This window comes from Pinus tabuliformis, chromosome 1_2 (assembly GCF_031772625.1).
Source record: "Pinus tabuliformis cultivar Carrire ecotype Pingquan chromosome 1_2, CPIR1, whole genome shotgun sequence".
In the NCBI taxonomy this organism is placed as follows: Eukaryota; Viridiplantae; Streptophyta; class Pinopsida; order Pinales; family Pinaceae; genus Pinus; species Pinus tabuliformis.
This window is the reverse complement of record NC_142298.1, coordinates 240,910,012-241,054,190: the sequence shown is the minus strand read 5'-3', so window position 1 is coordinate 241,054,190 and position 144,179 is coordinate 240,910,012. Positions and strand designations below refer to the sequence as shown.

The following is a 144,179-nucleotide window of genomic DNA, read 5'->3' as shown; positions in this document are numbered from 1 at the left end:
AAGGAGTTTGATGAACACCACAAATGAAAGGTCATGACATGATTTTATGGGTCTTCTCTGGGATTTCCGTTAAATTTCAGAATGTCAGATGGTAACTTATGCAAAATTATCAGCCACCAAGGTGCATATAAGATTTGATCATTAGTGAGTCGATTTAAATTTGGTAATTCTAAAGTTGCTACAAATGGAAATTGTCGATTCAAGTCAGGTTGAGCATACCCAGGATATGATGGAATTTCCTGAGAAATAGGTCTTTGCATACCAACATAGGGCATCTGCATTTGGTAACCTTGGTAAGGTTGTTGTTGAACAAACCCAACATAAGGTGGTTGTTGATAACCAGGTTGAATTTGTGGTTGTCCATAACCTGCAAAGCCTTGTTGACCAGGACCTTGGTAAGCTTGATATTGACCAAACCCAGGTTGAGCCTGTTGGGAAAGTCCAAATTGGGGTTGGAATTGCTGGAATTGGGGTTGTTGAAATTGAGGTTGCCACGGTTGTTGAATCAACTGTTGTTGTTGTTGGTACAACTGTTGTTGATTTAACGGTTGTTGTTGCCCAACAATGAAAGGTTGACCAGGTTGTGAATAAAATATACCAGTGTAAGCTTGAGTCAGTCCAAATAAGGGTATACTAACCTAAGGTTGTTGTTGAATCCCGGAAACAAGTGGTTGTTGTACAACAACCTAAGAAACTTGAACTTCTTGACCTGAAACTTGTGGTTGCGAGGTAGAAGGACCAGTTTGTACCAGTTGAGATACAACAGTTTGAACTTGTGACTGTGGTACAGTAGTAACAACAGGTGTAGTAGGAATAGCTGACACAGTTTGCATTGGTTGTGTTGGATACACAAGCCTTGGTTGAACTAGCATTGTTGGTTGCCATTGACAAACTCTAATTCCAGGTTGACCTGAATACTGCGGGATATTACCATATGATGGTCCTCCGGAATAAGGAGGATATGGTGAATAAGCATATTGCTCTCCATATGGTGGAAATCCAGTATTTAATGGATACATAGGTCTTTGTTGACCAGATTGCCTAGCTTGATATTGATATGCATGATTAAACTGTTGAGTTCCCGTTAGAGAAGAACCAGGTAGAATTCTGGTTGAGGACATGGGTGATGACCATGGTGTAGAAGCAACCCCTGAGTGGGTTCCAAATAAAGATTGGTAACCAATCGGGACGAACGATTCACCATATAGGTGCGACTTATGTGTGGTAGAAAACATCAAAGAGGTTGCAACAGAAGATTTTGTCGCAGCTGCATCAGATGATATAATCTGAGATGTTGACAGTTGTTCAGCCATAGTTAACTGACCCAAAAGTTGTCCTAAAGAATCGATGGGTACTTGAAAATAAGTAGGATCAAATGGAGCAGTAAAATGAGGAGTATGAAGGTAAAGATAAAGCCCAGCTCCAAAGTGGAATGGTGTTCCAGGTGTAGAATTTTCTTCCAATTCTTCCTCTATAGCAATTAAACCTGGTGGAATAACTTCACCGACTGGTTCGTAAAATATTTCTGGTGTTGATAAAGTTGAAGTTTCAGTATTTACTGATGTTTGAGGGGTAACCGATTGATCGTCTTCTGGTAAAGTAACAACTTCTGAATGTTCAAATTCGAAGTTCAGATGTTCGGGTAAATGAACAACAGTTTCAGAAAGAGGTTCTTGAACAACTTCAGGTTCAAATGTAACTTCTGTTTGAACTGGGATAGGTTCTGGATTAACTTCTGGTTGAATTGATTCAGGTTCAGAAGTAATTTCTTGTTGAGCAACTTCAAGTTGAGGATCAGCTTGTTGTTGAACAACTTTAGTTACTGTTTCACTAGGATCAGTGCTAATGTCCTCAGGTAATTGTGAAACTTCTTCTTCAGAAACGGATGTACCAGAAATGGTTGGAGTAACTGGAGTCTTAGTACTTACCGAAATAGATGATTCAGGTAATTCAGATGAAGAACTAGGAGTTCTTGATGTACTAGACTCAGTTAAGCGAGACCACTTTGACCGAATAGGTGTAGCTTCGGGCGGCAAAGGCGGTTTTCTCGTTGTTCTCCATGAATGACGGGGTAAGGGTTGATGTTCCTCCACGATTGCTGATTAATTTTATTATCAAAAAAGAAATAAACAAAAAGGGGTATACTAGGCAAAAGGTTTACCAAGCAACTGTGAACTGCAGAATACCTCTTGGCGAACCAAGAAGTACGGGCAGGCAATCTCCTCGAATGTTGTGTTCGGTGTATCATAGTGTACAAGGCAGCTGACTCAGTTACTTAAGGATGGATAACAACCTAGAGTTTTCCTCCCATATATACCCGAAGGTACGTGGAGGTCCAATCCGTATAAGCGTTGTCTATTGTAAAACCGCACAATGAGAGCATTCCCATATTCTTTACGTATTGTAACACCGCCCTATATACCTGAAGGTATGTGGACAAGCTACGATATACTCACATACGTGGAATGAGGTATCACACTCGGGATGTATTACAGACAAGTTAGCGACAACTGCTTTGTTTTACGATGTTGGAACACGTCTCTAGCCTAGAACCACTAAATGTTCTCGTTAATGACAATGATCCATTAGGTAAATTGATGTTAATTTTAAGTTGATCTTGCTTAGGAATTTGCCTTTCGAGTTCACCACGTGATGTATTATGAAATTCCTAGGAATGCAACTATCATGATAAGCATTCTTTCCATTCAATTTAGCGATGAAAATCCTAGCTACTTAGGGATAGAGCAATAAGATTTCTTTTGATCAAAGAGCAAAGAGCACAATCTAAATGCAATTTCCCTACACTATTCCTATGAACACACACAAACTTTTTTAATAGAACATGCATGTATTTATTTTCGATTTCCTTAATGTGAATATGAACAAAAGGAAGTACGCACATACAATTAATCAATCTTTCATAAGAACGAAGACTTTTACGACAGTTCTAATTCGAAGGAAGAGAAAAATTTACGACACTTTCTTTCGAATGAAGATTAATCAATTATATCCTGACTTTGACTATTGATCGATAATGACAAAGAAAACATTAAGAAACATTAATCAATCCAATCAAATTTGGGCTAGACCAAGAGATAGAAACTTATTTTCTGAGACATAACTTTCATTGATCAATCAACAAACAAACAAACAGAGAAAAGTTGGAAAAAACTCTTTCCAAAGGTTGGAAACTGATCCTAGGAGGGTCAACGTAGCTCAGAGTGGGAGACAATGTGATTCAAAGCACTGCCCCTAAGCCAGGGGTGCTCTGCAGTGCACTATGTCCTTCACAAGCCTGCAATGGTGATAGTGAGCCATTTCAAAATGCAATTTGACACAGTTTTGACCAATTTTTCAATGTAAAGAGTTGAATTAACATATATGAACACAAATAAGGTCTACAAGGATGTCTTAGAAGGTGGATAAGCTACTAGGAAAGAAGATCTTTCCCCAGTGGAGTCGCCAATTTGTTATGGAGAATTTGGTATCTACGGATAAATACTAATTCCCTAGATAAGTAGCTATATCTAGAACACAGTTTAAAGTGTTTTAGACTTTCCTATAAGCAATAGATAAGATGAGAAGATAGAAGACCTACTTGTAGTTCCACTTTCCTCTCGTCTCCCTTGTATCGATCCTGTCACTCCTTCCCGTACTTAATCCACTTGAGAAGTACCCTATAAACACAACATAAAACAAAGAACCGACAAAGCATATGATCTATTGAATATAAGTGAAAGGAATTAGATACAATTCACACATATAAGAATTATGTAACAATACAAACATATGGGAAAAAGGTCCAAACACTTTATTAGATAGAAGAAGGAATTACAACCATTGGTGTCTGATTCAAAGTCATTCCTCCAGCTTGGATCCCATCCATTTCACATCAAAAACATGAAAAACTTGTAGCATTACAATACTTGCTTCAAAGCCAAATCTCATAGCAGCATTATCTCCTTACAATTCAACATAATCCAGCCCCTGATCACTTAGATGAGTGGTCAATTTATAAGAAGATTAAGGAGGTTTTGTCATAAATGGTGGCATTGAATGGACTTCCATACTTAGAATTAGTTCCATGGACGAAGGGATGAGAGGATAAGATGCACCTTAACTAATTCCTCATCCATTTTTGAGCTCATAGGAGTTGATAAGCAAGGGAACCTTCTATATGACTCCAAAAGATAAGAATATTCCCCAAACCCTATGTGAATTTCGCTCATTCTCGCCCAGCGCAAGTGAAAGGAAGCTTAAGTGATCTGCAAAGTACCTTAGAAGTGGACTCAACTACTCTGCAGTGCACCTTCATAAGAGCTTACCTACGCTGGTTCCTCTAGAGGCTATTTCTAGATGTCTTCAAGTCTTGAAACTTTCTGGGAAGGAGGCATTCAAAGGGGTGACTTGTTTAGGGCATGAAGCAACTGAAATTAGGGTTTGATGAGCCCTTAAACACTGATATGGATGTTGGGATTTGATGTGCCCAAATGGATCTGTAATAAATAGAAACAATGTCTACTTCCAAATATAAAACATAGAACTCAACTGATCTGAAATGATCATAAACTAAAACTGATGTAGAAGTGACTAGCCATTTATGATTTGAATGTTAACTGAAAGTGCGGAAATCGAGGAAAACATGCTTGAGAAGAAGAATTTACGACAACTGATTAAACACAAGATAGATGCATAACAGAAGTGAAAACAGTAAAAAAACACAGTGATACTAGATAGCGAGATTGATGACGGAGTTCGTCCCTGATGGACTATGTTTCCGGGTGCACTTTTAAGATGCAACCATTTTTATTAGTAATGAAAAGAAGGAGTTGATTACACAGAGATTTGATCAGTCTGAATGTGCACACAGGCACTTCTGATCATTGTCATTAGATAGCCCTCTAAACTAGCTTTCCAACGCTTGTCACGGTTCCCAATTCCGACTCCAAATGCTCCTATAACACTGAAAATAAAACTGCCTATGACCTCCAGAATCTGCATACAAAAACTAAAACTACTCTTCTCTTGATCAATGAAGCAAAAATGCCTTTTAAAAGCCTGTAGATGCATTGAAACCTCCCTGGATGAATTGGTTTGCAAACTAGATGGTTTAGAAATCGGTCTTGTGGTTCCATGACAACTAGGGCTAGGTCCTTTGGTCATCGCAATAGTTTGTTTTAACAAAACTTATCAAAACCCAAAAATAGCCATATTATAAAATTGAACCCGTTGGCAGTCAGGTTAACCGGGCGGAGGTTGGACAACTCATGTGAGCGGTGACCGAACCCGCAGTTTGGGTGTCGGCGGTTCCGTTGATGGTTTAGAACCAGCAGTCTATGCTAACCTGTTAACTGTTGCAGTCATCACCGAAACCAGGTCACATATATAAACCATTCTGTGCAGTTATAACCAACGGTTAACTGTTTGGTTTCCACGTGGTTTATCCTAGACACCTGCTAACTGTAGCCATGATTGCTCACATGGTCGTGGTTCCAACACGGTGAGAAACCTGCAGTTAGGACTGTGGTTAATCCGATGGTTTACAATACACGTTCACATGTTGGCCTTCTCTAACGCGGTTTGCCTTTGCGGTTAGGGCTAACTGTGTATTACATTATAATGTGAGAGCTAGGTTTAACACATAGCATTGTTTGTTTTTTTTACAATAGGTTTAGGGTTTAAACACATAGTTTAAATGCGATAAGACTTAGGTTTTAGCATAGTTTTGGTGTTTTTTACCATGATTTGTAATGTATATCATTGTAATGGAGTTGGTTTAAGGCTAGGGTTTTAGGCTTTAGGTTTTGTATTTGGGTTTTGATTAGGTTCAGATGTAGATTAGGTTTTAATATATAAAGTTTATCAAAACCCGTTTACAATCAAACGTCACCAAGCGACATTAGTGACTTTTGTCGCATGACGATGAACCTGTCGACAAAAAAACCTGCGAGTGAACGACAACCCAAATCCTGCGAAGGCAAATGACAAAACACATGTCGTCGACCAATCCTGGCAGAACTGTCGATGAACACAAGTCGAAAGTCAGGTACTAACCCATATCAACTGAACGCCATGAAACCATAACATTACCTGAACAACCTAATCCATAACCAATACTGTCGAAGCTGGACTGAATTGATGATGACACTGAACACTGACGACGACACTTGAACCCCTATGCAATGATCTAATGAGATCCTCCTAGATAATTCCTCTCCACTTGAAAGCTTTTGGACCACAAAATTTTGACTAAACAAATGGTTGATGAAGGTAGAGCTCCCTCTCTTTCCACCTTGACCTGACGATGTACCAATACATTCGATCAATCACTTGCAAGTCATGACCCTGATGATGCTGACCATGGCACTTTTTGAGTCGGTGACCTGTTTCATCCATCTGTAGCATACACAACTTGCGACGATGGGCAAACAACCTGTTATCAACATGGAAATTGAATTCTTTCCACGAAGAAACATGAGTTAGTGATTCATAATCTTTGAAAACAGTCTCTACAGGATGTTGTTTAATACCATCAACATGTATAAACAATCTATTTTGTGGAATAACAAAGACAATCAAATATGTTCTTGATATCAAACTAGCTACTTGATTAAACATACTTTCCTGCTTCCTGTTTACTGAGTCAACTTGCTGCAATGAACCTATCCAACTGTAAGGTGAAATTTGCTACAACTTAGTTTGTCTTTGAAAGTATTGACTTAGCTGTTGATTTGTTTGAATCACTTTTTCTTCATTCATTAAATGATGTTTCCATTCATTAGCACTTTCCCCTGATGCATAAGTTTCCCTTAGACACTTAGACACTGCTTTAGAAAAGGCTTGGATATGAAAACAAAGAGGTTTCCTCTCCACTTGAAAAGGGGTTTCCAAACTGTTTGAAGCATGCAATGGCGACATAATACACGAGAAATTGAACATTGACTTTCCCCAATACTGACTTGTATCCCTGTAATTATTAAGTTCCAAACTTAATCTGAATTGATTCATTCTGACATTAGGAAGAGGAGCTTTAGGCACAAACTGTATTTCATGTTGTATTCCCTGCTTATGAATAAGATGTTTGGTTTTACATAGAACTGAACAAGTTTCTATCTCTTTAATCAGACCATCTCTAAGCTGAGTTGCATAACTTAAACAAGAATCATGTTGATCCTTTACACACATGATTACAAACCTCATGTTTGAACTTATTAATCGCTTCATCTGATTAACATTAACTGAATTCAAGTGATTTTTACTTTGATGTGCCTGACAATAAATTCAACCCCATCTTTCTTAAGGTGATATTTATGTTCTCTCTTGTAAAATACTGCATCACGATCATAAAGATAAGGACTCCCTAAGACAACTCCACATATGTCTACTGGAACCACATCTAATTCCACTTCATCAATGTAATTAGCTGTTATGGAAAATCTTAGTCGACACTGTTTGGTGACTTTTATCTGAGTTGATTTATTTAGCCATCCTAATGGGTAAGGTCTTGGATGATTATGTGTTTCCAAACCCAAACTCTTAACTAAATATTCAGATATTAGATTCACTTGTGATCCACTGTCAAACATTGTATCTATGTTTGTATACTTAGAGGTTATCCATATGTTAAACAATTCAACTCTTTTATCCTCATTTGAAGGATTTATGTTTAAATAAGATGCAATAGTTTTCGAACTTGAACCAGTGTCAAAAGTTTTACCTATCATACCATGGCAGTTATCCTCCTTTCATCACCTGAATCTAAACCTAGATCTTGCTGGACTACTGCAATGGCCTATTTTTTATCCTTCTCCTTAAGGAACTTTTTGGGATTAAGTTTTGGATGAAGTTTCCAATATTTAGATTCATCATGACCAATTCTCTGGCAATGAGAACAAGTAGGTCTTTCCTTCTGAGCTATCGCTGATTTCTTTCTCTTCGAAATGTTCTTCCCCTTACTGTCACTGGAATCTTTGGTTTCCAACTCTTTGGATGACTGTGATGAAAACTTGAATGGTCTACCACCTGATTCAATATGTATGGCATGAACACACACTTCATCAAAATCATCAAGGTTAAACATCAATAATGTGTGCTGCAAATATGAATGTAAACTACCGATGTATTTTAACAAAGTTTCATGTGTATCCAATGAAATACCAAGTGCCAATGCTTTCTTTCTGAACTCCTGAACACTCTGCCCTTACATCTATCTGAGTTTTACTTTCCCACCATATTAAAGTTGTTCCTCCCACTCTAAGTGTAGCTAACTGAATTTTATTTTTATCGCTAGAAATGTTCTGAATGAGACAATACACTTCTAACTGCTTAATACAGTTATCTAGCTTTTCAAGATTCATTTCGTCATCATAAACAGGTAACTCAAATTTCACATCAAGTTTCAAAAGAGATGTTTTCTTAGGTTTCTTTTCTGTTTCAGATTCTACACTGGAAGAAGAAGAAGAAGATAATTATGGAGATGATGGAGGTGAAGGTGGTTTTTCAGTCTTCCCTTTACCTTTGTCCTTCTTCGATGCCTTTGAAGAAGAAGCTGCATCTCTCGCCTTCTTGTCTTCATACAATTCTCCCAACATCTACTGCATAGTCAAGAATGCTTGCTGAAACTGTTCTTCATTCATCTTAGTTTCAGTGTTTTCATCCGCATCAGATCCTGACATGGTCAATTTATGAATGACTCATCGCTTTCCAATCTCTGGATCGATCTGCTTAAGGATTCCTTCTCCTCGTTGTGACTTTGACCTGGTTAAAATTCAATGGCAAATTCTACAAATGCAACCTGCTCTGATCATAAACTAAAACTAAAAAAGAAGTGATTAGCCAGTTATGATTTGAAGGTTAACTGAAAGTGCGGAAATCGAGGAAAACATGCTTGAGAAGAAGACTTTACAACAACTGATTAAACACAAGATAGATGCATAACAGAATTGAAAACAGTAAAAAAACAGAGCGATACCAGACAACGAGATTGATGACGGAGTTCATCCCTGATGGACTACATCTCCGGGTCCGCTTTCAAGATGGATGACCGTTTATTTGATCAGTCTAAATGTGCACACAAGCACTTTTGATCATTGTCATCAGATAGCCCTCTGAACCAGCTTTCCAACGCCTATCACGGTTCCCAATTCCGACTTTGGATGCTCCTGTAACACTGAAAACAAAATTTCCTATGACCTCTAGAATCTGCATATAAAAACTAAAACTACCATCCTCCTGATCAATGAAGCAAAAATGCCTTTTAAAGGCCTGTAGATGCATTGAAACCTCCCTGGATGAATTCAGGATGAATTGGTTTGCAAACTGGATGGTTTAGAAATCGGTCCTGTGGTTCCATGACACCTAGGGCTAGGTTCTTTGGTCATCGCAATAGTTTGTTTTAACAAAACTTATCAAAATCCAAAAATAACCATATTATAAAACTAAACCCGCTGGTGGTCAAGTTAACTGGGCAGAGGTTGGATAGCTCATCTGAGCAGTGACTAAACCCGTGGTTTGGGTGTTGGCAGTTCCGCTGATGGTTTAGAACTGGCGGTCTATGCTAACCTGTTAACTGTTGCGGTCATCACTGAAACCCTGTCACATGTATAAACCATTCCACACAGTTATAACCAGCGGTTAACTGTTTGGTTTCCGCGTGGTTTACCCTGGACACCTGCTAACTGTAGCCATGATTGCTCACATGGCCGTGGTTCCGACGCGGTGAGAAACCTACAGTTAGGACTGTGGTTAATCCGACGGTTTACAATACACATTCACATGTTGGCCTTCTCCGACATGGTTTGCCTCCACGGTTAGGGCTGACTATGTATTACATTATAATGTTTTTTGTACGTAATTACATAGGCCGAGAGCTAGGTTTAACACATAGCATTGTTTGTTTTTTTTGCAATAGGTTTAGGGTTTAAACACATAGTTTGAATGCGATAAGACTTAGGTTTTAGCATAATTTTGGTGTTTTTTACCATGATTTGTAATGTATATCATTGTAATGGAGATGGTTTAGGGCTAGGGTTTTAGGCTTTAGGTTTTGTACTTGGATTTTGATTAGGTTTAGATGTAGATTATGTTTTAATATATAAAGTTTATCAAAACCCATTTACAATCAAATGTCACCAAGCGACATTAGCGACTTTTGTCACATGATGAGAAACCTGTCGACACCAAAACCTGCAAGTGAACGACAACTCAAATCCTGTGAAGGCGAACGACAAAACACATGTCGTTGGCCAATCCTAGCGGAACTGTCGATGAACACAAGTCGACAGTGAGGTACTAACCCATATCAACTGAATGCCATGAAACCATAACGTTACCTGAACAACCTGATCCATAACCAATATTGTCGAAGCTGGACTGAATTGACGACAACATTGAACACTGACGACGACACTTGAACACCTGTGCAATGATCTGATGAGATCCTCCTAGATCATTAACATATAGCATAATAAGAAAATCAAACCCTGAATTAAAATACAACGTGAGAGAGATTTACATGTGTAATTGACCTTCATGGGCGATGCAACAAATTGAGCTCGCACCCTCCATTTTTAAAAATTATCGACATAGTTTTCATTGAAAATGGAATTTAAGGAATAAAGGATGAACTTAATTGGCCATCCACCTCTAATTCACCAAACTTCAAGATGCAACCTTAACTCGCACATTCACCCGCTTCTTTATTTTTATCCAGTAAAAGATGGAAATGATTAATTGAGGGGATTCCTTTTGTGACCATTCTAATGTGATTTAATAGGTTTTCCAATATCCCTCGAAGATAATCCTTTTACCACGTGTTGAATAATTAGAAGGGGATCCCTCACAATAGTAAGAGAAGGAACATTATTTTCTCTAGCTATAAGGAGACCTTGTAGAGGACACAAGGCTTTTCTGCATGATTATTTGTCATCTTTCCTAATCCCCATGAGTACTTTAATACTTTAGTTCCACCCAGCCCATAAGGTACCCCTCCTCTTGCCACCCCTAACATTTTTTTTTTTATTTTTTTTTACAAATTCGGTTGCTATATTAATCTCTGAAAAAAAAGAGGGAGTCAGGACTCCTGTAATACAATAGGTGCAAAAGAAATTCAGGATCTAAGGAGTTACATAGCAGAAAGCTCTCCTTAATCCTGCTTGTTCTTGTTTTAAGAGATTCTCGACAGGAATAAATTCTTACAAATTGAAACAACAGAAATTGACAATGACAAATCATTTCTAACTATGCTAATGTGATTGTGATGATGTGTTGTATATTCCTCCAGCTTTTCTTCACATTCCTTATGGCTGACACTTGAGGGGTTCAAGTTTTCGCTGTTGGAGATATTCTTCATAAGTTTCTAGGCCGCTTTGAGCTCCTCATCCTGGCTGCCTCTTATGGATCGATGTTTGAGTTGGTGAGGAAGAGGAAGGATCCCTTGCTGGGCAAGATAGAGGGCTTTGGTTGACTGCGGATTAGTGTTAACAAACAGGTATACCAGTAACATCTCTCAGCCACCAGAGTTCGGCATAATTGCAATCAAATGAGTTCATTGAACTGAATAGGGCGCTGTGAGATAATGATGAGAAGGGCAGGATGGTCTAGAGTCGACCTTGGGGGAAGAGACGGGATCCGGATAGGGGCGAGAGATGACATGAAGAATTTTTCAAAAATTTGTATAGGCTAAGGTGTGACAAGAGTAGGTGGAGATAGAGTGAAATAGGGACAGAGCATTAGGATATTCGGGTCTACACCAATTTTTGTTGGATTTAAGGTAATTGCTGGAAGTCTGGAAGAGATGAGGCCACTTCTTAGTGTCGGGGCAGGATGGATTGATGCAAGATAAAGAGAATCGGTTCATGGCAAAGATTAATTACTTACCACAGCATTGCAGCATAAGCTACCCATAATTCTTTCACATGCCTTGTTTGCATGTCGGTCAGCATGCTTATTGAGATTACGGAGAATGTGGTGGTATTGCAGGTTGCCAGTGTTTGATTCAAGAGCTGGCATCTCTGGATGATCTGCTAAAGGAGGTTGTTGGGAGACTTTTTTTGATAAATCATAAGGCTTATGACCACCGAGGAGTCTCCAAAAATCTTTGTTGTTCTTATTCCAAGCCTGATGAGTTGTGTTAATCCCTGATAAAGAGCCAACGCCTTTGCCCGATTGTTGGATAAGTTCCCAAGACCCCATTCGTAATAGAGAATGCAATCCCCATTAGCGTTAAGGATCAGGCCTCCCGCTCCAGCTATTCTTGGATTTGACTTAGATGCTCTGTCAAAGAACAGGTAGTAGCTGTTGCAATTCTGTAGCCAGTTCGCAAACTCCTCCTCCTTTAGCCTGATTTTCCAAGGGTGGATTTCCTGATTGCGCTGGACTTTCTCTATCTTACCTTTCTAAATGCCATTGTTTTTATCCAGAATGTAACTGATGAAGCTTCTTTCCTCAACGCTGTATTTTGTTACATCGATGTTGCTATGTGTTTTGGCTGAGATAGTTTCGAGAGCAAGATTCTTTGCCTTGTTGCTAACAGTTCTTGGCGAAATGACATATATCGAGTCATTCATGCATAATGACATATGCCCATATATGCATTATCTGCTAAAGCGTAATTACGTATATAATGACTGGAATCACGAACAAGTTTCAGTGATTGATGGGTGCGTTAGAACACTCGGCGAAAAGGCCGCCATCGGTGGTGCCATAATTTGTGTAGGCAACCGATTTATCTATCCATCGTAGTGACAGAATTTGGCGTAATTCACAAATGACTGAGCCAGCCAGAAAGAAAGGGTCTATCGAAAAGCAGGTTCAATGCCTGCTGTATCGGAAAGAATGCATCGGATGGATGCCCGGGCATTGAGAGGGAAGGACGCTTCCAAAGGCGAAAGGCCGTGGGGAGATACCGTCCGTGATCCATGGATCTCCGATCGGGAAACCGTATCCAAGCCCCGTGGCTAGTCCGCGCTCCTTGGACTTGAAAGACTTAGCGAACTGAAACATCTAAGTAGCTATGGGAAGGGGAATCAACCGAGACCCCGTTAGTAGCGGCGAGCGAAAGCGGATTGGGCAAATACTAAGCAGCGGAGGTTTTCGTTTCGATCTTGGTCTCATTTTCCTAGCCTTGCCTTCTCTGCGTGATTCATTTCAGTTCATTGGATGATGGAAGAACCAGGCATGCCGATCTTTGCCCTTTGATTTAGGCTATAAGGTGCCGTAAGGAACTTGAGTTGCTCGACCGACTGGATCCACTCCCCGCGCTTTTCTCTGAACCGACTGGATCCACTCCCATGATGCGCTGGTAAGGATGCACTTCACTGATAAGGATGCACCTTATTGGTTAGGGCTTCGCGCTTAACTGGTAAGGGCTTCACCAGTGGAATCTAGCCCAGAACCAATGACAGTCGAACCAACCAAAGGCCGCCCATGACACAAGCTGAAAGCCCTAGAACAAAAGGAGGGACTCGTTAGACTATGACATGCATTTTAGTGCTAGTAGCGGGAATGGAGGTAGGGTGGGGGAGGCTTTATGATCGATCTTAAAGCACGCGATCCATCCGGCGAGAATAAGGGATTGAGCAATTGAGAAAGCCAGCCAGAATGCAATTTATGGATTGATGAGCCATTGAGTGATCGAGGGAGTTATTGATTGATTGAGGGAAGCATTTATGATTATAAAAGGTCTAAGGTCAGGGAGAAAAACTCATCTAATCTGGTGCGATTTCGGGTCAGTTAATTCAGTAGTTGGGTAAAGGGTCAGTTCAGAGGAAGGAGACAGAGAATACCTCGCGGGCTGTTCAATTCATTAAAGAGCTTTCATGTTTTCTAGTTAATGAAGTGCAGCTTCTTTCTATTGGAGTTGAACAAGCAATTCTATAGAAATCATAGTTAAGGAAGCTAGTTCTGTGAGAATAGATGGATAAATGGGTAGTGCTTTGCCCCCCGGACAAGAGAACGACCGCTCTTGCTTGCCCGTGGGTCCCATCAGCCGTATAACCGTCGGTATAGTTTGGATATAACGCCCCTTTCTCCCCATTACCAATTGCTGGATGGCATGGATGGTCGTCTTACTTCTTGCTTGATTATGGTGACCTTCCATATGGCACCCTGTACACCAAACCTGAGGCTTACCCACCTTTGAGATGGCCAGCTCTTGGATTCTTTCATTGAGGGTAGCGAGATGACTCTGTACATGGATGGGATAGTTCTGTTCCTCCTCTCTATTCCGCAACCCTCATAGTGCTTGGGTACCCTGCCATGGACTAATTCTCTGGTTTCTTGCTAGCCAGATACTTCACAACATGGTGTAGGGAAGGGTATTCCATACTCTCTTCACTAGGTTGCTTCCCTTATTTCCCCTCGGGTAGCTCTTTTTCCAGGCAAGGATCATTTCCCCTATTGATTGCTGGGAAGTCCATGGTAACTTATCAACGAGGTCTAAGTTTTTCCAACAGTCCATGGCATAGGTACAGTCGAAAAATAGATGATGCATGGTTTCCTCAGCGCCACAGCAGTTGGGACAACAAGATGGTCCATTAATGCCCCTCTCCTGCAGGTTCTCTGCTGTTAATATCTTCCCTTTGAGAAGGGTCCATGTAAAGAATTTGTTTTTAGGCAGCGCCTCACATTTCCAAATAATTCTCCATTGATTCCATAATGGCATGTGGAGGGTGCCGTAGTTGATATGCTGGTGGCCTGCTTGAATAGAGTATTCTGATCCTGAGGGGTCCCATTGGAAGCCGTCCTTCTCGTTTTTCTTGATAGGTGCTTTGCCATGGAGCAGAGATAAAAGTGCAGTTAAGCTGTTATTAATATCACTAGGGATAGCAGGAAACGTCCATCCAAGCCAAATGTGAGACAAAGGGTCCCATCTAGAGATTTGATCCAGATAGAAGATCCCTCTGTTATTGAGGAAAGTCAAGATAGGAATAGCATCATTGTGCCTGTTTATTGGCTGTTGTCCCGATATTTTATCAGCCCCAATGTTTATGCTAGATCCTCCCCTAGGGAATTTGGAAATATTCTGAGTCATCATAGGAATAGCCTTTTTGCACAGTCGCCAAATTTTTGAGGAGTCCCTATTGGGGATATTAGAGTCAAGGAGCTGCTGCCTGGGGAAGTTCAGATATTTGCTTTCCAGGACCTGTTTCCACCATGCTGGAGGACTAGTGATGAGCCTCCAAACTATCTTTTCTCCAAAGGCAAGATTAGCGAAAGTGGGTGACCTAACAACAAGACCCCCTCTTTCCTGAGTCTGAATGACTTGTTCCCAACTGACAAGGTTGAATTTCTTCTTGTCGTTTTCCCCCCTTGCCAGAGAAAATGTCATAGAACAACATCCATTTTGTGAAGGAAAGAGGCAGGAGCTTGGAAGAGAGAAAAGCGATAGAGGGGTAGAGAGGAAATACCTGATTTCATAAGGATGAGTCGGCCTGCTGGGTTGAGCCACATTGAACCCCATTGTTGAACTTTCCTCTTCATTTTGTCAATGATGTTGTCCCAGGTTCCTGCTTTCAATGGTCCTAGGCTCACTGGCATGCCCAGGTAAGAGAAATGAGTCCAGTCTAGATTGCAGGAAACTCCAAATATATTTGCAATGTTATGAATGACCTGATTAGAAGCGTTCCATCCATAGATACAACTTTTTTGCTGGTTGATCAGGCCTCCGGAGTACTCCATAAATCTATCAAGAAGAGACTTGAACCTTCGTGCTATGGTGGTGGAGGCTCCTCCAATGAGCAAGGTGTCATCCGCGAACTGTGAATGGTTGATATTCTTAGCTCCATTTCCAAATTTTATGCCTGAAATGAGACCCACTCTTCTGTTGTGATTCAGAGCTTGGCTGAAGGATTCCGCCATAAGAATGAAGAGATAAGGGGAAAGGGGGCAGCCCTGTTTGAGACCCCTAGAAGATTGAAAGGCATCGCCCGGACTTCCATTGACGAGAGGAGAAATCCAAGGTCCAGAGATGCAAGCAGAAATGAGACTAAGGAAGGGCGACTCAAACCCCATCTTTCTTAAAATAGCAAAGAGGAAGGAGTGTCTAACTCTATCAAATGCGTTGGCCAGGTCAAGTTTGAGGATGAATCCTTTCTCCTTCCTCGATAGACTCGAGTGAGTGGCTTCCTGTACAGGCAGAATAGAGTCAGTTATTTGTCTATTGGGTAAGAACCCTCCTTGATTTTCAAAAATCAAAGAGGGGAGGAGAGGTTTGAGTCGAGATGCCAAAATTTTGGACAGGATTTTATAAGAGGCATTGCAGAGTGATATGGGCCTAAACCGAGAGAAGGAAGACGGTCGATTTTCTTTAGGGATGAGGGCAAGGAATGTTGCATTAGTATAACCACCTATCTTGCCCTTCCGTTGAATCCACATGATCATCTTGATTGGATCCTTTTTTATTAAACCCCAGAATGCCCTGTAGAAACATATGGGTAATCCATCAGGCCCGGGCGCCTTATCAGGATTTAGAGTCCAAATCACACTTCTTATTTCCTCCTCTTCGATTTCTTTATTCAAGCTATCATTCATATCCTTGGTAAGACCTTTAGGGAGGTGTTGAAGAAGGTCATCGTAATCCTCATCTCCTTTGGTTTTAGTGAGCAGATCTCTATAGAACTCTGTGGCAGCGTTTCTAATGTCCTCTTGGGTGTTTCGCTGATTGCCCTCCTTGTCCAAGATGGAACAGACGTTGTTCCTGAGTTTTCGAGCTGTGGCCTGCTTATGAAAAAATGCAGTGTTTTTATCTCCTCCTTGAAGCCAGAGCTGCCTAGATTTTAGCCGCCATTTGGATTCTTCTTCCTTGCTTATATGACTCAATTGAGAGTAGAGGTTCCTTTCTTGTTCCATACTCTATTGGGAGAGTCCTTGTTCTTCTATCGTCCTCTAGATTTTCTCTAGTTCACCCTTAACTTTATTTTTGTTCTCCTCAGGTTCCTTATAGCTTACTCTTGCCCATTCTTTGACTGCCTGCTTGACTTTTCTTTGCTTGGTCTCCCAAATGAAACCGGGCGACCCTTCTACATGTTGATTCCACGTTCTCTGGACTATTTCTCTAACAGTAGGAACCTCATTCCACAGAGGGCTATATTTAAATGGAATGGGCCCAAGGGGGCATTGAGATTCCAGCGTAAGGGTAATAGGATAATGATCAGAGGCAGATGAGGAGAGAACAGTGGCATATCCCATGTAGAAAGAGGAAAGATAAGAGATATTGATGAGAATCCTGTCCAATCGTTCCATAATGTTGCCCGAGCCAAATCTACGGTTGCTCCAAGTGTACCTACGATTCTTTGGGGCCACGTCCATTAGATCGTGGTCTTGCATGATAGCCTCCAGCCGGCCTCTGAAGGGATCTGGAGAGAAGGTTCCGCCCCTTTTTTCATTTGCATGTAGTATGAGATTGAAATCACCTGCCACTATGATATTTGTGTTTCGCTCACAATCGATACTAGCCCGAAGATCACCCCAGCATGTTTCCTTTTCTCTGTAATGATTGGGCGCATACACGTTGTAGATGATTACTGTTTGGTTATTCATTCTGCTATCGAATGTTGTTATGATCCAATGCTGCTGAAGATTTACAGAGACACAGTTCCACTTGTTGTTATCCCAGAGGGTGGCGATGCCTCCCGAAGCTCCTCTTGCATCGCTTATGCACCCTTTGTATTGATTCTGCTGGTCTATAATGCTTCTCATTGCTTGCTGATCCTGCTTTGTTTCCTGAATCAATAAGATTTATGGCTTTTCACTGTGGATTAAATCTCTGAGGGCGGAGATTTTGGAGGGGTGCCCTAACCCCCTACTGTTCCAAGACAGTATTTTCAACATTGGGAACTTGGCGTGCGGAGAGGTTCTCGCCTCTCTTTCTCTTTGTGGTCTGTTACTTTTTCTTGGTGTCCTTGAATGAAAGACTCTATTGGGGTTTGAGTTCCCATGGCTATATCTTTCTGAGCGTTCTCGTCCCTGTGTTGCTTTGCTGATTTCCTGCCTGGTCCAAGTTTCTTGTAGGTGTCGCTGGCAGTTCCATGCTCTTTAGTGCTGCTTCTGGTATGTCTAGGAAAGGAGGGTTCAAGAGAAGCTTGCGAAGAAGAGATTAGAAAGGGAGGGGGATCAGAGGCCTCGGAAAGGTTCAGGGGGGGCTGAGGAGGATCCTTAGAGGGTGGATCAAGGGTGGATAAGACAAGGAAGGGGTTAGAGGAAGAGGGGATCGGAGGATCAGAAGAGGGGTGGACAGATGAAGGAGGGGAGGATGAAGATGGCCGAGAGGCAGAGGGAGCTGGAGGAACAGATTCCTGGGAGGGTTTCTGAGGAGGAGCAGATTTCTTCTTTTTGACCGATTCCCATTGGCCCTCTTGGTCACCACTTTCTGCATCAATGAGTTTAGGACATCTATTGGTGAAGTGTCCATATTCATGGCATACCTTGCATTTAAAAGGTATCTACTCATAATCCAGCTGCTGGTTATGGCTCCACTCGTCCACTTTCAGTTTTATTGCTTCTAGTAGACCTTTGCCAAGATCCACTTCTACACAGATCCTTGCGCAAGCCTGCATGTTATCTTTTGGCTCACTGCGATCGATGTATTTGTCCACAGCATTTCCGATGGCATGGACAGACTCATCTCCCAAGCAATGGAGGGGGAGATGAGGGAGACAGACCCCAAACCGGGACAGCGCTGGGGACGTCTAGTTCAGGATCAAAGTCTGGAGTCCATTTGTTGAGGTAGAGGCCCCTTGAGACCATAAAATACGGCCCGTTTCTGAAGATTAAATCCTTATCCTCTTTGGATTCAAAGTGGAAAGTGAAGTACCCTTTCCCACAGAACCTGATGGAGATTTTCCCTTGGATCTTGTCGGCCCAGTTTCTTTCGACCCATCTTTGTACAGTTCTTGGAGAAGGCCAGAGGCCTGTAAATTATCCTATGAGTCCTTTTTCGGTGAGAGACCAGGCCGCCATGCGTGGCAGGACTGGAGGTAGCTGAACTTCCTGAAGCACATCCAGCTTCTTGACAAATCTTGTTAAGGCGGGCCTGGGGCGTTGAGGGGGCAGAGATTTCACCAGTTCGGAAAACGCTTTCTGAGAATCGACCCCCTCCAGAGGTGGATCCGAGGGGGCCATGGCCGGTGGCCTGCGCTCAGGCAGGCACAGTGAACGCGGGATGCAGCAGGGGGCTCGCGCGCGCAGCAGAGGAACCGAGTCCGTGCTGAACTTCACCTAATTAACAATAGCAATTTTAATTTTAAAATTATTTTTATAACTATAAAATCTTTACAATTTCCATATATATATATATATATATATATATATATATATATATATATATATATATATATATATATATTGGAATGAGAATTTTTGGAGAATTAGTAACTTCGAATGTGGCCAAATGGCCTCCCATCTATCTCATACTTTCCCTCACCAAGATGTACCCCACGATTTTCCAAGCCATCGGCGACGAAATTGAGGTGACAAAGAATATGAAATAATTCATATTGTTCGAAAAATTATAATTGATGTTCAATTCTCAACACAAGGGTAGATTTTTGTTCCTTTTGTTTTGCATTCATAGGAGTAAACTTCCTTATGGCAATTAAGGAGTCTCCTACCACTTTGATTTTCTTTATCCTCAGAGATAGAGTTAGATCCAACCCTTTCTACATTGCTAGCACTTTTGCTTTGTTGTTTGTTGCAATCCCTAAACCCCATGAATATTTTATTTCAACTTGGTCGTCAGGGAAAAGTAATACCCCTCCCGCTCCTGCCTCCCCAAGTACTTTCGTTTTATTAGTGAATGATACAAAGTTACATTTTGCGAACGTAGACTGATGTATGCATTTAGATAAAATTGAGCGATCACCCAAAAATAATGTAACTGTACTTCACACCTATATAGAAAGGCTAAACAAAATTCAATCTATTTCATATCTTATGTTGCACATAAACACATAAGTGTGTTATTTATATATGCTCTATGAGATCATTACATTTATATTCCCACAAAACAATATATGTTGTTGCACCCCCTTAATACTAAGGGAGTCATCCATCCGACTTAACAACTTACATAGAACTTTCAAACCGTGGACAAAAAGGCCAACTTTAGCTTTGATTTTGCACTACTTATGGCCCCAACTACAGAATAAACTTATCGAATAATGTTTATTTATTTATTTTAATTTTCATTGTTGCTACCAAAATCACATAATATAGTTGCTAAGATTTTTTTTTCTAGCTCAATATGATACCCGAAAATCATACTAAACAAAGATAACTACGAGTTAAATGAGGTGGATGACATTATCATTATGTATCCTAACCACTCGAACTACCCCTAACATTTTAAAATTACCTTTTTTTTAAACAATAATGCGAATATTTGTATTGATTTCAAAATTTGTGTCTGATTCACAACTTTACATTGGGTATTACAATTCATTTTTTTCATATACTTTAGGTATATCTAACATAACCTGTATCAAAATTATCCTTTGTTGAGAGATGCTAAACTTAGAGACAAAGTACAAGTCTTTGTAGGTGAAAACCTTCCAAAAGTACCACAAAATAAAGCAAAATCTGCAAAACATCCAACTTATTTGAGGATAAAATCCTTCATTACATTATACTTGTCTAGATCCACAAGTTCATTCAGATTTGGGCAATTATTTATTGTCGGACCACTTTAGCTAATAGAATCATTCATGTTTAGAACCAAACCATTGACCAACGATCTCAACTCCTCAACTTATTGACATAAATGACATATTTCACCCTCCTACTGGTCCACTTTAACTCTAATTTCCAACAAAAGGTCCATCACATTTGAGGGAGAGATAGATCATTCATTACGTTTTAGTTGCAATTTCATTATTTCAACTTACATGGCATCCAATTTGCCATTGAGTTGAACAATTATTGAATTATTTCTACCAACCATGGACAATAAAAGACAAGATATTATAGGGCAAACCCAATCATCAACACTCGATAATCTTAAAACCTCAGGGGTTGTCTTCCCAATGCAATCAAAGTATTGTGAACCACTAGAGAGACTAACACATCCAAACAACATATTGAATGAACTTGAGAGAAAACATACCGTAGTGGGGAATAGAGAGTTCTAAACTCCACCCTTGTCGTCATAAAGTTTAACTGTAGACTTTCGTCACTGCTAAGCCTAGTTCTGGATTAAAGAATCAACACTTTAGAGGGTCCCAACAAAAGAGTTAGAATTAATAATTCACCATTGGATCCACACAAATCATTCCAAGGAATAGAAGCAAAATCCAAAATAATAGAAACAATGTCTACTTCCAAATATAAAACATAGAACTTAACATAGATCATAATAAGAAAATCAAACCATGAATTAAAATACAGCGTGAGAGAGATTTACATGTGTAGTTGACCTTCATGGGGGATGCCACAAATTGAGATCCCCCCCTCCATTTTTAAAAATTATCAACATGGTTTTCATTGAAAATGAAATTTAAGGAATAAAGGATGACCTTAATTGGCCATCCACCTTTAATTCACCAAACCTCAAGATGCAACCTTAATTGGCACATTCATCCGCTTCTTTATTTTTATCCAGTAAAAGATGGAAATGATTAATTAAGGGGATTCCTTTTGCGACCTTTCTAATGTGATTTAATAGGCTTTCCAATATCCCTCGAAGATAATCCTTTTACCTCGTGATGAATAATTAGAAGGGGATCCCCCACAATAGTAAGAGAAGGAACATTATTTTCTCTGGCTACAAGGAGACCCTGTAGAAGACCATAGGCTTTTCTGCATGATTATTTGTCATCTTTCCTAATCCCCATGAGTACTTCAATACTTTAGTTCCACCGGGGCCATAAGGTACCCCTCCTCTTACCACTCCTAACATTTTAAAATTATTTCCTATAACTATAAAATCTTTACATATATATATATATATATATATATATATATATATATATATATATATATATATTGGAATGAGAATTCTTGGAGAATTAGTAACTCCGAATGTGGCCAAATGGCCTCCCATCTGTCTCATACTTTCCCTCACCCAGATGTACCCCACGATTTGCCAAGCCATCGACGACATTGTGGTGACAAAGAATATGAAATAATTCATATTGTTCAAAAATTTATAATTGATGTCCAATTCTCAACACAAAGGTAGATTTTTGTTCCTTTTGTTTTGCATTCATAGGAGTAAACTTCTTTATGGCAATTAAGGAGTCTCCTACCACTTTGATTTTCTTTATCCTCAGAGATTGAGCTAGATCTAACCCTTTCTACATTGCTAGCAATTTTGCTTTGTTGTTTGTTGCAACCCCTAAACCCCATGAATATTTTATTTCAACTTGTTCGTCGGGGAAAAGTAATATCCCTCCCACTCGTGCCGCCCCAAGTACTTTCATTTTATTAGTGAATGATACAAAGTTACATTTTGCGAACGCAAACTGATGTATGCATTTAGATAAAATTGAGCGATCACCCAAAAATAATGTGACTGTAATTCACATCTATATAGAAAGGCTAAACAAAATTCAATCTATTTCATATCTTGTGTTACACATAAACACATAAGTGTGCTATTTATATATGCTCTGTGAGAGCATTACATTTATATTCCCACAAAATAATATATGTTGTTGCACCCCCTTAATACTAAGGGAGTCATCCATCCAACTTAACAACTTACATAGAACTTTCAAACCATGGACAAAAAGACCAACTTTAGCTTTGATTTTGCACTACTTATGGCCCCAACTACTGAATAAACTTACCGAATAATGTTTATTTATTTATTTTAATTTTCTTTGTTGCTACCAAAATCACATAATATAATTGCTAAGAAATTTTTTTCTAGCTCAATATGATACCCACAAATCATACTAAACAAAGATAACTATGAGTTAAATGATGTGGATGACATTATCATTATGTATCCTAACCACTCGAACTACCCCTAACATTTTAAAATTACTTTTTTTTTTAAATAATGTGAATATTTGTATTAATTTCGAAATTTGTGTCCGATTCACAACTTTACATTGGGGATTACAATTCAGTTTTTTCATATACTTTAGGTATATCTAAAATAACGTGTATCAAAATTATCCTTTGTTGAGAGATGCTAAACTGAGAGATAATGTACAAGTCTTTGTAGGTGAAAACCTTCCAAAAGGACCCCAAAATAAAGCAAAATCTGCAAAACATCCAACTTATTTGAGGATAAAATCCTTCATTACGTTGTACTTGTCTAGATCCACAAGTTCATTTAGATTTGGGCAATTATTTATTGTCAAACCACTTTAGCTAATAGAATCAATCATGTTTACAACCAAACCATTGACCAACGATCTCAACTCCTCAACTTATTGACATAAATGACATATTTCACCCTCCCACTAGTCCACTTTAACTCTAATTTCCAACAAAATGTCCATCACATTTGAGGGAGAGACATATCGTTCCTTACATTTTAGTTGCAATTTCATTATTTCAACTTACATGGCATTCAATTTTCCATTGAGTTGAACAATGACTAAATTATTTCTACCAACCATGGATAATAAAAGACAAGACATTATAGGGCAAACCTAATCACTAACACTCGATAATCTTAAAACCTCAAGGGTTGGCTTCCCAATGCAATCAAAGTATTGTGAACCACTAGAGGGACTAACACATCCAAACAACGAATTGAATGAACATGAGAGAAAACATACCGTAGTGGGGAGTAGAGAGTTCTAAGCTCCACCCTTGTCGTCATAAAGTTTAGCTATAGAATTTTGTCGTTGCTAAGCCTAGTTCCGGATTAAAGAATAAACACTTTAGAGGGTCCCAACCAAAGAGTTAGAATTAATAATTCACCATTGGATCTGTTAGCCTCTGAGGTGCAGTGTTTCTATTTTTAGCGGAAATGTCCCCTGTTTTAGCTTTGACGGCCACGTCTCCTCTTGCTCCGCTTTGGCCATAAGCCAGACTTCAAAAATATTACTCTCACATCTATAATTACATCGGGTCTTGATCCACATGGATCCAAATATGCTCTCTAAGTCTTCAAAATCTCGTAAAATCATGCTAAATATCAAAACAATCACATGAGAAGAGCCCTTAGAATGGCAGAGAAACACTATCGGGAGGCCAAAAACACGTAAAAACAGTGAAAAACAGAGAATCGGAAGCATAAACAAGTGAAGGCACAGTAGCCGTCAAATATGGCTGATCAACAGTCCAGATCTGATCGGCAACATTACAATCCACAACAGAGTGCTTACAACGGCCCGAGGCTATCGCGATATGCGATTGCGACTAATCACATCGCGATATCGCAATCAAAGAAACATTATGGAGCGGGGCCTATACCCATACATGTATGCAATGTGATTAGACGGACCTGATGGCTATATAAACATTATTACATAGATTTTGAGATCCGCCGAAAGGCGTTTTTTAATGTATTTTCACATATTTCGTTATTTAACGAAATACAAAGAAACAACGCCGATGCGATAAGACCCAGACCCGAAAGGGTTCGTGAAGGTAAATATATAATATTTGAAGTCCAAAGGGAGCTAATTTTCACGATTTTTAACGTATTTTTAAAATACAAAGGAGCAAGGCCGAAGCGACTTGCGATATCGATGAGGACGGACCCGATAAAGGAATAGACCGTATTTAAGGACTTTTGAAGTCCAGAATGAACAAAGTTTTGGCAGAATTTCATAGTATTGCAGTGTTTCTCTGTGTTAAACAAAAAACAATTGTTTTTGGTATTCGAAAGGATTTCAAAGGCCCGAAGACCCATTCCGTTACAAGACAGAAGCCGAGAGATAGAGACCGGGGATAGATGGCCGGAAGGGGAAAAAGCCACAGCACGATGCGGCCGAACCAACAGAAGTGATCATGGAGCATTGCTGGCACAAGTGAGCTACCTAACAACGCGACAAAATTACCAGAATTTGGTTACTGTGTTGTTAGAAAAAGAGACCTCTGGCTCATGTCTGTCTAATCATGGCATCAAGAAGTTCGAAGCCAAAGGGGATAGATTAAGACACCTCGAGCCTCAGAGAGCCCGAGAGAATTGTAAAAAGCCTATAAATGGCTGAAAGTTAGAAGTATCAAGGGTTCAATTTTTGGAGGTTGTGGAGACTCTGCTCCTCTCAGTGTCTCATCTTCATTCCAGTAATACAAGCTTATTTTGTTGTTATATGTTCAATCGCCATCTTTCCATTTGTTCTAAGCTTGCACTTGAAGGGTTATTCATGTTTTCTTCTCTGTCGAACGCCAGAAAATTGTCATCTTATCTTTGCGTTGATAAATTAGATTTGTAAGCTTCATTTACTTTTTGTAGCTATCCATTCATATGTGTTTATGTATGTATCTGTTGGTACAATCAAGATTCTCCATCTATTCATTGAATCTATAAACTATTGAACATTAGTAGTTGAAAGCCTTGTCAAGCTGAGGGTGTTCATGCATGTTTTGAGTGAAAATAGAGTTGAAACAGTCAACTGACTTGATCCAAACCCCAATCCATTCCAATAGTTCAGAGAACGATATTGAAGATTTATATGTTTCCAGGCATCTCCGAGCTACAATCTAGGAGAGCTTCCTGGAGTGCTAACATAATTGGCACCGTTGTCAGGGAGAGGAGACTGAAGCTCAGCTTCCCTGGGGGACGACATAGATCCAAATTTGATGATAGACAAAGTCTAGACACTATTTGGGTTGTAATCATCTATGTAGTGACTCTATTGTAGGACGAACCTCTTAGCGACTCCACTTCATAGTTCTGGCTCAGTTTGTGAGGCATACTCGGAGAAAACCTCAAAGGCCACAAGCTAACCCAATCCTTGACCCTGAAAGAGTCATTAAAGAAAGAAAGGCATTGCAACAAGGAGCATCAGGTTCAGGTAGTTCTAAATAATATTCTATATCTCTTCAAGAAAATCCTATAATAGAACAAATACATGTTGAGAGTATAGCATCTAATACTAGCAGTGAAGAAAAAATCTCAGAGACTCATAGAGCTCCTAATTCTTTAGGTTCTCCTTTTGTTGCAAGCCCAAAAGAAACCTCTCCTCCTATCCATCATACTCCTTTAGTCCTATCAACGACTCCTTAACCCTCTGTCATTCAGACTTCCAGTACCCTTGTAGCCACCACAGCTATGGCAGGTCCACAAGCACCTACCAAAATGGAAAGAATCATAGCTGCTAGGTATGGACCTCTAATACTACCCACTCCTTTGAATTCCATGCCTGCTGGATAATATCATAAGTATAGGCCTAAGTTCACTGGGATTGAAGGTGTTTCAGCCGAGGAACATCTTGAATCATTCTATAGCTATGCTGATAACCTGGACATTAGTGAAGATGATGTATGGATGAGAGTATTTGTCCAAAGTCTAGATGGAGAGGCTAGAAAATGGTTCAGAGAACTGACCCCAAGGTCTACAGCAGATATTGAGGCTTTAGAGGATGCATTCCTAAAGCATTGGGGGGATAAGAAGGATCTACTCTACTACCACGCTGAGTTTGGGAACTTAAAGAGGGAAAATGGTCAGTTGTTGTCTGATTTTAATAAGAGGTTTAACTGCATGTACAACAAGATACCAGCTGAAGTAAAACCCACCACTACTTCTGCTAAACTCACCTATGCCACTGCCTTTGATTCTGACTTCTGTCTAATGTTGAGGGAGAGACGATTTGCTACCTTGGCTGATATGCAGGATGCAGCCTTGGAAGTAGAATCAAACATCATGGCTGCAGAGAAGCTCAAGGGGAATGTTGATAGAAGGAGACAGAAAGGCGAATCTTCATCATCTTCAGATCCTAAGATAGATAAAATGACCAAGATGATAGAGTCATTAGCCTAGGAAATCTCCAAATTAAAGGTTGAGCAGCACCTTGGGAAAGGAAGAGTTCCTAATACCTTTTCTCCTAGAAATCCAAATCCATATAGAAGAGCTAATGAGCAGTTGCAGATTCTGCAAAGTAGCAAAGATGCCAATGAAGACCAAAGGGTGAAGACCCCTTTCCAGAATTTAGTCATGGAAGAAGAGTAGTTTGAAGAAGATGATGAGATCCATTGTCTGGAAGACAAAGGCAGTGCCTCCTTTTTGACCTCAGTTGCCTATGAAAAGTCATTATATAATGACCAGATCAACCAAGAGTGGCATGGTGAAACTGTTCTGCAAACTAAGGATCAACACAAATATAATTTGAGGTCGAAGATTAATAATGCCAAGGAAACTCCTATTCAGAGAGTTGTTGTCCCTGCAATACAACAAGATAAAAAGTAGAAACGATCGACAGTTGATCCCATCATCCTCAAATCTCCAGCTCACGAGGTAAGAGGCCTTGACAAGTCTCCTTCTCCTTTCAGTTTTGAATCAGAAATTTAGAAGCTAAGCATACCTATACCTTTGATTGAAGTAGTGAAGGATGAGTCCTTCAAGAAATCTATCCTCGAGGCCCTTGAGCCTAAAGCCATCCAAGCCTCCACTGACTATGTAAATCTGCAAAACGACAAACCGACTGTTGTTCTCAACCCAATGATTGAAAATTGTGATGACAGCTCCCCATCATTCTATGTCTCTTTGACTATTCATGACAAAATCCTTCACAACTGCCTTATGGACACAGGAGCCAGCCATAATGTAATGCCCAAGGTTGTCATGGATGAGTTGGGTCTTGACATTACGAAGTCTTATCATGACCTGTTTTCTTTTGACTCTAGAAAAGTGAAATGTTTGGGATTAATCAAAGACCTAGCCATCACCTTGTCTCAACTACCCATGAAGAGCATGATGATGGCTATTGTGGTAGCAGATGTATCCCCCAAGTTTGGCATGTTGTTGTCCAAAGGTTGGATCAAGAGATTAGGTGGAACGTTGCAAAATGATCTGTCTTATGCTACTGTTCTAGTTTTTGGAGGTGAGAGTAGGAGATTATACAGAGAAGCTCAGTTGGCTTATATCATCAATGATGAAAGGAATCCCACTAATCATCCCATCTATGTTGTTGACACTGATTTTGGAGCCTGTATTCTTCAGATTGAAGAATCCCAGTTGGCCTCCACGCAGCTTAAGAAACCGGTTTGCCAGATCACAGAGGAAGAAGGCCCACAAATTTGGGACATGTTCTTTGATGGAGCTTGCTCTAAGGAAGCTGCAGGGGCAGGTGTAGTCCTTGTGTCCCCCACACAAGAATGCATTCATTTATCTTTCAAGTTAACTTTTCAGGTCACAAATAACATAACAGAGTATGAAGCCTTGATATTGGGCTTAAATGATGCTAAAGAAATGGGCATCAAAGGTCTGAAGGTGTTTGGAGATGCAGACCTTATCATTCAGCAGGTTAACAAAACTTTCCAAGTAAAGCATCCAAGGCTGAAAGCATACAGGGATGAGGTATGGAAGCTTAAGGGCTCTTTTAATATTTTCAGCATTTCTTACATCCCGAGAATGAAGAACCAGCTTGCTGATTCCCTTGATGTGTCTGCTAGCACGTTTATTCCTCCTTTGCCTCCTAAATTGACTTATGAAGTTCAGGTGAAATATAGACCATCTCTGCCTGACAATTTTAAATACTAGAAAGTTTTTGAAGATGATGATGAAATTAATATGTTTTTACAAGTCGTTGATGAATTTTCTGAAATGCACGTCGACCAAGAAAATGAAACCATTGAAGAATGCAACCAGTCCAAGCTAAAGGACGAGATTAGGCAGGATAGCATTGTTCAGCTGCCTAGTAACCATATACCCAAAGGATTGGTGCCCCTAGAGAAGTTGTTTGATCATAATGATGTACCTTATAAGCATGCCAAAAAAGAAAACGAGTTTGTTTTTCATAAACATAATGTAGGGAGTCCAACCCATCCAAAGTACATAAATCTGTCCACTCATTTATCTTCTGGCCAAATGTTAGGCCCCTATACTACTAGTGTAACCCCTTATTGTTATTAGTACAACCCACTTATTATATTTATGTACCCATGTAGTGCCCCTATTGTTACTAATGTGCCCCATAGAAGCCCACTATTGTTATTATTGTGCCCTTACATTATTATTGTTATGTCGGCTCTGATTATGTTATGACCCCTTAGACTCCTATATATAGAAAGGAGGTCTTTTCATTTGTATCATCGAAGAATTGTTCATTTATGTAATGTAAAGGAGGTTTCCCCCTCGAAGAGGTTGAATTCTAAGGCGTTGATCTATCTTTTCTTGAGCTGGTTTCATAACATTTGGTATCAGAGCTTTGGATTCTAGGGTTTCGCTGCTCCAAACAGGTCATCGTGGAATTTTCGCTATAACTTTTTTCTGCGACATTTCAGAAGTTGCAAAAAAAACCCATTTGAGAAGAAATCGCGCTGAACCTCAGGTCCGAATTTCAGAGCTTTTCATGCTATATTTGCGGAGATATGATCTGAGGAAGTTGGTCTTTTTGCAGACTCCTAAATTACATTCCAAATAGGTGACCTGGGGAAAATAGTCATAACTTTCTCTCTGAGCATTGCATTGAAATTTCGTAAGAAGGTATAGAAAGAGGACGGACTTTACTTTCTTTTATATCGTTTTCAGTGCCAAAGATCGAAAAATTGACATGTGGCACTTCATACAAGTTCGCCCTTCTATAAAGGTCTATAATCAGGTCATATTGGGAGATTGTGCATAACTCTTTTTTGGAGAATCCAATTTGGATCAGACTGGTGGCATTGGAAAGAGGACACAGAGGGCTACTACAGGTAGAAATTTCAGAACTTAAATATCCGCAAGTACAGAGTTACAGTCATTTCAAGATCAAGGTCCTAAAATCAAGAAAAAGCAAGATGAGGAAGTTTGATGGCAAGGATCCGGTAAATTGGATACTTCAGATGGAGCAATATTTTGATCTACATGGTGTACCACTGTTACAAAAGGTATGTATTGCATCTTCATATTTAGAACCAGATCAATTTTTATGGTATAAAGGGCTTTGTTCTCGTAAACAACTTCTTACGTGGTCAATTCTCACGGAGGAAATGATAGCACATTATGAGGATACAAAGAGCAACACCTTCTTTAGAGCAACACCACAACAATTGGAAAGAGTAAAAGGGCTTTGTGACATATTTGAAAGTAAAATTATGGCAACAAGGAAGTCTACCCATCACAACTATAAAGATGTACGTGTTGTTTCTCCTAGCCTTCCACAACCTACAAGGGTTACACCACAACAATTGGAAGAAAAAAGAGAAAAAGGGCTTTGTTACAATTGTGATAGCAAATGCACTAAAGGTCATAAGTGTGCTGAGAAGAAATTATTTTACATAGAGTACGAAGAGGAGGAAGAAAAGGATCAAGAAACATCAAAAGAAGAGGATATATGCCAGGACCCGACCCCAAAGAAAGAAGAAATGAATCAGAACATATCTTGTAAACTATTGGCAAGAATGACCACTCCTCAAACTCTCAAGATAGAAGGAAATATCAAGAAGAAAAAGGTGCAAGAAGTGAAAGATCACATCAAGAAAGAAGAAATGAATCCAACCATATCTTGTAATTCACTGGTCGGAATTACCACTCCTCAAACTATCAAGATAGAAGGACATATCAAGAAGAAAAATGTTCAAGAAGTGAAAGATCACATCGAGCGTCACGAAATGAATCTGACCATATCTTGTAAAGGATTGGAAGAAATTACCACTCCTCAAACTCTAAAGATAGAAGGACATATCAAGAAGAAAAAGGTTCAAGCAGTGAAAGATCACATCGAGCATCAACAACAAGTTCTCCAACTTTTAAAGGATAGCGCCACTTCGGTGCAAAATCAAATGAAACAACACGTAGATCAACATCATAGTGAAAAATGTTTTGATGTAGGCGATTGGGTATTTTTACTACTACATCTAAAGTAAGCTATTTATGAGAAGGAAATGTTGGCAATACTACATGCACTTAAAAAATGGCGACCTTACCGAATGGGAAGACTCTTCAAGGATGAGGATGTGGAAGCATTGTTTTGTGCTATTTCTATTATCCAACCAGATTGGATAAATGAAGCAAGGGATGAATGGAAGAAGGACAAAGAAGTATGGCCACTTATTCAAAAGTTGCAAAAGATCCCAATTCAAACAATATTGCCAGATATTGAAAAGGAAGGAAAATTCATATTGGAACCTAGAGCAGTCACAGAAACGAGAACCTGACAGCTACGAAATCGATCAATTTCAGAGTATCTCATCAAGTGGAAGAACTTACCCGCTGAATATTCCACATGGGAGGACAAGAATTTTATACATAAGCATCAAGAACTACTCAAGCATTGAGGACAACGCTTTTTGAAGGAGAGGGGCATGTTAGGCCCCTATACTATTAGTGTAACCCCTTATTGTTATTAGTACAACCCACTTATTATATTGATGTACCCATGTAGTGCCCCTATTGTTACTAATGTGCCCCATAGAAGCCCACTATTGTTATTATTGTGCCCTTACATTATTATTGTTATGTCGGCTCTCATTATGTTATGACCCCTTAGACTCCTATATATAGAAATGAGGTCTTTTCATTTGTATCATCGAAGAATTGTTCATTTATGTAATGTAAAGGAGGTTGCCCCCTCGAAGTGGCTGAATTCTAAGGCGTTGACCTATCTTTTCTATCTTTTCTTGAGCTGGTTTCATAACACCAAAGTTCTGAGTATTGCACCTTGATGAAACAATTTGCTAATATTTTTGCTTGGGAGTACAGTGAGCTTAAGACCTATGACACCAACATCATTCAACGTAAAATTCGACTGGAGAAGAACACCATCCCTTTTAAGCAGAAATTAAGACCTATCAGCCCTCTCTTATTGCTTTTGATTGAAAAGGAAATCAAGAAGCTGTTGGATGCCAAGATCATAGTTCCCCTAAGGTATTCAAAGTGGATAACTAACCTTGTGGTAGTAAGAAAGAAGAATGGAGAAATAAGGCTTTGTGTTGACTTCAGGAATCTGAACAAATGCTCTAAAAAAGACAACTACCCCCTGCCTAAGATGGAACACTTGCTGCAAAAAGTTTCAGGGGCTAGAGCCATGTCTTTCTTAGATGGATTTTCTGGTTACAATCAGATTGTTGTACTTCCAGAAGAGCAGGAAAAGATCGCCTTCACTACTCCTTGGGGCACTTTCATGTACTCCAAGATGCCTTTTGAACTGATGAATGCTGGGGCTACATTTCAGAGGGCCGTGGACATAAGTTTGTCCTTATTTACCTTGACGACATAACAGTCTTTTCCAGTAGTCACAAGGACCATAAGCAGCATTTGAAGAAGGTTTTTCTAAAGTGTAGACATTTTGGAATTTATGTGAACCCAAAGAAGTCACAGTTTTCTCTAGAAGAAGGCAAAATGCTAGGACATATTGTTTTTGTTGAAGGTGTGAAGATCGATCCAGCAAGAGTTTAGGCAATTCAAACATTGTCCATCCCAATGTCAAAAAGGGACATTCAATCTTTCCTGGGTAAGATTAACTTTGTCAGGAGGTTTATTCCAAACTTCGCAAAGCTAGTGAAGCACATCACTTTCATGCTGAATAAAGGATCAAAAATAAAATGGACAGATAGTGCAAGAAGCTCCTTTGAAGCCATCAAACAAGCTATCATGGAAGCTCCCACTCTAATCAGCCCAGATTATACCAGCGAGTTTTATATCTTCTCTTTTGCCTCTTATGATACACTTGCAGCAGTTCTATTGTAGAAAAATGATGAAGACGTAGAACACCCTGTGGCCTTTTTCAACAAAACTCTGAGGGACATTGAACTAAGGTATGACCTTATTGAAAAACAAGCTTACGCTCTCATAAAATCTTTAAAGGCATTCATAATTTATATTCTGCATTCCAAAGTGGTTGCGTATGTACCTTCAGCCTCTGTAAAAGACGTCCTAACTCAGCGAGATATTGATGGAAAGAGAGCTAAATGGATTGAAAAATTCATAGAGTTCAACATTGAGGTGAAGCCCGCCAAGCTTGTCAAAGGGCAGGGCTTGGCTAAGCTTATGGCTGAGGAAAATTTCAGTTTGTTAGACATTAATTGCATAAGTTCAAATTCAGGTGGTAAGCGGACAGAGGAAGCAGCAGAAGAGCAAGAGAAAATCAGTCTTTGGTTGAAAATCTAGCCACCTGTGAATGGTATTCCAGTGTAGTTCATAATTTGCAGAAGCTAGAAGTCCCTCCAAGGCATAGCTCAAGTCGAGCCTGGGCCATTAAGCTCAGATCAGCCAAATTCTGCATTAATGAAAACATGCTCTATTGGAAAGACCCATCAGGGATCCTCTTGAGATGTCTAGACAAAGGACAATCTATGGAAGTCATGCACCAATTCCATTCTAGCATCTGCGGAGGGCATCATTATTGGAAAAATACGGCCCACAAGATCTTGAGAGGTGGGTATTATTGGCCTACTCTGTTCTCTGATGTGTTTTATTTTGTGAAGTCTTGTGACAAATGTCAAAGGTTTACAGGAAGACAACAACTAAAATCTCTGCCCTTGAAGCCAGTACACACCAATGGTCCCTTCCAGCAGTGGGGCTTGGACTTCATAGGTGAGATCAATCCACATTCTAGTGGCCATCACAAATGGATCTTAGTAGCCACCGATTATTTCACCAAATGGATTAAGGCCATACCCACTAAAAATGCTAATCATCAGGTTATCATAAAGTTCTTGAATGAGAATATTTTCACTAGATTTGGTTGCCCAACTAAACTAGTCACTAATAATGCAGCAGCTTTCAGGGCAGAAGAATTGGTGGACATGTGTGAATCCATGGGCATTCAATTGGTGCATTCTACCTCATATTATCCTCAAGGCAATGGCCTGGCAAAATCATCTAACAAGAGTCTTGTAAGGATAATCGAAAAACTGTTGGAGGACAACAAAAAGAACTGGGATTCCAAGTTGAAGTTTGCACTATGGGCTGACAGAGTTACCAACAAGAAGTCCATAAGAAATTCTCCATTTAAGCTGGTTTATGGCGTTGATGCTATTTTTCCTATCAAGCTGATTCTCCTTGTGGCCAAATTCTTGCAAGAAGAACAGGATGAAGAGAATGACATAGCGAGGATAATGAGTAACTTGGTTGAATTACAGTAGATCAGAAACAACTGGTTGAGAAGTCAATAATTCATCAGAAGAAGATCAAAGAAACCTTTGATAGAAAGGTAAAAATGGACAGTTTTTAGGTCGGTAACTGGGTCCTCAAATGGGATGCATTGAAGGAAAAGAAGGGAAACCATGGTAAATTTGATGCCTTATGGACGGGACCGTTTGTCATTGCTCAAGTTTAGATGAACAATACTTTCATTTTGCAGAATTCGGAGGGTGAAGGTGTTTTTGATGGCCGAGTTAATGGGCGGGTTTTGAAAATTTACTTCATATGAAGCTTTAAGGCCTTAATATTGTAATAGGTTTTTTTAGTTTTTGTTTTCTATGCAAATAAACTCCATGCCCAATGGAACACTAGGAAATAAGTTTGTTTTGGTTGTTACTGGAAAGGCAGTATTTTGTAGTTCTTGAAACCTTACATGGAGGCTTTCATCCCCAGAAGGAGCCAGTGTTAGCCCCTGGGTGCAGTGCTGCTTTTTTTAGCAGAAATGTCCCTTGTTTTAGCTCCGACGGCCACGTCTCCTCTTGCTCCGCTTTGGCCATAAGTCGGACTTCAAAAATAGTACTCTCGCATCTATAATTGCATCGGGTCCTGATCCAAATGGATCCAAAAATGCTCTATAAGTCTTCAAAATCTTGTAAAATCATGCCAAAGATAAAAACAATTGCATGAGAAGAGCCCTTAGAATGGTGGAGAAACACTATCGTGAGGTCAAAAACGCGTAAAAACAATGAAAAACAGAGAATCGAAGGCATAAACAAATGAAGGCACAATAGCCGTCAGATCTGGTTGATCAACGGTCTAGATCTGATCGACAACATCGCAATCGGCAACCACAACAGAGCGCTTACAACGGCCTGGGGCTATCGCAATATGCCATTGCGACTAATCGCATCGCGATATCGCAATCGGAGAAACATTATGGAGCATGGCCTATACCCATACATGTATGCGATGCGATTAGCTGGACCCGATGGCTATATAAACATTATTGCATAGATTTTGAGATCCGCCGAAAGGCGTTTTTAATGTATTTTTCACATATTTCATTATTTAACGAAATACAAATAAACAATGTCGATGCAATAAGACCCGGACCCGAAAGGGTACGTGAAGGGAAATATATAATATTTGAAGTTCGAAGGGAGCCAATTTTCATGTTATTTTCACAATTTTTAACGTATTTTTAAAATACAAAGGAGCAAGGCCGAAGCGACTTGCGATAGCGATGAGGATGGACCCGATAGAGGAATAAACCATATTTAAGGACTTTTGAACTCTGGAATGAATAGAGTTTTGGTGGAATTTCACAGTGTTGCAGCGTTTCTCTGTGTAAAACCAAAAATAGTCGTTTTTGGTATTCCAAAGGATTTCAAAGGCCCGAAGACCCATTCCGTTACAAGACAGAGGGCGGGAGACAGATGGTCGGAAGGGGAAAAAGCCGCAACATGATGCAGTTGAACCAAAAGAAGTGATCATGGAGCATCGCTGGCACGAGCGAGCTACCTGACAACGCGACAAAATTACCAGAATTTGGTTACTATGTTGTTAGAATAAAAAGACCTTTGGCTCATGTCTGTCTAATCATGGCATCAAACAATTAGAAGCTAGAGGGGATAGATTAAGACACCTTGAGCCTCAGAGAGCGCGAGAGCATTATAAAAAGCCTATAAATGGCTGAAAGTTAGAAATATCAAGGGTTCAACTTTTGGAGACTGTGGAGGCTCTGCTCCTCTCAGCGTCTCATCTTCATTCTAGTAATACAAGCTTCTTTTGCTGTAATATGTTCAATCGCCATCTTTCTCTCTGTTCTAAGCTTGCACTTGAATGAGTTATTCATATTTTCTTCTCTGTCGAATGCCAGATAACTGTCATTTTATCTCTGCGTTGATAAATTAGATTTGTAAGCTTCATTTACTTTCTGTAGCTAGCCATTCATATGTGTTTATGTATGTATCTGCTGGTACAATCACGATTCTCCATCTATTCATTGAATCTATAAACTATTGAGCATTAGTGGTTGAAATCCTTGTTAAGCTGAGGGAGTTCATGCATGTTTTGAGTGAAAATAGAGTTGAAACAATCATCTGACTTGATCCAAACCCCAATCCATTCCAATAGTTCAGAGGACGATATTGAAGATTTATATGTTTCCAGGCATCTCTGAGCTACAACCTAGGAGAGCTTCCTGGAGTGCTAACAAGATCCACACAATTCATTCCAAGGAATAGAAGCAAAATCCAAAATAATAGAAACAATGTATGCTTCCACATATAAAACATAGAACTTAACATAAAGCATAATAAGAAAATCAAACCCTGAATTAAAATACACCGTGAGAGATATTTACATGTGTAATTGACCTTCGTGGGGGATGCCACAAATTGAGCTCCCCCCCTCCATTTTTTAAAATTATCGACATGGTTTTCATTGAAAATGGAATTTAAAGAATAAAGGATGACCTTAATTGGCCATCCACCTTTAATTCACCAAACTTCAAGATGCAACCTTAATTGGCACATTCATCCGCTTCTTTATTTTTATCCAGTAAAAGATGGAAATGATTAATTGAGGGGATTCCTTTTGTGATCTTTCTAATGTGATTTAATAGGTTTTCCAATATCCCTCGAAGATAATCCTTTTACCACGTGTTGAATAATTAGAAGGGGATCCCCCACAATAGTAAGAGAAGGAACATTATTTTCTCTAGCTATAAGGAGACCTTGTAGAAGACCATAGGCTTTTTTGCATGATTATTTGTCATCTTTCCTAATCCCCATGAGTACTTCAATACTTCAGTTCCACCGGGGCCATAAGGTACCCCTCCTCTTGCCACCCTAACATTTTAAAATTATTTTTATAACTATAAAATCTTTACAATTTCCATATATATATATATTGATATTGGAATGATAATTTTTGGAGAATTAGTAACTTCGAAAGATTCAGTGCCATTGTTACACGAGATACAATTATTTCATAAATGCAACAAACAAGTTAGTTACAACATGTCTATATAGACTTGAACCAATACAACTGGGGAAACAAATTGTTCACCAAACCACTCGAGTTAAGATCCTTCAACTAATATTAAAAAGAGGGCACGAGGTGGCTTTGATGTGTGCATGGGTCACAAAACCATTTAATATGGTCTCTTTGGGTGCAACCACATATTCGATCACTACCACAAGGTGCCCTTGTGGCTCTAGGGAAGTCCTCATGGGAATTGAACCTTGCTCAATGGTGAAAACTCTTTGCTTTGCACCATTCGATCTTACCCTTTGGACCTCAAAAAAAAGGACATAAAGTTGGGTTTTGATCTACTTATGTGTGCACGAATCACGAAACCATTTAATATGATCTCTTTGAGTGCAACTACACATGCGACCACCACTTTAACTCGAGAAAAACCCTCATAAAAAATGAACCTCACCTGATGGTGAAAAACTCCTCACTTTTCATCATTAACTTCAAACCCTTTAGAGAAATTATTTAATAACATTATACTTTCTACCCTTATACATTAAATTAAATCAACTTTTTTTTTTTTTAAATTCAAAATTTACTATGGCGAGACCTAATAAGATTACAATCATACTAACATAGTATAGGCACATGATATTAAATTATTTTATTAAGCATTGCAAGTTGTCATCTCGCAAAAGTTTAGATAAAGGGCGAGTATTTGAGGACTCAAGCAAGGGAAGCCACCACCCCATCCTGATTCTCAACTTCAACGTGGGAACCACATCTCACTCCCCTCATCATCATCGTTTTATTATAATATAAGGTTATGAATACATATGCCGATTTGTAAAAAGTGGTTATCAAAGGAAATAGAGCACCATAGGATCCTCCAAAGTCACAGCTTCCAACCTTAAGCAACCCAAATCCAAGTAACAGCTCATAACTTTACCAAAACCAAATCCCCACACTGTAAAAGCACACACCCATGTTAGCACATGACTTCACATACATACATGCACACCTGTCATCGCTCTTTTTAAGTTCACTTTATCATTCTCTTCCTCTTCCACTTCCCCTTTCCACTGCCTTTTTTCAAAGGGTACTACTCATTTACCCCTTCAAAATTGGCAGTTGCAATGAACGGAGGATTTCAGATCTCTTCATAGAAGACGCAGCAGCAGCAACCAGCACGCAAACACTCTATTTAGACACCAACACTCCTTTCATTTGCCCCACGAACGAGAGTCTGTGTGCTCTGTGGTCGAGAGAGAAGTTTTATTATTAAATGGCGAGGAGAACGGACGATGAGTATGATTATCTATTCAAGGTGGTCCTGATTGGAGATTCAGGAGTAGGGAAGTCCAATCTGCTCTCCAGATTCACGCGCAATGAATTCTGCCTCGAGTCCAAATCTACAATAGGCGTGGAGTTCGCAACTCGCACAGTGCAGGTAGATCAAATTAGATCCCTGCTCTTCTCTTTCTATCCAATACCTTTAACCTTACTCGCTTCCAAATCTGGTAAAACCCATCATTGTTTTATTTCAGATATGGTATGGTATGGATCACTGTTAGATTGCTCAATGACATGTTATTGATTTTGGAGTTGTGGGTCTGCTTAATGGTCCACCATGGTTGGTGGGTGTTTTTTTTGGGTCTTATGCTATAGAAAGGAAGCGTAGGATTTAGGGTCGATCCCCACATTTTGAAAGGGATTTAAGCTATATATTGGGCAATTCATCCCATATCTTGTTTTGTGAGCAGAATCTCAGTGCTGGTATTTGAAATTCTCTGATATTTATTTATATCAAGTTAGGTTGAACTCATCGAACATCAGCCACACACATCATGTTTTAGTTAACTGGATCTCGGTAGCCTTCACCCGCATCGTGTTTTTCCGAACCCGATACTGGTGGCATACGTCAACATCCTGCTTTTTAGGAACCCAATTTCTGTTGGATCCACCCACACTCGATCTTTTAAACTGAAATTCATCGACATATATTGGTATCTCGTTTTGCAAACTCATTCTCAGTAGTACCCCCGACATCGCATATCTGTCTCTCATAACACAACACAATCTGAGGATAACCAGCCCGCATATTCATGCTATGGATTTTAAATTTTAATCTGGGACAAGTTACCAAACCTTGTCTATTAGAACTAATTTTATTTAGAGTCGGGCGACATTTCGTTATTCCTCTTACAACCTGTTAATTTGAATCGAGTCTTTGTAACGCCTACACCTATCTTATTTAATACTATGTCCAGTAAAACTAGATATATCATGCTACTAATCCATATCTTGTAAGATCGAATTAAATCTTTGTAAAATGAGCACCTGTCTTGCTATCTTTCCCAAAATCTGCATAACAGTTTAACAGATGTTCTGCCCACACACTATTATCTGGTTATGTTAAATGCTTTCAGTAATAAATTACACAGGATGTTCCATTTTTGTCTTTAATTACATCACCGTACTATTAGCAGTATATTGTTATGTGACTGCAATCCTGGTAATCACTCAACAAATGATCCACCTACGTCTTAGGAGCAAATACTGAGCTTCTCTTGCTTTGAACTGAATATCAGAAGCCTCCTCCCACATCCCTGTAGTATTCACCGACACATTATTATATTCAACTTAATCAAAGTCTCCTGCAACATCCGCTGGCATCTTGTTATATCAAATAAAATCTTTGTACCATGAATCTATTTTTGGTCATGTCCAATCATATCTCTGTTTGTCAACTCACATCTTTCTGCAATGTTTTCGGTAGTGGTTTGGCAAAAGATCTAGCACCCCCACCTCTAGTTATGTTTAATAAATTTGGGAAAATATGCAAATGATCAGTTTTTGTCAACTTCAACTAAATACCTGTGGTGTTAATCTCAAAGTTAGTTGATGACATGATGTAATAGTGCCAAACAAATGATCTATCTAGATTCTGAATGTTACATCTGGTAACATGAAACTAAATCTTTTCAGATATAGTGGACCGAATAATACTGTCTTGTTAGCTTGAACTATGGTTCAGTAAAATCCACCGTCTTCTGTACACCACTTCTGCGTTGTGCTAAACTAAATCACAATCACAATGTCGGCCCTGGGGAATGATCCAAGATCAATAAAATGAACTAAATCTTAGCAATATCTGGCCACATGTTGTCATTTCAAACTCAGCTCTGGTAGTGATCCGTGAGTGATCCATACACAAACACAAATCTGCTTATGAGGAGTCAATTCTCAGCAGAGCTGTGTTGAACTACATCCTAATAATATTCATCCACATTCTTTTATTCTGCAGACAGTTTTCGTCATATTTCATCAACTGTTCCTTTTTGTATGCCTGTAGCTGAGTCTGTTTAAATTAAACCTTTCTAACAAAATACAATGGCTGCTTTAGTCTTTTGAAGCAGTGATCTGTAGGAGCCTACCCCAAAAAGATTGGACCATTATAATTTATATGTTACTTTGAATAACTAAAAGAGAATGGCAGGAAGCCTGAAAAAAAGGATCTTTCATGCAGATTATTGATATTCAGAATCTCATTGTTCAAAAAATTGGTGTTGGCAAACAATTGCTGAGGGTCCAGACATTGAGTCATTGGAAAAGTTGGTGCAAACATTGGAAAATCTTGGCAAACTGCAGCACAAATCAAAAAATACAAATAAAGATAATTTTATTTTCCGTATCTATATATATATATATATATATATATATACATGTCATAAACTAAGAGCAACATCAAATAAGCACATTGGCACAGAAAAATGGAACAAAACACCAATATATATCATGTAGTGGATGCCAGATCCTAAATGATACAACAAAGTCAGTACTAAAAAATCCTGTTCGTTGTCCATTCAAGACTAATAAATACAAAAATATCAAATATATAATAAATGAATCTCATAAGCATTATTCATCTATAGTGATTAATCCAAGTGTGAGCTATTGATTCTCTCTACCCCTTTTGCAAGTAAAGGCAATGGCTCATCCTGTCAAAGGAGAAGGTCTGTGGCTGGAGATAGATGGCCATTTGTGAGCGTCAACTTTCTGTAGAAGGTGGTGTTGAGGCATCAGCGTCCAAACTCTTGCCCTCTTCCCCCATCAGCATCGATGGTCATCAACCCCTACCCCTTTCCCATGCTTCTACTAATGTACCTACTTAGATGCCTCCTCCATAACATGCCTCTCGATGTGCACCCTCTCCCATGCAACTATATATAAAAATTTTGCTCATGTATGTAGCATGTAAGAGGGAATATGGAAAAATGGCACCAAGAGCTGTACATATTTGAAACAAAATAGAAATACATGAACATCGAGGCTCTAAATGGCATCCAGATCCTGAAGAAATGATGCTACGACAAATAATTACATGTCAGCAAAATTATCCCCTGTATTGCAATGTTCCACCAAGACTCTAGTATGGGGGGACGCACAAGGGGGGATGTGTGGGAGTACCCTCAAATTTTAGGGAAATTTAGAGGGGACGAGGGGAACATCAGTGCATATATATATATATACAATAATGAAAGTATAAATACATTGATCCCTACATAATTAAATTAAATAATGAAATACATTGATCCATACTCATCATTCATACTGATGCATATATCATTCATCCACAAGATTCAATAATGAAATACATTGGTCCATTTTCATAATTCTAGAATCGACGTTGGTTTAAAAATTAAATTCATCTTTCATCTAGATTCTAAATTGATCGAAAATTTAAAATCATCATTCATAATTCTAGAATCTAATTAGTACTAAACAAAATAGACTATAGTAGATACTGAAATCTGAAGACCAGAATGGTAAATTGATATAACTAAAACTCAAAAATAGTAAAGAGTGATGAGTAAAAGAATCAGTTTAAGGTCATTGATATCTAGAGTCGACTCAAAAGTTAAAGCTGAAAATAAAAAATGGGCAATGAGCTTTGAAGGAGTGCTGTCGGGGAGGAGAGGCAATAGTTAACTGGTAAGTCAGATAGCACTGCGTGGTAAGCCAAGTAGAGGTAAGCTTGTTAAATCGAATTAATGAGTTAGGAATTGCAAATTAGTTTAGGTTTTGATATTTGTTATGTATTTTTCTTTTTAGTTTTAATTATTATTATTAATATTTTTTTGTTAATTTTGTTTTTAATTTTTTTTTTAAATTTCAAGGGCTATTAGACAAAATTGAGGGGGACATGTCCGCCTCTCAAAAGGGGTGATTTTGGGCTTGGTGCTCTTGATTAAATGCTAATTCTAGACCCTCATACTTGATAGAATCTAACAGAAACATTGCAACCCCCCAATCCTAAAATCTTGAAAACTATTAAGTATGTTGAATTTTGAATGGGATATGAAATTATATTTTCTCCATATGAAGTCTGATGTGGTTGGAACCAATGTTTTAAGACTCCGACTCCGACTCCGACTCGACCGAGGATTGACTCCGACTCCGACTCCGAAACGGTAATGACTTGGCCGACTCGATTTCAATGACTCGGTCGTTGTAAAAAATACATTAAATATTTATTTTTTTTATAAAAAAACATAATTTTAAATATTTTAAACATAATTTTAAATATTTTAAACATAATTTTAAAGATTTTCATTCATGTTTCCAAACACACAGCATTATAATATAGATGGAAGACAACATATGATCAAAGTAGGCTCATGAACCAATCCATTATATCAAAATGGTACCCAATGGCAATACATAGTCAGCTGTCATACATGATCAAAGACTCAAAACAAAATACAAATAACCAAGGAGGCTAGAAATGGCCTCTACAACAAAAGTAAACTGTGATGGTGACCAGACTCCAATACTAGTACTACTGGCTAGTAGCTACTGCCAGAGGAGCCAAGATCATATCGACCAATCTCTGGATCATCATCATCAGAGTCAGACAAGGGGCCCCATGGCTCCTCCTCATCATCATTGTCTCCAACTGCAACTGTAGAAGTGGTGCCAGTACCACTAGCAGGCTGTGCAGCAGATGCAAGCTGAGATAAAGTAGATATGCGGCTGCGCTTCTGTCGTGGCTGAGCAGAGGAAGCACCTACAACTGGAGTCCTACTCCTTGCTGGCTGTGAGACTGAGGCTGGTGGATTGGGATCTGCATTCAACTGAACAGGCTGAAGTGGATGTTCAACTTCAAGTTCATCAAGATCCTCATCAGGATCAAACTCTGGTGGACGACTCTCCACTACCCAATCTGATGTTGGATCAATGTCTTCCAACACAATGGGATCTGAATCAGGTCTTTTGTTCAGCAATTGGTTTCGTCTGAGCCGAAGGTTGTATTGGACAAAAACTAGATCATTCAACCGTTTTTGATCCAAACGGTTTCTCTTCTTTGTGTGAATCCTCTCAAAGACAGACCAATTGCGCTCACACCCAGATGCACTGCAAGTTTGACTCAAAATACGAATTGCAAACCTTTGCAATTGAGGGCACTGGCCACCAAAGGCCTCCCACCATTGTGCTGCAAAAAACATAGGAGTGTAATGAATTATGAGTTAGATGAAGGCTGAAGCTCAACAAAATTACAAGTTATATCTAACTTTCAAATTATAAATGATTTAACAAACTTTAATAAAAAAAGTAAAACTGTAAAACCATTAAGAAATTGAAAATTGAAATTTTTGTTTACCTGGCTCATCTGCTTCTCTTGCAATCTTTGCTAGGTTCTTCCCAAAGGTACCTGTTGCATTGCTGAAGGATGTGACCTGTTGATGTATCTCCAGCTGATCAGACTCCGATGGGATCATGCGTTCAATGCAATCAACCAGTCCATCTCTGACCTCCCCCCTCAAAGCTCCTGACTCCTTAGCTTTATAATGATACCGTGGGTTCAAAAAATACCCAGCTGCATGTATAGGGCGATGGAGTTGATTGTTCCATCTTTCATCAATGATTGCCCAAATGGGCCCATACTTTGCCACTCTCTCCTTGTATGCTGTCTTTATTTGCTCCTTTGCTTGATCCATAGCCTCATAAATGAAGCCCATAGCCAACCTTTCCCCATCCACCAACCGCAACACCTTAACTAGTGGCTCAGCAAGCTTCACAATCTCTGCTGCCTTTCTCCAAAAAGTTTCTTCATGGACTTTCCTTTTCAATTCTTTGCCTTCTGGTTTGTTAGACCAATTGCTTTGATTCCATTCATCATTGGAAAACATCTTTTGCAAGTTTCTATGTTGGGAAAGCATAGATTGCAATGTCAAAAAATGTGTAGCAAATCTAGTGATGGCAGGCCTAATAATATCCTTGCCTCCAGTGTGTTTCCTCATGAGACTCAAAACCAGTGTATGATTGTAGATAAATTTTGTTATGCTTTTGGCATTATCTACAGTGTTTCTGACCCAATCTAATTTTCCAATATCCTCAAGCATGAGGTCTATGCAATGTGCAGCGCATGGGGTCCAAAAGATGGTCTTGTGTTTTTCCTCTAACAGTTTACCAGCAAGAACATAGTTAGAGGCATTGTCTGTGATGATTTGAACAACATTAGCCACCCCCACCTCCTCAATAACCTCATCCAATAGCTGAAACAACAAGTGGCCATCTTTTACCTTATCAGATGCATCAACTGATTTTAAAAACATGGTTCCCTGTGGGCAGAAGACAAGAAAGTTTATGATGGTACAGTTTCTTTGATCAGTCCATCCATCTGACATGATGGTACACCCTGTTCTTGCCCATGAGTCCCTGAACTCTTGCAAATACTCATTAATGGATTGAATTTCTTTCTGCAAACGAAACCCCCTTAGCTCTTGCATAGTAGGGCCTTTGAAGCCTTTTCCAGCAGCATGTATGGCATCAAACATAGGCTCATAATATGGTGAACGAGTAGCATTAAAGGGGATATCAGCATCATACCACCATCTAGCTATGTAGTCACAAGCAGTCTCCCTCACTTCTTTCTTCCAATGGTCATCTAAAGTGGGCTGAATTTGACCTTTACTAACTTCAGGACCATGTGCATCTGATGGAGAGGAGGGAGTGAAATAACTTTTGATAGTCACATCACCCTTTGTCAAATTCATTCTACCCTTTCCCTTATCTTGAATAGAACCAAAAGAGGGAGGAACATAACGGAAAGGGTTGGATGCCTCAGTTTGAGGGATAGAGGAAGAACCCTCAAAATCATAGTGGGGGTTGGTAGCCATCATTTTTTGTATCTCCCTCTTCCTCCCAATTTCAGCCTGTATCTCTTTTTGCCTAGCCTTATCTGCTTTAAATTTCTCAAAGCTGGCCAACAAATTCTTTCTAATCTCCCCAATTTCATCAGAGGTACATGCGGTAATTTGGCCTCTAATCCCTGCCAAGTGTTGTTTCAGCCTATTAATGCCCCCAGGACCTTCCTTAATTTTCCTATGGCAAAATTTGCAATGCATCTGACTATCAACCATTTCAACATATGCCCAAGCAGGATCTTTTGCTCTAGGTGCCATTTTTTGACTAGGAAAACAATCTGAAAATGAAAAAAATAAAATAAAAATTGATTCAATGTTCATTTATTTGACAAAAAACACTCTCTAAGCTTTCTTGATATGCACCTAAAATTTACTAAGCAAAAACAGATTTATAGAGGTGGAAAAAAATACCTCCAGGCACAAACTGCCTCCTCAAGCTTGCTCCAAGAATCAGCTCCTCAATGCTGCTCCAAATGGCTGCCCAAGAAGCTCCTCACTCCAGCTACAATGCTCCTCCAAGACTCCTCACTGCTGCTCCAAAACAAGCTCAAGAACTGCTCACTAATTCTCAAAGAAGACTCTCACTCAAATGCATAAGACTGCTGTGAGTGAATGAGAGCATTTGGCTGTCTTAAATAGGGTTTGGGAGGGGGAAATGGACCCCAAAAGCATTTAACAAATTACTATTACCCTTTAGAATCCATAAACTGCATTTAACTTTGTAAAAAATTACAAAAAAAGTGAAATTTTTTTAACTGTTACGCTGCCCAGCCGTCCCTACATTGACTCGGCCGAGTCATAACGGACCCGGCCGGGTTGACCGAGTCACATATGACTCGGCCGAGTCATTGGATGACTCGGCCGAGTCATATGTGACTCGGTCAACCGAACCGGGTAGCTCACCGTTTCATTGCCCAGGCCATCGACTCGGTTCGACTCGGCCGAGTCGGAGTCGATTCGGCCGTTTTGTAAAACAATGGTTGGAACCACTCTCAAACATCTTGAGTCATTTCATGGTAATGTTAAAAATTTAAGTAAAAGGATCCTTTTACTTTAAGAATTTAACATTACCATTAATTACATAGCATTTGTAGGCCCCTAGGGTTGAATATTAAGCTCCCTCACTCATAATTATTGTTTTTAAACAAAATTAAAGGGGATGCCTAGCCCTTTTTGAGGGGGGATGCCTAGAAGCACCCTTTTTTGGGATTTGCGTCCCCCCACACTGGGGAAACGTTCCCCCTTGCGTCTCTCCAAAAGGGGGATGTGGGGAAATGTTTCCCCACATGTCCCCTCGTCCCAGGTGCGTGGGGTGCGTGCACCCAGCTTTGGGGGATGAGTCCCTGTGGAACACTGCTATATTGGGATCCTCATTGCCAATAGCACCCTCAACCTCCTCGCTTGGCCTCTGCCTTATACACTAGGTGCATGTGTACTATTGCATGGTGCTGCTTGTGGATCCAAGTCCAATCATCCTGTAGTTGCTCAAGTCAACACCGTCCAATTTTGATGAAATTAGTGAATCCAAGCATAAAAATGAGGCAGAAAGATTAACATGCCTAATTGGTGGTTTGGGCTTGAGTGAATGATACATTTTTACTGTGGTAATGAAAGATGAATTCAACAGTGAACACCATCAACAGTGGGGTACATCAATGAGGCAGAACGATTAACATGCCTATTTGGTGGTTTGGGCTTTGAGTGAATGGTACATTTTTACTAGGAGTATGATAGATGAGTTCAACAGTGAACACGATCAACTGCAGGGTACATAGAGGCCTTGCTGCTCTTGATTAAATGCCAATTCTGTCTCATCATACATCATAGAATCCACTCTTGATGTCTGTAATCTCACCAGTCCTACAAACACTAAAATCCTGAAAATTGTTAAGTCAACCGAGTTCAGAATGGGATATGAAAATCTTCTGTTTACATAGGAAGTTCACTATATCTTATTCTATGGCATGTCACTACCATGTACTCCACGGCATATCTATCGCTACATGTATTTGGGGGTAGCAAATGCTATGAAATTAGCATTTGTGATAAGATATCGTAACAGTTTGGATGTTAAACATGATAATGGCTTCACTTACTTTTATGATGAAGATCCGTTTGCATTGGTAACTACATTGACTGCACACATGGTATTACCAATATCACCATAGCCTTCCTTCAATTGATCTTTCTTGACAATTCAATATTGCCAGTTATTGCTTCTAACAGGAAATTAAGTAAAAAAATGATCTCCCAAAAAAAAAGGGCTTATATTGGCCTTTTTTCACAGCCCTGGCAATATTTTTTTGAAAATATAGCAAATTTTTCTCAAAATTGTTGATTTTTCAGAATTTTTTCTAAGTACTTGATTTTTGCTTGGTGGTTCTCCATTTTGGTCTTCTACTCATGGGTACTCATGGTTTTTTGCATTTTTTTTTTGCGAAATTTCAGCCATTTTCTTAACTATGCAACTGACCACTCATTCTCAAGAGTCTCTACAGAGAAGGTATAAGCCAAAATGCTAAAGATAAATAACATAGTAGAAATAACTTCTAATATATTACTCATGAACCTTGAGTTTATTCTTCTTACCCTACTCCTAAAGGGGAAAATACTGTGCGATAAAAATCAAATAACCATTGAAGCCACCTAATTGTTGTGGTCATCCTTTGAGATCTATCCTTGTGTTTGGTGATGAACCAAAACAACAACAGATTCAGCTGCTTCCAAATGCCTGCAGCAATTTCTCATATTGTGGTGCTGAGCAATAAGATCAACCCCTGATCATTGAAGCAAGCACCAAGATCATTTCCTCACTGATTTGTATTGCTGCATACATTGTCCATCCAATGCTGGACAGGACTGATTAGAATTTATCTCTGGAATATGATTGGGACAGCGCACCATCAAGCAAGCAACCATCACTGGGCTCTGCACATACTGTCAAAACATTCTCGCATGGCCGAATCAAAGTCTCCCATGATTTTTCTCTCTTGCTGCTATAAGAATCCTGTGGTATAGGATCAAGAAACAAAGGGAGCATGTTTTGACCATAGTATTCAAAACCGGAACCAGTGACCATATTGGTCCGAGGTCCACCTATCAAACTAAGTTTCAAACCAGAACCGGTCAAACCGGGACTGGTCAGATCTCAATGAACCGGTCTTTTAAAAAATACATGAAATAATTAATTTATAATGAAAAAAGACAATTTTTAGGATTTAAAACCATGATTCCAAACCAATAGAGACAAGATATGGCAAAGTTTTCTCATCTATATACCATGTAAAGGTGAATATATCAAAATGGGCGCGAGTGCAATACATATCAGCGACAAAATACATAATCAATGTGGCTCTAAATGGCCTCTAGAGTCCAAAAACATTGCTACAAGCTATGTGGCCACTGACCTACTACAAGTCTACATATCAGTGATCAACATGATCAAACTCATCACCACTACTAGACATTGGATCATCAACATGAGCTACATAAACATCACCAGGCTCAGAGTTTGAGGACCCCTCAGACTCCTCTGCAACCTTAGTAGTAGTAGTCGTAGCAGCAAAACTAGACATCAAAACTACAAATCATTGATCAACATGATCACTCATGAAACTCATCATTGATTCAACACCACTAGAAATGGCATCATCAACAAGAGCTACATAAACAGCATCTAGCTTGAAGTCTTCAAGTTCAGACTTAAATTGCTCAACCTTTATAATATGGTAGAAATTGAAAAAGTTTAACATGATCAACCAATGATTTTGATTTGAGTGAAGAGTTCATCTCCTCAACCTTATAATATGGCAAAAAAAACTTAGCATGCCCAACCATTTTTTTTTTTTTTTTTTTTTTCGAGTGAAGGGTACATTTTTGATTTTTATTAAGGCCATGGTAGAGGAGTTCAACAATCAATAGGCTCAGAGTTTGAGGACCCCTCAGACTCCTCTGCAACCTTAGTAGTAGTAGTCGTAGCAGCAAAACTAGACATCAAAACTACAAATCACTGATCAACATGATCACTCATGAAACTGATCATTGACTCAACACCACTAGAAATGGCATCATCAACAAGAGCTACATAAACATCATCTAGCTCAAGCCTCAAAGTCTTCAAGTTCAGACTTAGATTGCTCAACCTTATAATATGGTAGAAATTGAAAAAGTTTAACATGATCAACCAATGATTTTGATTTGAGTGAAGAGTTCATCTCCTCAACCTTATAATATGGCAAAAAAAACTTAGCATGCCTAACCAATTATTTTTCTTTGAGTGGGGTACATTTTTGTTAAGGCCATGGTAGAGGAGTTCAACAATCAATACCACCAACATCAACAAAGTTCAACAATCAATGCCACCAACATCAAGGTACTTAAAGGGCTTCATGCTCTTGATCAAATGCCAATCTCATACCCTCATGCATGACAAATTCAAATGGAAACATTGCAATCCCCTAGATCCTGAAATCATGAAAACCATTAAGTCTGCTGGATTTTGAGTGATATCTAAAATTCTAGTTTCTCCATATGAAATCCAATGATGTGGAAACCACTCTCAAACATCCTAAGCCATTTCGTGGTAATGTTAAAAATTTAAGTAAAATGATGAACATCCTTTTACTTTAAGAATTTAACATTACCATTGATTGCCAACATTGCTAGGGTTGAGATGTGTGAGGCAAATGAGAGGGGAGGCATGCTTTTAAAGGCTTGGAGGGGCTGTTTTTGGAGGGAAACAACCCATAGTTCCCCTCAAAACCACTCACGCATGCTCAAAACCACTGTGCATGGGGTCTGCAGCCACCCTGGTAATGAACTGGGCGGTTTATGGCCGGTTAATGCAAACCCTAGCCCCCGTAGTTCAAAAAACCGGTTTTTCTACCGGGGGGATCCGCCCAAGCAATGAACTGGCTGGTTTGACTGGTTTCTGGTTCGAACCAGCCCGTTTTGAATACTATGGTTTTGACATGATATGCAGGGTCTAGTTTTGAATATTTGGCAGTTTCAAAAAAAATCTGCAAACAAGCTGCCCCCTTTCTCTACGGCTGCCTTATTTGGAGTTAAGGACTTAGCATAGATTTCAGGCTTTACATTTCTTTCTTGCTCTTTATATAGGAGACATTTTGTTGCTCGATCATTGTACTCAAGTGACCTGCTTTTGTGGTCATTTGTTGGACATTAATAGAATTATCTATTCTTATCGTATCTGCCCCAAGAATACCTCTTCATGTTAAGAGCATAGACAAATCGGATCTGAACAAGCACACGAGAATGCATCTTAAGGTTTGCTGCCCCAACTTTGATGGATGAAACAGACTGCCACACATCAAAAGAATACTATGCTGCTGGCCATGTATGTGACTGCCCAAAAATTGTACTCTTCGGCTGATTTTACATTTGTTTGATGCATGGTAAGAGCAGTAGTTGAAAATATTAATGCTTGAATTTGCTCACTTCTCATTCTTTCCCTCCATGTACCATCATCTCATGAAGGAATTGCACATCATGGTGCAACCTTTTTGTCCACTGCTGAATCATATGGATGTGGATCGGTGAAACTAAAAAATGTACAACATCCCTCAACATAGTTTATATTTGGCTGTCCAAAACCAAGTGAAATAGACTCTGTATTGTTCTCTACAGGTATCATGGGTTTGCACTTGAGGCTGATTGGAAAATTACGTAAATTTTTCTAGCTTAGGTGACTACTGCTGTAATGTTCTGTCATTAAATAACTCAAAAACATAATTTATTTAACAGCAAAGAATTAAGTTTTTGAGCATTGCATCAATCACACAATAGCTGAAAAATGAACAGCGGAAGAAATAAAACACATATAGGGATTTATTCTTCTAATAGGCTTTTTATTTCTTTGATGAAAGGTTACAAGCTAACCTCTGCAGCTTGCTTAAAGTAGTTGCTATACGATAAATACCATCATCTCAAACGACAGTGTATGGCTTGTGAGACAGAAGTTAGTTTTGTCTCTGCCTTTCCTGGACAACAAACCACTCTCTTCTTTCAACACTGAAGCACACTCCAACAATCTACAGAAGACTGTGTACAGCCAGACCTGAGGGTGTGTGGCTTGTGCATGAAGAAAGGACAACTACAGCTGTGTTACAGCCCAAACGGTTACAGCCAATGGTCAGGGTAGAGGAGTTCAACAATCAATACCGCCAACATCAACCAAGTTCAACAATCAATGCCACCAACATCAAGGTACTTAAAGGGCTTAATGCTCTTGATCAAATGCCAATCTCATACCCTCATGCATGACAAAATTAAATGGAAACATTGCGATTCCCTAAATCCTGAAATCATGAAAACCATTAAGTGTGCTGGATTTTGAGTGAGATCTAAAATTCTTGTTTCTCCATATGAAACCCAATGAGGTCGAAACCACTCTCAAATATCTTGAGTCATTTCATGGTAATGTTAAAAAAGAAGTAAAAAGATGAACAATCTGCATGGGCTGTAACATGGAATCCCTAAAGTAAGGTTGCTAATCTGCCCTTTAAACATAGATCAGAAAATCAGATTAGTAAAATGATGTTTGAAGGTTAAATGTATAAATGGTGGAATTCAAGGAGACTGGTGCCTTGTTCTTTGGGCAATGGAACAAGGTTGCCAGAGTAGAGAGCGGGGCATCTGTTTTATATATGTATGTATTTATATTATATCGCATATATAGTAAAAAAAATATGCAGAATGCCTAATTAGGTGTAGAATATATGAAAACATGCATATTTTTATGTTAATGAAGGTAGAAATGGCATTTGTAGTACATTAATGATTAATCATTCAAGCATCAATCATCTACAATCTACATTCTAGCAATTAAAAACAAACATGCAGTTTTTTAAGCCATATAATTAGTGTTCCATGGGGACATGTCCTCGAGAGTGGGGGGCACGCCCCCCACTTTTCCCATGTTGTGGGGATGGGAGATGCCTAGGGAAACATTCCCCCATGTCCCTCTTTGGGGGGAACTTAGGGATATGCACGGGGAAATGTTTCCCTAGTTTGGGGGATGCCTTTCCCCAAAAGGGGGATGTTTGAGTGACCCCAGTCCCCCATAGATATTTTGTCTAACAACCCATGAATATTGGAAAAAGGTAAGGGATAAAGCTTTGAGGAAGGACCTTGGTAAAAGTGACATTCTCCTTTATCTTACCTTTTCTATCCTTTCTCATTTATCTTACCTTTTCTAAAAGTGACATTCTCCTTTATCTCACCTTTTTCTATCCTTAAATTTTTAACATTACCATTAATTGTTTTGGGATGTTTGAGAGTGGTTTCTGTTAGTTTTTGTAGATCGGATATGTGTTCTAGTCTCAGACTGTGTCTGTGTGGCTAGGAACATAGGTAGCTTAATTATCTCCAATACCCTGAAAAAGTTTCAAAGTGAAATGTTTTAATTTGCTGGTTTTAGTTATTTTCCTAAGTCTAACTTAGGGAAATGGTTAATTAATCGGGATTAATTGAGACAAATCGATTTGCTCTAGAGACTTTTAAAAAAGTGATTTTTAGAAGTCAAGATGATCTTAGCCATTGAATGAGTTAGATTGTGGCCGTTGATTCGTCAACGAGAGATTATAAGACGAGATTGATGGGGCCTTTGGAGATCATTTGAACAAACAAATCTGCAGTGATAGCAAGGGCGCAGTTATAACATGGGAGACACCAGCAACGGGGTTTCAACAAGAGAAATTGAGGAGAGAATTTCTAAAGAAATTCTTCACAGTGATTCCAAGTTTTCGAGAGAAGAAAGGAGGCCAAATTATTTTGCAGGAGGAAGGCCAAGGCAGGAAGTGTGAACTAGAGACTCGTTTTAGTTGCCAATTGCCGGAACAATTTCCTGGAGGCAGTTGGAGTTGGTCAATCGAGTTGTTGGAGGCACTATCACTCCTGAGATTGATTTCTTGGAGGTAGTGCGAGTTGCCGAGAAGGACAATTCAAATTTCCAATTAGCAAGTGCGTGTTGCAGGAGGAAGTATGAATTGCATAGGAGAAGTCAAGTTGGTTTGTGGAGGGAGATTCTTGATTTCCTAGTTTGATTTGGTCAACTATGGTGAAGAGAAAAATTGCTGAGCTTTGCCAGTGAAAGGCAAGCAGTTTATGCAATCCTTGATTTGCTGAAGAAATAATATAAACCCTCATCTGTAGAACCGGTTTTTCCTTCGAGGTTTTTCAAGGGACTATTTGGTATCAAAGTCCAATTTCTCTGTGTGTGATATTTTCTCAGTTCGTATGATTAATTTTTGGTGAAATTACAATTGTGTTTTTATTTAGTATTTGCCATGATTAATGTCTAGAAGATAAATAATTTGCAAAGATAGAAGGATAATTTTTAGTAACTGCAATAGAATTATCACATGGTATCAGAGCTGTTTATTGAAGCACAAATTTGAGGGCAAAAGAGGCTCAACGCAGGGCATAGGATAGAGAAATCAAGGGTTTATAAAACCCAATGCAACTTCTTCAGATTTATTTGGGTTTTGTCTATTTTCTGAGGGTTTTCAGAAATGTCTTTAGCTGGATTGAGAGATCAAGACAAATTGGATGGAGCTTCTAACTTTGATGTCTGGAAAGCCATAAGTTCTTTGTTGTTGGAAGAGAACGGTCTCAAAGAACATGCAACCAGTGTTGTAGTTGTACCAACATATCCAACACAACTCATATGTACAAGGAGGATGCGAAGGCAAGAAGAATAATCCTTGATGGGCTTAAGGATGATATCGTTCCACATATCGTAGATTTGGATACAATGAAGAAAATGTGGGATGCCATTCTAAAAATGTTCTAGGATGCTACCATAAGCGGAGAAATACCTAGATGAATAAGGGTGAAAATGTTTTTATTTACCTCACGAGAGTCTGTTTTGTCAAGGATGTGTTAGCAACTGTCGGAGATCAATTAATCGATGATGAACTCGTGAGAACGACCTTGAATGGGTTCTCAGAGCAGTGGGATGTGTTCGTTTAGGTGATCAATGGGCAATAGACACTACCGAGTTGGGATCTATGCTGCTTGGAAGCGGGAGTGGCGAGCGACAATTTTCAGAAGCCTCTAGGTGAGGAGCGATTTTTATACAATATATATTTTTATATATTTTGATGCATATATGTAAACAAAAGCATGTAGAATGATGAATTAGTTATAAAAAACATAAAAACATGGATTAACCATATACCATCAATCATCTAGTAGTTATAATCTTCATCAACCACAGGGCTACAAGTTAAAACAGCTTGATTCTCATAAATCTTGAAGTTTCAAACTTTCAAAATTTAATATATAACGTTTGTCATCACTAAAGTTGTACTTGTAACCATTACCAAACTATAACAAAGAATATCAATCATGAAATGAAACATTTCAACTTTCACGACAAATCATACTCATAATTAATGAATCATTACCAATGAATTACAATTGCCAACTTCAAACTTCAAACTTAAGTTGTCATATATTGTTTACAAAAAATGCCATAATAAATATGAAAGAGTCAATAGTGATAAAAGGAACTAGAAACTAGAAAATATAAGTAAATCTACTATCTACTAAAATTTCCTCTTGCCATGAGAAATTTCTAATTTCTTTTCTCGTGATCTAGGAGCAATAGTCTCCTCTTGCATAGTCATACGACCACGTCCAGAACCAGAAGGCACATGATCTCCATGTGGGGCTGCAGATGGAGGTGGTGGCAAAGATGGTGCAACTTGAGCACTGCTAGTGGATGATGGGGGTGGCATGGCTGCTGATGATGTTGTTCCTGCTTCATCCTCATCGTTCAAAAGTTTTGTTTCCAATTGTTCTAAAATTTAAATGTATGACTCCATCCTCCAAATTTTCCTCCTCTAGGTTTTTGTCCCAAGTGATAGCTGCTCACAATAAAGTGTCAGCAACCTCAAGTTGTAGTGCACATAAACCAAGACTTTTGCCCGGTTTTCAATGAGGCAGTTTCTTTTCACATTGTGAATGAAGTTCTAGGTGCTCCAAGTTCTAACACCTCTTTGCAAAAGAGGTATTAAACACCTGTGAAAGCACTTTAACTTCCAATTGTTCCAAAGGCCCCTCGGAGACATACATGTTCCACCATTCAACAAGATCCATTCTATCTCTATCATCAATCGCAGTCAAAGAACCATACACTCCATTTTGACTGAAGTATTTGCTTAATTCTCCACGCAATCTAGCATACTCCTTCCTATTAGGCACCATCTTGTCTAATGCTAACATATACCCATTTTGTACCTTTGGATCTGTATGGGGATTTCTCCAAACCCCACCCTAGGTGCAGGTTTGGCCAACCAAGATGGAGAGTAGTATTTTGGTGTAAGGAGGCTGAACATATCTTTGATTTGCCCTAGCATGCTATCCATATGATCATACACCTCCCCACTCACCGATGCATTTGTGTCTACAAAATGAATCATGTTATAAATGGGTTTGATGAACTGCAAAACATTCCTCACACTCGCCCAAAATTGACCATCAAGAACAATGCCCTCCACATCTTGAAAATCTTTCCTGTTAGATGCAGTTGTGACCCTGCCCTTTAATTTTGACCATGGTTCACTTGATACCATGCTAGCCAATGCCTCTCTTACCTTCAAAAGGCACCTAAAGGTGAGGTAATAACTAGCAAATATAGTCTCTACTATCTTCAATAGCTCCAACCCTGAGTGACTACGGAAAAGGCCATGGGTATTGCTATGACTAGTAATGATTCTTATCATTTTCTTGCCTTTCTTGTACAATGAACCAATCCATTTGTATTGAGGTTCCTTTATCTTAATAATGTTGCGCATAAAAAAGTTCAATGTGTGAACCAAACACCGCAACCAAAATATGTTGGGGTATCTATCCTTAATGATTGCTCCCGCTGCCTTACAATATAAGCATTATCAGTAATGACTTGGATGACATTGTATGGCCCAATACTTTCAATTGTTTGAATTCATGGTTCTGCAATGTTGATGTGGGTCTTAAACTCATTTGCATAGTCATGAGTTGAAAGGAAGACTGCACCGGTGGTAGACACACCAAGAACACTTATCAATGGCTTGCCTTTTACGTTTTTCCAACCATCAAATACAATGGATACCCCATATTCATTCCAAGAATTTGTGAATTTACCCAAACCATTTTTTATTTTGCCTTTTTTTTCGATCAAGTCCCATAGTTCTACCTTTGTCATACTAGGGATTTTGTATCCTTTAGGGGCATCATTAATGGCGACAACCATTTCATGCTAATAAGGTGAGTGAATAACATTGAATGGTATGCTATATGCAAAGAGAAACTTTATTTTTTTTGCATCCAGTCATCCCTACAACCTTTATCAAGGAGTTTTGATATTGTTCTACGCCTTAAAGGGATGTCTGTGCCTGTGGCGGCGAATCCACTGCCATGGGTGGATGTTGATGGAGTTCTTGCAGTTGCTCTATGTGTGCTAGTGGTGTCATGTTCACCCTGTGATCCTTTTGATTGGTATTGTGTTCCCTCTTCCCTTATATATTTGGTTCTTTGTTGTGTTGAAACATTTGCACAGGCTTTGATTCCTATTTTTTTATTTCCATCCCATACCATTTTCCCACATAGATGCTTTCTGGCATGGGTATATGAATCTGTATAAGTAGATTTGCAATGGGGGCATACAAATTTAGTGGTTCCACCCCCTTTCCCTCCTCCAAGCCTTGTAACATATTCCAACAAGGGAGTTTGGTCTACCTATGTTTTCTTTCCATCATCTTCACTCCCATTATCCTCCTCTTCCTCTTGGTACTTCTCTTTTGAAGGTTATCCTCCACCACTACCCACTTCTTCATCATCTTCATCACTTCTTCTTTTGCTTTCCAACACCATTATCATAGCAAAAAATGGAACCAACAAGATAAGGCTAATAAGCCATATACCCATCATGTTTGTTCAAGGTTGAGATTATTACTTGCCATAAAATGAGGGAGGAATGGGAATGAGTAGAAGAAGAGAAGAAGAACATTTGGATTCTAGATTCATTCAAGATATTTTTACACAAATGTTACATGGAAATAAAAAGAATGGGATTGGACCCTACCTATTTGGCTCTCTAACAATCTCCCTTCAGTCTCCCAAGCTTGCAAGTCCAACAATCTCGTTTCAATCTCCCACAATCTCTCTCACACATGAGATGATGATAATGAGGGAGGGGACGTGGCCTTTTATTGTTTTTGGCCCCTCTCATTTCTCTCCTTGGCCACACGCAGACTTTCTTGGAGTTGGAGCAATCGCTCCCGTATCACTCCCCACCTTTATAAATCGCTCCCAGATTGACGGGGAGCGATATTTGAGTGATCTCTCCTTGATCGCTCCCTGAAAACTAGGGAGTGTTTTTTTTTACTGGGAGCATGCTCTCGAAATTCATTCCTGGTGTTGTTCGCTCTCCCTTGCAGCCCTGGTTGGGATCGATTGTGGAGTGATTTCACTTAGGAGGAGCTTAGTTTGAGTCTTGGCTGTGGCGACAGTAGCAGTAAAACCTAGAAGCGTGAGGATGACAAGAACATGGCCCTAATAGGAAAGGGCAAGGCCAAGAAGGGCTCTAGCAAAGGGTTCAAGGGAGAGAAGAAGAAAAAGGACTTGAGTGAAATTAAGTGTTTTGGTCGTGGTCAACAAGGACACTGTGTCAGTCAATGTCCAAACATGAAAGAATAAAGGGAAGCAACAGACAACAACTTCAGCGGATATTGATGAGCTTTCTTTGAGACTAGAGGATGAGTTCGCTCTCATAGCTTGCCTCTCTAGCTCTACCTCCATAGGGGTCTGGTATATTGGCAGTGGTGTGTCATGTCACATGACGAGAGTTAGAGAATACTTTTCTAGTTACCAAGAAGAGGAGATAGGCTTCCAGATTCAGATGGGCAATAAGTCCAAGTGTACTCCAGTTGGGAGAGGGACAATTACCTTTTAGAGGGACTCAAGCAAGAGCACTAATGTTACAGGAGTGCTGCATGTGCCAGGTTTAGGGATGAACTTGATTTCAGTTTCAACTCTTCAGGATAAGGGATATGATGTCTACTTTTGAGGGTCGAAGGTGTACATAAAGCACAAAGATTGGAAGTCAATGAAACAGATTGGGGTGAGAAGCAACAAGTTATATTAGTTGCAGTTTGATGCCCCAAAGGAACTAGTGAGCAATAACAATAACAAAGACATGGGGGAATTATGGCATAGGAGGATGGGACATATCCATCATGGAGCACTTAAATTATTTAGAGAAACTGTGACAGGAGTTCTAGAAATAAGCACGGAACACAACAATGTGTGTAGAGGGCGTGTGCTTGGGAAGTTTGCGATGGCAGTGTTTCCAAGGAGTGACAGTAGAGCCAAGGGTGTGCTGGACCTGATACATTACGATATATGTGGCCCATTGTTTACGAAATCTCTAAGGGGTTATGAGTATTTGGTGACTTTCATTGATGATATTTTTCAGGAAGACCTAGATATACTTCTTGAAGACAAGGGGCGAAGTCTTCAGTTGCTTCCAAGAGTTTAAGGCTCTTGTGAAGAACATGATAGGTAAGAGGATAAAGGTTCTTTGGACAGATAATGGAGGTGAGTATGTAGAGAAATCCTTCAAGGAGTTCCGTGCGAAGGAGGGCATCAAGAAAGAATGGACAACTCCATACAACCCACAATAGAATGGGATTGCGGAAAGGAAGAATAGGATGATAGTTGGAGCAACAAGGGCCATACTATATGACTAGGACATGCCTAGATTTCTCCGGGCAGAGGTATGTAATACAACAATTTACATTCAGAATATGGTTCCTCACAAGGCTTTGGGAAGATGACACTCGAGGAGCCATTTACAGGAAAGAAGCCAGAAGTCAGACACTTCAGGATTTTTGGCAGCATAGCTTATTGTCACGTTCCAGATGACAAACACACCAAGTTGGATTTGACTGCAAAAAAGGGATATTTTGTTGGCTACAACAAAATGTCCAAGGCATATAGGATCTACATTCTAAGTAGCAGGAAGGTTATCATGAGACGATTTGTGAAGTTTTAGGAGGAGAAGGCTATTAGAAGATCTCGCGAATTGCCAACAATTGATCAGAGTGAGCTAGCAGAAGCTCCAAGGGATGAACAAGGATCTTAGGCACAGGGCAATAGTACAAGTACAATCACTAATACATGCACTGGTATAGGTGCAGAGGAGAGTTCATAGTAGGTGGAGCAACAACAAGTGGATGAGGAGCATGAAGCTCCATCCACCACTACTGTGAGAAGGAACAAAGAGGTGCTTCAGATGTTGAGAGATGCGCAGGAGTTTGTATGAGATCTTAGATCGAGCACTAGGGATAGGAGACCGCCATAAAGGTATTCATGGTACAAGGCATTGATGAGTGAGCTCATTGATAGTAAGCCTTCCAGTTATCGGAAGGTTGCATAACATTAGGTGTGGCAGGATGCGATAGTGAGTACAACTCGATCATGCTGAATGATGTGTGGGAGGTTGTGCCCAAACCATTAGATATGTAGTGATTGGTTCTCATTGGATTAACAAGATCAAACACATTGCAAATGGCAGTGTAGAGAAGTACAAGGCTAGGTTTGTGGCCAAGGGTTTTGCTCAGAAGGAGGGCATAAACCGTGAAGAGACATTTGCTCCAGTGGTCAGATACACTTCCATTAGGGTCGCGATCTCTCTAGCAACATAGATGTGATGGCAAATTTATTAAATGGATGTCAAGATGACTTTTTGAATGGAGGAATAAAAGAGGAGGTGTACATCGAACAACCAAAAGGATTTGAGTTACATGGGAGGGATACCGACGTATGCAGGTTGAGGAGAGCACTTTTAGGACTCAAGCAAGCTCCTAGAGCATGGTATGGTCGGATTAGCAATTACTTGCAGTGGATGGGTTTTGTGAAGAGTGAGGTAGACTCTAATCACTACTATTTGATGGTAGGAGGTGAGTCTCTCATTCTCATGTTATATGTGGATGATCTATTTCTAAGAGGGTCACTAGGAATCATAGAGGACTGCAAGAGGGACTTGGTATTGAATTCGAGATGAAGGATTTGAGGTTGATGCATTATTTTATAGTTCTCTAGGTATGAAAGACAAATAGAAAGATCTTCCTTGGTCAAGGGAGATATGCTATGGAGATTCCTAAGAAATTTAGGATGCTAGACTGTAGACCCATGTCTACTCCTATGATTACCAATTGGAGGAAGATATATGTGTTTGAGCAAGAAGAGTGAACCTTATGTATTTGGTCATCACAAGGCCAAACATTTGCTTTGCGGTCAACACTCTTAGTCTTTCATGGTTGAATTGAAAAGGGTACATTGGTCAATAATGAAGCATGTGTTGCTATATATACGAGGTACAGTCAAGTATGGTTTCCATTTACTCGAGGTGGTGTTTGGTTGATGGGGTATACAGATGTAGACTGGGCAGGTATTGCAGTGGATCGGAAAAGCACTTCAGCGTGTTGCTTCAATATTGGATCAAGGGTTGTCTCTTGGTACAACAGGAAGCAAAAGTCTGTGGTACTGAGTTTTGTAGAAGCATAATACATGACAACGAGCATGGCTACTTGTGAGGCTAAAAGGCTTCAGAAGATGCTAGTGGCACTATTTGGTCATAAGTTAGAGTCGACTATTATCTACTGTGATAATCATAGTTGCATCAAGATCTTTGAGAATCCAATGTTTCATGATAGGTCGAAGCACATCGACATCAAATACCACTTCATCAGGGATTGTGTACAACATGGATCAGTTTGACTACACTATGTTTCCAATGATCAATAGGTTGCAGATATTTTGATGAAGGCCTCGAGTAAAGCTAAGTTTGTTTTCTTCAGGAATGAGTTGGGAATTGTGGGGAACACCTTCCTCGGTAAGAGGGCGTGTTAGTTTTTGTAGCTTAGATAGGTGTTCTAGCCTCACATGGTGTCTATGAGGCTAGGAGTACATGTAGATTAATTCTCCCCAATACCTAGAAAAAGTTTCTAAGTGAAATGTTTTAATTAGATTTAATTAACTAATTTTAATTATTTTCCCAAGTCTAACTTAGGGAAATGGGTTAATTAATTGAAATTAATTGAGACAAATCGATTTTGCTCTAGAGACTTCTAGAAAAGTGATTTTTAGAAGTCAAGATGATCTTAGCCATTGATTGGAGTTAGATCGTGGCCGTTGATTCGTCAATGAGAGATTATAAGAGGAGATCGATGGGGCCTTTGGAGATCATTCGAACAAGCAAATTTGTAGAGATAACAAGGGTACAGTGATGGTGTTTGAGACACCAACAACGGGGTTTCAACAAGAGAAATTGAGGAGAGAATTTTCAGAGAATTTTTTCACAGTGATTCCAGGTTTCTGAGAGAAGGAAGGAGGCCGAATTAATCTGCAGGAGGAAGGCCGAGATAGGCAGTGCAAATAGCTAGTTTATCCATTGCGAGTTACCAGAGACTTGTTTCAGTTGCCAATTGTCAGAACAATTTCCTGGAGGTAGTGCGAGTTGGTCAATTGAGTTGCTGGAGGCAACATAACTCACCAGATTCATTTCTCGGAGGCAGTGCAAGTTGCCGGGAAGGACAGTTCGAATTTCCAGTTAGCCAGTTAGTGTTGCAGAAGGAAGTGTGAATTGCCTAGGAGAGGCTGAGTTGGTTTGCAGAGGGAGATTCTTGATTTCCCAGTTTGATTTGGTCGGCTATAGTGAAGAGAAAAATTGTCCAAGATTTTTTAGTGAAAGGCAAATAATTTATGTAATCCTTGATTTGTTGAAGAAATAATATAACCCTCATCTGCAACACTGGTTTTCCCTTCGGGGTTTTTTCTAGAGACTATTTGGCCCACCAGTGTCCAATTTTTTTGTGTGATATTTTCTCAATTCATGCAATTAATTTTTGGTGAAATTGCAGTTGTGTTTTTATTCAGTATTTGTCATGAATTAATATCTAGAAGACAAATAATCTGCAAAGATTGAAGAATAATAACCAATAAGTGCAATAGAATTTTCACAGTTCCAACCTCATCAAACTTCATGTGGAGAAGTAGAATTTCATAACCCGTTCGAAATTCAACAAACTTAATAGTTTTTAGGATTCCAGGATATCAAGATTATAGCATTTTGACCCGGATTGCACTATGGTGAATTTACATGTGGTTCTTTTTCTTTTTCTTTTTGTTACTAGAGTAGTTGGTTACTTGGTTGGGCTTGTACTTGTGTGTCAGGTATGGGGTGAATTGTTTTTTTTTTTCTTTTTTCTTTTTGTGACTAGAGGAATCAATTACTAGATTGGGCTTTTACTTGTGTGACAGGGGGTCGATTTCGGCCACTACCACTATAACCTCTAGATGAAACCACACATGCTCCAACACATGGCTCACAGGCAAAATAAGGGGGGTTTGAACTTTTGATCTTATACTTTGCATGATACATCGTAATACAATCATCACTAATTGTGCTGCCTCTGTGGGGTCACATGGGATGAATTGTTTTTTTGGGATTTTATCAATTATTATTTTTATATTTTATAAATTTAGAGATGGGGACTCATATACTAGGTACCTTGAATTCCCCTTGCCCTCCCTGAATTTTCCTAAAATTTGGGGATGTTCCCACATGTTGCCCTTGTGGATCTCCCTACTCCCATGCTCCCTTGTCCTGGAAACTTGGTGGAACATAGCATATAATAGAAAGTAGATCATTAATTTATGGAATGAAATAGGTTATCTAGCAACTGCCAACAATAACATGACTAAATAGTTATGCTTACAAAATAGGCTATTTGCACATTGAAGCATGAAGACTGAAAGGTACAAAACAATAAATTGAGCTAGTTGCTAAACATATCTTTAAAGAAGAAGTGTTCACCAATTGTTAAAGCACCCATGTTGTTAAATGTCGTCTCGTACTTTGCATGATACATCATAATACAATCATCGCTAATTGCGTTGCCTCTACGGGGTCACCTGGGATGAGTTGTTATTTTTGGGATTTTATCAAATATTATTTTTATATTTTATAAATTTAGAGATGGGGACACCTATAGCTATCTTGACTTCCCGTTGCCCTCCCTGAATTTTCCTAAATTTTGGCGATGCTCCCACATGTTTCCCTTGTGGGATCTCCCGACTCCCACGCTCCCTTGTCCTAGAAACTTGGTGGAACATAGCATATAATAGAAAGTAGATCATTAATTTATGGAATGAAATAGGTTATCTAGCAACTGCGAACAATAACATGACTAAATAGTTATGTTTACAAAATAGGCCATTTGCACACTGAAGTATAGAGACCGAAAGGTACAAAACAATAAATTGAGCTAGTTGCTAAACATCTCTTTACAGAAGAAGTGTTCACCAATTGTTAAAGCACTCATATTGTCAAATGTTGTAGTTGCAGGGTAGCATTGTCATGCATGTTCCACTACTCCTTAACGGGAAGTGTTCTGCCATTGCTTATATTGAGATCCTCATCATTAGTATCATCCTTAATTCTTTTACTTTTGTCTAATGTTTTCCTCTACCTTGATCCTCGATAAACATTAGTTGACAACAACCAATTTTAATGAAAATGCGTAATCCAAGCCTTAAAATATGGTAGAAAAAGTTTAACATGCTTGATCAATGATTTTGGTTTGAGTGAAGGGTACATTTTTGCTAAGGTCATGACAAGGGAATTCAACAAGCAACACCACTTATAGGGCTTGGTGCTCTTGATTAAATGCCAATCACATACCCTCATATGTGATAGAATCCAATGAAAATGCCATAATCCCATCAATCTTGAAAATTGTTTAGTCTGCGAAGTTTGAATGGGATACAAAATTATACTTTCTCCATATGTGTTAATTTATGGTATGTTCTATGCTTAGTGCAGTTTACTTCAATTTCTTCTTATTAGCCACTGTTAAGCAATCACATTAACATAACATAAAGTGCTGATAGAACATTAATAGATCGACAGAAAACAAGCCAAGATAAGAGACACCAGATTTGGCGGCTAGCCAGGGACAAACCCCAATGTGGGGAAACCCTTTGATCAATTCTTCTATAAACTTCAATAGTTCGGCAGAGAGAGAAATAGTACAAATACATAAATCTGTAATTTTGGGACAACAACAACAAACCCTAACCAACAAAGTCAAAGCTGGTCAAACAAGATAGAAATGACCTCCAATATATTTGGTCAATATCCCAGTTAGCTAGGCCTCCAACAACAAGAAGGGGCAGCCCATAAACAATCCGAAAAACCCAGTCAAACACAATCAATCTGAAGTCAACTTGCTGCCACAAACTAGGATAGTCAACGTTGGTCAAACCAAAGGTCAGAATGCCTCAGTTTGTGTGCCAAAATCTGCAGCCTACCTAGGAGAGACAGCCACACCAAAACCGCACTCAAGAAAGGTCAACGCTGGTCAAAATGTCTTGCTGCAGCCCTGGTCAAAGTCAACGCAGTCAAACAGATCTGCGTCCTTCTGCGTCCTCCAACTTCGTCCTTCCTTCTTCCCACGTGTGTGCCTTCTCCTTGTGTGTAAACCCAATCAACAAAGGAGAGAAGAATGTGAGAGATGAGATGAATGAATAATGCCTCAACCTCACCTGTATTTATATGAAACGCTGAGCATTTGTGCCACACATTTAGCTGCTGGCCGACCTTGACAAGTTGTCAAGTAAATACAAATAAATTCATATCTCCATAAATACTTGTCGGAATCGGATGATCGTCAGATCAATCCTACACCTCTCGACGAGAGGAATCCAAGAAAAATATCAGTTGCCATAAATAAGATGACCCACATGGAGTTTGGCCCTAGTTGCCAATTTTAACACTCCCTCTCAACTAGGGAAAACTCCATCTGCTAATCCATCTGATAGTTGGTACTATCTCTGCCATCAAATGCATTGCCTTGCACTGCTCGCTTTGCTCTGCTCTGTTGAACTATGAAGAAGAAGAAATGATTGATGATGTATCATACCATCCTCCACTGACCCGAAGTTAGTCCCAGAGAGTGTGTCATACCACTCTTATTGATCCCAGATCAGTTTCATTGATCCCAGATCAATGGAGGTCATCCTAGCATAGGGAGTACGGTAGATACAACGATGCATCCATCGATAGTACTACTATGGTCCCTAACCCCATTTCCCTGCTCATTGATCAGATGAGGGGTACTTCCCATGAGTCCCAGACTGCATGGGTAGGATGCCTCGACAGGAGAACCATTCATCTTGTCCCTAAGTCGCCATGGGTTATCATAGGGGAAGGTTGAACCTTTGACCCTGTACATAGCGCACCACTAGGGAAGGGTGAGTCGCCCTGTAGTCGCATGTCACTCCAAGAAGTACCCCATGCTCCCCGAAGCTCCCAGAGCTCAGTGCATCCGACATGCAGGACCCTCATAAGAGGGTCTCTCAACGACTCCAAGTTGTTCTTGGAAAGTCAAGAATTTGACCTTTCCCAAGGGCTTCGTCAGAATGTCGGCGACCTACTCATCTATACCGATATGTTGGAGCCTTATTGCTCCCTGATGTACCATATCCCGGTTATATTGGTATTTGATATCGATATGCTTGGAGCGATCATGAAATACGAGATTCTATGATAAACAAATCCCACTTTGGTTGTCACACAAGATCACGGTAGTATCCAATGTAAATCCAAACAGCTCACTGAAGAGCTTCCGCAATCAACAACCTCACAAGAGGCCATACTCGCAGCAATGTGCTCAAAGCCACCGACTTCTGCTTCCTGCTCATCTAGGATATTGAGGCAGATCCCAAAGAGAAACAACACCTTGAAGTGCTCTTTCGGTCCACCACACTACCTGTCCAATCAACATCGGTACATCCATGTCACATCTTAGGTGGTGTATCTCAACCCATGAGTGATTGTGCCACGAAGGTATCTCAGCAGATTCTTGGCACCAATCCAATGTGAGTGGTGAGGCTCAACCATATGTTGACTCAACGTGTTGATTGCAAAACATATATTTGGACAGGAGTTCACCAAGAACATCAATTGCTCCGATAAGTTGACGGTACTTGGTAGCATTTTGCAAAACAAGTCTGGTAGCACTACTGCTTAACTTCTTGAAGTCAAGCTCCATCTGGGTAGTCATGGGCTTGCAATCCACCATACCGAATCTCTCCAATATCTTCACCACATATTTTCCTTGAGATAGGAAAATCTCCCCTGGCTTTTGTCAAACTTCCAGTCCTAGGAAATAGTGCATCAGTCCTAGGTCCTTCATCTCAAACTCGGAAGCCAACTCCCTCTTACATTTGTGAATGAGAGGGTTTGCACCTGTCAGAAAGGGGTCGTCAACATACAACACCACTATGAGAGGTTTATCATCTTCAACCTTAAAGTAAAGCTTAGGGTCGGCTTCACTCCTAGTGAATCCCAACTTCATCAAGTAGTTATCAATTCTCTCATACCAAGCTCGGGGTGCTTGCTTCAACCCATAGAGGGCTTTCTTCAACTTGCATACATGAGATTCTCGATCATGAATCTCAAATCCTTTGGGTTGTTCCACATAGAATTCCTCTTTGATCGAACCATGCAAGAACGCGGTCTTGACATCCATTTGATGTAAGTTCCATCCTTGCGAAGCAGCAAGGTCTATGATCGAGCGGATGGTGGTTGGTGAGCTCCAGTATTGTAGCAATAATGCTACAACTCCTGGGGCTTCCTGTCTCTTAATTTTATCAACCCGGTAGTTCGTACAAACTTGGAAGCGGCGGTGCTATATGCACAAGTACTAGCTCTTGTCGCAGCTGTCACTTGGTCAGCTGGCACAAGTCCGCTAGGGCTCAAGCCAACTTCTATAGGCTCTCAGAAGAAGCTTGCTAATTGATGGACGAAAGCTAATCTCAAAGGAAAGCTACTTTACTTGACAAAAATGAACTGAAAGCAAATCAAAGCATGTAACCCTAGGAAACCCTAATTTGACTAGTCTAACCTCTTATAATGCAAAGAATGTAAATGCAACTTCTACCAACGCTGTCATTACCTCTAACAAGTGTAAATGCATGGATCTAAACTACTTGCATCATGAAAGTTATGTTTTTGTATTTTTCCTTTAAGTATGTGGAATGATTGTGATCTTGTGCTAACTAGGGTTTGGTTGTGCAGATGGGATGGAGAAGGAAGGAAAGCGTGGGACAGGTTGGGGAGGCTAAGAGAGGTCCCTAGGGATCCTTAGCATCCATCCACAGAGGTTCCTCGCATTCAGATGCTCAGCAACCGAGAGAGTGGCCTCCTACAGGATGGCTGTGGAGGATCCTACAGGATACTCTGTTTTCTACAGGATGTCTAAAAATGGCTATAGGATGACCTACCGTGAGTGTTTGGAGTGATGGAGGGATGATGAAATGGTAGAGGGAGATGTGTAAGGTAGGAATGAGGCTGGTGATGGCTTTAGAAGTGAAAGAATGGGATGGGAAGTGAGTGTAGGGAGTAGGGTGGAAGGTAAAGGGCTATGTCAACGAAAGGGCTAGAGAATGGAAGTACGTGAGGAGTGAAAGGCTTTGTGAGATAACAGAGCGGAGCAGGGATCAAAGATGTGTTTGCAGGTGTGATCAAGGTGGAGGACGAAGTGATGGAACAAGAGAAAGTAGTGTAGATGAAACAAATGCTTGTGAGTGTCACCAAAACGAGAATGCTTCAACCTGAGCTACCTGTGACATAAAATCAATGAACAACAATATAAATTGTGAAGGAAACTCATGCATGGCAGTGGAATGAAGAAGCAATGCTGAATATGAAAGTGCATGAATGGATCTAAGTAATGCCTCAGCCTACTTCCAAACAACTACAACAGTTCTAACTAATAAAACCAATCTGTTTGACTTCTACAGGAAATCTAAATCAGCAGCTATACTCAAATGCATGTAAAGGAAAATGGAAACGAAATGCTAAAGGAACAATATTGATACAAAGGAAGGAGGCCTGAGCTCTCAGGTTGGGCCCAACCGCGAGAGCTTTAGGCTCCTTTAAAAACTCAAAATCTGATCCAAAACTGCTTGCTTTTATTCATAATCAAAAGTCTAATGTCATGCCAAAACTGGCTTACAAAGAGCTAAAACCACATTGACTAACTAGCTGCTACGAAATGACTAACTACTAGCTACCAAAAATGACTACCAACTAGCTAACAAAAATGACCAACCACTAGCTAACCAAAATGAGGGCCCAAGCCTTCTTATTTATACAATTTGAGGACCCAACAGTCCTCCTAAAAGTTAGGGACTTGGCTGCCCAAGACTTGGAGTTAACAGCAGTCCAACTTGACTTGCTTGGCTGCCCTTGAGCTCATTGATTTGGTGGCCTTTGAACTCCGAGCTGATGGTGGAGAATTCGAGGTAAGGGTCCATAAATGAGGGGGACACCTTCCTACAAATCCTCTAGCTTGTTCTCCCACGAATTTGGCTGCCAAGTGCTCATTAAGACCTTCAATTTTGTCTCCAAGTTGACCAACAAGGCTACACAAAGCACCCATTAGACTTGTTGGCATAATGACTAACCAAATTCACTCTATTAACATAAAAATAATAAAAAACATGCAATAAACAAATGAGAATGGTGGATTAAGTCAAATTAGGAGGTTGAATGAGCCCAAATAATTGTACATTTTTGGGGCTCATCATCACCCCCCTACTGAAAGTGTTGCTCATCCTCTGAGCAACCAAATCTCTCCCCTTGTCTTTGATGGCCTTGGTGACTTTCTTGGCTAGCATCTCGACCGATTTCTCCTTTGGCTTCCCTCTTTTCAAACTTTCCTGTAGAAACTGTTCTGTCTTCCTGTGGAAACAGTCTGCTAGCTTCCTGTAGAACCAATTTTCTCTGATTTGCTTGGCTGGGGGTGCCGTCTCCTTGAACTATGCTGTGGCAGCCTTCATCTTCTCCTCCTTTCTGCTCTTCTCCCTCACGGCCTGTTGCTTTTCCTGTTGAATTCTCAGCTTCCTGTAGAACTGTCTTTGAGTCCATCATCTTGATTTTAGGTGAAGGCTTTTAGCTTCCTCATTCACAGATGATGGATCTCTTTGAAGGAGACTCTTTCTTTTGTTTAGCTTGTGTGTCCTCAATGACAATTTGCTTCTTTGAATGGTTTGGGTTTGCCCACTTTTATTTGTGTGCTCCTTTTTTTACTTTAAAGTACATGAAGGTTTGCCTCTTTCCCTTCCTTTTTGGTCTTGGAGGCGTGCTAATGGTGGTAAGTATGGCTGCTGCCTCATTAGCTAGGATGTCCACCTTCTTCTCTTTGGGTTTTACCTTTTTGGGGCTTCTTGTAGAAGCCTGTTTCTGCAATTTCGGGCTTCCTGTAGAAGCCTGTTTCTGCAATTTTGGGCTTCCTGTAGAAGCCTGTTTCTCAATGATCCTGCAGCTTATCACAAAAAGGCATCCATTGTGCTCTGGGGAAGAGCCCTACCACTGCCGGATTTCTTCTTTAGTGTATTTGAATCAGTGGGCTCTCGCCTGATAACCCCACCAGGCATGATGAACTCAGTGGTTTTGACCAAAGGCGGTAGATACAAAGGAAATTCGGTCTTATAGACAGAGCATGCAATGAATTCACAGACCACAGTCTAATTATACTGCTATCCTGTAGAAGCGATAGTATAGGGACGGCAATCCAATATATATATATATATATATATATATATTTTTTTTTTTTTTATGACCAGACTGTGAATAATGACCTTGCCACCTTTGAAAGCCAATTGCAGAAGGAGTTTCAGAGTTACCTCTTTTCTGCCACCGTTTCTTACGTGAAAACTTCACCTTCCTGTAGAGCTGCGTTCCTGTGATTTTTCTTCTTGGTTCTTATGACAGAGTTTCATCACTGTGTAGACCTTTCCTTTGACCAATTCTCAGGTCATAATACTGCTGCTACCCCAGAACTCGACTGATCAACAAGAATTAAGCTCTCACAGACATAGTGCAGAGCTGATTTTTACACCAACCATGTAACAGAGATTGGACATGTGCATAGGTGAGTGTTACAATGGTTTATCGCTTCCAACAAAGGAATTTCTTAATAGGACCCATGGAAGAGAATTTGACGCAGAATCAGTTGAACATTCCGTGCACACACAGGAGAACTACTATTATGGATTCAAATGCAAGTGCAAATTAATCAGCGGATTGAGGGCATTTCACGGTTGCGTTCAATTGGCTGCTTATGGAAGCTTCCACTGATGGAGGGTGAGCTGGCGAAGTGCACGTTGGCCCCATGCAGACTGTCGGTCATCACTGCAGTGTTTAACTATTTGTTCCTTGCCTATAATCACGTCCATCGATCACGCTGAAGGTTAAACTGTTCACCACTGCCCGTTTTCAATTTTCTTCCTGAGTTGGCTGAGCACACGTGGCGTATCCACCCACCGAGCGCTGTTGAACTAGATGAGGGTGTCCAGTTGGCTGGCCACCGATTCTCTAACCACAACCATCTCATTCGTTCATGCAATGCTTCGAATTACATTCATGCAACAGAGGAACAAGGTTAAGTCACGTACCTGCAAGTCGTGCGTGGTTGCTTTGTGAAGCGTCTTGCTGCATGCATGTGTTGATCTTCATTTGCTGCATGTATGGTAGCTTGATTGATGATTTATGGCTGTTTTCTCTTGTGCAGGTGCCCTCTGGACGGATGCATGCAACAAAAGTTCATTTCCACGTTCAGATTTGCACATTCAAGCTGCTGTTGCTGCATCTTCACCAAACCAGAACTTCTTTTTGCCATTTCTCCCAAACGGCAAACCGGATTGAGCTGAAACTTGGTGGGCATGTTCCTACCATCATTATGCATCTCCCATAGCAAATTCGTGATCAATGGATGCACGGATTTCGAGAAAAATGGAAAATGGCTGAAGAATTCAGAGGTCGATTTCTCGGAAACCGTGCATCGGAATCGGCTGAAACTGCTTGGGTAGGTTACCATCACTCACATGCATATCCCCATGAAACAGGTTTTGAAACGGATGCACGGTTATGGAGAAAATGCAAAAATGGCTGATGGTGATGGAGGCTGATTTCTTGGAAACCGTGCATCGGAATTGCATGAAACTGCTCAGGCATGCTGTCATCGACCTTGTACAATCCCCCATAAAACGGTTTGTCAAAAGGATGCATGGTTTTCAAGTTATGGCAAAAACAAATTTGGTTCTATGGATTTTTGCCTCAAGGCTTTTTTGCATGTGCTTGCATGGGATGACAAAATGAATTTTGTTTGTGATGCAGGTATGGAGATGATGGAGGAGGAGTTGGAAGATGGCATGAGGGCTTCTGAACCCTTGAGGAAGCTACCATGCTCGCCAAACCATATTTTGAAATGCATGCCTAGTTTCCCACAATTTCTACAGGAAGATCCTGTAGAAGCACAATGAGAAGCACAAGGAGGTGGAAAAAGTGATGGATGAAGGCAAGGGATGGACACACAAGTGCTTGTAGGCCTAATCAACAGATTCCCACCATTAGATTCACTTTTGAAATTGTATTTGGCTCGTCCAAAGGTTCTACAGGATGTTTCCTGTAGAAATATAGAGCATCCTGTAGAAAACACAGTTTTGAGGAAAGAAGCATATTGATATGAAAAGAATGATGGAAAAGGGGTGAGGAGTGGAAACATAGATGAGTGTAGGCCTCATGGACATATTCCAAGCCTTCGGGTCCTCTTTGGAGATCAATTTGGCTTTTTTGTAAGCTTCCTGTAGAAGATACGAAACTTCCTGTAGAAGGCACAAAAACTCCTTTGTCTTTGTTTTGAGTGATCCACCTGATCTACAATGTCCTTCTTGCAACCTGCAATGTCACTGCTGCAACATGAAATGGAGATTAGCTTTTTTTTTCTTTTATTTTTCTTTTTTTTTTTGAAAAACAACTAGGGCGCCTCATGGAGGTTTTCACCCTAATTGCCTGCCTTGGGCGCCTCCAAGGGAGGTTTTCACCCAAAGATCTTATTCTCTTTTCTCTATTTTTTCCAACCCATTGACCGCCTCATGGAGGTTTTCAATCAATGAGCCAATCTAAGGCGCCTCCGAGGAGGTTTTCACCTTAGATTTCTATTTTCCTCTTTTTTCATTTTTTTTTTTTTTTTTTTTTCTTTTGTTCTACCCTACCCTACTTGAAAAACAAATTCATTCTCAAGTATAAGAATACTTCCAATGGAGCCATGTGCACATCGATATTAGAGAAAAAATGATGTGAAGGCTCGAAATGCATGCTTGGACAAGTATCCAGATCTCAGAGACCAAATGATCTGGCGTTGAAGGGATCAAACAAAGCTGAGGAAGAAAGTGCTGCTGCAACTTAGTGACCTTCTGAAACCACATCTCAATATAGCTTTGATATCCTTGGTTCCTTTGCTGATCTGGATCATTTTTCGTGTCACCTTCTATCATGACCTTCTGATCTTCCTCTTTTTGTTGATCTTTCTCTTGAATACATGGAAGATTTGATGGTAACCATGAGGAAACTCTCTCGATCTTTGATTCTGATCTCTTCTCTTCATTAAGTGCAGCCCATGGTTCTTTGATCTCCTCTTTGGAATCTTCTTTTGCTTTTGGTCCTTCAATGCTTTCAAGATGATCTCTTTTTTGCATTACTTTTCCTGAGCTTTGGTGAACATCATTGAGCTCACGAGGAATCATTTGCACATGTTGTGCCTCAGATTTGCAATTGGGTTGAGCTGCTCCATTGCATGGTTTTGGAAATGGAGGTACGGGTAGCTGAGTGGAGGTGTGAAATTGAGATGGAGATGGATGGCATTGTGGTTGGGTAGGCATTTTGGGTTGCCTTGGTGGAGGAGGAGGCGATGGTTGTGGATGAGCAGGTGGTGGAGGAAAATGAGCGGGATGAGAGTTGTACTGGGGCCTCCACTCCTGATAAGGTGCATTCCACTGAGGCTGTGGTTGAGCATAAGAGCGAAATGAATGAGCAACTGGTTGGGCATAATATGGATCTGTGAAGGAACAAGGAGAATATGACCAAGGAGGAGGTGTAGACCAGGAAGGATGAGCAGGGGGATCCCAAGAAGGCATGAAAGTGGCTTGATAAGGGTCATAATAGGTCTCGGGTATCCCTTGCAGCTCCTGCTGGTAAGATCTAGGTCCATGGGGCCTCCTTTGGTTCATATAATAGAGTGATTCAGTGGCTCCCTTGGCTCTTTGATATGCAGCTTTGATTCTGGGCAAGGAAGGGCACTGATCTGTAGGATGGTATTCTTCACATACAAAACACACTTCTAGGGAGTGCATTGGACATTCGTTCCTAGGATGCTTTTTAAGGCACCTAGGACAAAAAATGACCAAAGCCCTCTTGGCTTCTTCTTGCTTCTTTTGGATCCGCAAGGTATCCAGTTGCATGGCAAGAAACTGCCTCATATCCCTCTTGAAATCTTTGATCTGATTTTCAAATTCATCTTTGGACAAGATGTTGCTCCCAACATCTCTACTTGTAGCCATTTGCTCCAGAGGAATGTTTTCTTCTTCTTCTCCCCTAGAGGTTCTTCAGATATGTCTTGATGTCCACCCAGGGGTTCTTTCATCACAGCCATCGAAGAAGAACGTTGGCTGTGTGAAGCAGTGGGGGTGTTGTGCAATCATTTTTCTAACTTAGCTCTACTCCTACAAGGCATGAAATAGTTTGAACTGCAACTAACTATCTTGCTGAAATGAAAATGCGGAATGGAAATGAAAGCAGGAAATGACTAATCTATTTTGCTCAAATCAAATTGCAAGAATGAAATGCTAGGCTACGCTTGCGAAATTGAAACACTAATCTACGCTTGCAGAATTGAAATGCGGAATTGAAAGGCTATTCTAGGAAAGCAGGAAATGCTAATCTATGAAAGCGGGAAATACTAATCTAGGAAAGCAAGAAAGGCTAATCTACTTTTGCATAAATTAAATTGCATAATGGAAATGAAATAAACTACTTAGAAGAAGGTTGTAGTAGAAAATAGAAGAATAGCAACAATCACCAATACTCTGCCGCTTCCCCGGCAACGGCGCCAAAAAGATGGTGAGCTCCAGTATTGTAGCAATAATGCTACAACTCCTGGGGCTTCCTGTCTCTTAATTTTATCAACCCGGTAGTTCGTACAAACTTGGAAGCGGCGGTGCTATATGCACAAGTACTAGCTCTTGTCGCAGCTGTCACTTGGTCAGCTGGCACAAGTCCGCTAGGGCTCAAGCCAACTTCTATAGGCTCTCAGAAGAAGCTTGCTAATTGATGGACGAAAGCTAATCTCAAAGGAAAGCTACTTTACTTGACAAAAATGAACTGAAAGCAAATCAAAGCATGTAACCCTAGGAAACCCTAATTTGACTAGTCTAACCTCTTATAATGCAAAGAATGTAAATGCAACTTCTACCAACACTGTCATTACCTCTAACAAGTGTAAATGCATGGATCTAAACTACTTGCATCATGAAAGTTATGTTTTTGTATTTTTCCTTTAAGTATGTGGAATGATTGTGATCTTGTGCTAACTAGGGTTTGGTTGTGCAGATGGGATGGAGAAGGAAGGAAAGCGTGGGACAGGTTGGGGAGGCTAAGAGAGGTCCCTAGGGATCCTTAGCATCCATCCACAGAGGTTCCTCGCATTCAGATGCTCAGCAACCGAGAGAGTGGCCTCCTACAGGATGGCTGTGGAGGATCCTACAGGATACTCTGTTTTCTACAGGATGTCTAAAAATGGCTACAGGATGACCTACCGTAAGTGTTTGGAGTGATGGAGGGATGATGAAATGGTAGAGGGAGATGTGTAAGGTAGGAATGAGGCTGGTGATGGCTTTAGAAGTGAAAGAATGGGATGGGAAGTGAGTGTAGGGAGTAGGGTGGAAGGTAAAGGGCTATGTCAACGAAAGGGCTAGAGAATGGAAGTACGTGAGGAGTGAAAGGCTTTGTGAGATAACAGAGCGGAGCAGGGATCAAAGATGTGTTTGCAGGTGTGATCAAGGTGGAGGACGAAGTGATGGAACAAGAGAAAGTAGTGTAGATGAAACAAATGCTTGTGAGTGTCACCAAAACGAGAATGCTTCAACCTGAGCTACCTGTGACATAAAATCAATGAACGGCAATATAAATTGTGAAGGAAACTCATGCATGGCAGTGGAATGAAGAAGCAATGCTGAATATGAAAGTGCATGAATGGATCTAAGTAATGCCTCAGCCTACTTCCAAACAACTACAACAGTTCTAACTAATAAAACCAATCTGTTTGACTTCTACAGGAAATCTAAATCAGCAGCTATACTCAAATGCATGTAAAGGAAAATGGAAACGAAATGCTAAAGGAACAATATTGATACAAAGGAAGGAGGCTTGAGCTCTCAGGTTGGGCCCAACCCCGAGAGCTTTAGGCTCCTTTAAAAACTCAAAATCTGATCCAAAACTGCTTGCTTTTATTCATAATCAAAAGTCTAATGTCATGCCAAAACTGGCTTACAAAGAGCTAAAACCACATTGACTAACTAGCTGCTACGAAATGACTAACTACTAGCTACCAAAAATGACTACCAACTAGCTAACAAAAATGACCAACCACTAGCTAACCAAAATGAGGGCCCAAGCCTTCTTATTTATACAATTTGAGGACCCAACAGTCCTCCTAAAAGTTAGGGACTTGGCTGCCCAAGACTTGGAGTTAACAGCAGTCCAACTTGACTTGCTTGGCTGCCCTTGAGCTCATTGATTTGGTGGCCTTTGAACTCCGAGCTGATGGTGGAGAATTCGAGGTAAGGGTCCATAAATGAGGGGGACACCTTCCTACAAATCCTCTAGCTTGTTCTCCCACGAATTTGGCTGCCAAGTGCTCATTAAGACCTTCAATTTTGTCTCCAAGTTGACCAACAAGGCTACACAAAGCACCCATTAGACTTGTTGGCATAATGACTAACCAAATTCACTCTATTAACATAAAAATAATCAAAAACATGCAATAAACAAATGAGAATGGTGGATTAAGTCAAATTAGGAGGTTGAATGAGCCCAAATAATTGTACATTTTTGGGGCTCATCAGTGGTATATCAGGAAACAGGTGCAAATATCTTGTCATAGTCTATACCTTCCTTTTGAGAGAAGCCATGAGAGACAAAACGAGCCTTATACTTTTCAGCACTTCCATCAGCTCCATGCTTTATCTTGTAAAGCCATTTCGAAGTGACAACAATTTTGTCCTGGGGTTTGGGGACCACATCCTAGACATCGTTCTTCATGATGGACTCATATTCCTTAGTCATAACATCCTTTCATACTAGATGGTTCACAGCTTCAGCAAATGATGAGGACTCATTTTGACTGATTGTGCTCATAATGGTCAAGTATCCATGATACATGGTTGACTTCTTGCTTTCCCGAAAAGTCCCTTTGGGTGCAATGTGTTCTTCAGCATCATCAAGTGTCCCCCTAAGCCATGAGGGCCTCTTCCTAGAAGATGAAGGCTCTTGCGAAGGGGGATCAATAGGGTCCATGGGTTCTTCCACTTCGAGCATCGTTTCATCTTGTTTTTCCTCCGGTTTGCTGGTGTCAGCTTCTTCAAATTTCCTTAGTATAGGAAGATTGTCAAGTTTGCTAAGAGCCATATCTTCATCAAAGGTGACATCATGGCTAATCTCAACTTCCCTTTGACCAGCCACACAGATTCTATAGCCCTTAGTATTTTTGCTATAGCCCACGGAGATTCCCTTCTTTCCAAATGCACCCAATTTATTCCTTTTCTCTTTCGGCAGATGAAAATAAACAGGACTTCCAAAAATTCTAAAATGAGATACATCAGGTTTCTTACTAGTGAACATCTCTTCGGGAGTCTTGGAATCTAATGCTTGATGAGGGCATTGATTTTGAACATAAACGATGGTATTTGCAACTTCGGCCCATAGAAACTTCGGAAGCCTTTGATCATGGAGCATGGAACGAACAACTTCCATAATCGTACAATTCTTCCTTTCCGCCACACCATTTTTCTCAGGAGTGTATGGTGTTGTGGTCTCCCTCTTAATGCCAGCTTCCTTACAAAAGTCATGGAACTTATTGGATTCATATTCGGTCCCATTATCAGTCCTTAAGATCGTGATCTTCTTCTTTGTTTGATTCCCGATCATGGTTTTGAAGTGACGGAACCAGGAGAACACTTCATCCTTCTTTTTCAAGAAGTGTATCTAAGTCTTGCGAGAATAATCATCTGTAAAAGTGAGGTAATATAAATATCCTCCCAAGGAGTTCACAAGCATCATACCAGATATGTCAGGGTGAACCAATTGTAATATACTGGAGGTCTTGCTCTGGCTTGAGGGGAATGGTCCCCTTTTGAGTTTTCCTTCGGCACACCCAGGACATACATCTTCTTGCTCTACTTTGAACTCGGGCATCCCAGCCACCATTTGTCTCACATCGGGTAGAGCTTTATAATGAAGGTGAGCAAACCTCTGGTGCCATAGTTTGGACTGAAGAGATGTGTCACAAGACATGACACCCAGCAGACTTCCTCCGACTTGATATAAGGAGTCAACTCGAAACCCAAGAGTGAAAGCATCTTTAAAATTCTTTTTCCATACATGTACCTTGCCATCGATGAAGGTCACCTTGTAGCTTTTGTCCTCCATTGCTGAAATGGACACCAGGTTCTTCTTGAGATCAGGGACATATAGGACTTCTTGCAAGTGAATTATGTTAACCCTGATTCAATTGAAGAGAAACATTACCTACGCCTTTCACGGGATATTTGGAGTTGTCTCCAAGAATAATTTCCAAGCTGTTCTCCTTCTCTATCAGATTAGAGAGAGCTTCTTTGTAACCAGTGAAGTGCCTTGAGGCACCACTATCAATATGTCAATTGCCCAACGAGTCCAGAGGAGTAGTAGTAGAGAGGACTGATATCAGATAATATTCATCTTGCTTATTGTTAACAACATTAGATTCATACCTGGAGTTTCTTGCCTTCTTGGAGGGTTGACCACTTCCTTGATTTCTGACATTCCTCTTTCCTTTGCCATTGAACTTGCCCTTCCTTTGATTGTTGTTTGAATTGCCCTTGGAGTGATTTTGATCATTGTCATGAGATGTGTCCTTTCTATCAGGACACTCCCTCGCATAGTGGCCAATTTTGTTGCAAATGAAACATCTTCCTTTCCTTCCACCTTTTGGTTCGGCCTCTCCCTTAGATATTGCCCTGGAATTATTTCTCCTTTTAGCATGGGAGGAGAAAGCAACGTGATTACCTCTAAATGCAGGCATTTCCTGCTCTTCCATCCTTGTCTCTTCTTGAATGCATCTTGCCATCAATTCTTCAAATCCTAGAATTACATTATTGTTGAGAAGAGTGGTTCTGAATACATACCATTCAGATGGGAGTCTAAGAGTTGTGATGGTCAGTTCCCTGTCAGAAATGACTTCCCCAATTGATAGGAGATCATTCTTGATCTCGGTGATCCTTAAGAAGTAGGATTGTATACTCTCATCTTTGCCCTACTTAATTTCCTTCAGCTTATTCTTAAGGAACAAAACTTGATTTGCATCACTAACTTTAAATAAGCTTACTAGTCTATTGTAGATTTCCTTGGAGGTGGTCAGCTCAGAAACGTAGGCCAGCAGGTGCTTGTTGATAGTGTCTCGGATGGTCTTCTTTGCTTCGAATTCATCCCTGGTCCACTTGTTCCTTGCAACAACAGATGCATTTGTTGGAGGCTCAATGATTCTGCCTCTCACATGGTCCAACACTTCCTGCTCTTCTAATGTCAGATTGAGAGACATCTTCCATTTGTGATAGTCAGACTTCTCACAGAGCTTGTCTTCAGTGGGGAAATGTGATGAAGATCCATGAAGTCTTTAAGATTGCTTCGACAGCCTTCGATGATTGCTCTTGCTTGGGCTTTGTCTTCACCTCAACTCTGATACCATGATAATTTATGGTATGTTCTATGCTTAGTGCAATTTACTTCAATTTCTTCTTATTAGCCACTGTTAAGCAATCACATTAACATAAAGTAAAGTGATGATAGAACATTAATAGATTGACATAAAACAAGCCAAGACAAGAGACACCAGATGTGGCGGCTAGCCAGGGACAAACCCCAATGTGGGGAAACCCTTTGATCAATTCTTCTATAATCTTCAATAGTTCAAAGAGAGAAATAGTACAAATACATAAATCTGTAATTTTAGGACAGCAGCAACAAACCCTAACCAGCGAAGTCAAAGCTGGTCAAACAAGATAGAAATGACCTTCCAATATACTTGGTCAATATCCTAGTCAGCTAGGCCTCCAACAACAAGAAGAGGCAGCCCATAAAAGTCCGAAAAACCCAGTCAAACATAGTCAATCTGAAGTCAATCTGCTGCCACAAACTAGGGCAGTCAACACTGGTCAAACCAGAGGTCAAAATGCCTCGGTTTGTGTGCCAAAATCTGTAGGCTGCCTAGGAGAGATAGCCACACCAAAATTGCACTCAAGAAAGGTCAACGTTGGGTCAACACTGGTCAAAATGTCTCGCTGCATCCCTGGTCAAAGTCAACACAGTCAAACAGATTTGTGTCCTTTCCTGCATCCTCCAACTTCGTCCTTCTTTCTTCCCACGTGTGTGCCTTCTCCTTGTGTGTAAACCCAATCAACAAAGGAGAGAAGAACGTGAGAGATGAGATGAATGAATAATGCCTCAACCTCACTTGTATTTATATGAAACACTGAGCATGTGTGCCACACATTTAGCTGCTGGCCAACCTTGACAATTTGTCAAGTAAATACAAATAAATTCATATCTTCATAAATACCTGTCATAATTGGATGATCGTTAGATCATCCTACACCTCTCGATGAGAGGAATCCAAGAAAAATATTAGTTGCCATAAATAAGATGACCCACAAGGAGTTTGTCTCTTGTTGCCAGTTTTAACAATATGAAGTCCAATGAGGTTGGAACCACTCTCAAACATCTTGAAACAATTAAAGGCAATGTTAAAATTTTAACTTTAAGAATCTAACATTACGATTAGGGATTGTTTAGGGAGTGCCTAGAGAGCGCCTTGGGAGCATGCTCCCTAGCTCCAAGAGAGATGTAAAGAGCACCACGCTCTCAAAAGTGTAGGTAGTGTCCCATATTCGAGCAGTGTTGCAAAAATCACGATTTTTTCCATGAAACGATTAAATCAGTCGATTAAATTGATGATTTTCCCAAAAATTCATAATTTTTGTATTTTGTATTTTTATTTTTTTTGTATTTATTTTTTTGTCAATTTTCACCGAATTTTTCTTTATCCAGGTCCTCGTTGATTTAATCTCGATTGCAATTATTGCGACATTGATTTAGAGCATGCTCCCAAGATGTTCTTGCTTAGAGTGTGGTTCCAAGGGGGAGTGGTCCCTAGTGGGGCACTCTCGGTAACACTGTAGTGGAGTTAGGGAAACATAGAATTTTGAATATGCATGAAGAGAGAGTAGTAAAGTTGCTAACAACATACCTTACTAGCAATATCAATAAAAATTATTTGCTACACAATATGAAATGCTAAAAAATGAAATAATCCCACATCCATTAAGAAGGCAAAAAAATGAAATGAGATTTCTTTTTATAGCTTCTCCTTTGACCTTCTCCCATTAAAATATTATTAAGAAACATCTAGATTCCTTCATAGGTGGAATGTTCCTCTTTTAAAGAAGAATTTGACATATTTTAGGGTTTGAAAGTGCGTCAAAGGACACATGTAACCCTATGATGTTGGGTAGTCGTCTTTTGGGTGCTTTTATCCTCATTTAGGGGTTTGGGCATGTCAACAGTGCCACACGACATCTCCTCACACAAGGAACTCTCCTCCAAATATGTAGAAAATGCTTCAAACCAATGTTGAAAATATCGGTATTAGCAAAATATTGGCGAGGGTCCTGAAAGCATCTTTTCGACAATATTGGTGAAAATATCGGCCAAATATCGGCAAACATAAAAAATGCATAATATATTCATTTTTTTCTTCTTCGGATTTTTAAACATATAAAGCAATAACAACATGAAATAAACACATTGGCACATAAATATGAAGAAAACACTGATATATATATATATATATATATATATAGTGGATGTAAAATAAAAATGATACATCAAATATGATACCAAATCTTGTTGATCCCTGATAATTGTCCAATCAAGGACTCAAATGTGGAGAACCAATACAAAATAACATCACATATATAAATGTATCTCGTCATCATGAGTTATATGTGGCAAAACAATTAAAACTAGCAGCTAGCTATATATGTATGTATATGTAGTGGATGTAAAATAAAAATGATACATCAAAGACGATACCAAATCCTGTTGATCCTGATAATTGTCCAATCAAGGACTCAAATGTGGAGAACCAATACAAAATAACATCACATATATAAAAGTATCTCGTCATCATGAGTTATATGTGGCAAAACAAATAAAACTAGCAGCTAGCTATATAAGATTAGTGCCCTCCCCCCTTTTACATTAAAACATGATGGGCTATTTGCTAAGCCTGCCCCTAGCAGTAGAAGGCCCTGACCTTGCACCTAATGGCAAATAATGATTGCTGGGGCCCTGACCCTGCACCTAATGTCAAATAATGATTGCTGGGTATGGAGCTATGCTCTCCTATATCTATAGCAGATGGTGCTGACGTTGACGCTCCCACAGTTTCCTCCTCCTCCTCTTGTTGCCCCTGTACTAATGGTTCCTCTAACCATGTAGGTGACTCTTCCAAGATGTGCACCTTAGACTCCACCCTACATTGAGACAATACATCAATATTGTATAAGGAAATGGCATCTGGATCCATTGGTTTTTCTATTTCCTTCACTTGAAGTCGGAGATTGTAATCCACATACATTAAATCATTGAGGTGACACTTGAGGGTCATAAGTTAAAATTACAATAAATGTAATTACTCAACTGAAGGCTGAAGCTCAAAGTTATACTTGTTGCACTTTTTTGAGTGTATTTTCTCAAATACACTCCAATTGCGCTCACACCTTCAAGAGCTACAAGTTTGACTCATGATTCTTATGGTCAATTTCTGCAAATTTGGTGCCCTTGCACCATAGCTTCACCACCAAAGATCTACAACAAAATAAAGAAATAAAAAAGTTAAAAACTTAAAACATAACTAAACTTTCAAATAAAACATAATTGAATTTAAAAAATCTAGAATTATAAATAAGTAAATTCTAAATTTAAAATTCTAATGAGTCACGACTTGTCACTTACGTGGCATAAAGAGGATCCTTTCCCTAATAGAATCATCAAATCCAAATAAGCCATCACAATCCCAATAAAACTATATCTTGTGATTGATTTTGCTATGAAGCTCAGGATCAGGTACCATCCTATGAATACAGGAATGAAGCCCTTCCATCACCTTGCCATCAAAATCAATGCTCCATTTGTTTGAAAATGCGGGGTTGAGGAAGAGTGTTGCTGCATGAATGGGTCGATGAGGCATCCTTGTCCACTGACTATCAATCACATCCCATAACATCATCTGTCTATTAAGCCCAACAAAACCCTTGTTTGCATAATAAGCACGAATGGCCTCCTTGGCCTTATCCATGGTCTCATACAAATAAGCCATTGCAGGCTTCTCCCCATTTACCAATATCAGAACCTTGACTATAGATTCACTAATTGAGCATACTTCTCCTATTACCTGCGAAAATGTGTCAGTGTACACCATTTTTGCAATGGCTCTCCCCTCCTGTCAGCCACTCATCAGAAACAAACATTTGCTTCAACTCAAACTGACATTGAAGCAAAGACTGAAGAGTAATAAAGTTGGTGGCAAAATGTGTGATTGCAGGATGCCGCAACTCCTTGTTTCTAGTGTATCTCCTCATGAAGCTAAGAACAAAAGCATGGTTATATATAAACTTGGGTACGCTCCTAGCCATATCAATCACCTCCTTGATGAAGGAGAGTTTCCCCATATCCTTAAGCAACAAATCGATACAATGTGCTGCACTTGGAGTCCAGAACAATGTGCGGTGCCTCTCCATAAGCGTCCTGCCGATAAACACATAATTAGCTACATTATCTGTTATGACTTGCACCACATTCTACACACCAATCTCCCAGATGAACCCATCTAACAACTCACATATCAATGCTGCATTTTTTATATGTGCTGATGCATCCATCGATTTAATAAACATGGTACCTTTAGGACAATGTAGCAAGAAATTTAGAAGGCTCCTACCCTTCCTATCTGTCCAACCATCAAAGATCATTGTGCATCCTGACACCTCCCATGTCTGTTTCAACTTCGCCAACCTAGAGTTGATGTCCTACTTTTTTGCTTGAAGGATTGGCCCCCCGCGACTCCTCATATGTAGCACTTTTGTACCCTGGGCCCACAATAGCAATATCATCACACATTGGTTGCCAAAATGAATTGGTTTTGGTGATGCTAAGAGGTAAGTCACTCCAAAAAAGACACACCCCCTAACTCTATCTGTTTCTTGCTTCCTCTTTTTTTTAACAACTGATTTTATGGAAGGTTGTGCTCCATGTCTGGTTCGTGGAACATTAGCACTAGCAGGTGGCGCTGTGGAGCCTCCCACTACCCTCAACCTCAAAATCGAAAGAAGATATCCCACAAGATTTACTTGCATGTTCAGCCTTGTTTCTTTTTGCCTCTTCTTTCTTTATGTCTTTTTCATCAATTGCTTGAAGAGCTTTTTGTATAAGCTATGCACTAGATTCCGAACAAAGCCCAACCTCATGTCCAGGGAGTCTAGCCAGCTGGTATTTTAATCGCGTAACCCCTCCTATCATCTTGTCCCCACACACTTTGCATGTTAGATATGCTCGATTTGTCCCACCATTAGGTTCCCCACACTCCCAAAGTGGGTCCAAAGGCTTTGGCATATTTGTAGTTGATTAATTCACACACAGGGCACCAAAAAACAAAATATTGGCATTAAACCCCATACACAAAAAATAACAGCCACCTCATTTTAAAAAATATTTTTTTTACTACATTACTTGCAATGAAAAATGGCAATTAGAGGGTGCATAATAAAGTTAAAAAAGAAAAATGAAGCTTGCTGGCCTAATATGGAGAACACCCTTGCTTTGGCTCATGGGCATGAAATCATAGCAAATGGAAAAAGACATAGAAGCAAAATGTTGGTAGGCAAAGAGGCAAGCAAGCATAACCCTAAATAAAAAATATCTTTAACATAGTGATTTTTAAGAACATACTTGTTAATGGAAGAAATGAAGTTTGTCTAACTGTTCTTGAATCTTTGATCCACCAAAAAAATTTGGTTGGTGATCATAATGGCTGTTTGATCCTCAATCCATCTTTGAAAACCACCATAAAGCTCTTCCCCTTCCTTCTCCAAGACTAAGAAAGCAAAATGAGCAAATAAACGCCAAAAAATTGCTTTTGTAGCTGCGGCTCAGCTTGCTCGGCAATATTTTATGTCATTGCACAATATTTTGCCAAGATATCGCCAATGTTTTGGAAATATCGCGATATTTTCAAAACAGAAAATATCGCGATATTTACTCGGCGATAGCTCGTTTTGCCGAAAATATTGCAATATTTCCGAATATCGGCAATATTATCAACACTGCTTCAAACAATGCGCCCTCAACCGCAAAATACCTTTTGAAAGGTGAAATATGCCTTCAATTACATAAAAGCGTCTCCAAATTTGTAGATGAGGTCAGGGCTCCTTTAAATAACTAAGGTGTGCCTCAAAATATATGAAAAATGCTCATTTGACCTGTGATATGGACCAAAGGACCATCTATAGCATTCAAGCAGCTGTCTTCTCCTTGAAATTTGTGCATTAGGACCGCGTTCCCCCCTTATGTAAGGTTATTCTCATGAGATGGTTTCCTTGCATTGTTTTGAGGTTTGAACAGGTAGTTAGATCAACTATTAACCTCATGCATGCTAGTGATCATCATTAAATGTGACCCTTTTGAGTGGGTGAATGTGACGTGGGTCCACATTCGCCTTGTATAAGGAGGCCACTCATATAAGGTAGTTTACACTTCATTCCATGCCACATGATATATGATACCCATCTGGGTCCACATGGACCCTTTTAAGCATATACAAGGCCTACAAAGATGCCAAGTGTCAAAGCTTTGCCATTGATCTCGGAAATGATGCCATCGTTTCACTTTATTTATCATTAAGCCAAGCTCTAGCCTTCCTTAGGCTTTTCATGCCAGCTCTGCCTCGATTACTGTGCTAAGAGGTCCTCTTCATCCAACCGCTCTTTTTCCATTGTTCCACTGTAGCCATGAACGATGAATACATGCATACAGGGGCTGAAATTGGACCAAAATGTGTTCTTTTCAAGGGTTCACATCTCCATGTGCTGCATGCTGACCTTAGTGCCTTCCTAAGGTAGAAAAATTACCCAAAATGAACCATGCATTTTCAGGCATCAACTGACATCTCACATGAAGAGTTTCCATTTATTCACAGTTAGATATTGGTCTGCCCTCATGTTTGTTATTCTTCTGCATTTATCTGTCATTTTTTCTGGTCATAATTCCTCCATGGCCACTTTAGAAAATCTCAATTTTTTTCTAATCCTGTCAAACTTTGTGTTCACCCTGCTTATAAACTAACGTAGACTTGTCTTAACCCATATTTCAAGTACCAAGAGGAAATAACAAAAGAATATTGGGTTAAAACTTAAGATATATGCATACTAGTTTATTTTTTTATTTTTTTAGTGACCATCTTTTATTTTATTTCGTACATTACTTTTGCACATCGATTCTTTTTTGGTTTATTTTAAATCCATTTCGGTTTATATGTTACATGCATAATGTTATGTGACACATCTCCTCCACCCGGACTGTAGAGTGCACCTTGTTTCTCTTAGTGCTCGTCCCCTTTGTCCTACATGCTGATGTACAGAAACTTGGTGTAACATTGTGTCATGACTCATAATCCACGTGGAGAAGCAATACTGGGTATCCTTCAGTTTCTGCAATCTTCTGTAGATCACTATTTTGCCTTCTGATAAAGGTCATTATTACAATTTTTTATTCTAAGTTTAAATGCATACACTGGATATCCCACTTCCTGAATTATCCTTTATTTTAAAAGGTGCATGCAACCATCTATAGACTATGATCTATCTGTAGTGAGTTTGCAGAACATTTAATCAAGATGGGACACTTCTGATAAAGAAAAAAATTACCTTTTTATTTTATTTTGTACATTACTTTTGGATGTCGATTTTTTTTTTCCATTTCAGTTTATTACGTTACATCCATAATGTTATGTCATACATCTCCTCCACTTGGACTGTAGAGTACCTTGTTTCTCTCAGTGCTGGGTCCCCTATGCCCTACTCCCTGATGTACCCTGCTGTCTGCTGTCTGATCAAATTTTTTGGGTGGGGTGGTGCTACAGATGTATGGAGTACACACACATCAATGACCCAATGTATCTGCATCCCCATGTGCCAGAAACTTGGTGTGACATTATGTCATAATCCCCCTCCAGAGAAGTAATGCTGGGTATGCTTCAGTTTCTGAAATCTGCTATAGACAACTGTTTTGCCTTCTGATACAGTTAATTATTTCAATTTTTTATTTTAAAGTTTGAATGCATACACTGGATATCCCTCTTCCTGAATTGTCATTGATTTTAAGAGGTTCATGCAACCATCTATGAACTTGCTGCAGTAAGTTTTCAGAACTTTTAATCAAGATGGGAGACTTTTGATAAAGCAAAAAATTAATAGCTTAATTGCAACCAAGAAAAGCTTCTTTTATGAAGATTTTTCGGAGATACAGCTTTTGTAAGTTATTGTCATTTCATTATGTATATTCCACTAGGTCACTATCTGAGAGTTTGCCATGACATCACAACAAACTTATCATCTATTGATAAACTTTTATCGTATATACCCTGCTGTTAGGTCTACGACCTGAAACCTAAGGCAACTACTGCCAGCATAATGCATTGCGATGACAGTTGGATAAAGAAACAGTCAGCTGATCTGTTTGTCTCACCTGTATGCAATAGAGGGGAACTCTCCCCACCTAGGTTCTAAACTAATACATTATGATAATTCTGATTAAAGTGATGTGGTTGCCAAAGGTTGATCCAGTTGTAAAGATAAGTTTGTCTTAGTTGATGGGCTGTGACTTAGAAACCATCACATAGACACTTATTTTACAATTTTATTTGCCTATATTGACCAGCATATGCCAGTTTTGATGTCTAAAGGATAGATTTGTTCTCCCTCTCTCTCTGTCTCGCTTGCTTGCTCTCTCTGTGTTGCTTCGTTTGTTCAAACATGAAAATATAATTTTAATTTTTTTAGTGTGCTAAGATTTTGTTGAATGGCGAGTTGAATCTTACTCTCTGGCTTGCCATGTCATTGCAAAGTTTGAGCTGTATGATTTTAGCTATAACACGAGTGTTGTAAAGAGTTCTATTTGAGTTAAATAGATAAATTTTACATCACTTTTTACATTTTGAATTTCTACTTGTAACTAACTCTATTAGTTGAATGGATCACACCAGAATCTCTTTAAAGGGTAACTGCAGGTAAGATGTTAGAGGAGGAGAAATCTGAAGGAATAGAAAATGTGTTTTAGTTTTCCTTTATGCAGCGTTTATATCCTATGAAATGTGTTTCACTGATATCTCTGCCTTCATTTTACTAATCTCTCAGACCATATGTCCAATTGATTTGAGTTTTAAAGTTTTTGGTCAGTTTGTGAAGAATGTGATATGATTTCGATAATAAAACCCAGAATTTAAAAAAGGCCCAGAATCTAGCTCAATTTGTGGCGGAGTTATTCATGAAACTCAGTTTTCATTAAAATTGCATTTTCTCCTGCATTTGCAGATATCGCCTTAACCCATGGTCACTCTAAAAAGCGACTCTTAATTTCTATGATGTACAGAGATTCTGTGTCACTAATTTTCTTGGTACCTTGCAGGAAAGTAATGTTCCCTTCCTAACCAGAGACCTTTAGCAAAATTAATACATTTGTTCATTGAGCACAGCCTCCAAGATTTTGAATTTTTTTTTCTTCCAAAAAGCTAGTACAGAAATAATTGTGTAAGTGATGGCGCTTTTTTGTCAGTTCATAGAAAGTGGAGACTTGGTGGCCTTACCTTATAAGTTTGCTTCATCCAGCACTCCTAAAATGTAGGTCTCTTCACAAGACCAAGTTTATACATAAAGGAAAATAAAGACTAATTTTTGATCTAGGAACATGCAAGGCACCACAGCCGTCTTTCCATGAGGAAACACTCTAATTCTGTTGGATGTGTAGCACTTTTCAGCTGAGAAGGCATCAGTGACGTGTGCAAGAAGGTGCTTCTCTTGCATAAAGATACCTGCTAATAGAACCTCTCGGACACAGAATTTCTAATCTTTAGTAACCTCAATTATGGAAATTTAATTGTTTTTAATTCATTCAGTAAATTGATCAATTCAAAATTAAAATAGGAAGCTAAGGATTTCAATCAAAAGTGACATTACTGGTGTGGATAGTGTGTTCTCTTGACATGGAGAGAATGCAGTAGTCTAATGAGGTGATTTTTTGGCTCTTTTCTGGGCAATTTTGCCCGAATTTTGGCTAGAAATTGGGAAAGTCATAGTTTTAAGACCCAAGGCTTTTCCAGTGTGCTGAATCTATTTCTGCATTTAAAAATGCAATTTAAATGATGAAACATTGTGATTTTACCAAAAATCGAGTCATTGGATTCTGGCGGAAAATAGCAAAAAGGTTGCCTCATTAGACTGCTCCAGAGGGAGTTGTCTAGATTAAAAAATCCAATGTTTTACACTCAAAATGGATTGAAGAGCAGTAGGTAAGATATTCTATAGAAACTGAAAATTATTATAACTCCGCCTCTGCGACATTTTCTTTGACATGTGATGCGACAAACACAATCATCTTTAACAGGTACTCAAATTCTATTGCTGACTTTTGAGATTGACTACCTAATTGAGGTTTTGTTTGCAATGGTTGTGCAATTGGTGGCCCTACAATGGAAATGGGGTATCGGTTAACAAAGAATAGAGTTAGCCAAGCAACTGAGTTTATTTAGAATAATTATGATTGTTTTGGTATATGTTTGTTGTTATTACTTAATGCACAATACTCATAGCAGTGCTTGTATATTAAAAGGATTAACAGAAAATCAAAAGTTAAAATGATGATGTAACATCTTGTGGTTATAATAAATTCAGATAACTTTTCTTTAGTATTTAAAAGTGGGATTTTGTATTAGTAATACCAAAATATTTTACAAATTGGGAAGGTCCATGCTATTACCCCAATGATTTTGATTTTTGGTCTTGTTTGATACCTCAGCGATGATTCATGCCTGAGATGTCTACCAGTACATTGTGATTGAATATAATCTAGATACATACAGACAAGCTCTAATTGCTATTCACAATAGATTATTTGCTTCAACATTTCTTTCAAACTGTGCGACGGTATTTCAAAAATCAGCCTTTTTGTATGTGATTTCCATCTTTCTATGTGCAATCTCTCTATCTTTTGCTAGTATACTGCTGTCATGCATTTCCATAACTAAAGCTATGTTCATGAACAGCACAATCAACTATGCATTTCCAGGCTGGCCCAATATACATTGGTCTTTTTAAATTTCCATAGCCAAACTTATTATTGGAAGTATCCTTCATTTATTTTCAAGTCATCCATCTCTTAAGTGCCACTCCAACCTCCATTTCAGCCTCTGGATGTTTTTTTTGTTCTGATCAACATGTTTGGAGTGGCAACTGAGGAATTCAAATACATTTTCTTGTCTGACATTGATTTTTTCCTTCCAATCCTCTCCCTTTTCCTCCTTTCCCATATTATCTCTTGAAAGACTAATAGTCCAAGCTGTGGTGTGCTGCGGGGCGTTTTCAAATTTCTCCATCCAAAGACTCCACTGACCAGCTAAACTTTTTGTATGTGATGATTAACATTCAACATTGCTTTATTGAGATTCCTGCGGCCCCTAGTCTTTTTTGGGTTCATGGGGAAGAGTTGGTTGGCTGATCATAGGAGGGTCTTTTCCCTTAACTCCATTTCTCTCTCTTTCCCACTTCTGGAAATCTTTCCATATTTTCATTGGCACAGCCCCTGATTTATCAACAAAGTGCTTTGTCATATCTATGACCAGACACCTCTTCTAGAGGGTTCTTCCCTGCAAAAAATGAACCATTACCATTGTACTTAGATGCTGGGCAGGAGTGTGATACAGGATGACCACTCTTAACTATGGTGCAACAGAAAAATTTGGGATTCAAAGGAAGACCAAAGGTTTTACAAAATCCAGAAAATGACAAGGAAGTGGGCTTAAATCCCATAGGATTGTTCAACTTCACTAGAGGGCTAATACCAAAGACATGGATCACAAAGGAGGAATTCAAGAACAAGGATGCCCTCAACACTAGAATATAAACCAACTAGTAGAAAAGAGAGCACAAGTTAACTTACCTTAAGAGTGGAGAGCTCTCTAGAATGGCTGGTAGCGATGCAGACACTGAAGAGGAAGATAAATCAAGCCCTCCTGGAAGCAATACACCGCCACGAAGCACTTCCAGAAGATCTCCTACTCAGATGCAAAAGAGAATCCCATTACCAATGCCACTAAGATTTGCTCTCCTGAAGTGTTTCTTCTTCAAACTTTGTTGAAAATGTAATGAGCAAGGTCTTTTGGCTCATGCCTTAGCCAGTGAAGACTTCGAATTGTCCTCATCAGTTAGACTTCAGTGATGGTGAGTTTATTTCCAGTTTACAGGAATAATCATCAAGAGTTCATGCGTAGTGTTGGAGGTCTAGTTAAGTGGAAGTCTTCATCAGTTTGACTACAGGATTGGTTGGCAGTTAGCAATTTAGTTAGAGCGATTTAGTCTTTAGTCTTGATTGAAGGAAGGGCGAGTTAGATCTCCAGTGTTGATTGGAGAGAGCATGAGTTAACAACTCTAGTGATGATTGGAAAGAGTGCGAGTAACACTCTCAGTTAACTCGCTATCATAACTCGAGTTCTAAATTTGAACTAGCCTAATTTAGCATGGATCAAATCTATAAAGGAAGGACAAAGGCACAAGTAAATTCAATTGTTTTGTGCACAAGGTTGTGAGACAAAGCAAGCTCACGAGATTGTGAGAGAGAGAGCCTTGATTGTGGAGCACAAAAATTGTGTCCTAAAGAATAGGAGCACAAGTGCGCTAGAATTTAGGGGCATTGATTGTGCGTAGGTGTGTGGAGCTGGGGTCCTAAATAATAGGAGTTGAAGTGCACATAGAAATAAATAAGAGATTTTGTGCACTAGGAAAGAGGGACCTAGTGCGCTAAGAAATAGGGCCAGAAGTGCGCTAGGAAATAGGGACCTAGTGCGAAGTGAGCAGGTTTTGCAGAGCAAGTCAAGGAGGCAACAATGGAAGAATTGTGTTTTAGAGGGCCGAGATCAAGCAGGATCTGGGCCAGCCAAGATCAATTGTATCAACTGAGATTTGTGTGAGAAGCAAGAATGCTTTCTCAAGAGAGACAAATTGCTTTGTAATAGATCCAAGTGCTCAAGAACAATCAATAAAATAGCCACATCAAGCAAAGCAGGTTTTCCCTGTTGGGTTTTTTGAGAAATTTAAGTGTGTCAATTTATGCATGTGTTTTTATCTCTGTGTTTTTATTCTGCTGCTTATGAATTGTTAAGAGACTCTATATCTTGGTGAAAGTAAACTAGATTTCAGTTTTCAAATATTCATCTAAGTAGTTGCAGAGTTTCATCGAAATTTAACAAACTTGTCTAAATTTCTCTCAGCTTTGCTCATGTCATCCAGTGTAAACTCTTGCTTGAATGGGGCTATATATGCATCATGATTTTGAGTTATCTTAATGCTCTCCATAATAACTTCTCCTTTTCGGTCTAGGTTCTCGTTTGGTCATTCCATGCATCTGCAAAGTACATTTGATATCATTAGGTATGGAGGGGTGATCTTCTCTTTTAATATATTTTTGTCTAGCCCTAACATGTGTCCTCCAATGTTATTGGAACTGGTCATTCTGACTAGTTTGGGGATCAAATCGGTCCGGTTTAAGGTTTGGAATCGGAAATGGCTAGTTCAGTATCGAACTTGGTGGTTCTATAATGGAACCGGCCTCCGTACTAGACCGACATTTTGTCACTAAACCGATTGGTTTTGTACCGAACTAGCTTGTTCCGTACAATTTGAACAAAGATGTTCCAAAGACAATTTAAAAAACACCTTTATCTTTCATTTTCATTCTTTTACTAAAATTTTTAACATTACCATGAAATGATTCAAGATGTTTGAGACTAGTTTCGACCTCGTTGGATTTCATATGGAGAAAGTAGAATTTTAGATCTCACTCAAAATCCAACAAATGTAACTGTTTTTCGGGATTTTAGGATTGGGGGGATTGCAATGTTTCTATTGGATTTTGTCATGTATGAGGATATGGAACTAGTATTTAATCAAGAGCACTAAGCCCTCTATGTACCTTGATGTTAGTGGCATTGGTTGTCGAATTCATATCCTTATTAAAAATGTACACATCATCCAAACAAAATCTTAACTTGACATGTTATGCTTTTTCTATCTTATTTTAATGCTTAGAGAGTTATATTGATGATAAAGATCCCAATATAAGCAATGATTTTGATGATATGTAGGTATTTGTGCATGTGCTTTTATCTCTATGTTTTTATTCTGCTGCTTATGAATTGTTAAGAGACTCTGTATCTTGGTGAAAGTAAACTAGATTTCAGTTTTCAGATATTCATATAAGTAGTTGCAGAGTTTCATGGAAATTTAACAAACTTCTAAATTTTTCTTAGCTTTGCTCCAGCCATCCAGTGTTAACTCTTTGCTTGAATGGGGCTGTATATGCATCACGATTTTGAGTTTTCTTAATGCTCTCCACAATAACTTCTCCTTCTCGGTTTGGGTTCTCGTTTGGTCCTTTCCATGCATCTGCAAAGTACATTTGATATCATTATGTATGGAGGGGTGATCTTCTCTTTTAATATATTTTTGTCTAGCCCTAACATGTGTCCTCCAATGTTATTGGAACTGGTGGAATTGGTCGTTCCGACTAGTTTGGGGATCAAATCGGTCCTGTTTAAGGTTTGGAATAGGAAATGGCTAGTTCAGTATCGAACCTATTGGTTCTATAATGGAACCGGCCTCGGTACTAGACCGCCATTTTGTCACCAAACCGATTGGTTTTGTACCGAACTAGCTTGTTCTGTACAATTTGAACAAAGATGTTCCAAACACAATTTAAAAAACATCTTTATCTTTCATTTTCATTCTTTTACTAAAATTTTTAACATTACCATGAAATGATTCAAGATGTTTGAGACTAGTTTCGACCTTGTTGGATTTCATATGGAGAAAATAGAATTTTAGATCTCACTCAAAATCCAACAAACGTAATTGTTTTTTAGGATTTTAGGATTGGGGGGATTGCAATGTTTCTATTGGATTTTGTAATGTGTGGGGACATGTAACTAGTATTTAATCAGGAGCATCAAGCCCTCTACGTACCTTGATGTTAGTGGCATTGGTTGTCGAACTCATATCCTTGTTAAAATGTACCCATCATCCAAACAAAATCTTAACTTGACATGTTATGCTTTTTCTATCTTATTTTAATGCTTAGAGAGTGATATTGATGACAAAGATCCCAATATAGGCAATGATTTTGATGATATGCAGGTACTGTTTTAAGAACTGGCCGGCTCGGAACTGATTCGGTTGAGTTGGTCTGAGTCAAGCCCTCACCAAGTCGACTCGGCCATCAAACAGGTTCAGCTGGTCGAGTTATTACTGAGTCGGCTGAGTCCGAGCCTACTAGGCCGGCTCGGTAACAGTGGCCTGAAAACTCAAAAAACAACGATTTTTTTTACTTGCTTTTTGGAGAAGAGATTTGTGTTAAAAGCTGGTGGACACATGAATTCCATATTAGCTTACTGTTTTCATAGGTTGTTTACTTGGCTTCCTGTGGCATGAATCGTTTAGTGCTTGAAAATAGAAAGTGATGAGTTTGGCGCTGGCAATTTGATAAGATCTAATGTTGTGAAATTTTTGCCAAGAACATGAAATCTCCTGTAAGAATGGAGAGACATCTGTTGCCTTCATTGTATAAAATTCTTGTGTGAATTTCTAAGTAAACAATGATACTATCTGAGAACCATGTAGTAAAGAGGGCACATGAAATTGAAATGCTGATCAGACATGTGGTCCTAGTTAGAATGTTTATAGGTGCAATTCTCTCTTGGAAGATGGCAGTTTATCTTTATACATATTACAAAGTTGATGGGAACAAACTTGAAGTTGCCCCAATGGATCCTAAAACTAGAGAATAGCCACAAAATATTCTATGGGGTGTAGATGGGTTTGTCATGACTGCATGTAGATGTGGATGCAGAAGTTTTGGCGTTAGGGATCCTATATCTTGATCTGGATTCTGTCACATACAAATTGCTTTTGTGGTTCTTCTCATGAATACATCTATTAACATCCATCTTGGGGAGATGGTCTAAGATGATTGATGAGGGTACAAGATTAGAAATGAGTTACAAACTATGAAGCATGTAGATATGCTACCAGTGGTTGATCCAGATGATCTTGGCTCCTCTAGCAGTAGCCACTAGCCAGTAGTACTGGTCACAATTTACTTTTGTTGTAGAGGCCATTTCTAGCCTCCTTGGTTATGTGTTTTTGTTTTGATCTCTATATCATCATCAATGATCATGTATGTATTGGACAGTGCACTGAGTGCCATTTTAATTTTTGATATAATGGATATATTCATGAGCCTACTTTCATTATATGTTGTCTTCTATCTATATTTTAATGCTGTGTTTGGAAACATGAATGAAAATCTTTAAAATTATGTTTTTTTATATAAAAAATATCTAATGTATTATTTACAATGACCGAGTCATTGAAATTGAGCCGGCCGAGTCGATACCGAGTCGGAGTCAGAGTTGTAAAACATTGTATATAGGTATTTGTTGTAGCGTTATTTTTTTGAATGCTAGAGGCCGTCTAGAGCCTGTTTGTTGATGTATTTTCGGTTCAGAGATGGATTGCACTCAATTCTATTTTTGGTTATGTGCACCCTTACATGTTATATAAATGAGAACTTTTGCTTGTTTGTGTATAAATGGTTTGGATTCATATGGATGCACATGATTATATATGTTTTTCTTTCAAAGTTAAATATTTTGTGTTTTTGGTTGCTTGGGTTTTTGGTCTGGTTTTTTTACTGGTCTTGGTCCAGTTACGATTGGTTCTTGGTTCAGAGGGTTTTCCGGTTCGACCACTGGTTTGGTTCTGATAACATTGGTGTCCTCACATCCTAATGTAGCACATCTAACCCTAAGATAGGTGTCCTCACACCCTAGGGTTGCACATCAAAGCTTTCTTTTGTTGTTTGGCATTGTTGATGGGAGGCCTTGGTAATACTGGCTAAAGTGTTGTTAAGAGTCCTAATGTTAGAGGGTCATAATAAAAGTTAATGACTGAACATTAAATAATGGTTAGTTGAGAATGTAGTTAAATAACTTATCAATTGGTTTAACAAAGCTTTATAGTGATCCATTGAATGATTCCTTTAGTAATCAGTATGTTCTTCATTTATATGTTTCTGAATCTTATAATTATGATTGTGTATCCTAAAATCAATGTGGTATTAGAGCTACAATTGAGAAACAGGATAGAGTTGTGGATTGTGAGTCACCCCAAAAATTGAGCAGGTGACTTAATTCTTTTTATGAAGTTTAATTGCATTAAAAATCTTCAATGCTCAAACTTTGGGGCGGAGGTGAATAAAAGTTCCAATTTTAAAATTTTTGGAAAAATGATTGAACTTCAGTTCATTTGATGGTGACAACCAACAAATTATCGAGAACATATAATTAAAAAATTGATGGAGGTGGCAGGCATTTCTGTGTCATTCAAAGGTTCAAATTCCAGGAAGAACAACACATGTAGGAAGACAGGCTTAACACTTGCAAATGAATGACTCACATAGGTAGATGACATAACACATGCACAAAGAAGTATTGAAAGTAGATGAAAAAAACCTTTGAGGTGGGCATATGACATGTTTTGCCAGGCAATGTCAGGTTTGTGCAGAAGGAAAATGCTTTAAGGAAATAAAGGGAAGTGAAAGGGCATGCTGGAAGTTAGGCCAATGTTAGCATATAAATGATTCTCCTTCAGGCAAGTCGCAATGCACAAAGACTTGTTTTTTCAATCCATCATGATATGAGATATGAGAAGTTTGCAGAAGGTTGCAGGTTTAAGTTGCAGAGCAGAATTCATGCTGACTCAGGCTTTTAGTTCTAACATTGACAGATGCCTGCAACACAGAGTCCAGACAACCCAAACCAAAGTGCAGAGGGGGACCAAATGGCCGGATTTTGAGACACCCAGAACAGAAGTTAGGGTAGTAACATAGATGCCATTGTAGCAATTTGCAGGCCCAGATCAAAATCATTATGAAGCTTTAACAAACATGTGAAGTGTCAATGGGGGTATTAGAGTAGTAGCACTCAGTAAGGTGTTTGTAGGAATCTTAATTTGAGTGGATCACAGAAAATGTTAATGACCCGACTTTAAATATAGGTCGGTTGAGATGGTAGTTAAAACTTAAAATTTAAATAATGTTTCACTTAATGTATAAAAAATGCTTATGGAGATTAGGTGTGTGGTCTAGCAGCAAGTAGGGAGATTATTGGACTTGTATTAATGTGGAGACTTGGATTCAAAACCCCCCGAATAGGTCCAGTTGAGGCCAGGTGTCTGTTTTGGGTATTTTGATGACATAGAAACACCCCTCATAGCATGAAAATGTAGCTGAAGGACATTAGGCACCATTGTCAATGATTCCAATATTAATCAGTACATTCTTTATATATCATTATCTCTCTCATATCTATGGTTATGTATCTCTAAAAACAAAGGCCCAACATTAGTGTGATTAATAGATTCAGAGTAGTTAAGCTGTAATGATGGTAGTAAATTGTTCTTATCAAGATTGAAGAAAATAATTTTTAGGGGCGATTTCTATTTAATTTTTAAAAGAAAGAGTGTGTCCTTGAAGAGGGAAACCTAGGTGAGTATTGTAAAGTGTATGTTACTACACAACAATTCTTAATCAACGATAATGGTGGAGTCAATAATTATAAAACACTAATTTGTTTAATTGTTGTTAATTGTATGAACATCATATGGAATAGCAATGGTCTTTTAATTTGCATGTGAGAAATATAGGTGTTGTTTAGACTATTGAGTTTGGTTAATTTGGTAGGAGATTCTTTTGAAGGCCGTTTTACAAAGATCCTTGCTCAAAAAATCTTCAAGAGGCCATTTAGCTCCTTAATCACAAAGTTGGAAAAATCCTCAAATTTAGTTTAGAAATCATGGTGTACATTCCTAGAATGTTGGAATAATATTTTATTGTTGTTAACAGAAGCAGATTATATCGAAGAAGAGTGGTTGTGATGTATGAATGTGCCTTGATGGGTAAGCCTAAGAACTTTAGGATGTCAAGAGAAATCTTTGAACCACAAAGAATTAGTATTAGTATTCATAGGTTGGAGGAGGAATCCAAGCTTTCTTTTATTAAAGAGGGATCTTTTTGCATGTGTTGAGAAACAATTTGAATATACGAAAGATTTGTAACAGTGAGCCCTAGTTTTATGGGTAATATTGGCTGTATGCTAAGTCACAGGACATGTCCCTCAGGGTCTCGTGTCTCGTATTTCATGTGTCAGAGATGAAACGTGCCCCAAAACGTGTCGAAAACGTTTTTTTTTCGTGTCCTCCAACCGAGACACATGTTTTGGATGTGATGAAAACGTGCCTTGATGCTTTTGGCTCCCAAGACACGTGTCCTATGAAAAGTGACATTAAAACCTGCGACATGGTTTATTTTTGTCTTGTTTGCTGCCAAAATCAAATTCGTTGTTGCAGTGTGAGGAATTCCACCAGATTCGAGTTAAGTGCTCACAACTTCACATTGAGAGCGCAGTTCACAACTTCACATTGAGAGTGTAGTTCACAAGTTCTTCTAAATTTCTAGTTTTATTTTATCAATCATGATATTTCTAAATTTCTAGTTAGTAGTTTCTAATGATCCATATTTGTAAATGTTCTAATTTCTAGGGTTTAGGTTTTGGGGTTTAGGTTTAGGGTTTACGATTTAGGGCTTAGGGTTTAGGGTTTTGTGTTTATGGTTTAGGGTTTATAAGACTTTAGTAAATTCTTTTAACAAACACTTAAATAAAAGTTACAAAATGATCCATATTTGTAGATGTTCTAATTTCTAAAAAATTGTGATCAAACACTATATTTAAGTATTTTTTTTATATTTATATATATATATATATATATAACATGTACTTGGTGTCTTGTTTCTCATTGTGTCTCGTGTTGAATACTCGTATTTACGTGTCCTCCGTGTTTCGTGTCCTCGTGCCATGTGACTTAGGCTGTCTGTGGTTTAGTATTGCAAGGATATTCGATTTCTCCCTATTTTCTAAGAGTTTTTCAGGTTGGCGATTTTGCCAAATTTTCCTAGGTTTTTGAGGTTCAAGCTTATGCTTGTCAATATTTTCTGATATTTTCAATGATGTTTCTAATAAATTCTTTTGACACTCGACAATATGTTCCCCAGAATAATATTCGCAACATTGATATGGATTACTAGTGCTTGAGTTCTCATCTAATGGAAGATGTCTTTTTGGAAGTGGTAATCTATAAGTAAAGACTATCCATCTTGCTAATCTATTTGTGGGTCGAAAAAAACTCTAATAAAGTTGAAGATCAAATTCGTAGTTTCACGCTAAATGTTATAACAAATGAAAAATATAGAATCCGTTGCTTATGTAAAAGTGTAAAGTGGACATAAAGTGTAAAGAGGAATGCATGAAAGTTGGTCAAAAGGGGATCCTTAAAGGAAGATAGCATAGAATCATACATATTTTGGGTTGGAAACACTTACAAAAACAACACCATGAGCTAGCTTCTTTTGAGTGTACAGTGCGTAAACTATTATGAACATGAGCACTTCAGGGATTGGGAGGAAGCACCTTTGAAGAGGCAACATGTAACAAACAAAGTTCGTCTACTCAGAGGAATGCTCTGATACTAATGTAACGAACAAAGTTCTCGTGCTCAAAAGTTAAATACTCCAGAAGACTTGGAATATAAAGATCTCCATTGAAGATACAAAAATATATATATTAAAATGTATGAATGAGAATGATGTTACAAATGAGAGTGAGGGCCTGCTTATATACCCTAGGCAGGTGTCCCTTTATGAACGGTCATGTCCTTAGGGACATACCTCTTCATTAACTAATTACTAATTAATCATTATTTATGATGTGTTATTATTATTTATATTTACATAATTTATATCTATATTTTATTCATAACACTGCTTTCCTCCTCAAAAAGCTTTGTCCTCAAAGCTTATTGATGAAAAGGCTTGATCTCTTTTTCTGTTTTGAATGCCTTGTCGTCTCGGAACTGTCATCTTTGTTGATGCAAGACAATATCCTCTAAGTGATAAACAAAATTCTCACACTGAGAATGGATTTGACCATCTCAAATTAATCTTTTGTGGAATCTTGTGGTTACTAGATACTTCGTGTGAATTGTTATTCCAAGACTGAATTGCACTGACAGTAGTAGTTTTCGGAACATAAGTTTGTTGTTCATGTTTTGAGTGATACAAATTCGTAGATTGATTGAGATGTATGTTCTTGTGATTTAGGTGTAGATAAGGAGTTCTTTTGGTTTGTCTTTCCCTTATCATGTGTGTGGCAATATTCTTATTTACGTCAGGTGACGATGTCGTTGAGTTGGTTACAAAACCTTCACTTGGGATGTTTGCACTGCAACATCTAAGTGTGTCTTTTCTTCAACTAGCTTGTCTTCTTCTTGAGTTGTGACATTCACTGGATCGGTAATTATAACGTTCTCTTCAACTTAAACTTCTACTTTTGATGCTTCATTCTCGATAAGCTGTTGTACCTTGTTTTCCAATGACTTCTTTTCCTTCTTAAGCTTCTTAATTTGTGTAAGTAAATTTTCGCTATGGTCCTTAAGCCAAGAAACTTCTTCATTTTTGTCAATGGTGAACTTTTCAATTTCTCTTTGCATATTTTGTAGTACTTTTTTACCTTTTTGAAAAATTACTTTTGAAATAACTTGTATGTCTTCTGGGGTTACTGAATTTGGCTTCAATGTAACATCCTACAATGTTATTTTTTTCTTTTTGTATGAAAATGTCAAAAACTTATTTTTTGTATTTAGGATGAAGGACCCTAGAGTTAACACCCAGGGTGAGCCCAAAATAATGTCACTATTGTAAAAAAATAAGGTTTTCACGGTGAATTGCGAGATAAAAGTATAATCCCCAATACTTAGTTGTAGATTGCTTATGTCGTATTGTTTGTCACTTGTGTCAACAAAATTCGTTTCAATTATATTCGATTTAGGAATCACTAATTTGTTAGCACATTTAGGACTAACATAATTACTATCTTCAGTAGGACTAATAGAGATTATAATATCTCTTCCTGAGTGATCCTCTGATTTTAATAGTGTACTAACACATATCTCTTCCTGAGTGATCCTCTGATTTTAATAGTGTACTAACACATTTACTAAAGGTTTTAGGAAATCTTTCATTACTTGTCTCCATTTCACTATTTTCGAGATGAGCTTACCGTCTAAAAGTAACTCCCTCTTTAATTTTATTTATTTATTATTATCTAAATGAACTCTGGTTTAAGTTTTATAAAACCTATTCCTTCCTTTTATAATAATACCTTTTTTTTTTTTCAAGTTACAAAAACCTAGAAAACTTTTGATACCTTTTTAACTTACAATTTCCCTTGATAATTTTGTTTTTTCCATTATATATAATAATAATAATACTCTTATTTTTAACTTAATATTTATAATACTAATGTTTCTTTTGTTTTTTTCACCTTACTTTTATTTTATTTTTTAAAATTTTTTGTAAGGTCACGATGATATCCACCCTAAGAGTCACACCTTTTTGTAAACACAATGGTTGGTTGAGATAATCCTTCTGACTGATTGCTCGATATTGTATGGGTTTGGCGGCCCGCCATATTGAAATTGTACAGTGGGCTAGGGGGTGATAATGGAATGGTAGTGTAAATATAAAAATGCAATGCGGTTGTGGAAAGTAGCAACAAAGCATATGTTGTGGAGGTCGAATTGTGTATGGCTAGTAATGGGTAACGCAGAGTGGCGACGACCGTTGCAATTTGGATGGTGCTGTATAAGATGAACACCAGGAGAGGTAATGAAGGTTACAATCCGACGTCGACAGTTGTGGTGTCTAGAGTGCTGGATGCAGGTAGATACGTACGTGGCTAGTCGATATGGTGGCTTCTTCGCTGATCAACGGGGAAGAGGACGAAAGTGGCGGGTGTGTAGTGGTTGGACCAACAGGGAAACAATGGCAAGGAATCTCTCGACGGAACATCGCTGGCCGATCAGTGGCAGGGGTAGGACAGGGCCTGAAGGCCGGTCGACGTATGCGGCGACAATCTGTAGATTGGGTCGATGGTAGCTATTTCGAGTAGGCGGCCGTTGATTGCTGCAATGACCACTGTTTTGGCTGTCTTATATTTTTTTATTAGGTTTGTTTTTTTGTTTTTTATATAATTTTTTTTGACACTTTGTAAAAATATTTTTTGTTCTTTATATATATATATTTTACAAATATATAGCTAACTCTCCTCTTGATTTTTTTCTTTTTTATCTTTCACTTTATATATATATATATATTTTTTTTTTTCTCACTTTTTTTTTTAATTCTTTCTTTCTTTATATAATTTTGTTTTTGTTTTTTCTAATTTCTCTAATGGCCAAAGGCCTAAAAAGGCGAAAATCGGCAAAATGGAGAAACTCCAATTATGTAGCGAAACGCTTGATCACACGACAACAAGGTTGACATATTTCAATGGCCAAAGGCCTAGATTAGGTTGGCTTTGTGTAGCAGTTGAATGGCCAAAGGATTGAACAACTCTGATACCAATGTAACGAACAAAGTTCAGATACTTAGAAGTTAAATACTCCAAAAGACTTGGAATATAAATACCACCATTGAAGATACAAGAATATATATAATAAAATATATGAGTGAGAATGATGTTACAAATGAGAATGAGGGTCTGCTTATATACCCTAGGTAGGTGTCCCTTTATGAATGGTCATGTCCTTAAGGACATTCCTTGTCATTAACTAATTACTAATTAATCATTATTGATGATGTGTTTTTATTATTTATATCTATTTTTTATTCATAACACAACAAGTTTCACAAGACGCGCCAAGAATAGGCCAAAAAATGGACCCACATTAATGTTGCCAAGCAACATAAGCCTTCAAGGAGCTTAAACTGGAAGTGGAAATAGGTTTGGAATTTTAAATGAAGTGGAAGAGAAGTTGGACATCTCAATAGGCCCATGAAGAGATAGGAAATTAAGGGAAAGGAGATTTGGAAATGTTTTAGAGGGATTAAGAGATATCCTAGGGCAAGAAAAAGAGGAAACTTCTTTGATGAGGAAAATTGGGTCACATCTACAAAAGAAAGTATGTGAAGTGGGAGCTACTGAGGAGCAATAGTGGTAGGTAGACTTGTAAAGAAAAATTGTAGGGGAAAACAATTATTATAACTGGGCAAAGGGAAACTCAGATCTATATTTAGGGAAGAAACCGTCAATTGAATCCGTAATTGGAAAAAGGGTCTAATATAGCTAAACTGGGCAAGCACTATTGAAAAATCAATGTCAGATTGTGACAAAATATTTGTGAAAATATAAAAGAGGTTGGACTGGAAACTAGGATTCAAGGAAAAATTTAACAAGTTAAACTACTAACTGGAAGAAGATTATACCTAGTTTGGAAGTCGATCCTCAACAAATATCTCTGGAGGGCCTTGTCAATACTTTCTAATTCCCACTAAGTTGCTCCTAAAACAATGTGGCTAGGAATGGACAGCTTTTGAAAATTTTCCTTTGAAATGGAGCAAAATTAGTAAACAAAAAATGTCTCTGTAAAATGGGCAAAAATATGCTTTGGAAAAGTTGGAGTAGCAGCTATAAGACTATTGTTGTTGGTTAAAACTTAATATCTTAATATGACCGAGAAAATCACCTTTGTCAACACTTGCTCCTTTATATGAGTACCATCCAGGAAAAAATCTAAGTGTTTTTGATAGAAGGTACAAAAATGGGATAGTGACATGGAAGAATATTCTTGAATCTTTGCATTTGATTAACAATCAATTGTCCTAAGATGTAGTTTATGGATTGAATGCAAACCAATGTTTTAAAAAACGGCCGAATCGAATCCGAAACGATCGAGTTGATCCGAGTTGTTGGGATATTTTGTGACCCGACAGAAAAAACGGAACAGGAGGTCGAGTCATGATTGACTCGGCCAAGTTATTGCATGACTCGGTCAACCCGACCGGTTCTGCAATAACTCGGCCGAGTCAATGAATGTGGCCTGTAACCCCCAAAAAAATGCGATTTTTCGTTTTTTTTTTTTAAATTTTAACTGTTAGCTGATTGTTGGGGACTCCAAGGTGTTTTCTAAATTAGTTAAACGCTATTTGGGGTCCATTCCCCTCTCCTAGTATTGATATGCTATTCAAATTTCATGGTAATGTTAAATTCTTAAAGTAAAAGGATGAAAATGAAGATTAAGGAGAATGTCACTTCACTTTTACTTAAATTTTTAACATTACCATGAAATGACTCAAGATGTTTGAGAGTGGTTCCAGCCTTATTGGATTTCATATGGAGAAAGTAGAATTTTAGATTTCATTCAAAATCCAGCAGACTTATTAGGTTTTCAGGATTTCAAGATTGGAGGATTGCAATGTTTCCATTGAATTTTGTCATGTATTAGGGTATGGAACTCGTATTTAATCAAGAGCACCAATCCCTCTATGTACCTTGATGTTAGTGACATTGGTTGTCGAACTCCTCTGGGATTCGCTCCCAAACAAGGAGCTTCTGAAAATGTAGCTCCCGCTCCCATTTTCGCTCTCGCTCCCCACTTTCGCTCCCGCTCCCAAGTAACACTGAGCCGGATGATGTTGGCAACTCTAGCAGTAGCCAGTAGTACTGGTCACAGACTTTTGTTGTAGAGGCCATTTATAGCCTCCTTGGTTATGTGTTTTTGTTTTGATCTCTATATCATCATTGTGTATGTATTGGATAGTGCACTAGGTGCCATTTTGATATAATGGATATATTCATGAGGCTACTTTGATCATATGTTGTCTTCTATCTATATTCTAATGCTGTGTGTTTGGAAACATGAATGAAAATCTTTAAAATTATGTGTTTTTATAAAAAGTAAATATTTAATGTATTTTTTACAACGACCGAGTCATTGAAATCGAGCCGGCCGAGTCGATACGGAGTCGGAGTCGACCCTTAGCCGAGTAGGAGTCAGAGTCGGAGTTTTAAAACATTGATGCAAACTTCTAGAATCCTTCATGAGTGGGTAACCCTCCTTTGGGAATATATTGCCTAGGAAAACCAAATACCTTGTTTCAAAGAATATCCTTAGAGTTTGCAACTTTAGAAATATTTTAACACAAAATGAAAAGTCTCCATGGTTGTTTAGAAGTGAAAAGGGAAAGAGTATAAGCTAGATCTAGTTGAACAACTCCAAGAAGAGGCTGCGGTTGGATTTTCAATAGACCTGAGAAAATAAAAATGGAATTGTAACAAGTAGAGGAGTCCATGATTTAGAGTAGAGGTCTAGAGATGGGGAAATTTATACTTTTGAAAAGATGGAGAAAGAAACAATGATTCGTTTTGGAGGAGGGATGGTAGAACAGAAATTGGATCTCTTCTACAATTAAAAAAACCATTGTCTTTTTTATGCTCGAACAAGGAAAAATTTTAACTAGCAAAGTTACATGAAAAGGGGATACATGGATGCGTTCTATTTAAGCTGGAAGAAGAAATTCAAGGTCAACTTTTGATCATGTTTTTCTATTGCAATTTAAGTGGTTAATAACGTCCTTGAAGGCTAAATACTTGCATCAATTCCATGGAGGAATGGGACAAAATTTATATGAAAGGTTACTTAATAGGGAAGTGTAGGTCAAATTTGGTGGAATAGATACCTCCCCTTGCAGCCTTTCAGCTTAAGGATTTAAATTTGGATTCTGTAAGTTTGCTACTTGCATTGATATTCTCCCAGATTGGGGAAGGGCGAACTTTCTGCATCAGTATAAGAGGAGATTCCATCAAAAACCAGAAAGGGTGAACTTGCCACATTAGGATAATAGGAGATACCACCATAAAACAAAAAAGCTGTCCAATCTTAAATCTGAATCATGGCATACCACATAATACATATATCACCCTAGTACTGGGGGCCAATAGAAGGCCCTCCTCTCTCTTCCCGTGCCAGTGTTTTCTCTAAGCAGCTGATAAACGGGTTGAAAGCTGTGCTCTAGCTCCCTTTGAGGCTTAAATCAATTTCAAAAATCTCTAGAAATCATGCCGTGGCAGAGGTAGGTTGATGGTGTTGTAACTTATGTCCTAGCTCCCCTTGAGGCTCAATCAGCTCTGAAAATCTGATGTTGTGCCCTAACTTGATCCAAGATGCCCTATGTTGCACTCTGCAAAATGCCATAAATCCTAGTGCAAAACCTTGCTCCAAAACAAGTCAGAGAAAAGTGAAAAAGTGAAGGGAAACTGGCCTTTTATAACTATAACATAGGATCATTGTGTAGCGCAGATTAACCTGTCAAACATGGTGGAGTAGCAAGATTTGGTGTGTCTAGTTGAGTCTTTCAGACTTTGTCTTGCTCTGATCAGGTGAAATCCATGTTTGGCAGGTTAGACTGGCTCTGGCAGAGTTATCTGGATTCTGAATTGATTCATTTTCAGGACAGGTCAGGTCCATGCAAAAGGTCTACCTGGAATATTGGTTGGGTTCTGTGACTATGTTCCGAAGTCTGAGTTCCGCAACACTGATTTATTTCACTAAGACATTCATGTATCTATATTTGAAAAGTGCAGATCAAGGTATTGGAATCGATAGGAGTAACAATTTGTAATGAAATACATTATTTCTTTATATTCACTTTTTAATAAGATCAACATTTTAGACATCTTATAGAAATGGCCTGTTTATGTTCTAGGTCATACTAACTAAACTTTCAGGTTGGAGAAAGTACTTGTATTTTTTTCTAGCAGACAAAATAAAATGGTAAGACAAATTGTATACATGCATATATTCTTTTCAGTTAGGTGATGCTGTGTTTTCCTCCATCTCTGATTGGTCTTCGACATTACCAATCAGCAAGAGTACCTGAAACTTAAATGCCATTTTTACTCTTCAGAGGATGTATTTTTTCATCGAATTATTAAAATGCACTTTCGTATTCATATACCTGTAATTTATTCGGATTCTGATTGTTGGAATGATCTCTTTGGCATCTTTTTGTTGTAGCTGTTGTTACAGTAACTCTGATAGTGGGTAGAATCTATCTGTTGAAGAATTTTTAGAATATGAAGCAACTATATTTCATCCTATATCTCAGCCATTGCCAGTTTGCATTATTTTTGTAAACCTGTCATTCAAATGAAGCTTTTTCTTTGTTTTAGACAACAGTGCATCTTTGTATTATTATATGTGGGTTTTTTTATATAGTATGCTCTGCATGGCTTTTCTCATAGGTTGAAGGGAAGACGATAAAAGCACAAATCTGGGATACTGCTGGCCAGGAGCGATACAGAGCAATTACAAGTGCCTATTACCGTGGTGCTGTTGGGGCTTTGCTCGTTTATGATATTACTAAGCCTACAACTTTTGAGAATGTTGGAAGATGGTTGAAGGAGCTTAGAGACCATGCAGATTCCAACATAGTGATTATGCTAGTAGGTAACAAATCTGATCTAAAGCATCTACGAGGCGTATCAACAGAAGACGCTCAGAGTTTTGCTGAGAAAGAGGGTCTGTCATTTTTAGAGACATCAGCGCTTGAAGCTACTAATGTCGAGAGGGCTTTTCAAACAATTCTTGCGGAGATACACAGGATAATCAGCAAGAAGGCCCTTGCCTCAGAGGAGGCTGCAGGAGCTGGCATCAGAGAAGGGAAAACTATTCTTGTCTCAGAGCCTGACTCTAATACAAAGAAGGCTTGTTGCTCATAGCAAGATCATATAATGCCTGAAAATATGATATTAGAGCCCAATCTCATTTTTGGTGAGTTTTGGTTAGGTTTTGTCTAATGATTACTTATAACGATATTTTGCTCATTCTTGATGGTAACTTACAGTTGCCTCTTTTGTTTAGTATTTTGTTGCTGCAAGCTATTATTTGTTTGAGGAGCAATGAACATGACACCTACATATTTATTTAAGGTAGGGAATATTTTCAGAAGATTTTATTGAGTCCAACTTCATTGGATTTATCTGTATCATCATTCCTTGCACTTTGTTTGGAAAAATGATGCTTTTAAAGCAGAAAGGCTATGTTTCTTATATCAATTTAGCTAAGGTACACTGACTGGTTAAGAGGAAGTTGATGCAAAATCCAAAGGATAGTGTAAAATAAATGAAGCGGCATCTTTTGTGTTTACATTTTTATGTGGATCTGTTCAGGATATTTACAAATGATCCCACTATTCATGTACCCACTCACTGTGATGTTTATTACTTGGCATAACCCCACATCCAACTTATTTTGTCACTTTCATATGCAAGATTAAGAGTATATTCTCCATCTACTAACTTGCACTTTCACGCATGCCTCTTTGCACATTTTGGAGTTTGGATGATCCGTAATTCTTACTTTCTCTCCATGCTTTATTTCTAGAATTGGATCATTTCTTGAACTGTTCCTTTACCAGTTAATTTTGTCATCATTCACCAAAAATATAGAAACAGATCAGTAAGCTGTGCAGTTATTTTTCAGACTCATTTTGCAGATACGTTGGTCAAGCATGCACTGGTTAGTGTTTCACAGAATATCCCATTTTCTAAGCATCATAATTTGCTTCATTAATGAATATAGGTAGATTTTGTCTAAGATCCTGTATTCTCTACTTTGGTCCAAGTCCCTTTCTCCATCGTTTTCTCTAGTCATTTCTTAGTTCTAAGCTTATTTTTGCTTTTCCAGTTAGTTATAGTCAATCTTATCCAATGTGCAGGGTTTCTGGGAAATTTTTCCATGGCCACCTTTTTCTGATTTTTGTAAATTTTTAAGCACTCGGTAGAATATTTCATGTTCAACAAAAGTAAAGTTTTGTTATGGATATTTAATCTCATGATGCTTCATCTTCTTGCCTTGTCTTCTAGTTGATGTAGTCTGTTAACTGTCATATTGTAAAAGGTTAGTGAAAGCTTATAAACATGTGATTTTAGTTGAGGTGTTTGTCAACTGTCATTTTCTAAAGGTTAGTGAAAGCTTATAAACATGTGACCTCAATTGAAAAGCGTAGAGGTTAGTGAAAGCTTATAAATAAGTGACCTCAACTGAAAAGTATCCCTATCTTTTTTTAAAGGTTAGCGAAAGCTTTTAAAGATGTGAATCTCAATTGAAGAGAATCCTGTCATTTTCTGTAGGATAGTGGAAGCTGACAGAGAGAGCAGAGCTACAGAGATGCACACACAATCAACTCCAAGCTTCCTTTCATTCGATGTCTAAAGTTTAAACAGATATTTATATACAACAGAGAGACTTCTGGAATTTGGTGGGGTAGTGGCTTCTTTAGGAAGCTTGCTCATTTTGTCAACCATTTCTAGAAGCTATGCCTAAAATATCTGCTGAATTATCTAGAACTGTCTAGCAACTACATTAATGAGGGTGGTTGGAATTAATCTCTTCCAACACTTCCCCTTAATTCCAACCATATAACAAAAGCACAAAACACCATACTCTTAATTGTCATGCCTGCTGGTCTAAGTCTCAGCTAGGGTTACAACAAAACATTTCATTTTTGACTTCTTGCTAAGGGGTCCATGCTTGTTCATTTTCTGGTGCAGTTTCATCTTCGCCTTTCTGACTTTCCTAAAAGAATTGCTCTGCTCCTTGCTTATGTACTTAATATCAGCAACCTTTTTTGGATCAAGACCCCAAACAAGGTAATTTAATTCAAGTTCTCCCCACTTTCCATGAGGAACCGGCAAACGAGCCATCAAAATGTAGTCATTTTTGAACATGAGTGGCCTCCGAACATCATCCATGGTAGTATCCTCTACAGTAGCAGTCATCTTGAAAGCAGATCCAATAAAGCTTCTAACAATTGGATTATGAGAGAAGCAAGTTTTGCTCTGAGTGATTTCTTCAACGACATGATCCTCAACAACATGAGTGATTTCTTCAACAACATGATTCTCAACATGACATTGTTTATCCAAGAACTCAAAAATACTGCTAATCCCAATTGGGTTCCTGAGAAAATGATCATCGAAAGGATCATTGTCAAAAAAGTCTAAAAAGATAGACATATCAGCTAGTCTTAAATTTTCCTTAAACTCTGACCAGCTTTGACTTCAAAGTAGCACCAGGCTCGGCTCTGCCTCTCACCTCCCGGCAGACTCACCACCAAGAATCTGTGCACTTAGACCACTAGCAATGGAGTGTCCTCCAAACGCTTGTCGACGAGCAGCTTCTCACAGCGAGCTCGTTTTCACACTAGACTGGGTGACTACAGGCTTCTGTAAATAAATCAGTGATAACAGCTATCACTTCAACAAACAATTCTTTTAACACAACGACAGATGTTGTGGTCCACAACAAGCACAAACAGGTTCACTCACAGCTTTTCCACACACAATACTGCAAACAAACAAAACTCTCGCAGGTGGCTCACAATCCACCTCTCTTCTCACACAGATGGGATCTCTCTGGCCACAAACCCTTCACTACTCTGGCCAAACACATCAACTTTTACATCTATAACTCTAAAGCCAAGACTGGCCTGTCTCCAACGCAGAACCAACACAAGGATCTTCTCCTACATCAACTGTGGACTCTCCAACACAGTGGCACACGACAAGAACTTTCCCTATGCTGCTTTCACACAGCAGCAAGAGCTCACGCTCTCTACACAGCAAGCCGAAACCAAATCAAAAACACTAAGCTCTCCACAATGAGTGGTCTCTTCACAATTTTTCACCAGTCGGTGCCTTCTGCCGCTTCTCGCACAGCGGGGTAAAACGACAGATCTCCTTTGCCATGTGGATGTACTCCACACACAGCGATCGGTCAATCCTCACATCTGTCTCAGCGAGCGGAAGAGATCACTCGCACAACGTTCAATTCATCCGCCTTTGGTCCATGCAGCAACACAAATCTTGACTTCAACTAATGTCGCGCTCCACCACATGCAACAGGTTCAGGAGATCCTCTACCCAGTGCTCTATGGCACACTCAACTCAGCTTTACGATCACCTTGCTCAAGAGGCCGCAACTCATTCATGCTGCTCCCAATGTAACCACAGCAGCGGCCGAAACACCAAGACGAAACCCCTGAGCTCCGATACCAAATTAGAGACTGCTCTGTTACCATGACAGAGAGAGCAGAGGTACAGAGATGCACACACAATCAACTCCAAGCTTCCTTTCATTCGATGTCTAAACAGATATTTATATACAACAGAGAGACTTCTGGAATTTGGTGGGGTAGTGGCTTCTTCAGGAAGCTTGCTCATTTTGTCAACCATTTCTAGAAGCTATGCCTAAAATATCTGCTGAATTATCTAGAACTGTCCAGCAACTACATTAATGAGGGTGGTTGGAATTAATGTCTTCCAACAGAAGCAACCTCAATTGAATAGTATCCCTAGAACAATGATATTTCAGTTGTTCCTAATAATTAGGTAGCATGTTGCCGTTGGTGATTGTTCATTGAGCGAGTTCTAGTTTAAATAGCCAAATCCTTATGTTGAAACAATCTTCCATCCAATTAAGTCTTGTGAAGATTTAAGGTCACGATGTTTCATGGGCACAGTGGAAGGGGTGAAAAACAGGAGTCGCTTTGTTCTGTCATGTTCTATTTAGGGAGAGGATTTAAGTTCATGTCTTTTAATTGTTATTTGTCGAATCTTTATGTGATAGAGAACAAAGAATCACCATTGCATTTTTGCTGGTTTTGTTGGCTCTTTATAGAAAAGAAATGGGTTCCAATTTTCAATAATTTTTTGGTCACTGTTCGATGAAATATCCCTTTCACATCTTTATGCAGTGTGGCAACCTCTAGAGAAAAAAACATGCTTTTAAAGAGGCCGGCATTGGGAATTCACTATTTGACATTTATACCGTATCGTTAGCAATGAGTATGAAGAAATAACTCCAAAATACTACGCAACGATCATTTAAGCTCAGTAAATGTTGCTCAAACTCGTTAATATAATCCATGAAGGGTGGGGAGTGAAATCTTGCTCACCTCTGACACGTTCTTCTATGTATCTAAATGGGCTCGAGAGTTCAAATAGAGGAAGCAGAAACAGAGTTTTCTTCGCATGTGGTTTTGCGTTTGTCAGGTATGTGTTGATATCTGGTTTCTAATTTGAGATTTACGTCTAAAACTAGCCTGGTTTTTTGTGCGTCTTAGTTCCAACCCAGTTCTTTAGCAAATGGCTTGGTGAGGGAGTGTTTAGTCGTACGGTTATGGTTTTAGGATTTTGGGCTATTCTTTAGTCTATATGGATAAGGTGGATAAGGTAGGTAGTGTGAGATGCCTGGGAAAATCTATTGGAGGCAATTTAGTTGAAGATGGAAATTTAGTTGCAGATGGAAATGTGGGCTTTAAAAGTGCTAGTTAATAAATTAGAAGTTCATGTTTTTATGTTGATTGTTTCCCATGTTGCAATTTCATAACATGTAAAACCATTTATGTTGCGGTTTCCTAACTTGTAAAGCCATTTGATTTGGAAAACAATGATGGGTGACAACTCAATTTGCACGAGATGAATTCACTTTATCGATGGACCATGAATGGTATAAGTGCTGAGAGGGATCAAGAAATTTCTTGAGGTACAAACTTTTCTTCAAGTTTTGCAAACTTATCCTCCCCATTTTTTTTTGTAATTGAGTTGACATTAGTAATTTTAATTATCAAGCCGACAAAACATAACATTACATTAAAAAACAGGGCATAACAAGACATTACAACATCTTTTCCATACTCAGCAATAATGATTGTCCAAGGTGACAACTCAAATTGCACGAGACGAATTCACTTTATCAATGGACCATGAATGGTATACAACATACAAGTTTCCTTTTAACTATTAGTGCAATGATTTTTAACACCAAAGATAAAGTGGACATACAATAAATTGGAATTTGGTTGTAGTAAAATTGAGTATGATTAACAACTTGTGAGATTGAGACTAGAAGCAATTGATGTTTTGCTATAACACCAAACATAAAATGGACATACAATAAATTGGAATTTGGTTGTAGTAAAATCGGGTATGATTAACAACTGGTGAGTGACACTAGAAGCAATAGGTGTTTTGCATGAATAGATAGCATCCCATTGGTATTGTTAGTAGTGTGTTATCTTTGTTAATGCTTAGCTATGTAAATGCCTATGATAAAAAAAGATTTTAAATAAATTGAAACAAAATCATATAGGTGCATAATGTAGATTATCAGACTCTTTTGACATTCTAACCCTCTCCCCCTTATGTGACCTTGCCATTTAAATATATCATCCTCTTTGTTATTCTACAAGTGTAGTCTCAAGCTGTAATTGGGGTAGATACACCCTAGGGTATACCATGTTAAAATTTGGGTACCGCATGACAAGTGGTTCCCTAAGGCTTTGATCTTTGGCCTAAGGAAAAGTGCCCAATTTTTTTATACTTTTATCTTAAAGTGACTTTATAAGTGGTAAAGTCAATTGAATTTAAAAGTGATTTTATAAGTGGTAAAGTTACATTCTAATTGAAAAGTGATTTTATAAGTGGTAAAGTAACATTCTAATTTAAAGGTGATTTTATTAAAATCAATGAAGAATTAAAAAGTAAAAGTGACTATGGAAATAAAAGGTTAAGTGGGTAACTTAAAAAATAGAAAGTGAGAATTAAATGCACGTTTATTCTCATTCCTAGATTTAAATGAATCTCAGTGATTAGATCTTAGGGTAACCCAAAGGGTCATTTGAGAATAAAAGGAGAAGAGAAGAGGAAAAGATCATTCATTTTTTCATGAGCATTTAAGAAAAAGAAAAGAGAGAGCAAGGAGAAAATTTCTGAGCAGTGAAGAAGTGAAGGAGAGCAACAATAATACATTTAAGCAAATCTAGACGTTTATTGGCACGCATCCCAAGACAAAATTGTACAACAGGGGAAAGGCACAAAAATCGAAGAAGAGCGACAACAACAAGGGCACGAATTTTTGATGAATTTCAACCCCCACTCCGGTTATTTGTTTTTTTCATCACTCCATGCATTTAGTTTTAAATCCAAGCATGATAAAAAATTCTAAAATTTGGAAATGACAATATTTTCTGAAAACACAATTTTAGAGATTTCGCAACTGTTGAAATTGCAGAAATAAAACACAACAAAATTGTGACAACCACACAGAAAATAACATAGTGATTTTTGGTCAATGTGACATTGGAAAAATCCTTTACAACTCTTGAGGAAAACTAGTTTGAGAGCTCTTTTTTATTTTTGAAAATGCTTTTATAGAGAAACTGAAATACACCATGAAAATTCCAACAAAAAAAATTACAATTTATCTCGATTTCCGTGCTTGAACTCCACCTCGAAAATCGTGCCAATCAGAGAACAACCAAAACAAAAATTGTTACAACAATAAAACAACATTAAATGCTGTACGGATTGCGTCGAAAAATGTGCCCAGAACTTGCTGTACAAACTGTACGAACCATATAGATTTCAATAGTACGGTTGCCTTGAAATTTGTACCCAAATCCACCTCAAAATTCATGCCCTTGCTATTGTCCAACTTCCTCGATTTCTGTGCCTTTCTCCTGTTGGACGATTTTGCCTTGGGATGCGTGCCAATAAACGTTGCTGTCCAGATTTGCTGAAATTTATGCTTGCTGCTCCTTCACTTCCTCACTGCTCAAAATTTTTCTCCTAGCTTTCTCTTCTATTTCTCTCAAATGCTCATGAAAGAATGAATTATCTTTTCCTCTTCTCTTCTCTTTTTATTTTCTAAATGACCTTTTGGGTTACCCTAAGATATAATGGCTGAGATTCATTTAGATCTATGGATGAGAATAAATGTGCATTTAATTCTCACTTTCTATTTTTTAACTCACCCACTTAAATAAAGACCCACTTAGCCTTTTATTCCCATAGTTACCTTTTCACTTTCTAATTCTTCATTGACTTTAATAAAGTCACCTTTAAATTACAATGTAACTTTACCATTTATAAAGTCACTTTTAAATTAGAATGTAATTTTACCACTTATAAAATCGATTTTAAATTAAATTGACTTTACCACTTATAAAGTCACTTTAGGAGAAAAGTAAAAAATAAATTTGGACACTTTTCCTTAGGCCAAAGATTAAAACCTTAGGGAACCACTTGTCATTTGGTATCCAAATTTTAACACTCCCTCTTACCGAGGAAAGTGTTCCTCACCACTCCCATCTTGTCTCTAAAGTACACATGCTTGCCCTGTGGTAAGGCTTTGGTGAAAATGTTCGCTACCTGCTCATTTGTGGAAATGTACTCAAGCTTGACAGCTTCCTTTCGAACATAGTCTCTAATGAAGTGATACTTGATCTCAATATGCTTTGACTTGTCATGAAAAACTGGATTTTCCGTGAGTTTTATGCAACTCTGATTATCACAGTGAATTACTAAAGGTCTCAATGCCTGACCAAATAGACCAAACAAAATCTTGCAAAGCAATATGGCCTCACAACTAGCCAAACTAGTAGCGATATACTTTGCCTCAACTGAGCTCAATGCAACTGACTGTTGTTTCCAGTTGATCCACGACACAACTACCGAACCCAACCCAAAACAACACTCATAAGTACTCTTCCTATCTGAAGCACAACCTGCCCAATCTGAATCTGTGTACCCTGCTAGTGTCATTCCATCAACCTGTCTATAATCTAGACCAGAATCCACGGCCTCCTGCAAGTAACGAAGAATGTGTTTTGCAGCGACCCAGTGCACTCTTCTGGGCTCACACATGAACTAACTCATAGTGTTAACTGCAAAACATATATCTGGTAGAGTGTTGACTAAATACATCAAACAACCAATCAACTATCTGTATAGAGTAGGATCCACCAAATCGGAATCAAAAGCGTGAAGCTTCTTCCAGTTAGTGATCATAGGTGTATACATGGGTTTTCAGTCCTCCATGTGAAATCTGCTAAGAATATCCACAATGTACTTCCCTTGCCCTATGAAGAAATGCCCCCCCTCCTACCACACCTCCAATCCCAGAAAATAATGCATCAAGCCGATATCCTTTATCTCAAACTCTGAAGCAAGATCCCTCTTGCAGCCCTCAATGAGTCTCTATGCACTAATGATGATCAAGCCATCAACATACAACACCAGAATAAGAGGCTCCTCACCCACCACAATGAAGTATAGGTTCAAATCAGCCTCACTCTTTGTGAAACCCAACAGCTGCAAGTATGTATCAATCATAGAGTACCAAGTTCTAGGATCTTGCTTTAGGCAATAGAGTGCCTTTTTCAATCTGCATACATGGGACTCCTTCCCATGCACCTCAAAGCCTTGCGGCTGCTCATTATAAACCTCCTCCTGAATGAAGCAATTAAGAAATGCGGTCTTCACATCCATCTGGTGGATCTTCCAACCCATCTTTGTTGCAATTGATATAATGGAGCGAATATATGTATACTGAGCTACGAGAGCGAAGGTCTCCTCATAGTCAACTCCCTCTACCTGTGAGAACCCTCTTGCCACAAATCGAGCCTTGAAATTCTCGATGCTGCCATCTGTAGCATGCTTTATCTTGTAGAGCATTCTGGAAGTAACCACTGATTTACCTTCAGGCCTCGACCCTACCTCCCAAACATTGTTCTTCATAATAGAAGAATACTCCTCCATCATGGCCTCTCTCCAGCCCTGCTGGCTGGCTGCCTCCTCATAACTAGAAGGCTCAGAGTCAACAATGCTTGTTACCAATGCCATGTAACTACATAACCGCTCAGGTGGTTTACTCTCTTTAACTTGTCTCTTTGGCCTAGCAACTGATGTGGCCTTGCGCAAGGTATCTTGAAGCCACTTGGGCTTCCTCTTCCCTGAGCATACTTCTCCCACCGAAGTGAAAGAATCCTCATCATCATCAGAAGCCTGAACTCCTGAAGCCTTGCTAACTGACCTCATGCATGAATCTGTGCCTGTAGACGTTGAAGTATTGTGCGAATTGCCCATTAGTGGACTACCTTGTGAACTGCTCTACGGATTTCCTTGCATGTTGCCTGAAGAACCACCCACCTGACTCTGAGAGCCACTGCTCACTGATGGACTTGACACTGTAATCAATGTACCTCCTAATCCCTAACCACAGGATCCCTGTGATTGAACTCGCTGCTCTTGAGGGTCTGGTGACTCTGGATACTCTAGCTCCTGTGACCTCCTAAAAGCTCTCCTCCTCGAACTTAACATCCTGCTTGACAACCACTTTCCTCTGTGTAGGAATATAAATCCGGTAAGCTTTCGAGGTCTCGCTATAACCCACAAAGATGCTCTTGTTTGCAGTGGGCTCTAGCTTGGTCCTGTTCTCCTTGGGGACATAGGAATATGTAAGGCACCCAAAGATACGAAAGTGCTCAACATCAGGCTTCTTCCCAGAAAAAGCCTCCTCTGGAGTCAATTCCCCAATGCACAATGTGGACTCCTGTTTTGCAAGTACACAACAATGTTGCAGGCCTCTGACCACAAAAATAAAGGTAACCCCTGATCATGAAGCATGGCTTTGGCAGCCCCTGCAATGGATTTGTTCTTCCTCTCTGCAACGCCATTCTGTTGGGGGTAGTAAGGAACTGTGAATTCCCTTCTAATGCCTGCCTCAACACAAAAATCAACAAACTCACCAAGGGTATACTCCCCTCCATTGTCTGACCTGAGGAACTTGATCTTCCTACCTCTCTGGGTCTCCACAAGAGCTTTGAACTCTTGAAACCACTTGAAGACCTTACTCTTGGTCTTCAAGAAATAAATCCAGGTCTTCCTGGAGTGGTCATAAATGAATGAAACATAGTACTCATAGCCACTCAAGGATACATGAGACATCCAACCACTTACATCGGTATGAATCAAGTCAAGGATCCCGGTTGCTCTGTTGTCACTGCTAGGAAAAGGGGCTCTGGAAAACTTCCCCATAGCACATCCTGTGCATACATCAAGGTGATCAAAATTGAAATCTGGCACACCAGTGATGATCTCCCACAATGTACTCAAGGCCCCATGATACATGTGCCCCATCCTGCGGTGCCAAATCTCACACAACTCTGAATTGCTAGATCTGCTGTCGGTCCTGTCTCGGGTGCTGCTACTCAATGCCATCAGGGGATAGAATGAGAACTTGTACACCTTGGCATGGCGCACACCAATATCTCTAGCTAAAGACGCTGGAGTTCCCCTAGGATATATAAGCACCTGCCCTCTCCTGAACAACACATCATACCCTCTATCCTCAAGTGCTGAGACAGATATCATGTTCTTCTTCATTTCAGGCACATATAAAACATCTGACACTTTCAAGGGAGGTTTGGGTCCCTATCAAATGTCAATGTCCCCACACCGACTGCTCTAACAATGCTGTCATCACCAAGTACTACCTCCATATCAGTGTCACCCTTTGAAAGCTCTGAGAAGTACTCTCTAACTCCTTTCATGTGGTGGGAAGCGCCACTGTCAACATAGCAAATGCTAGAAGATGCTCTGCTAGTAGCGGGGAATGCAAATTCCCTCTGAATGCTCTACTAGTAGCGGGGAATGCAAATTCCCTCTGAACCTGTATGGCAGGTGATCTTGCACTGGTTGCCTCACAAGCTATGAACCCAAACTCCCGATCAAAGCTCTCTGAGAAGCTCTCTATCTCTGCAAAAGTTGCCATGGGTTTGTCTTTTGCTTTCTTGTTCTTCTTCTACATACACACAACATAGTGTCCCAACTTTTGACAATTCCAACATTTGACTTTGGAATAGTCTTTGTCCTTGTTTTGCTGCTTGCCTTTGCCTTTGTCTCCACTGTTGGAAGCTTGCTTCTTTGCTCTGCCCTTCTTTCCTCTTGCTAACAATGCCAGATTGTCATCCTCCTCCGCCTGTTTGGTTGCCTCAAGATGGTTCTTTCTGATCTCATTCTGAATGCAATCATTCCACAACCTCTCCCAATCGGGAAGGTTTTCTCGTGCAACAATGCCATCCACAAAATTCTCCCAAGTCTTGGGAAGACCATTCAAAGCAATTCTCACCAACTCAGTGGGTTCAATGATCTCACCTATGACTGCGAACTCATCTCTCACTGAAGTGATCTTTGTGAGGTATGCTGTAGCACTGTTAGTGTTAGCCATTTTAATGGCCTTCAGTTTCTCCTTTAGGGCCATTTTTCTGTTTTCATTTGAGCTCTGGTAAAGACTGATCAAGGATGTCCACATCTCATGTGCATAAGTCTTTCCTCTCACATGAGGAATGACATGGTCTTTGATTCCTTCCATAATCAATCTTTTTGCCTTAGCATTCTTTTTGTTTAACTTTGGCAACTGTACAGGGTCAGCAGGTACTACCACTGGGTTTTGTGTAGTATTTACCATAATGCCCCAAACTTCTACTTTCTCAAAGATGCTCTGGATTGTCTCCATCCATGCACTATAATTGTGCTACCCATCCAACTCGTCTTCAACTTTCAAACCCAATGACATGTTTTATTGTCCTACCAAACTAAAATTTTCAAATCTGTGGTAAAGGTTTCTGTTTTCTGTGTTAAAATCAGCTTGCTGTAATTTTCACTTTGTTGTCTCAAACTGCACTTTTCAGCCAACCAAGCTCTAATACCATGAGAAATTTCAACCCCCACTCCGATTATCAATTTTCCTTATCACTCTATGCATTTAGTTTTAAATCCAAGCATGATAAAAAATTCTAAAATCTGGAAATGACGATATTTTTTGAAAACACAAATTTAGAGCTTTCACAATTGCTGAAATCACAGAAATAATACACAACAAAATTTTGACACCCACACAGAAAATAACACAGTGATTTTTGGTCAATGTGACCCTGGAAAACCCCCCTACAACTCTTGGGGAAAACCAGTTTGAGAGTTCTTCTTTATTTCTGAAAATGCTTTTACATAAAAACTGAAATACACAATAAAAATTCCAGCAACCACAAATTACAACTTATCTCGATTTCCGTGCTTGAATTTGGTATGATTAACAACTGGTGAGAATGACACTAGAAACAATAGATGTTTTGCATGAATAGATAGCAACCCATTGATACTATTAGCAACATGTTATCTTTGTTAATGCTTAACTATGTAGATGCTTATGATAATTTTTTTTTAAATAAATTGAAACAAAATCATATCATATAGGTGCATAGTGTAGATTATAAGACTTTTGACATTCTAACCCTCTCCCCTATGTGACCTTGCCATTTAAATATATCATCCTCTTTGTTATTCTACACGTGTAGAGTCTCACACTTTAATTGGGGTAGGTACACCCTGGGGTATAACATCCATTATAAATGGGTAATGAGCTCAACTCTTTAAACAACTTTATGCGCTGAGTTTTCAATCATGTTTTTTTTTTATAAGAATTTAATTTACATTGTTAAATTTCTGTATAAGTGTAAAAGCTAATGGACTTGTACATTGTACATAAAATGTAGATGAAAAATCTACACATGACAATTTTATTGGTCTATAAATACCTTTATTAGTATATTAATTTTCAATCACATTTTCTTGAAAGGAATTTATCCACATTATTCAATCTTTCATAAAGTTTACAAGTGGGTGACTTTGTATATTTTCTTGATAGGAATTTATCCACATTATTCAATCTGTCATAAAGTGTACAAGTTAGTGACTTTGTGTATTGAAAAGGATACGATGAAAAACTCATAAATATCAAATATTAAAAGCCCTGCATGTTCTCTTTTAATATATATTTTTATTTAAATATATTTGTTTAAGGGATATATATATATATATATATATATATATATATATATATATATATACACACTAAAATCATTGTCAAACTAGACATCAAATTGGTGCATGAGACCCCATGTTTGTGAGAAAAGAGATCCACTTTTGTGCGACAATTTGACTACTAAAGCCTATAGAGAGGTATGTACTCTACCAACTTCTGGATTTGAACTTGTAATCTCTTATAAAGGGACACATCTTCTTAACCATTAGGCCCACTCAAGTTGTACATGTATTGTGTGTTAAAAATATGCAACTGTAGTCAAATTCCACTTTGGACTACTCATTTGATGGAGATGATGATCGCATCATATTCCTCTTTCTGAGAGGACCAAATTGACCTAAAGATCACCTCATTTGGACAAGCGGAAGTTGAGTTATGAATTATTTTATTCATACGTATATTTTGGATCAGGTCGGCCCTATGCACATGTACCAATGGATAGGTCTATTGGACCCTCATGGAAGCCTGTAAATAGAAGATACCTCAAGCTCATTTGGACACACATCATCAAGCTCTCTTCTCCTCTTCTATATTGTCTTGGTTCGCATAGCTCTGATGGCGGAAGCTCGCTCAAGGGTTCGAAACTTTAGTTTGAAGCTCACACTGAACTAGGGTTTTCTGATTCGGAGTCGCTGGCACAAAGTGGTCATGAGAGTGACTTTGAGTCCTCAGTCGCTGGCATAGAGTGGTCATGAGAGCGACTTTTGATCCTTGGTCACTGGCACAAGGTCTACATGAGAGCGACTGGGAGTTTGGATCAGTTTGGTCCCCTGTCGCTCGCACATAATGGTATGGGAGCGATCAAGCTTCCATAGTTGCTATCTTGCATTTCATAGAGAGTGACTATGTCTGTGACAGTCGCTCACACAACTGTTCCTCCTTGTGACAGAGACTTATAGATGATATTTCAATATTCTGAAGATTTTGCTCAGTGACAGAAGTGTTCGGCAACAGGGTACAGGCAGTGACAATACATCACAATTATATGAATCAGAGTTCTGATGTTTTAGATACATTTCATGGATATTCTAGTTGTTGTGAAGATATGGATCATTGTACTCTCTTTTGCTAAATTATTTGATGACAATCTATTAGGAGAGGATTTGCAAGGGTTTTCCCCATAGTGGGTTTTGTCCTGGTCTCCGACCAATTCTAGTGTCTCTATGTGTACATGCTTTTCTTCTCTTGTTCCTTTATGTTCCATTGCATCGCTGATGATGTTATGATGCTATGGGGCGAACTTAATGTATTGATGAAGAAATGCAATTATCAAAGAAAAGAAAAGCCATGGAGATACCCCCATGGAGACACTTTGGATGGAAGCAAGAAGAGGATGGTGGAGACCTAAAAGAGTGCTAGGATTTGAAGGAAACCCTAGGTAATTAGTGTATAAGGATTTGATAGTTATGGTTTAAGAGAAACCTTGGTTGATGTCAAAGTCTTGAGATTTCATGTATGAAACTCTAGCATGGTCTATGTAAAGATGCTCAAGCACTCGGGACAAATTTGATGAAGCCCTAGATGGCCGGTTGTTGACAAAGTTGATTGAAGGCAACATTCTTATGTGGACTATGGATAGTGATGGATTTTGAAGGCTGGTTCAAGAGGGAGAGTATCACCTCTCGTTGAAGATAAGTACTGCTTTACTTATGATGTTTCTTTGTGTCTTTACTCTTGTTTAGACTTATGAATTTGATTATTATGATTATTGCTTTGATCATTGCTTATACTTCCTGCATGTATATTTGAGTATATGGATGTATCTAACCTCCTTGATGAGATGTGATAAGTGGATCCCTCTTGAGGATCATTTGAGATGTAGGAAAGAAAAGCTAGATCTGGAAAGAGGTACAAAGGCACATGATGGAAAGAAAAGCTAGATCTGGAAAGAGGTAAAGAGGCACTTGATGAAAATGTGACAAGCACTACAAGCTGCGTATGAGAAGGAGCACATGTATTTGAACACTACAAGGTATGAAAGGTATATTGTTTCAATGCTATGTTTCAGCTATAACATTGGATGACTAAGCCTTATGGTATGTTGAGAATGTCTCCCTTGCAAATGTTTCATGCTTGCATATGAAAGAGATTTGGATTTATGGTTTCTATGATGAAATAGTGCCCTTGGTATTGAATATTTTGATCATGTTGATCTTCTTGATTCTATGAGGTTACTCATTACTGATCTTGGATATAGTGGCATAACTTAATGTTTGGATAACATGTGTTGTTCTTAGAGATCCCGATTCTGTAAATAAGGTTAGTACCTTGACTCTAGTAAATGACACTCTTGACACTTGACATGCATAAGACATAGTGGATCTCTTATAAAAGGTTACCTCATTGATACTGATAATGATGATGAAAATATGTTGACACTCTTGTTGTTTTGGTAAAGTTCTATTGAATGGCTTGAATTGGTCCTATGGTAACCTTGATTATAGAACTATGAGTTTGATACCCTAGATCTCTTTGATAAATGGCATATGATAAAGCTGAATGCTCTAACCTGATGGATTAACTTGATAGAAGTGATATTATGATCATAATCTTTGAACTATGTTGTCACACCTGTCCATTGTTCCTATCATGTGAATCTAACCTTTGATGACATATTTATTTCATGATGTAATGATGAACTATCTGACGTGAGCATGTTATGATCATGATGGGTATATGTTTGATTCTATGATCTAACAGATTTGTTGTTGCATGACTCTAGTAAAGCTAGGTTGATGACATGAAAGAAGACGAATGAAGTATATTCCTAGTTAGAGGGAGAATATCTTCTCAATATTCTTACTCTTATTACTATTTGCATTTTGCATTGCTGAAATATGATTTATGTGCATCTGACATTATTTGATCTACAACAGAGGTTAGAGTCTCACTCGCACAAAGGAAGGCCCATAGGTGTGACTATGCCTTATGGACATAAAATTGAAGTTTTGCGCATGAAATCAAGATGTTCACTTGGAGGATTTCAGTGCCACAGATAAGTAGAAGAAGACCAAAAGATTTGAAAACAAGGAAGTTTGAATGTTTGCAGGTGAGCATGACATACATGTAGATGTCATTATGTTTGAAGTTTGTGCTATAAGAGTTTAACTTGATTTGGTTGATTGATATATATGAGTTGTATGATGTCTGATGATGACCCAGATCTCTGACTCAATGATTGAGACATGTCTTGGAATATAGATCTCTCTATGATAGAAAATTTGGACATTGACATGATGTCTAATGTTTTTGACTTGATGACTAATGATTTGCCTTGATGATATATGAGCATAGCGAATTCCCATGAACTGTATTATGGGAATGACTTGATTGATATTGTGTGGTTGATGACAACCTCTTGGCATGATAATAGATGATGACGCGACTTGATGAAAGCCCTACTTGTCATCTGGTTCAAACAGTTGACACTGAGATATTGATGACTTTTGATATTAGTATTGACCTGGTTTCTAAATTTTGATGAGCTGATTTAATTATAAGGATTTATAAAAGGCTGATGGTTTGGTAAAGTGTTATGGTTGCAGTGAGCATTGCATGAAGCAAGATCCCCCGATCCTGACATGTCCGCATTGACAGTTATCTAATGAAGCCGAATGATGTGTTGATTCAAACCTTTACCTTAGAAGTGTTCCAAGGTATGACTTTGATTTTGATTTTGGTTTTTATATATTGATGATCTAATTTTGTCAGGTAAAAAGCCTCTTATGATATAAATAAGAGGGAGATGACTTCTAAATCTTGTAATAGTGTATCATGGCATGATGAATCAATTTCTGAAGTTGGGAAAAGATAATCTATATTGTGAAGCTATTGAAGAAGCATTGAGAAGTGAAAATGCAAATCCTTGGACACTCCGATTTGAAGTTAAAGATGTTGTTGAACTTGACATGGCATTGACAGTTGATTGAAGCATTGATGTTCCGTTTTGAACATCCATCTGTATATACATGATGTGCATAGAAATTAAATAGGTTCATGATTGAGCCGCTTCATACACATTGAGTTGCCGCCAAGTATCCTTCGAGATGTTTGCGTGATATGATCTATTCCTGGTCTGAGATATTCTTCCTATGATATATGATTGTATGGAGATGCTAATGATGATTTTTGATGAGCACATATGAAGTGCTACCTTAGTATGAAAATGACATGATGAAAGGTCCCTGACACAACCGACATTAAGTATGATGTTCCTAGCATGACTAGTATGTGTAGGTTGAAGAAGCCCCTTAGGGAGCTGTCTGAGCATGATCTGGACATGAAATGGATACATTGCGATAATAAAGAGTGGGATCTAATTGGTAGAAAATCCCATAGACATATATAGTTGGGACCGCGATACTCTCATATATTGAGATAGTGCAATTATGCGAGACAAGCTTAGGCTTGTGATTGGCCTCTCCTTGAGAGGGAGGATGATTATGGTATCCTTTTGTGATTTATATGATTTATATTTATGCTCTAGTATGATATTTGATTTGATTTTCTGTATAAACAGGAGACAACTGCTACTGATAGATGATGATTACTTGATACAAGTACGATGGTATGAGCATGATAAGAGCAACACTGATCGAGGACACTGAGCCAACTCTTCCTACCCTGTTTGAGCTTCCCGGGTGAAGAATCGAGATGGAGGGCTCCTGGGGTTGAGGGAACTCTGGACAATAGGGCGTTACCCCTATCTATTGCCCATAAGGTTGGGGTAGTATCTCACCCTATATTGAACACTTCAAAGTATACCCCAGTTGGCATCATACCCACAAGCTGGGCTTGTTGGGAGTACTGCTTCGCGTCTGGCCAACAAGTTGAGTATACTTGGGGGTGTACAACCCAAGGCGATTATGATGCAGGTGTTCTACAACTTGACTATTCATGGTCATTGCTGGGAAGATCAGTAGGAAATAGGATGGGTTGAGTAGTAGCTCCCCTATATCACCTATTGCTCGATATGGGGTCGTAGTAGTAGCTCCTCCCATGAGATTCTGGGTTGTAGCCCGGTGGTATTTCCAGGCAATAGCCTGATGATACATTTCCGTGTAATAGCACAATGGTGTTTCCGGGTTGTAGCCTGATGGTATTTCCAAGTAGTAGCATGATGACACATTTCCGGGTTGTAGCTTGATGGTGTTTCCGGGTAGTAGCCCGATGGTATTTCTAGGTAGTATCCTGATACATTTCCGAGTTGTAGCTCGATGGTGTTTCCGGGTAGTAACCCGATGAGATTTCTAGGTAGTAGCTTGATGAATTTCCGGGTTGTAGCTCAATGAATAGAGGGTGGTAGATTAAGCTCCCCTTCGGTAGAAAATTCTTCTTTTAGATTCGAGAATATTCAACATGAGCAGAAACAATAGAGAAATAAACATGAATTAGAAAGAGATCTACATTGATGGTCCAAGATGATGAGATACTTGAGATGAGATGTAGGTCATGTTTATTGATGGTCAGATATTTATAGGTAGAATTCTCTGTTGGCATTATGATGCATGTGTTGTACTTGATGACAACCCTCTCATAGAAGAACATCTCACTTATGTATAACTGGATGAATCTTCAGAAAAGATGTCAGATGTGACTGATGGAGGACAACTCAAAGGAATCAAATGATAGTTCTAAGTGTAACAAGTTAGCTTTGCCATCAAGTCCAAAGGGGGAGATTGTTGGCATTATGAGACAAGTGTTGGCCTTGATGGCAAATCACACTGATGAAAAATCATAGTGCAGAAGGATAGTAGCAAGGAATTGATGATCAGACTACAAGTATGAAGAGAAAATATATACACGCTGGTTCACTATATACCAAGTCGCGTATACAAGCAGGTTCACTATATACCAAGTCGCGTATACGCAGGTTCGCTATATACCAAGTCGCGTGTACACGCAGGTTGGCTTCAGTAAAAGAGCGTGTATGTGGAAAACTTATCTTTGGTCCGTGGCGGTTATTCCTTGGAAGTTGTGCCTATGGTTTTGGACCATGGTGTCTCGACGGACGTGTTGATCCCTAGTTTTGAAGTTGATGGTATTGGATTTCTATGGTTTTGGCCCGTGGTATTGAGCAAGGCCTAAGGCTATATAAGGAGAAGAAGATCATTAGGCAAATGTATCTGAAAAGTCTTGAACATCTGATGAAGTATTAGATCCAGTATGCAGGTTATGGGTTGATGATGCAATTGCTTGATCTGAGCTAAGGAGAGATCTCACCGGTTGATGGAGAACAAGATCTAAGGAGAGATCAGGATCAAATGGTTTGAAATGAACTATCTTTATATGGTTGATTATGCTTATTCTAGATCTGCATACTGACGCAAATAATATTCTATAAGTGTTATAGTATGATTGATGTCTGGTACAGCTGCAAAGTTATAAGAAATAATTTTAGATCTGTACGCGGGTTGGCTTTGGAAAAAGCGCGTATACACGCAGGTTGGGTTCATCCAAGTAGCGTGCACACTGTAAAGCTTGATATTTGAAGTTGCAGATGGGTCTGATGGTTATTGCAGAGTTCTGTGTCTGCTCTGTGCTCTGGTGACTGTGTTGTTGACAGAGTTTCAGTGCTTCAGTAATTGATGATGCAGGTTGTACTACAATGGTGATTGTATTATGGATCCAGTATGAAAATATATGAAACGTGGTCCCGGGTAGATCGTAGGCCGGCACCTACGTACTGGTAAACATATCAGCCAGTACAAGAGCAAAGGAGTTGTAGCTCCCTTCCAGGAGCAGCTGAAGAATGAGTAAAGGTTGGAGCATTCTGTAGGCAGGGACCTACGTACTAGTAAATGGATCGGCTAGTACAAGAGCTAAGAGGGTTGTAGCCCTCTGCAGGTTGTAGCCTGCGTGCTGGTAAAGGATTGCACCAGTACATTGTAAAAGAAGTTTCTTATTAAAGGAAGATAGAAACAAATTGCAGCAGGTGGTTTTCACCCACATTGGGTTTCCACCTTATATCATGGTGTTCATGTGTGTGGCTTTTGTGTGATGATCTGTTCTGTTATACTGCACCTGTTTACTTTTAATATGGTTAATAATATCATGATGCATTTACTGAAGATAAACTAACTGAATCATAAGATTTCTGGTTATACGCTGGTTGCTTTAGACACAGTAGCGTGTACACGCTGGTTCACTTAACTGAAGTAGCGTATATGTTTCTGAGTATTGAAAAAGTTTTATTGATCTGATAATACTGATTCACCCCACCCTCTCAGTATTATTTCCAACAATTGGTATCAGAGCAGGTCCTTTGATAGAAGCTTGATCGCTTGAAGGAGATCCGTGGAACAATGGGAAAGAAGCTTAAGAAGAAATCCCATAAGAAGAAGAAGACATCTCAGAAGGACTATGACAGTGGGAGAATCGATTGGGGATTAGGTATAAGAAGCTCTTCAGATTCAGAATCAGATTCAGAATCATTATCAGGTATGAATGTGTTATCCTCTGATGTTCCAGCTATATTTCCTTGTGAAAGAGATGGAAGTGATAGTGAAACTACTAAACTTGCTCTTATGGGTGAACAAGAAGGAAATGAGATAGAAGCAGAATTTAGAAGACTGAGAAGCAAAATTAGAGCTCAAGAAGATCTTCTGAACATAAAGGATAGTACTGCTAAGGCTCAACGAGAGTTATTCAAGGAGAAATATCAGAAGTTGCAAGTTGAAGCAGCATCTCTAAGAAATGAAGTCAATGACAAGAAGACAACCATCAAGAAACTCAAAGATAGATCCAGCTACTATGAAAATCTTGAAGCTACAATCCTCTCACTAAAGGGAGATCTTGAAGAATCAAGGAAGCAGAATGAAGATCTACATCAAGCAATTGAAAAACAAGAAAATGAAGTCATCAGCTTAAAATCCCAGCTGGAATGTGCTTTCCGAGTTCGTCAAATGCAGCAGGATCTGAATGAAGAACAAGAAAAGGAGATTCTCAAACTAAGGGAGAAAATGGAAGAAGGAAGAAAAGCTGAAGAAAATTGGAAAAAGCAATCTCTTGAAAAGGAAGAACAGCTTCAGGTTGAGGTAAATATCTTGAAAGGTAAAATAGAAGAAAAGGATAAGCTGTTACGATTTCAAGATAGCTCTAAAGTCTTGGATGATATTCTTAGTAGTCAAAGGTCTCCTGCTATCAAGACTGGTCTTGGTTTTCATGAATCTGTTGAAGGTGAATCTAGTTCACAAGGTGAGGCAAGGAACTCTAAAGAGAAATCTAAAATGATCAACAAGGAGATGAAAGGTCAACCCCATCAACAATCAAGGAAAGAGACTCCTCAAAGAAAATCTTTTACTCCTCCTATGAATAATGTTGAATGTTATGTATGTCATAATCTTGGACATGTTGCAGCTAGATGTAGAAGAAGAAGGGTTCAAGACCATCATGCAGAAAGATCATCACACTCAAGGTACTTTAATGGATATTGCTTTGCTTGCAATATGTTTGGTCACAAAGCTGCTGATTTCTACAGGAGAAATGTGAAACATGTAAGATGTTATGCATGTAACAAGCTTGGACATATAGCAAAGGAATGCAGGAACAAAGCACGGATACCACACCAAAAGGAGAAAACAACATCACACTTGAAGATATGGAAAAAGAAGGAAGCACAGTCAGAAAGATGTGGCACAGCACAATGTACTGAGACACAACACAACACAGACATATCAGACTCAGGGGGAGCTGAAAGTGTAAAACTTCAGTGTCCTGAATCTCATACGCAAGTTCCTTAAAGGGAAGTCGCGTATATACGCGAGTTAGACACTGCAAAATCGCGTATATGTCAGTCAGAGGAAAAGCAGTGGGGACAGGCTCAGAAAAAGGATCTGATATGATTCAGTCTATTATTTGCTCTATTGGTTAATAGTTACAGTCTGACGAGGATGTGTGGAAATGTTTTGATATTAGAAGTGTTTTGATCCTAACTTGATGATGATGCTTATATGGCTAAATGATATATCTTGCTATGATGTGGTTGTGAGTTGTCTATGATAAACTCTCATATGATTCTTGAAGTTACATAGTAGATGTTCAGATCAGATTTATGGTTGACTCTTTGATGATGCATATATGGTGCTTACATGGTGATCTTCATAAGGATAAGGAGAAGTACAAAGCTCGAACACACATCTACCTCACTTGATGATGAGTCACTTATATACTGCTGTTGTCATATGCATAAAGATCATACAGTTATGATGCAGGCACTCATGTGGATAAGGATTGTTGCTGATGATGATATCAAAAAGCTTTGTCAAAAGAGTTTGAGCTCAAGATACATAGTGCTGATACATGGATGACTCCTCAAAGTCACTTTGTTGGAGACATGATGATGAGTTCGTATCTATATGATGATAGGTTTATACTTACATATGTTGGTTGATGCAGATGTTCCCAAGTAATGATACTTGGATCATGTAGAGCTTGATGAAATGGCTATGGTGGTTTCACACATGATATAATGTGAATGACTATGAATTCTGTTCAAAGGGATGAATTGATGCAGACATACCTTGTTATAGGTTGATGACTTATTCTCTACAGGACATTTACAGGTTGCTGAAATGGAAATTGGTGTACGCGTGTTGTTTAAAGGATATCCGCGTACATACGCCGTTTTATGCGGGGATAGTCGCGTATATGGTGTACGCGTGTTGCGTAAGGGATATCCGCGTATATACGCTGATTGATGCATGTGAAGTCGCGTATATGGAGTTCTGAACAGCAAGGGTAAACTCTGAATGAAAAGATTCTGAAATGGGTCTAACAGAGACCATCTGGTACAGTCAGAGGGATCAGATAATGATGCATTATTGGCATTACCTTAGATACAGAGGGAGAACAAAAAGAAAATATAATTGCTGGACTAGATGCTTATGGAACAAATCATACATTGTGTATGATAGCTGCTGATGACTATCGTGGTCTTACTTAGATGTCTGGTCTCTTGACTCATGAAGTAATTGAGTGTCTCTATCTATTGTAATCAGTTGATGAAATCTCTTCTGGTCATTTGATGAATGTTGAAATATTTCAATCATGTATTTTCATCAAGGTCATGTAACGGCCTATGTTGGTTTCCCCACTATACCTGGGATGAATGATGTTATACTCTTGAATTATCATGTGTAAACTTTTGGTATATCCCCACTTGATTGGGAGATGGATGTATGTATGAGTCTTTGGTGCTAGGAAGGTCACTTATGATGCATAGAGTCGTGTTCTTTCTTGTAGAACATTTTTTTTGTAGACCTTGCTTACAGTCAGGGAGAGCATGATCAGCACACTTCAGCAAGAACAGAGATTCAACATGTACTTAGAGGGAGCATGGACAGATTGGTACACCTTGGCATATACAAAGGGGGAGATTATTCAGAGATTTCAGCAGGTACTCAGGGGGAGCATGGACAGTGGAATGATTCAACAAAGGAAGAGAATATCTTGGTCCATCCTTTGCCCTTGATGTCAAAGGGGGAGATTGTTGGAATTATGATGCATGTGTTGTACTTGATGGCAACCCTCTCATAGAAGAACATCTCACTTATGTATAACTGGATGAATCTTCAGAAAAGATGTCAGATGTGACTGATGGAGGACAGCTCAAAGGAATCAGATGATAGTTCTAAGTGTAACAAGTTAGCTTTGCCATCAAGTCCAAAGGGGGAGATTGTTGGCATTATGAGACAAGTGTTGGCCTTGATGGAAAATCACACTGATGACAAATCATAGTGCAGAAGGATAGCAGCAAGGAATTGATGATGAGACTACAAGTATGAAGAGAAAATATATACACGCTGGTTCACTATATACCAAGTCGCGTATACAAGCAGGTTCACTATATACCAAGTCGCGTATACGCAGGTTCGCTATATACCAAGTCGCGTGTACACCCAGGTTGGCTTCAGTAAAAGAGCGTGTATGTGGAAAACTTATCTTTGGTCCGTGGCGGTTATTCCTTGGAAGTTGTGCCTATGGTTTTGGACCATGGTGTCTCGACGGACGTGTTGATCCCTAGTTTTGAAGTTGATGGTATTGGATTTCTATGGTTTTGGCCCGTGGTATTGAGCAAGGCCTAAGGCTATATAAGGAGAAGAAGATCATTAGGCAAATGTATCTGAAAAGTCTTGAACATCTGATGAAGTATTAGATCCAGTATGCAGGTTATGGGTTGATGATGCAATTGCTTGATCTGAGCTAAGGAAAGATCTCACCGGTTGATGGAGAACAAGATCTAAGGAGAGATCGGGATCAAATGGTTTGAAATGAACTATCTTTATATGGTTGATTATGCTTATTCTAGATCTGCATACTGACGCAAATAATATTGTATAAGTGTTATAGTATGATTGATGTCTGGTACAGCTGCAAAGTTATAAGAAATAATTTTAGATCTGTACGCGGGTTGGCTTTGGAAAAAGCGCGTATACACGCAGGTTGGGTTCATCCAAGTAGCGTGTACACTGTAAAGCTTGATATTTGAAGTTGCAGATGGGTCTGATGGTTATTGCAGAGTTCTATGTCTGCTCTGTGCTCTGGTGATTGTGTTGTTGACAGAGTTTCAGTGTTTCAGTGCTTCAGTAATTGATGATGCAGGTTGTACTACAATGGTGATTGTCTTATGGATCGAGTATGAAAATATATGAAACGTGGTCCCGGGTAGATCGTAGGCCGGCACCTACGTACTGGTAAACATATCAGCCAGTACAAGAGCAAAGGAGTTGTAGCTCCCTTCCAGGAGCAGCTGAAGAACGAGTAAAGGTTGGAGCATTCTGTAGGCATGCACCTACGTACTAGTAAATGGATCGGCTAGTACAAGAGCTAAGAGGGTTGTAGCTCTCTACAGGTTGTAGCCTGCGTGCTGGTAAAGGACTGCACCAGTACATTGTAAAAGAAGTTTCTCATTAAAGGAAGATAGAAACAAATTGCAGCAGGTGGTTTTCACCCACATTGGGTTTCCACCTTATATCATGGTGTTCATGTGTGTGGCTTTTGTGTGATGATCTGTTCTGTTATACTGCACCTGTTTACTTTTAATATGGTTAATAATGTCATGATGCATTTACTGAAGATAAACTAACTGAATCATAAGATTTCTGGTTATACGCTGGTTGCTTTAGACACAGTAGCGTGTACACGCTGGTTCACTTAACTGAAGTAGTGTATATGTTTCTGAGTATTGAAAAAGTTTTATTGATCTGATAATACTGATTCACCCCCCCTCTCAGTATTATTTCCAACATTCTCCCTAGTTGAGAGGGGGTGTTAAAAACATGAAATTACGACCAATTTCCTTTTCAGACTACTTATTTGATAGATATTATGATGGCATCAGATTACTCTTTCTGAGAGGACCAAAATCGACCTAAAGATCACCTCATTTGGACAAGAGGAAGTTGAGTTATGAATTTTTTTATTCATACATATATTTTGGATCAGGTCGGCTCTATGCACATGTACCAGTGGACAGGTCAAGTGGACCCTCATGAAAGCCTATAAATAGAAGAGACCTCAAGCTCAATTGGACACACATCATCAAGCTCTCTTCTCCTCTTTTATATTGTATTGGCTCGCACAGGTCTGACAGAGGAAGCTTGCTCAAGGGTTCGAAACTTCAGGATGAAGCTCGTATTAAACTAGGGTTTTCTGATTCAAAGTCGCTGGCACATGGTGGTCAGGAGAGTGAATTTGGGTCCTTAATCACTGGCACAGAGTGGTGATGGGAGAAACTTTAGATCCTTGGTCACTGGAACAAGGTCTACATGAGAGCGACCGAGAGTTTGTGTCAGTTTGGTCCCTGATTGTTCGCACAGAATGGTATGAGAGCGACCGAACTTCCATAGTCCCTATCTTGCAGTTCATAGAGAGTGACCATGTTTGTCATAGTCGCTTGCACAAATCCTCCTTGCGACTGAGACTCCTATTGGCATTATGATATAGGTGTTGTCCTTCATGGCAACTCACTCAGATGAGAGATCACAGTACAATAGGTTAACAACAAAGAATTATAGATCAGACTACAAAGAATGAAGAAAGAGAGGTATATGCAAGTTCACCTTGACCAAGCTGCGTATACACGCAGGTTCACTGAACACAAGTAGCGTATACGTACACACACTTTCATACAAGGAAAAACGCGTATATCTTGGAAAACTAAGTTTTGGTCCGTGGTATTTGGTCCATGGTATTTTGATCCATGGTATTGGTCCAAGGTATTTGGTTCGAGGTATTGACCCTAGGTATTTGGTCCAAGGTATTGGTCCTCAGTGGTTTTGGTCCATGGTATTAAGAAAGGCCTAAAACTATATAAGGAGGAGAAGATCATTAGGCCAAGTGTGCAAGGATTGAATATTTGATGAAGTGTGAGATCTAGTATGCAAGTTATCGGCTTATGGTGCTTTGCTTGATTTGAACCAAGGATGAACCTTAGCAGTTGATGAAGGATAAGATCTAATGATGGATCGGGATCTTAAGGCTTGAAATGAATTATCATTATGTGGTTTGATCATGTATAGCCTAGATCTGAATACTGATGCATGTGTTGTTTTGTTAATGTTATTATCTGGGTATGACTGAAGTCGGGAATAGCTGCAAAATTATGAACTAATATTTGCAGACATATACGATGGTTCGCTTTGTTAAAAGCGCGTATACGCGTTGGTTCGTCTCATCAGAGTAGCGTATACATCACTGTTTTAAAAACTGGCCGTTTCGACTCCGATTCGGCCGAGTTGGTCCGAGTCATAGCCCAACCAGGTTGACTCGGCCTTTGAACCGGACCAGCCGGCTGGGTTGTTACCGAGCTGGCTGAGTTGACTAACGACTCGACTGGATCGGTAACGACTCAGCCGGCTCAGCCGAGTTTGAGCCAACTCGGCCGGCTTGGTAACAACGGCTGGTCAAGTCACTTTAGCGGCATTGTTTTTTTGAAATTTCATTTTTGGGGACTCCTTGGGCTTCCTTGTCTGACTCATGGGTTTCCTTGGCTGACTCTGATCCCTAGTATTGATATGCTATTCATGGTAATGTTAAATTCTAAAGTAAAAGTGACATTCTCTTTAATATTCATTTTCATCCTTTTACTTAAATTTTTAATATTACCATGAAATGAATCAGGATGTTTGAGAGTGGTTCCAGCCTCATTGGATTTCATATGGAGAAAGTGGAATTTTAGATTTCATTCAAAATCCAACATACTTATCAATTTTTCAGGATTTTAGGATTGGGGGATTGCAATGTTTCCATTGAATTTTGTCATGTACTAGGGTATTAAATCAAGAGCACCAATCCCTCTACGTACCTTGATGTTAGTGACATTGGTTGTCGAACTCCTCCAGGATTCGCTCCTGAACCAGGAGCCTCTGAAAATGTCGCTCCTGCTCCCCGCTTTCGCTCTCACTCCCCACTTTCGTTCCCACTCCCAAGTAACACTGAGCCAGATGATGTTGGCAACTCTACTAGTAGCTAGTAATATTGGTCAGAGACTTTTGTTGTAGAGGCCATTTCTAGCCTCCTTGGTTATGTGTTTTTGTTTTGATCTCTATATCATCATCGTGTATGTATTGGACAGTGCACTGGGTTCCATTTTGATATAATGGATATATTCATGAGCCTACTTTGATCATATGTTGTCTTCTATCTATATTCTAATGCTGTGCGTTTGGAAACATGAATGAAAATCTTTAAAATTATGTGTTTTTATAAAAAAGAAATATTTAATGTATTTTTTACAACGATCGAGTCATTGAAATCGAGCCGGCCGAGCCGATACGGAGTCGGATTCGGAGTCGGAGTTGACCCTCGGCCGAGTCGTAGTCGGAATCAGAGTTTTAAAACATTGGTATACATTATGAAATATGATATTTGAATTGGCAGTTGGTTCTAGTGGTTGTTGCAGAGTTTTGGGTTTTGCTTTGTGTTCTGGTGACTGTGTTATGATGACAGTATTCTGAATATTCAGATTGGCTGATTGTGATTTGCTTTAGTAATGATGGGTTGTCAGTGATTGATTGATTCAGTTGTAGTTGATTCAGATATTGATGATTGAGTTTTCAACAATTGGTTGATACAAATGTATTTGATGGTGGTATTGCAGTTGTGATTGATTTTGAGCTTCAATGTTGTTGATGGGTCCAATATGAAAACTGGATGAAACGTGGCCTTCAGAGTATGGTGTTGTGTTCCAGGAGTATCTAGTCTGAAAATTTATGAAACGTGGTCCCTGGAGGGAGAAAGAAGGTCGTAGCTTTCTGTAGGTCGGCACCTACGTACTAGTAAACATATCGACTAGTACAAGAGCTAGGGGATTGTAGCTCCCTTCCAGTAGAAGCTGGAGAATGAGAGAAGGTTGTAGCCTTCTGTAGGTGGGTCCTTGTGCACTGGTATGAGTTTGCACTAATACAAGATTGTAAACAGGTTTTTCTTATATTAAAGAAGACAACATCAGGTGTTTTTGGTCCCGCATTGGGTTTCCACCTTAAATCTTGGTGTTCATGTGTGTTTCTTATGTGTGATGGTCTGTTTTGTTTTTACTGCACATGGTTACTATTTATATGGTTAATTAAGTACTGATGCACTGATTAAAGATAAACATATAATGAATTAACTGAATCATAAGTTTGCTAGATATACGCTAGTTGTCTTAAATACAGTTGCGTGTACACACAAGTTCCCTTCACTAAAGTAGCGTATATGAATCTGATTATGGAACTGAAAAAGTTATTGATTTGCTAATATTGATTCACCCCCCTCTTAGTATTATTTTCAACAATTGGTATCAGAGTAGGTCCTTCAGAAGAAGCTTGATCGCTTGAAGAGAGATCCATCAACATGAATAATCAAGAAAGCATGGGATCCATTAGATCACCAACCTTCGATGGGAGAAATTTTGTTTATTGGAAAATAATAACCACAACCTATCTACAATCGCTTGGAACGGATGTATGGGAAATTGTGGAAGGAGGATATACATTTCCAACAACAATTCCTACAAATACAACAGGTAAAAAGGAATATGAAACCAATGCCAAAGCTGTCACTATTTTATTGGGAAGTTTGTCAAAATCAGAGTTTGTCAAGGTCATGCAACTCAAATCAGCCAAAGAAATATGGGACAAAATCGTTCTGAGCTACGAAGGAGACTCTCAGGTAAAACGTGCTAAGCTTCAAACTCTCAAAATTTAGTATGAAACTCTTAAGATGCATAGTGATGAAAGCATAGCTAGTTACTTCCTACGTATAGATGAGGTTGTCAATTGTATGAAGAATCTGGGTGAAGAAATTAAGGAAGTTTCCTTAGTTGAGAAAGTTTTGAGATCCTTGTCTGTTAAATTTGAACCCAAAGTGTCTGCCATAGAAGAAAAATAGGATCTGTAGAATATCACTATGACGCAACTTCACGGAATCTTAACTGCCTTTGAGATGAGAAAAGGAGGACCATCATATATGAGAGAAGCCACATTTAAAGCATCAACAAAGGGAAAAGAAAAAATCAATGAATCAGGACACATTTCAGAAGAAGAAGATGAGGTAAATTTTGTCAAGAAGCTTCAACGGGGTTTTGGAAGGTTCAAAGGTAAGTTACCTTTCAAATGCTTTTCTTGTGGTAGAGTTGGTCATTACGTTGCTAGATGCCCTCATAACAAAGTAAAGATGTCTGAAGAAGGTAATAGAAATTATTATACTCGTGATGATAGTGATGGCTTGTCCAATAGTTATGAAGATGATCAAGAAATTAAACTACTCATGGCATATGAAAATAATGCCTTAGAAAAGGAAGATTTCCTTAAAGAAATCAGTCAACATAAAATCAGTTTGGCAGAAAAAGATACAGTCATAAACACAGTGACACATCAACTCACTGAAAAGGACAAACACAATGAAGTGTTAGAATATGAAGTAGTAAGTCTAAGAAAAGAACTTGAAAAGACAAAGAATCTGAATCTTAGATTTTCTAAAGGATTAGAAATGTTAGATGAAATCCTCAAAGTTCAGCATTCGCCCATTATAAACACTGGTCTTGGTTTTCATGAAGGTGAATCTAGTTCACAAGGTAAGCTAAGAAAATCCAATGAAAAATTTGAGATGCTCAACAAGGAAATAAAAAGTCAACCCCATCAACAACCAAGGAAAGAAATTCTTCAAAGAAAATCTTTTGCTCCCCACTATGGAAGTGATAGTCGGTTATTTCCTTCAAAGAATGATGTTGAATGTTTTATATGTCATAATTTTGGACATGTTGCAGCTAGATGCAGAAGAAGGTTCAAGACCATCACACAGAAAGATCATCACATTCCAGGTACTTTAAGGGATATTGTTTTGCTTGCAATTTGTTTGGTCACAAAGCTATTGATTGCAATAAAAGGAATATGAAACATGTAAGATGTTATGCGTGTAACAAGTTTGGACATAAAGTAAAGGAATGCAGGAGAAAATTTCGGACACCAAACCAAAAGGAGCATACATCATCACAATCCAAGGTATTGAAGAAGACAAAATTATTGTCAGAAAGATGTGGCATAGCTCAGTTTGCAGACATAATAGACCTAGGGGAAACTGAAAGTGTAAAACTTCAGTATTCCAATTTTCATACGCAACTATTATGAAGAGAAGTCGCGTATATACGTGAGTTAGATGCTGCACAGTCGCGTATATGGTGTTCTGAGGAAAAAGCAGCGAGACAGACTCAGGAAAAGGAGTCTGATATGGTTCAGTCACTTATCTGCTCTGTTTGATGATGGTATGTGTTGGTATTCATAAATTGGCACAGGTTCAAGGGGAGCATATGCTTCTAATAATACATTGTTGGCATTATTTGAGAAGATATTGGTACATATAAACATAGTTGTTTTGATTAAGGTGACTCCTTTGATGATGGAAATATACAGGTTGTTGATCCTGATGCTGCTGATGGTGCAGATCATATGATAGTTGCTGATGACTATCATGGTCTTGTTTAGATATTTGGTCTCTGTTATAAATTTCATGTATATCATTCGATGTAAAGGGCATATAAAGACCCATGATGTAATAATTTGTCTCTGTCTATCGTAATCCTTTTTGGTCATATGATGTAATTTGTATCCCCACTTTGCATGGGAAGGATGATGTAATAATTGCTGCATTTCAGTCATGTATAAATTGGTATATCCCCACTTGGTTGGGAGATGGACATATGTATGAGTCATTTGTGATAGGAAAGTCACACTCACTTAGTTGAGTTATAGAGTCATGTTATTCTTTTAGAAAATATTTTTGCGGACTTTGCATATGCTCAAAGGGAGAATGGATGATATAGTGCATCTCAGCATGTACAAAGGGGGAGCTCAATTAGATAATTCAACATGTACTCAGGGGGAGCATGGACAACATAATGTCTATCAACGAGGGAGGATATCTTAGTCCACCCTTTGTCCTTGATGTCAAAGGGGGAGAGTGACTTGGTGTTGTTGTTGCCATCAAGTCCAAAGGGGGAGATTGTTGGCATTATGATAAAGGTGTTGTCCTTGATGGAAATTCACTTAGATGAAAGATCACAATACAACAGGTTAACAACAAATAATTACAGATCAGACTACAAAGAATGAAGAAAGAGAGGTATACGCAGGTTCACCCTGACCAAGCTGCGTATACATGCAGGTTCACTGAACACAAGTAGCTTATATGTACACACGCACTTTCATAGAAGGAAAAGCGCATATATCTTGGAAAAAAATGTTTTGGTCCGTGGTATTTGGTCCATGGTATTGGTCCAAGGTATTTGGTTCGAGGTATTGACCCTAGGTATTTGTTTCCAAGGTATTGGTCGTCAGTGGTTTTGGTCAATGGTATTGATAAAGGCCTAACACTATATAAGGAGGAGAAGATCATTATGCCAAGTGTGCAAGGATTGAATATTTGATGAAGTGTGAGATCTAGTATGCAGGGTATCGACTTATGGTGCTTTGCTTGATCTGAACCAAGGATGAACCTTAGCGGTTGATGAGGGATAAGATCTAATGATGGATCACGATATTAAGGCTTGAAATGATTATCATTATGTGGTTTGATCATGTATAGTCTAGATCTGAATACTGATGCATGTGTTGTTTTGTTAATTTTATGATTTGGGTTTGACTGAAGTCGGGAATAACTGCAAAATTATGAATTAATATTTGGAAACATATACGCTAGTTCGCTTTGTTAAAAGCACGTATACACGCTGGTTCGACTCACCAGAGTATCATATACATTATGAAATATGATATTTGAATTTGTAGTTGGTTCTAGTGGTTGTTTCAGAGTTCTGGGTTTTGCTTTCTGTTCTGGTGATTGTGTTATGATGACAGTATTTTGAATGTTCAGATTGGTTGGTTGTGATTTGCTTCAGTAATGATGGGTTGTTAGTGATTGATTGATTCTGTTGTGGTTGATTCAGAGATTGATGATTGAGTTTCCAGCGATTGGTTGACACAGATGTATCTGATGGTGGTATTGAAATTGTGATTGATTTTGAGCTTCAATGTTGTTGATGGCCCAGTATGAAAATTGGATGAAACGTGGCCTTCAGATTATGGTGTTTTGTTCCAGGAGTATCCAGTCTGAAAATTTATGAAACGTGGTCCCTGGAGGAAGAAATAAGGTCGTAGCCTTCTACAGGTAAGCACGTACGTACTAGTAAACATATCGGCTAGTACAAGAGGTAGGGGGTTGTAGCTCCCTTCCAGTAGAAGCTGGAGAACGAGAGAAGGTTGTAGCCTTCTGTAGGTGGGTGCCTGCGTACTGGTATGAATCTGCACCAATACAAGATTGTAAACAGGTTTTTCTTATATTAAAGAAGATAGCACAAGGTGGGTTTTGTCCCGCATTGGGTTTCCACCTTAATCTTGGTGTTCATGTGTGTTTCTTATGTGTGATGGTATGTTCTATTTTTACTGCACCTGGTTACCATTTATATGGTTAATGAAGTACTGATGCACTGATTAAAGATCAACATATGATGAATTAACTGAATCATACGTTTGCTGGATATACGTTAGTTGCCTTAAATACAGTTGCGTGTACACGCAAGTTCCCTTCAATGAAGTAGCATATATGAATCTGATTATGTAAATGAAAAAGTTATTGATTTGTTAATACTGATTCACCCCCCCTCTCAGTGTTATTTCCAACAACTCCTAGATGATATTTCATTATTCTGAAGATTTCGCTTAGTGACAAAAGTGTTTGACAACAAGCTACATGCAATGAAAATACACCACAGTTATCCGAATTAGAGTTCTGATGTTTTAGATGCATTTAATGGGTATTCTAGTTGTTGTGAAGATATGGATCACTGTACTTTCTTTTTTTGAATTATTTGATGACAATCTATTAGAAGAAGATTTGAAAGGGTTCCCCCATAGTGGGTTTTTCCCTAGTCCTCGGCCAATCTTGGTGTCTCTATGTGTACATGCTTTTCTTCTCTTGTTCCTTTATGTTCTACTGCATTGATGATGATGTTATTGTTCTTTCTACATAGTTGCATATGCTGATGAATAATGATGTAAATATGTATAATGTTATGATGCTATGGGGTGAACTTAATGTATTGATGAATAAATGCAATTATCAAAGCAAATAACAATATAGCCCTATGAAAAAAATTAACATTGTGAAATAAACATGTATTGAACCATATACATAGGGAAATTCATATTGCTATTCATAATTCATCTTAAAAATTTACTTCACTTGTCCAATCAAGTTGAATCTAATGGTGGACAACAATGAGTTTTTCATAACTGGGAAAGGTTCAACTTCCATGAGAGCCTAATCTGAAGCCATGGTTACCTTTAGGTAGTGGTCAAACATGTGGTTTCACCTAGAGAGATTATATTAAATAGCAAAATGACCCATGCACACATTAGTAGATCAACTTTCACTCCGATTTCCTTCAATTTTCAAAGTCAAATCCTACTAACATGATTGGTTTTGAAGGGCATTGTTTTGTATGGTGATTTAGGTTCGAAACTTTGTGGTAGTCTAGAGGAGACACTTGAAATTTGGCCAGGTTAAGGGTTGGTGTGGCCTAGGCTGGTTATGATCCCTTGATGATTTTGACAACTTAGATGTCCTTTGAGTCATGATTTTAAAAACCACATGCAAATCTTGAAAATCATAAACATATTAACAATTTATTTATTTATTTATAAACTATTAAAATTACATATTACTAATAAGTAAATAGTGATGATACATATTGCAACATACTATAAAAATAGGAACATCAAATTTTGAGTTAATTAATATTTCACGAATTTAGAATTTGATTGAACTTGTTTTACTTACATTTGTCAATATAATGTCCTTTAAAAATGTTTTATTTAGAGAAATATTTATTATTACCAATAAAGAGAAAGATTGAGATACACAAAAAAAATAATACCAATGATCCCTTTTAAAATTTGCACTAAAACTATAACATAAAACTATAACATTTAACAAAGATGCAAGTTTGGAGTTCATAAGTAGTTTTGGAATTTTGTGCATATTTAATCAAATTATAACTTCACTATTAGATCATGTATGGGTATATCAACAATTTATTTTTAAGATGGTTGAAAATATGGGTGAGGCTTTTTTTAAAAGGGACTCCCTTGGGAAGAAGTCTTGAGCCTAAATGAATTTGTTTGATAATTTCTTGTCGTAAAATTGTAGTGGATTTACTTGGAACTTTCTTCAAAAATAGGATTGATCAAATAAAATTTTGTTCTCATTTTTCCATTTATGGTTTTGCAAAACAATTGAATTGAATTCCTTCTTTGAATTTTCCTAGATAAGGGATGATTTTATACCATGATTGCTAGAGAAATTTATAGATAGGGTATTTGTTAGAGGAGTATGAGTGAGAAATAAACCGACGCATTTTTATTTTTCATCATATTTTTTTTATTTTTTAAAATCTTGCAAACTTATCTTATACTATTGGAAGTTATTAGAGAAAATTACTTTGCACTTACCTTGTATCAATGGATTTTTTTTTCCTCGCAAACTCCTTCCATGATAGTTTCTCCTACTTTGTTTAATTCCTGTAAAGTTTAATATGTTATTTTATAGGATTGGAACATGTTTATATTAACCTTCATAAATACATTTTTAATACATTTTGGTTTTTGCTCCACACAACATTTCTACAAATGCGCCGTATTTGTTCCATGCACATAACATCTAACAAGTATGCTATGTGCAATGTTAAGGAAGTTGCTTCATACAAATATTTGGGAGTCAACCTTCATCACCAGCTTATCTAAAGCGATAACATTGAGAAAATGATTAATAGAAGGTGGAAAGCCTATTTTTAGTTTCAATAACTGTAGATAAGAAGACTTATGGTTGTAGGATAAAAAAGAAGCTCCTCTTTGAGAATCATGTAAAAAGAGAGAAAATCTAGAAGCTTTTTACAATTTGTAATATTAAAATTGAATGCAATACGACCTATCCTATCCTTCTTATAGAAAATAAGGTTTCCCCCCACTGAAAGTATGACTACGACTATATACCTCTTGTACAAGTACAATACAACTAACATAAAAGACAAAAGAATTTAAACTCTAGTCCAAGTCACTTAAGGCATAAGCATGGATATTATAAAGATGCTAAGTCTTTTGTAAAACATTCGAATATAGAAGAGATCATTTTACAAAATACTAATACCATTAAAATACTATTACATCTAAATTTAAAGAGAAATTGTGTTGCAATAGAGAAATTGAGGAAAAGAGAAAATTAAGATACTACTAAGAAGTCATTAAACCCAATCTAGGAGATGAAAAATATATTTTAAATAAATTCAATATTCGATCTATAAATGAGGGATTATACCCCACTCGCTTCACCAACACAGATCCTCTCTGGAAGCCTTTGTCTCATTCCTGTATGAAGTTTTTTTCCTTCAAAAAAGTTTGTAAAGCTATGTCCTTGTCTTGTACAAGGATCTTTTTTCCTCTCTTGGGGTTGGGTGGCGAGAGATTTTGAGTTGGTACCCAATGGAGTGGACTATGGAGATGGTATTGGACTTAGGTGGAGCTTAGCAGGAGTTTCTAGGCGCTGGGGATGTTGGAAGCTTCGACTGGCATTGGGATCCAAGAGGGACTACCTATTATTTTCCATGTATGTCAGTTGACTACAACTGGGATGGTACAATTGACCTAGTAGTTGAGCATGCACATTCACTAGGGAGTCTTAGTCAACACCTGTGGCCGACCCAGTTTATGGACAAAATCTTTTGGTTTTCTTGGTATGGAATTTGTACACGAGATCACTGGGTGATTAGAATACTCTGGTAGGAGTTTGTTGGAGGAAGTGGCATTGGTAGGCCACCTGACGGTGACTTGCATGGAGATGGGGCTCTTCACTTTTGCACGGGGCACAGAGGACGCAGAAGAGCGGAGCAATTGTGGCATCACTGTTGACATATAGGGAGAGTCACTTCTCAGATCCCTCAGGGGGGATTTGGAGGGGAGATCCATTCATCACCGAGGATAATGATGCGATGGTGGAGGTGATGATACTGATCGGGTGTGGCTTGAAACGTAGAGACTTAGATCTAGGCCATCATATCC

General features: G+C 38.8%; 1 protein-coding gene across 1 annotated transcript; it reads left to right on the top strand.

Moving 5' to 3' along the window:
* The first annotated feature begins 38,161 nt into the window (after positions 1-38,161).
* RAB11C (RAB GTPase 11C) lies at positions 38,162-108,015 on the top strand. Its single transcript, XM_089394972.1, has 2 exons — positions 38,162-38,555; positions 107,112-108,015. The coding sequence occupies exons 1-2, from the start codon at positions 38,391-38,393 to the stop codon at positions 107,586-107,588; spliced, it is 642 nt and encodes a 213-aa protein (XP_089251098.1). The 5' UTR covers positions 38,162-38,390; the 3' UTR covers positions 107,589-108,015.
* The last annotated feature ends 36,164 nt before the right edge of the window (positions 108,016-144,179 follow it).

Excerpts from the sequence above, each read along its gene's own strand:
- RAB11C (XM_089394972.1), top strand. The coding sequence starts at position 38,391 with ATGGCGAGGAGAACGGACGATGAGTATGATTATCTATTCAAGGTGGTC. Across the intron at positions 38,556-107,111 it reads TCGCAACTCGCACAGTGCAG|GTTGAAGGGAAGACGATAAA; the intron begins GTAGATCAAATT and ends CTTTTCTCATAG.